Genomic DNA, 133,621 nt, shown 5'->3' with positions numbered 1-133,621 from the left:
TGCGCTTGCAAACGCAAACGCAGACAAAGTCGCGCCCAACGGGGCGACCTTGGGCGCGACCTTGTCTGCGTTTGCTTTTGCAAGCGCAGACAAAGCACTACGTGTGGCGCCAGCCTTAGGCCGCGGTCACACGTTCGCTAGGCGTCCGTTCATAACGCGACGCTAGCACACAGGGTCCTCGGCCCAAACACACATGCGTTTCCAGGGAAACGCATGCGATTGATAAGCCGATCGCATGCGTTTCTCTGGAAACGCATGTGCGTTTGGGCCGAGGACCGCCCCCTGTGCGCTAGCGTCGCGTTATGAACGGACGCCTATCGGTATGTGTGGCCTATAGGTCGCCTCTGCAGGCATGTGGAAACTTAAAAGACATCCACTGGAGATTCTGAGAAAATAAATATGCTAATACATTTTCCTGTATGGGATAAGGAGAACATTGCCTCTTAACTAGCGTAGTGGATCAGAGGTGGAAAAATACAGATATGTTGACGCGCTGCTATTACAACAAATGATAGACTCTGAGGGCACGTTCACATGTTCCACTAGCGATGCGTTATGAACGCACCCTAAGGCCCCTTTCACACTTGCTTGCATATCATGTCAGAGTCTGATCAGGGAGCAATCAGGGTTTGGGCAGTGAAAAACTAACTGAAAACTGATTGAACTCTAATGAAAAATGTCAGAGTTTATTCAGTTTGTTCAGTGGTTTCAATGCGTCTTTCACTCGCAGATAACGCGTGTGAAAAGGACTCAGGACTGAGGTCTATCTTTTTTATGGCAATTGCTGCGTGAAAAACGCATTGAACTTGCATTGGACTTGCATGTGTCTCAGAGTGCAATGCGTTTTTGATGCATCTCCATAGACTTGTATGGTGCGTTTTTCATGCGCGTGACTCGCAAAAGTAGAGCGAGATGAGATTTAAATCTGTATGCGTGAAAAAAAATGCAAGTCTGAAAAAAAACATTGATTGTAATGGGTCAGAGTGCAATGCAAGTTCTGCGCGTCAAAAGCACGCACAGAACACACATGTTAAAAACACAAGTGTAGAATGAGCCTTAGCCATAAGGCATAAAATGGTATTTGCAGAAGGCATTTGGTGTTTGGATATAAACCATAGATTCATGTATATAAAGCATCCACAAGAAATATAAGATATATGAAAAAAAATTGTCCAACAAATGTACAACAAAAGAAACTTTGGACCAGCACTATTCAAAATGAATGATAAATGCTGCAACATGCCTCAGTCACATGCAATAACAAAGTAAAAAAAAGTCATTTGATGGATATTCTCTTTATTAGTACCAATAATACAAAAAGACTGCACTCAATCAATTAAAAATGTGAAAACTCACTAAAATGACATCTCTAGGGAGAGCACAGCATGTGATAGTGTGTGCAGACCCAGCAGTCTAGTTCCCCACCTAGACATTGACCATAGATACAGTAGATAAATAAACAATTGTGCAGATTTTGTCACAGCATTCATGGGATAGAAAACCATACCTTCCAACTTTTGGGCGAGAGAAAGAGGGATAAAGCCACTCCCCTTTTCTAGACCAGGCCCATTGTCCCACCCAGAGGCATCAACCTTGATGGTCCCCAATAGTACAATGCCCCTCACATTGGCCCTCCATTCCTCCAGCCTCTTCCTGTGCCCGCCCTGTCCTCCAGCCTCTTCCCGTGCCCTCCCTGTCCTCCAACCTCTTCCCGTGCCCCCCCCTTTCCTCCAGGCTCTTCCTTTGGCCTCCCTGTCCCCCAGCCTTCTCCTGTGGCCTCCTGTCCTCAAGCCTCTTCCTGTGGCCTCCTGTCCTCAAGCCTCTTCCTGTGGCCTCCTGTCCTCAAGCCTCTTCCTGTGGCCTCCTGTCCTCAAGCCTCTACCTGTGGCCTCCTGTCCTCAAGCCTCTACCTGTGGCCTCCTGTCCTCAAGCCTCTACCTGTGGCCTCCTGTCCTCAAGCCTCTTCCTGTGGCCTCCTGTCCTCAAGCCTCTTCCTGTGGCCTCCTGTCCTCAAGCCTCTTCCTGTGGCCTCCTGTCCTCAAGCCTCTTCCTGTGGCCTCCTGTCCTCAAGCCTCTTCCTGTGGCCTCCTGTCCTCAAGCCTCCTCCTGTGGCCTCCTGTCCTCAAGCCTCTTCCTGTGGCTTCCTGTCCTCAAGCCTCTTCCTGTGGCCTCCTGTCCTCAAGCCTCTTCCTGTGGCCTCCTGTCCTCAAGCCTCCTCCTGTGGCCCCCTGTCCTCAAGCCTCCTCCTGTGGCCCCCTGTCCTCAAGCCTCCTCCTGTAGCCCCCTGTCCTCCAGCCTCCTCCTGTGGCCTCCTCCTGTAGCCCCCTGTTCTCCAGCCTCCTCATGTGGTCTCCTGTCGTCCGGAACCTCCTGTAGCCCCGTCCTCCCTCCTCCTTCTGTCCTTCAGTCAACTCCAGTAGCCTCCTGTCCCCCAGCCTCCTGTATGTGCCCTCCTGTCTTCCTACTGTCCGCCTGCTCATATGGTCTCCTGCCATCCAAACCCTCCTGTAGCCCCCAGTCCACCAGCCTCCTCATCCTATAGCCTCCTGTCCTCCAACCTCCTCCTGTCCTCCAGCGCCCCTGTTCTCTATCCTCCTCCTGTCCTCCAGCATCCTACTCCTGCCCCCCAGCCTCCTTATCCTGTCCTCCAGCTTCCTCCTGCAGCCTCCCCTGTCCACTATCCTCCTCCTGGCCTCCAGCCTCCGTTTCCTGTGGCCCCCTGGTATTAAACAAAAAAAACCCTGTTTCTTACCATTCATCAATCCCCCGCAGTCACCCACTCTTCTCCCGGGCTCCAACTGACTCGCAGAGGGGGCAGGGTCAGCCGGGGATGGAGCTACTTCCTCACATGACTTGTGGAGACATCATGTGAGGCGGTATCAGTGACTGATCCCGCCCTCTCCTGGTCCCCATGCCTCGGCTGCTCTGCAGCTCTAATGTAGGGGACCAGGAGGAGGCAGGACAAACTCGGGGAGGCGGGGGAACCTGGGACATTCTCCCAGCCGCCAGTGACAGAGCACAAAAAATGGGACTGTCCCACCGAATATAGGACAGTTGGGAGGTATGTAGAAACCTATTCACATAGTGCAGGTGCTCAAGTAAGCACAAACCATCATTAACCATTAAGGCCCTGAACAATACAATTACCTTATAAAGTAAGTGGTCCATCCAAGTTGTGGAGCTGGGGCAGAAACCCCAGTGGCTTCCTCAAGGGTACTCATGTGCAGTGCATTGACCCTTGCTTGTTTCCTATTCTCATACCAGGAAGTTCACAATGTGTAAGCGCCACTCAGTCAGCATCATAGATCGTAGTTATTGGGGCACATTTACCTACCCGGTCCTGTCGCGATCTCCGATCCAGACTGTCCTACGAAGATTAAGTCCGGCAAGATTCACCAAGATCTGTCACTTCCTGGCTGAGGTCCGCCGGAGTTCACCTTCTTCCCGGTGCATGTAAGTGCTTGGTATTGTAACACAATTTAAATGTTAAATCCCGCGCGTTGTCGGATCGCCCGGGCCGCCCCCTGATTTGCGTTGCGCCAAAATCCGATTGAATCCCCGTCGCGATCCCCGAAAACGTCTGAAAACCATCTCGGATCCCCTAAATATTGACTACCACTGTCTTTATTTACTTGTTACCCTTGACTCGTGCACTATCTGAATGTCCTCTTGACTACCTTGTATGTCAGTCCACTTCAACCTTGTATGTCAGTCCACTTCAACCTTGTATGTCAGTCCACTTCAACCTTGTATGTCAGTCCACTTCAACATCAAATGTCCGGGATGGGGTCTGCCTGATCGCATATGCGATCAGTAACCAGCACCCAGTGTTTTTCATTATTTAAATGCAAAACACTAGGCGCTGGTTACCAATCGCATATGTTTCAATGGAAACACATATACAATTGGACCGAGCTCTGATGCCTGGCGTTTGTATTGCATTTACAAATGCAATGCAAACACCCTGTATGGCCACACCTTTACAGAGATCATAATGATGTGAGGCGCAGGATAACAGCCAAGCCTAAAGTAAGAAATCTGTAAATAGTAAGAAGCCTGAACATAACAGATGGTACATTTAGAGCGCACATTACTTTATCATACAATGTAATCTATAGGTTGTGGAAGAGAAACCCAATAGCCCTGGCTTATCTAGTTTGGTAAAGTATTGCACATCTCCCGGTCCTTGTGCTGTACTTCAGTGTTTCTATTATCTTTCCTTATGTGCCAACCATTATTCTACTTATGTAAAGTGATACAGTTACGTAATCAAGATGCAGTAAATACTTGCCATAGCATTTTGAGTAGATTTTGACCATATAAAAAACAGTGTACACCCTCAAAGCCTTTTCAAGTTCAGTTATGGAACATATAGATTTAAAGGAAATCTATAAGTAATCCAGGGTACTTACCCATTGATCCAGGCACTATGACTGTTGTACTCTTCTTATATTTGTTTTCCATTGCCTCCTTTCTTCCCAAATCAAATTTTAAAATTATGCTTTTGAACCTGAAGGGCTCTGTGTTTCCAGAGCCAGCAGGCTGTAAAATGAGCAGAGCAGGTTTCCCCTCCCCATGCACTTCCTGCTGATGCTAGATTAGACAGGAGGAGGGAGAAAGCAGGGGATTGGATACAGAATGGTGGCTTCCGGTTCCGGCGCAGGGATGTGAGGACGCGGACCAGGAGCTCTCGCTACCCGGCCACAGATACCTCACAAGTTAGCGGCCGCGACGGTCCTGGGCACAGCCAGAAAGCTCGGTAGGAAATCGGGTGCAGGTACGGGCCATACCGCTGGACCGGGAACCCCCCCCCCCCCCTCAGTGAACGGAGCCGCGGCACGCTGCAACCGCGTGGAGGGACAGAGCGGGAAAGGATCAGCAGCGCGCAGCGCAGCCAGGGACCGGCTACCTACCATATACCAGAGCCACAGCAGCATAGAGCCGGCACACGCAACTGAGAGGTCCGAGGACAGCAGACACTGCCACCCGATCATCCAGCCCGGACTGCTGCAGAACCCGGGTGACACGTGCTCCGCAGGGAACACAGCAGGTACCGGCCCACAGTATATATACAGTGCATAGTGGAACCCAACAGGCTCCATAGGAAATAATAGGCTGCCACTTCAAGATCAGGGCAGCACAGCAAATTTGTAGCAAGGCATACCCACAAACTACTGGGAGGTAGGCAGGCTGCTACACAAACATCAGGGCAGTTCTGACCTACCCCAGCAGCTCTGAACTGAAGTTATCATCACCCTTCCCAAGTACGGGCTGCCACCCAACCACCAGGGCAGACCTGCCTACAATGATTCCAGCTCTGAACTGAAGTTATCACTGGACTGAGGCCTTCATTCTTCTCAGTTGCAAACGCAGGCTGCGGCTCAACCACCAGGGCAATTTAGCCCAACACGACCTCAGCTCTGAATTGAAGTTATCACCCTCCACAGCAGTCAGAGAGCTTCTACTCAACTGCCAGGGCAGTCCTGCCTGTCACGACCAAGCGACTGCTGAGAGAATACCATATCCTCAAGAAGCGAGCTGCTACACAGTCACCAGGGCAGATTCGTTCCTCAACTGACCCAGCCGGACACCCCTACTCACTATAGAGTGCACGGAGAGTTATTTATTGCGCAGTGCGCACAAAAGTAAGCCAGAAGAAGAACCAGAAGAGGGCCCCACAATGCCAAGTCAGCAATTTCCCTCAATACCAGCCACTCAAGAGATCATACCGGACACACCATGCCCAAGTGGCTCAGAGAAAGATATAGAACAGCAACGGTGCCCAACTAATGCTACGAACAACACCACCGTGACAAGTTTACAACTCAACTATCAGGTCTTAGCGGCGGAAGTAGTGGCGAAACTGGCTCCAGATATACAAAAGGCAATAGAAACCTCCATGCAAGCGGCAATCCAATCGCTTCAAAAGGAAATAACACATCAAGCTAACCAATTTCTAGTAATGGAGCAAAGGGTCTTGAATGCGGAGGATTCACAAGACACAACGAGTCGCAAACTGGAGGAAGTTGCCCTAGAAGTCAAGCGCATGAATGACAAAATCGATGATATAGAGCATCGCTCCAGAAGAAACAATCTACGTTTGGTGGGGCTTCCGGAATCCGTACCCCCAGGAGATCTCCAAAGTTTCTGTGAAATAGAGCTCCCAAAAGTCCTAGGCATCACAGGCAGATGCAGAGAGGAGCGAGCTCATAGAGCTCATGAGCTCACAACTCTCCAATAGAGACCTTTCATCATCACGGCCCCGGCAGGTCATCATGCGATACCTGGACTTCAATGATAAGACAGACATTATAAGGGCATTCCGCCAACGCACCCGCCCCCTCTGCCGAGGTCACAAAGAGGAGAAGAGCTTTCAGCCAAATATGCACAGCGTTGGTAGAGAAACGGATAAGATTCCAGCTGGCTTTTCCTGCTACACAGAGTGTTCTACGAAGACGGCGCAATGGGGACCTACACAACGCCAAAGGCAGCAGAGGAGGCGCTGACAAAGCACCGAGTGCTTACTGCATCCCAAATCAGAGAAGGAAGAGGGAAAAGAGACGTTTCTCCATCACCCCGCAAGACATTGAGATGCAGACCACAAAGCCAAGACTCCAGGTCCCCCTCTCCAGAAGCTGGTAGAAATTTCACCAGAACATTCAGGAGGGACTGATCCTAGACCACAGACCCTGATGGGGTAAGACGGCTGATGCCGGAAAGAGAGAGAGCACACTGGGGGACAAATCAAGCTAGTTAAATATACAACACACACTATAGCTAATAGATAAGACATGATATGTTTACAACACTTTAAAATGCACGCACATAAAATAAAAAAAATTTAAAAATACAGACTCAACTATGACACAACACACTAGTCAAATCATAGAAACCAACTGACTACCACATAATTTGCCTAATAAAGGCGGTACCAGAAACAATGGCCGGGAGCCCTGGAAGCTCCTCCACCCCTGAAAAAAGAGAAGTCACATAACCCATAGGGAAATTTAAATACACAACCCCTCATAGGTTTAAGTTAGGCGCCTGAAAAGAGGCTTGTTGTATTGTTTCAGTTTATTTACAGTTAAGTATTGATATGTATTGTTATTTTGCTACTGTTTATCTTCTGATGCACAATTTAAAAGATGTAATGCAGTCTCTAACTGTACACTGCCCTGGGGGGGGCTGATATACACAAAGACGAAGAATGAGCTCACCACCTACTAGCCCTAACACACGCAATATTCCAGTTTTTGGAAGCACAAAAACCACAATAAGTTAAATATGAGAGTTATAACTTGGAATGTTAAGGGACTACGTTCCCCACAGAAGCGCACTAAAATATTGCGACACCTAGGGCGAGCACAACCGGACATTGTCCTGTTGCAGGAAACTCATTTGGAGGATGAGGACTATTGGCGCCTCAAAAAATTGCTTCATAAAAATTTCTCGGGGAAGATAACTAATCAGACACATGATACAGAGGGGAGATGGATCAGACTACAGATAGACTATCAGGGAGAAAAGTGGTCCATTTATAATATATACGGCCCGAATGATGCAAATGGGCCTTTCTTTGACCAATTGACTATCACCCTTTTGAATGATGATACCGACCTGAAACTCCTTGGAGGTGACATGAATGCAGTTTTATCCACAGACGAAGAACGTAAGCGCACTTGCGCTCCTCTACAGACGACAAGACCGATAGTACGTCCAGCTGACCTAAGATTAGCCAACTTTGTACAAAGGTTAGGGTTACAAGATGCCTGGCGCACACTACACTCTAGTGCCAGAGAATTTACGCACTATTCACACCCCCACGATAGTTGGTCACGTATAGACTATCTATTACTCTCAGACAAGGCAAGTGGGCGTTTATTGACAGCTGACATAGGAGACCTAGCTATATCTGATCATTCACCAGTGCAAATTGATCTTCATAACACATTCCCTAAAGGCACAGACATTTTGTGGAGATTTCCATCATATCTGACAAAAGACGACGCATTCATACAACTGCTTGAGGGATGGTGGACAGAGCATGAAGTCGATAATGGAACGCACATAGAGGACCCAGGAGCGTTTTTGGACGTCAGCCAAAACGGTGATAAGAGGCAGGCTCATGGCATACGGGGTTAAACACAAAAAGAACATAGAAGACCAATATGTAAAGGCCAGTGTTACACTGAGATCAGCTTACACAACATATTTAAAGGACTGTAACCCAATGAACAGACAGGCATGGGAAGAAGCTAGATCCACTTATGAGTTCTGGTTAGACAGAAAAGAAGAACAATATCAACAACCTTTTGAAGCAGAGCTCTTTAGATTCGGGAACAAGTCGGGGCGCATGCTTGCGAGACTGGCTAAGGGACAACACAAACCAACGCACGTCAACACACTCCGCACCACATCAGGAAGAATAGTCTCATCCCCAAAAGAACAACACTTTCAAAAAATTCTATGCCCACCTTTACACAGAGGAGGCCATAGGGGAAGGGGGGGCACAACAGTATTTGGCAGACATCAATATCCCACAGCTAAATCAGCTACAATTAGAAACCCTTAATGCGGAAATCACACCAGAAGAAATAAACAGAGCTATCTCAAACTCAAAAAATGGGAAAGCCCTGGGTCCTGACGGATACACAGCAGAATTCTACACAGAGCTCAAGGGCGAAATTATACCAGTCCTGACAACATATTTTAACAATTTACTACGGGGAGATCCACTTCCTCTGCACTCCAAAACCGCACATATAAAATTATTACCAAAGAAGGGGAAAGACCCACTAAACCCAGGCTCCTACCACTCCATATCCCTCATTGATCAAGATGTGAAATAAGTGTCAAAAATAATGGCGGACAGATTATCACAAATTATGCCGTCACTGATAGGCAAAGCCCAAGTGGGATTCATTAAGGGAAGAGCGGCGGTGGCTAACATTAGAAAGGTAATAACAGTCCTGGATAGAATACAGTGCAATCCACAGTCAGGAGAGCATCCAGTATTAGTAACATTAGACGCTGAGAAAGCCTTTGACAACATCAGATGGCCCTGGTTGTGGAGGACACTGGAAAAATTTGGTTTCTCAGGGAAGTTCACCGCATTTATTAGGAATCTATATACTGACCCAAAAGCGCGAATTCACACCCCTGGATTCTTGTCTGATACCTTTAAACTCCAAAAGGGCACGCGCCAGGGGTGCCCCTTATCCCCGCTACTCTTTGACTTAGCATTGGAACCTCTGGCCAGATCACTAGAAGATACAGATCTATTTAAGGGTATAAGGGTAGGGGATAAAGAGGTAAAAGTGGCTATGTTCGCAGATGACATTCTGCTTTTTCTCTCCAACCCGACTCAAGATCTTCAGCGGATATTAGGGCACCTAGGAAAGTTTGGAAAATTTGCAGGCCTACACATAAATACTACAAAGAGCGAAGCCCTTGATCTCTGCCCACACCGCAGAGACCCTAACGGGCCCTTGGCCAACACAGACATCAAGTGGGTAGATACACACATCACTTATCTGGGAGTGTGAGTGGGCAGAACACCGACCACAATTTACTCCCTCAACTACCCGCCGCGCATAACGATTTTAGCAGAGTTAACACAATGGCAACAACTCCCCCTCACAATGCTGGGGAGATGTCACCTAATAAAAATGATCCCATTCCCCAGGCTCCTGTACCCACTGCAAACCATCCCCATCCTCCTGAAACACAAAGATGTAAATAAATTAATGAAAGCATTTCAGATCTTCATTTGGAGGGGGAAGAAACCCCGGATAAAAGCTCAAAAACTAATGTTAGATAAGTTCGAGGGGGGAGTCAATCTACCCAATATCTGCGGCTATAACCTGGCGAGTCTCTTCCGCCATGTACTAGACTGGATCCACGATACAATTTTTCCAGCGCAGAACTAGAAGCAGAGCTAGCAACACCTCACGACTTAATAGCACTCATGCACACAAAGTACAATAGATGGCCCGCAATCGCCAAAACCTTGATAGTACTAAGAGATATCCTGATAACATGGAAGGAAGTTCGAAAACTATACTCCCTTCCCTTCCTCCTCTCTAAGCGCGTGCCCCTTTGGAGACATAGAGAATTCACACCGGGCACAGAAAGTGTCCTCTACAGACCTTGGAAAGAAAGAGGAATCCAGAAAGTAGGAGACCTACTTCACGAGACTGAACCGAGATGGTTGACAGAACAGGAGCTAACAGACAAATACTCCCTAACCGGATGTGTCACATTCACATACCACCAATTGCACCACTTTCTTAGGGAAAGGTTAGCTGATGTGACGAAGGAAGCCTCAGAAACCACCTTCACATCATTCCTGGGGACCCCACGGAGTGTACGTTCCATTTCCTCCCTGTACACAACGATAAAAGGGCAATTGCTCAAGGGGACACAACAGCAGGTAGGAAAGTGCTGGGCTAGAAAATTCCCAGAGAGAGAGAGAGGTGTACGAGGGAAGTTTAAAAGGTTGGGCCAAAGTCAGAAAGTGTGTAGCGAGCGAGCAATGGAGGGAGACCTACTTTAGAACCTTGCACCACACCTATTACGGTTTTAACTTACCCAGAACACCCTCCAAACCGGACAGACTGATAGCGTGCCCGAAGTGCCTAGAGCCGAACACTGACTTGTGGCATGGCCTGTGGCAATGTGACCACTCACAAAACTACTGGAAATCAATCAAAGAACACATTATGGTAAAATGGAAAGTTAACTTGACCATGGACCCGCTGCTTTTTATCTTACATGTAGAAGAGGGGGGGGGGAGGACCAAGACGACGATTACACCTTAAGACTTGATATACACGCTCTTTTATTGGTAGCGAAAAGGCGCCTGATGAATCATTGGATTTAACAGACAATACCTACTGTCACGGAAGTTATATCACAAATGAAATACCTAATAAGATTAGATCGCCTAGAAACTCAGACATAAAGAAAAGCAGACGAAAGGATTTTTTAGAAAATGGAAAACCTTTATTACAGCACATATGACAAGGGCAGAAATAGTAGAATTAGTTACTCCATTCCGTCTCACTGAATGGTACAACACACAATATCTAAAAGTCTCATTGGGAGCTCTGCAATTGTGAAAATCAAACCATAGAACCAGACAGGAAGGATCACCGTCCTCCCCACGGTGGACCAAGCAGCGGGTCGTAGAGACTGATATGAGCACATAATGACATACCCTCCCCAGGGCATCCTCATTCAATATACATATTATTCTCACATAAGTTGATGACGTTACGAGTAAAATTCTGTATGTATCCTTATTTGCCATACCAGAAACTGCATTGTAACTAAAATGTCTGTAAAACTGTTAATGAACCAAGCAAAAATGTGTTGTTACACATGTTTATGTTCATTTTTGAAAAAACAAATAAAATGTTTAAAAAAAAAAAAAAAGGGATTTCTTAAAATGTGTTTTTTTCACTGCACATCTTTGAAACACAACAAATATGTGTCGTCACTAGAGATGAGCGAGCACTAAAATGCTCGAGTGCTCGTTATTCGAGACAAACTTTTCCCAATGCTCGAGTGCTCGTCTCGAATAACGAACCCCATTGAAGTCAATGGGAGACTCGAGCATTTTTCAAAGGGACCATGGTTCGGGAATAAAATGTGTTATTTAATTGAAAAAGAATGTCTTCTGATAAGTTAGCAAATGTATGCAAACATCTGCAATCTATTCTTCACTGTTCTGCGCGTATATTATCTCCCGACAAGTTAGCAGATGTGAAGAACAGTGAAGAATAGAGTAAAAAACAGTGAACACAGGATCATTTAAGTGAAAAACAGTGAAAAACACAGTGAAGAATAGATTGCAGATGTTTGGCACATCTGCTTACTTGTCGGGAGATACGCTGTCCCGGGATCCGCTCCTCTTTTTCCACTGAAGTCTCCCCAATCTCTCTGCCCTTCCCGATGTCTCTGTCCTGCTCACGGTGTTCTTTAATGTGTTCTCCACACATATATATTGTTCTTCACATACTATTTTGTTCGCACCGTTTCACGCGTATCTTCCGACAAGTAAGCAGATGTGCCGAACATCTGTAATCTATTCTTCACTGTGTTTTTCACTTAAATGATCCTGTGGTCACTGTGTTCACTGTTTTTATTCTATTCTTCATTGTTCTTCACTGTGTTTTTTTAATTAAATGCTCGATCTCGTGCAGGGGAAATACTCGTCCGAGCAACGAGCCGTTTCGAGTACCTTAATACTCGAACAAGCATCAAGCTAGGACGAGTATACTCGCTCATCTCTAGTCGTCACTTATTGCTGTGGATTATGGCGTGACAATCCTCAATACTCATCTGAAGCCAGTCGACTGCTACTGGGGTAAATCCTACAGCTAATTTGCAACATGTGCCGATACTGTAAAGCAAATGACTACTCAATGTTATATGTGGGCAAATTTTTGCGAAATATTGTAAAATATTTTACTTTTTCTCAAGCTTTTTGAATTTCATGTTATTTTGCAGCCCCAGTTACAGGGAAATTCTTCACAGTTCAGCAATTACTGTTAGATCCAGCGCCAAAATTCTAGCACTTGCATTAGGGTTAAAATGGTGATTAATTATGTGAACACCCCGGTCAATACGAATAGGATTGAATTTCCATCTGGATACTACTAGTTGGCACCTGGTACTGTACTGACAGTGTCTGATACACCCCCAACTAGTAAAATACACACCGTACAGTTAAATACGATATATGATATAGAAATGGCATTTCATTGGGAATACAAGTATATAATAAAAACAGACTACATCCATCCATGTCCGGGAAGTTCTGCAGCACAAGGCATGGAAATACTTGCTTTTTCTTTTTTTTTTTTTACTGCACGGCGAGTCCTTTTCATTGAATAATGAGCAGTTCAGGATAAATAAATGAACTATTTTAATGGAATAACAAACAGTGTATAAGCATAGATAAAAGTACAGATAGATAAAAGTGCAAATCTTGCTTATCCTTCTCACAGCCGCAAGTTAAAATAACATTTAAGTAATAAAAATGTAAATAAAAACACAAAAATAAGGACATTTTGGCTTTCATTTGAATGTGTACAACAGACCAAAAGTATAATAGGCTTAAAAATTGCGATTACCAGTGATTTTCCAACTACTATCATGTTGCTGCTCCATCCATATTAGATCTTACACACAGTCGCTCTACCGGTTACCTGTGTAAAGAGGTTTGCAGGAAAGCACATCAGTCTCCTCATTTATTATGCACAGCGCCATCCAATTTGTAGCAGTTGCACGCGGTACTGCATTTAGGTCCCAGTGCGCAAATGGGACACTGATTCATACAGTACTAGGCACAGCCAAAATACCACCAAAAAGCCACCTAATTAATCTGCTGATAAATGGTAGTGCCAGTGGAAGTACTCTCCCCAATATGGTACCATTGACGTATCTTTAGGAGAGACCATCAACTGTAGTCCGAAAAACCCAGACATTGATGCTGAAGCACTAGGGACCATCCACTTGGCTAATCACTAAAATCATATGTCCATATGCCATTGGCTGACACGCTCATCTTACATTTTTGTTGTATCCATAAATCTAATCTGTATGACCATCTTAATTGTTCTAGAGGTATAAAGAAGCATATACAGTATTAATATTTTCTGGGTTACTGTATCTCTCTTTACCACACTGTTTATTAAAGGGGGTTTCCCACAAAGCAAGTTAGAACCAATCAACAGGGACTCCGTGATTGGACTCCGTGATTGGACCCCCACAGATCACTAGTATGGGGATCCGATGTACTCCCATAGCACCCCTGCTAGCACCACCGAGATGGCCGGAGAAGCCAGTCGTGCATGGCTGGGCTGCCCCGTTAATCTCTGTGGAACTGATGGAGATTCCCGAGTACAGCATCTCGGTGGTGCTACGAGGGGTGTGATGGGGGTACATCGAACCCCTGTTCTTGTGATCTGTGGGGGTTCCATCACTGAGACCCTCAACGCTTGCTTTGTGGGAAAACCCATTTAAAGCATCTGTTTCATATTGTTCTGGCTTAGTACATCTGTCAGGACGAGACATACCATTCACTTACTACATTCAAAATTCTCTTAAAGTTGCCCATACAATTGAGATCACAGTAAGGCTAGATGCACAGGCATATGGGGCGCACAGTGGAGAGGACGGTGCCACACCGGTACCGTCCCCCTACTTCCGCTGCCTGCTGAATGCAAATGGCAGGATGTGGGGAGGGGTAAGGGAGCTACAGGAGTGTGGAGGAGACACAAGCACACACAGGCTGCAGTCCATCCCCCACGGGACTCAACACACACTGCTTGCTCTTGTCACCAGCTAAAAATGACATTTGTGGTGACAAATTCGCTTTAAGCCTTCATTGATGAAAAAGACATGCAATATGACAAACTTGCTTTTTACCATTAATTATAACTCATATACATATTCACTTGTCTCTTGACCTGCATGAGATTATATCTTACAAAATGGCACTTAATTCATATTATAGGTTTATTTTTGTTGATTATTGTCAGCTATAAGCCTGAATACGGAAGGAATATCTTACTTCACTATAGTAATCTACCTGGAGTTGTGACTGAAATAGTAGTGGTTCATTTACCAGTAAAGTTCACTATTTATTACCATTTAAACACATTTTTGGGGCACAGAAAGAATATTGGAATGCTATATCTAGATGCATGTATTATATGAGCAAATAATGAAGCATGAGAGTCACTACTTTACAGTGCATGAACTGTCTACAAGCTGCTCTGTTAAAAAAAAAAAAAAACCCAGAAAAAACATGAAAGGTTTTTATGTGTAACACTGAAATGTTATAAGGACGGAAAGTAACTTAAAGAGCTAGGATTACATTGCAAATGGAAGATACCCACTTTCATGTACATTCTAGATCACACAGAGAAAGGAAGAAGACACTTACCCTTTTATAGTGGGCAAATGTGTGATGGCTAGGGGTTTGGCTACTGATCACAAGAATAGGGTCCCTGTGGTAAATTATGCCAATTCCTTGTTACTCTATTCACTTTTATTGGACTGCTGTCTTGTGTCCATCTGCAACAATCACATAGAAGCAAATCCTGCAGTGTGTCACAAGTTGGGGTCTTAGAAGATTTTTTATCATCAGGGGTACAATTGCTACCATATTTCATTGAAAAGAACCTACAGTGCACTACACATTTCCTCTCCCCATATTGTACTAAAAAGAGGCGACCAGATATTCTCCAGTACATGATGTAATTTAACCTAACTGCTAATAGGAGTTTATATATATATTTTTTTTTTAAATTAAAAATAATAAAAAAAACAGGTAAAAACAGAACATACAGTTAAAACATTAGAAACACATTAAAAAAAGGTTCTACAAATTAAAAAAGCAGGCTAAAATGGCATGAACTTCAGAAAAATAACTTGATTTGACCTTTAAAATTGGAACCAATGTGCATGAAATAAAGAAAAACAAAATTAAGAACATCCAATCCTGGTTTCCTGCTGTCAGTGTGTGCGTATATATGTATCTGTATATGTATACACACACTTAATACCATTCTAAATGGATGTTTTTGTAAACTAAAAGTGACCATGATAACAATCTACTAGAATTATCTAGACATGCGTAAGCTGTCCCCAATGGGTTCTCATGTGACTTGACACCTTTATGACTGGTCTTCCTTCCAATCGCCAGCTATTCTATGGCAGTAATACTTTTACATAAACATTGCTATAAAGAATGGTTTAGCAGAAGCTCTACATAACTTGTAACAAACGGTATCGACATTCAAGCAACAAAATGGTCCCATCACATTGCAAGTTGGAACAGATCCCAGGAATGTCCTCTCTTTTCACAATACTGAGAAATGTTCTGCTAGAGAAGTCTTCAGATTGTCCATCACACCTCCTTGTGATAAGTTCAGCTGGGAACATCTCTCAGACTAGAACAACGAATCATCTCATTGTCATTGTAGATAATGATTAGACACTTGTCTTCTCCCCCTTCAGGTCATACCTGAAATAACACCAAGGGACAATAAAGTCAGTAGAAAGGTTACTTCACACAATTCCATTTTAGCCAAACATAAGTAAACAAAATTGGTTAATTCATATAGAAAGTCACGCGTCATATCCAACATGTAGCAAGTGCAAAGCCATAAATTAATCCAGGCAGAAAGGATCCTATATATAGTAAAGATGAAAAGGCAGCACAAAAAAAAAAAAAGTTGAAAAAACTGTTTTTTTTCTATAACTGAAGACGTTTCAGCTCTTACAAATCAGACCCTTAAAGCCGAAATGTTGTCATTTATGAATTAAAAAAACCACCGTTTTTTCAACTTTATTTTTTTTGTGCTGCCTTTTCATTTTTGAATGAAATTCCATTTGTGAAGATGAGGATTCCACCAATGAGGACTGACACCAATGTGCTAGCATTGGGTATGCTAGCCAGCCAGCAACTGTGTTGCCCTTTCAATGGGAAATAACACTACAGAAAACTCTAGGCAATAGGACACATTTATTTATAAAAGTAACGTAAAGTTAGTGCTATTAGTTAGTAAAATTGCAAGGTTTTACAAAATCTCCTTTCCAGATAACAAATAAGATATTTCCAAGTCATCTTCCAATTCTTGTTATCAGAGTAGTATATATATGACAGCAACTCAATAACTGCTGCAGCTATCTGATCTGCGAAGGCTCCATTTCCTCTGGTGCTGCTGCAGATAACACCTAGAAGCAGGCAGAAAGCAGAACACAGGCTCCTGTGAGGGAGGCGTCTGTAATAGGACAGGGCTCGACATGGGATGCATAATGAATAGGGTTAATCTTAGATATTTGTTCTGGTAAGTCTCCTTTAAAAGGATAATATGGTCGAGGTAAAAACAAGTGCATCTTGTATATAAAAATAGATTCTGTTCTAAATACTAGATCATATCATGTTTTTTTAATGAAGGAATTGCATAAACCAATATAGACATGAATGCTTAAGACAAACATCCATGTTTATTCTATAGGGAAAAGGTGCCAACAAGGTTTATTTACTATAGGAACAAAGGGTTAGGTATGTTGAAATCCCATCAATGTGGGAACATGGGATTTTTTCTGTACATTAGATTGCTGTGGAATTCCCTGAGTGTTAGGTGGTCATTTCTGGAATGTTACAAAACTTACCACTGATTCAGTCCCTTTGACAAGTCCACCTGAGACAGGTCAATAATAACCTGTGGAATGAGAAGAAAGATCTTATCGGAACCATAGAATTATTATTATTTTATTTATAAAGCGCACACAGATTACGCAGCGCTGCATAGAGCTTTGCCAAATCAGTCCCTGTCCCCAATGGGGCTCACAATCTAATCAACCTAACCCTAACAATTTTGGTGTGTAGGAGAAAACCCACGCAAACACGGAGAGAACATACAAACTCTTTTCTGGGAAGCATGTGCTGTGGCTATCAATCTACTTGGGGGCCATGTGCTGTGGCTACCGAACTACTTGGGGGCCATGTTCTGTGGCTACCTATCTCTCGGGAGGCATGTGCTATGGCTACCTATCTACTGGGGGTATGTGCTGGGGGGCATGTGCTGGGGCTACCGATCAACTGGGAGGCATGTGCTAGGGCTACCTATCTACTGGGAGGCATGTGCTATGGTTACCTATCTTCGGGGATGCATTTGCATATTGTAGGGCTCTTACAGAATAACATTTTAAAATATAATATGTGGGGCTTATGGATCTCTCAGCCAAAAAGGTTCCTGACCACTGTTCTACACGAATATTACCTCAGGTGTTATATAAAGGTTTGTTTATTGTTATGCTTTGCAGCAATAAACTGATTCGACATAACATATCAAAACACATTAGTATAATAGTAAACAAAGGAACCTGTGTAAACAAGTAAACAACATGTTACCTGTCTTGTTGATGCATTAATGGAAAGGGTAGATATCATTTTTAGTAACACTACACTACAGTACATAGCGCTATGAACGCCTGACCACTGTAAGCTCTTCACAAGGGGGCGGTCCAAGTAGCAGTCACCGCCTCCTCATACTGCCGCCTCACGAGTACGCCGGACCGCTGGAAGCTCACTTATACAGGTCCTCTTAAACAAAGGTTGTCCAGGTGCTGTTTCCAAGTTAATAATGCAGTTCACTATTTTTTTCTTTATTTCTTTTTATAAGCTATAACCATTTTTTTCTCACTATAGCTGTACGGAGTATATTTTTTTTTGGGGGGAGGAATAGAAATATAGTATATTAAAAAAAAAGTTCTGCATTTATTGTAGAAACTAAAATTACGTAAAAATTCTTTTCTCTGGATCAAATTTTATTCAACATCATAGACACTCTGCAATTGCAGCTGCGGGGTGCTGATGGGCGATAGCAAGAACCCCCTGCATTTGCACCTACAGACACCGCTTTCCATGTTTAGACCAAAAGCGTTTTTTTTATTTAAAAAAAGACCTACATTTGCACAACAAAATCCTTTTGAGGGGGAAGAGGAATTTTTGTGCATTGTTCATTTAACTTTTGAAAAATTTTTTTGTCAGTGTGGATGGTTAAATGGGATGTCTGAGACTGCAATTTTTTAAAATTTTTTATAACTGGTTGGTGGTGGTAATGGGGAGTCTGGGTTTGGAGGTTAAATATAAAAAAACCTGCATCTTTACCATTTTCACGTGGCAGAGGCTGTATGCAGAGGCCGATGGCTATTACATATGCACGGCTGTATAAGCGTGTCACCACTGGCCTCTGCTAGTAAGCAGAAGTTGTAGATGCGACTTGGCACCAGCCTCTGTTTACTAACGGGGGCTGCCATGGGAGAATGGGAGTGGGGGAAGAGGTAAGTATAAATTATTTTTTTATTTTAAGAGACCCCCAGCCATATTTAAAAGAAAAATATATAATTTGGGATATTATAAGGGCTTTTCCTAAATACCTGTTCAGTTGTACCTGTTCAATAGCTTAATATTTTGTTTTATGGAGGATTTAATCATTTCAATTCACCATGATGGGTTGATGTTGGTTTTAGTTACCCTTTTGATGCCATGGTCAGTACTACTTTCATTTTGAGGGATTAAATAGCTGCACATAAATGTCAACACTGACTGGAATTGCAGGGGCATAGGTCCCAAGCCTGTGCATTCCCCGAGGTAAGGTACACCATAATGTACCATGGTTTTCTAACAGGTTACTCATTAGACAGAACATATACTGTTTGCACTCCAACATGCAATAAGCCTGTACCTTTCCAAGCAGCTCTTTGTCTCTTGACATGAAGGACACACTGTTTTTCACTGAGATTTCAAGTTTTCTCTTTGCCGCTTCCTCCAATGGTATTTCCCACTCCAACCTGCAGTAATCAAAAAGGTATGTAAGGGCTATATGCATACACACAGTCAGTCCTATGTTTCACTTATCACAATGCAAAGACTTAAACATCAGACTGGAAAGAATTGTACTAAATTTATGACAAAATCAGGTACATAACAGGGCTCCATTTGGATGATCCTTAACTGTAAGTAGTATGGAGCCGTTGACACCCCAAGTTCTACTGTATGAAAACCATCCTGGTAATCAGCACTTCAAGAAGAATATGTAATGCTTCATCTGATGGAGCCATACAGAAGTTCCATATGACACCACAGACTTTTATATTTGCCACACTACACATAAGCACTCAATGCAAACTGGAGCTTGTAAAACATTGTAATAATGATTCAGTAACCCTAGTGCAGTGATGGCGAACCTTTTTGAAACCGAGTGCCCAAATTACAACCAGGACCCACTTATTTTTCGCAAAGTGCCAGCACAGAAATTTAATTTGTGATTTATACTCCCTTCTCTGTCACAGCTTTCATTGATAACAGCCCCTGAGGACACCAACAAAGCAGAAAATAGAAGAAATTTGGATGATCATTGTAGCTTCGCTCCAGGGTCCATTAACAGGAAGAATTGTCAGGGCCGGAGCTACAATGATAATCCAGATCTGCCCCCCCCCCCTTCCACTCCTCCAGTAGTCCCAGGTAGCACTGTTACTTTAAAATAGGTCTGTGCACAGCAAGTTCTGGGCTGTCTGGGACTGCAGGAAGATACCTGAAGTCCTCTCTGGTGATGGCCTGGGTGCCCACAGAAAGGGCTCTGAGTGCCACCTCTGGCACCCATGCCATAGGTTCGCCACCACTGCCCTAGTGCTTCTCAACAAGTGCATTCTCCTTGAATTTGGTCAATGACTTTGCGGTATAGATGGTCATTGGTCAAATAAGAGGTTACCCGGTAATATAGTGATGTAAACCTGTCAACGCAAAGAATTTGGCTTACTTTTCATTAAACTCTGGATTAATGGTCCTTTTCTTTACACTTGTTTTCCGTTTTGTGGCACGATTTTTATCTGGTAACAAGACGACTGACAAATACGGATCAGGAAGCTCCTTGGAATTCACACTTAAATTCCTGTGAGAGTTTAACCCAAGAAAGGGTATTATTACCTTCAAGTCACAACAAGGCAAACTACTAAAATGATAGTACAAACTTTTATTTATAGCTGAATATAAAAGATACAAATCAGTAGATGACCAGATATCAGTCTCACAAACTGAACTTATGGTAGATGGGTGACAGCGGCTAGTCACATGACTGGTATTTTCTCATGAAAGGATAAATCGATACTGCATATTGATAGGATACCAATATGAACACAAACATGAATGAAAACTCTTACCTGCAGCTGTGCATCACTGCTAAAAGCTTGCCTTCTTTTGCTGGGTAATACACAGTCACTTGTATCTGACTCGCATTGGAATCTGTATCACTATCGTGGGAAGATATCAAATAATTTTCTCTCAGAGTTTTATTCTTAAATCCTAAATTCACAAATAAGTGTGCAGAAGCAAAAAAAATCTCAATGTAAAAAAGAACTCCAGTAAAATTCATATGGAGAGTTCCTAGAGGCTGGAAACTAAACCAAATATAACACCAGCTATAATGAGTAATGATAATAATAAATAATAATAATTCTATTATTCTATTTATAAAGCGCACACAGATTACACAGCGCTTCATAAAGCATGCCAAATTGGTCCCTGTCCCCATGGGGCTCACAATCTAAACAGCCTACCACTATGTTTTGTAGTGTGGGAGGAAACCGCAAACACGGAGAGAACATACAAACTCTTTGCAGATGTTGTCCTGTGTGAGATTCAAACCCAGGACATCAGCGCTGCAAGGCAGATGTGCTACCCACTCAGCCACCGTGCTGCCGATAGTAGAGCAATTAAAAAAAAAAATTTTTAAAGGAACTAAATCTTCTTGTGGAGAGGGGAAGGGCGAGCAGCACTCATCCTCCACCTCTCCAGCGTGCGGCTGGATGCTCGACTGAGCATACGTCCATGTGACAGAGTAACTTCTGAGGGCAGATGTGTACTTAGCCCTATAGATCCTAAGTCATGGCAAGAAGTGGTGACATTTTCAGTAATGTGAATTCTCTTTTAACAGAACTGACTTCTAGGGTGCTGCCACTATGTAACTAGCATCTGTGGGTGTTTGTGGTAGATTAGAGCTTACACTAACCAGAAACTCTCTCAGATGCCGTGTCATCTACAAGGGAACTGTACCAATAGAGACAAGACAATCCAATATTTAAACAATAAAACACAATTATCTTTATTACACAAAACAATATATAAACTTAGAATAAAATATCTTCATTAACATTAAGTGGTGGTATACAAGATGTTTGGTAACAAAGTGGCTCCCTGTTTTCTCCCAAAACATCTTTTATACCACCACTAAATGTTAATGAATATACCTTATTCTAAGTTTATTACACAAAACAATACATAAAAGGTAATTGTGTTTTATTGTTCAAATACTGTATTGTCGTCTCTCTAAGGGTGCAGTGTATTTTTTGATAAGAAGCTATGGTAGAAGTTATTCCTGTAGCAGATTGGCGATTTCTACATGGGCAGGAAGATCCTGTGGAGGTTGTGCCACACAGAATGGGTATTAACTGCAGTCAGAATCCTAAAGCTATTCCCTAGAACTCCTATGTGTATATGCCCTATTAGGTCCTACTGTAGTGTATCATGTTAGTCCTCAAACAAGGGTCAAGTACTCTAATGTGACTTAAAAAAATGGTATTCAGTATGAAGTGAGAAAGGCAAAGAGACATAAGAATGCGCAACACAGGGTGCTAAGGGGGAAATAGAAAGATAAATTAGACAACAAAGTTTGGAGGGGTGTGGGCTTAGAATGGGCTTAGAAGGATAAGCAGGGATTACCCAAGATATTCTTCTTCCACAGACAGAATAAGCAGTACTCAAGAGTACTCAAGAAATATTAATGTGGAGAATTATCTTTTTTTTTTTTTTTTTAAACTAGAATTTAATTTTAACCACACAGCCCAAGTACCACAGAAAGAAAAAGTATGGATATATTACTTGGAATTGGAAAACCGGTATACAGCTCTTATGCCCAATTTAGTGAGAACAATGACTGTCAATGGAAATGTACATACGTGCACCAGTTCATCACATACATCCTTAATCTAAGGGATTGAGGTACCGATAACCAAGCAGTATACTCTGCAATGCTGACCTGTATACATGGGGTTGCCTTTGTCGCAGTTCTCCTGTAGAGCTCTCCTCATTGTCCACAGCAGACTCTAAGGTAAATGGTACATTCTGAGAGTTTGGTGGTTGTGGAGTTTCTGATGTAAGAGCGTGAAGCTCAGGGCTCACATTAGGAGAAGAGAGAATCTGAAAGGAAGCATAATTTCTGTGTCAAGTAGCAAATTGCATGTTTTCAATCACTTTGATAAAGGGGTCACATACAATAAATTCATGTGACTTTGGCCTGCAAATAACCAAAGGAACCACCAAAGCTAGTGGCCACCTACATGTTCATGTACTGCAAAGCAGTAACAACCACCAAAGTTGGTGCCACTAAAGCAATTGAGGATTTAACTGAATCTATTGAAATGGAAAAACTTAAATGTTGTATTGACCACAGTATTCAGATCCCTTGCTCAGCACCTTGAAGTACCTTTGGCAGCACTTATAGACTCCAGTCTTTTACCACTCATTCGAAGGTTTCCTTAGAGATGTTGGATTGGCTTTAGGGTACACTCACCGCCGTGCGGGCATACGGCCGTGTGCTGGAGTTGAGGAAGAGGTGACCCCTCCTCCCTCCATAGGACATAGTGGCACACGCCGCACACTTTTCTTCAACAATGTAGGTCTCCTTGTCCTGCGCTATTTTTTCCACATGTTTTTCACTATGCTTTACAGTAGTAATGGTATTATGCAGATGATAAGCAATGCCTTGTTTCCTCCAGACATTAGCAAAGACATTAACGGGGAAGATTTATCAGAAGTCTCTTAGAGCAGAACTGTTCTAGTTGCCCATAGCTTTCATATTCATAAAATTATAGCCGAGCTCTGACTGGTTTCCATGGGCAACTAGAACAGTTATACCTCAGAAACTTGTACAAAAGTATACAAAAATTTTATGGGAAAATGAGGTCATATTGAGCAAAGCAGATTTTATACTTTTTAGTGTGTCATTACATCAGGAACACCAAAAAATGCATTTGCAATTTGGGAAGATCATCACTGACTCACCCTCATTTTAAGTCTCATGAGAACCTCACTGTTTGCTCCAGGTGAATTCAGAGGGAACCAGCCATCAAGTGTCATGGAGTCAGCAGTAAGGAGATCAGAGAGGGGCAAGGTGAGAGACCCCAGAGACTTGTTAGATTCATCTTGAACCTAAACATAAAGAACAAACTGATATCACATCTGACAAGGTGAAGAGGATACTATTCCAGAACTGTAACGGATTCTCCATAATACAGCATGGTATGCTACAAACCTGAAGCTGCAGGGTCTCGTTTTTGGGGTTCTTAACTAGAAATGCACAGCTTTCATCCCATACAGGATCACTGTTCTTTGGGGTAATCTGAGGTAAATGAATTAGCAGTTTAGGTGAGAAAAATTAGGTTATACTTGCCAAATATAAATAATAAAAACACATGTAAAACGTATTATTAATTGAAAAGTATTGAAAATGGTGACCAAAAATGTATACACCTATGTTTTTTAAAACTTGTATTGAAAATGTTTTCCTTATTCTTTGGATAGGTAATGTATATCAGGTCGCCAGGAGTCTGACACCTAGCACCTCCGCTCATGTAGATTGAAACAGTCGTGCAGTAACCACTTCATATGGCGGGTAAATGTCCACTAACACCACCCTTTAGGAAAGCAGGATTGGTGGCAGGCATTACCTTAGTCTTGTAAGTAGATTTCCTCACAGATATCTGTGCGCTTGCAGAAGGTGTTTTGACACCTTTCTTCACCTATTAAAACAAGCAGTTTAACAATATTTTAAATTATATGTAAATATACTACAAGATGGCGTCAGCAGAGTAATAAGGACAGAGCGCATTATGGCTCAGACAGTAAATGGATTTAATTTTGGTGGCAGGTCTTGCCTATGAGAAAAAAACCCTGGTATTTGTTACCATGCTTTATTCACTCTCTAGAACGCTTAACTCGTTGGTATGAATATCCTTACAGTCAGGTGGCAAAATGCACAGAAGGCTCAAAGGCTGTGAACTGCCTGACTATGGTCACTCCACAACAAGTGAAGAGTTGCTACTACCCTGTTTCCCCTAAAATAAGACATCCCCCGGAAATAAGACCTAGTACAATTTTGTTCAGGCTTAGAAATATAAGGCCTCCCCTGAAAATAAGACCTAGCGGCAGCCATTGCAGCAGCAGCTCCCCCCACGCCATATAGTAGTATTAGGAATGATTCTAGGGCCAATGATTCTAATAGAAATGGAGTCACAAGAAATACAGCATGAAATTCAGAGTTTGGAGAGTCATAAGGATGTTAGAGAAGTTGATTTTTTTTTTGTTCAACGATAAATGTAAATTCTTGTTCATGGAAAAATAAGACATCCCCTGAAAATAAGACCTAGTGCCTCTTTAGGAGCAAAAATTAATATAAGACACTGTCTTATTTTCGGGGAAACAGGGTAGAAGACACAGGGGAGGTTTATCAATAGTTGAATTGAGTGCAACTCACCAGTAATACGAAGGCTCCATTCACATTGACGTGTGCCTGCTGTACCATTGCACAGCGTGCACACATCGGCGCCGGGGAAAGGAGAGCTGCTCACCCTCGCCCCTTTCTATAGAGAACATGGCGCACGGCGCCGTATTTCGGGAGAAGATAGGACATGTCCTATATTTTCACAGGGTATGTAACGGTACGGGTGCTGCAACATAACGCCATGCGCCCATTGCCTTCTATGGGGGTTGTATATACGTCAGCCGTATATACGTCCCCCATACGGCCGTGTAATTGCAGCCTAAGATGTGAAACATATTTCTGGCTATTCAGTTTAATAGCATTGGACCAAAAAACGGTTGAAAGCAGTGCTTTTAAATACATCTTATTGATGCCCACTGTCATTTAAGGCACATTGTACATACAACCAAATTGTCAGTGGTGCCCGGCTAAGGTATAAGGCTACCGGCTGGCCACAGGTGATATTCTTTCCTCTTTCTCACACATCTCAGCTGATTACTTTAAATCAACATGCAACATTTTGGGGGAGGTCTATCACCGTTTCTATGTCAATTTTCTGTCGCAGAAGCTTAAAATAAGCAGGGAAATAATCGCAAATACTTGTGCAGTGCAAGAATTTGCAATTAATGTAGTGAATACGCCACATCCATGCCATTTGTGCATGGAGGGGGCTTAGAGGAGCGCGGTGGCTGATGGAGGGGGCGGGCATGGGGCATTACCACCCGTGCTGGTGTTCTTTTTAAAAAACAGCAATTTTTTGTTTGGACACGTCGTAGTTTTGCTCGCCAACCGCCAGATACATCAAGAGGTCTGAGATGATTCTCCTCCGATTGTACTTAGCTGAATTAAGTTCCCAATTTAACACTGTGGCTTTACGTCCTTATGTAATCTCTGTATGGAACAATGACCACCATTGTTTCATTGAGATATGGTCACTAATCAAATCAACAAGAATTTTGTTTTCTTATCAGCCAGCATGTACTGCAAATACCAGCATATATTGAGTTAACTGTGGCACTACCCATCAATTTGTGCAGCTATGCATTGATTTCTACTTCTCCTGGTGTGACCAGAGCTGTTGTGGGCGAGTCTGGATGATGGCTCCCCGCCTCCATACAGCCCAACTGGAAAAGTTGTGGATTGGCCGTAATGTTGCCAAAATGACTGGATTTAGCCTAGTCAGGGTAAGCTATAGAGATGTAAAATACCCACAGTGAGTTACTTGAGCTAGAGTGATAAAATAGAAAATACTACCAAAAAATACTATGGCAAATAATCACCTGTCATTTAGCACTTCTTATGGCTCACTGGTCAGAAGTGCCAGTGAGGAAACACGTAAGTTGCGTTGCTATATATGCAGTAAGGATAAATTGCGCGGCTGCAGTGCTGAGAACGCTGTTCCTGGGAAGCACCAAACACCCAGGAAATTGCTTGTAAATCACCCCAGGTATCGCACAACTGAGACTGGGATATTAGTGGCCATTACCAGTCCAGTCTGAGGACACTGGTTAGGCCTGGTTGGTCTGTGAGACCACACACACACCACATACAATAATAAAAGGGGCTTACTGACCGCTGGCGGTCTCCATACAATTACTCATATCTTCCATTTGATCCTCAGTATACTTGTGCTCTCAAATTTTTTCGTTTCTTGGGCCCAGTTTTTAAACGAATGTGCTACAATAAAGTTGTTTGTTATTTTCAATTTTTAGCATTCCTACGCAAGTGGTCTCTTTCGTGAATCACCAGAAGTTGTCCAATTGCTACTTAGTGGAGAGTGTTTAAGTTGCATGCTGTTTTGTGTTAGAAAAATAAAAAAAATATCTGTATAGAGAACAAAGATGCCCAAAAATGCTGCAATAGCAAAAAAAACTCACCAGGAGCTCACTAGCTCGCTCTAGATAGACACAAAGGAGGGCAGTAGAGAACTCTTCACTGTGTGCGGACTGAGAAAGGCTGTTCAACATCAGCACCTAAAAAATAAATTGAGAATTCAATAACACACAAGCAACATAAGTATAATAGAGCAAAATACCAGCAATATTAACAACGGAGAAATAAAGAAGTATGAGCACCTCAACATTATGTTTCCAGAAGAGCTGCAGAGTAGATCATTAACCACTTCCTTATGGCTGTACGACTATATGTCATACAGCAGTAAGACCAGACTGTAATATAGAAGCAGTATAATGCCTCTTACACCCATTACTGGCAACCCAGCCGTTCAACTCCGCATAACTCCTGGCTTTTTCGATAGGAGACCTAGCGATGCCCCACTGACCTTTCACAAAGTATCATCCCTCTCAGCCTTACATTCCTTGGAAATACTACTTTCTGACCGCGAATAGTTTCCTAGATCAGGCCGTGATTATGTCTATCTATATCACTTTTATGCTGTTACACTGTATATACCTCTCAATTCAAAAATGTATGCATTTCTCCCCCTCCCCAATGGGGACTATATCCCTTATATACAGGATGTAACAAAAAGGTTGGGATAATGGAATATCCTGCAAAATACACATCGGATGACATTGAATCAATCTAGTAATCAAGTCATAATGCATAAAAAATTGTTCAATAATGGAAATATCTTGAGAAATGCACATTGGATGAAAAAACAAATAAAAGTGACACATTTTTCTTAAAAATCTATCCACTGATACCAAAGTTGATCTGCAGTGAGCTGGGGGAATCTAATTTTTTATGTAGAAACTACATTCAGTGTAACCCAGGAACAACTACATAGAAGTGGTAGTTTTCACTTCTATTCGGGGGCTGGTTTAATGTGAGTCCCCACCTCTTACACATTGAGGAGCTTGATTATCCCCTCTGAAGGTGGGGATTTTTCTTGCTGCCTATGAAGTTTTCAAATATAAAATGCTTTACGTTAATTGCTCGAAAATGGTAACATTTGATAGCTTTTAGAAAAATATTGCATGCATTTTTTTTTCAGATTTTGGATCGGTTGTGTATTTCCACTTTTTCTGTGGTTTTTGCAAAAAAATTTCATTTTTTTTTGCGCTAAAGTGCCATCTGTCACCAATGTTTAAAAAAAAACCTAAGTCAAATCAATGTAATTTTTCCTAGGGAAGCCGAATTTGCAATAAAATATGGGAGTTCGCATTAAAGATTGTTAAGTTGCCGACCCACCCCAGGGAGTCGGGTAGGGGCCTAATTTGGTATTATTGGTAAGCTTTTTGAAAAATAACAATTGAAATATATTCATATTTACAAAGAGCGTGCACCACTGTTAGATTATCTAGTGCAAAAACCACATGAGTGAGGCAAACTGCACTAAGGCAGTTTGCACCACTTTTTATACATTTGGGCCACTGTCTTTACCATCTTCTGTCTGTAATTGGGAGTGTGAACTTGGCAATCAATTCCTGTGACCACAGTTGTCCAGAGCCTTCTAACTATACGATAGTACAGAGTTCCTAAACTTTTAATAAATAGTATTTATTTATTAAATTGTATTTTTTCTTCATTATGTTGACATACTAACCTACGGTTTATTCTCTTTGTTATGATGCATCATGACTTAATAAAAGAGATAACGTAAAAAAAAAAAAAAAAAATTGGTGAAACAAGAAAGCACAATTTTTTTCTGCAAATAATAAGACATTGTATATCTCTGCAAATAATAAAAAAGTAGCTGCTTGCGGAAAGGGGATTAACCCCCCGTCCCCCAAAAGAAAAGGACGCCATAAGAAAAGGGTTAAACATAAAAGTACAGATGAAGGCTGTTTTATTACAGACTAGAGAAGGCTGGATATGTGCAGGCATTACCTGATCAAGCTGAGAAGGTTCGGGAAGCAGAGACAAACATTCCACTTTAACATGTAATCTTCCTGATTTTACTACCTCCAAGGGCAGCCACTGTCAAATAGTAACAGAGTTGGTAAACATAAACCAAACACATAATTTATCCTGATATATAAGTTTTTTAAACACACACACACATATAATTATATATTTACCTCATCAACAGTTTTCTGTTTTAGCACTTTCTTCACCGCAACTTTACAGCTGAAATGAAAAGCATAAAAATTTGGTACACTTAGTTAACATTTTATATAAGTCTTTAATAAAAAAAAAAAAAAAAACATTGAGGGTGCGTTCACACGTTGCAGTAAAAACTGCATCGCAATCAGCTTTGAGCTGGTTTTAGGTGCAGTTTTGTCAATTGAACAGGTGAAAGACATGAACTGAACGAGTGAATGACATTTGTGGTGCAGGTTTCCCCTTCAAAATCAAATTCACTCATGTGTTCATGTCTTTCACCTGTTCAATTGACAAAACTGCACCTAAAACCACCTCAAATAATTGATATTGTTTGTGTAATGAAAAGTAATACAAATTTACAATATACTTTCCGTGTGATAATGCCTTGTGAGTGTGAAAATTGTACAACTTTTCATTTCACAAACCATATCAATTATTTGCTGAAAATGGCCAACCCCTTTAACTGAATTATACTCAGAGTGGCAAGTGGCAGACCTTGCAGGCTGATGACACTTGGGCTTCAAATGCAGCACCCCGGTTTGCAGCCCATTTCTGCATAGGACAAGAGCAATATAAAAGACAGCAGCACCCATATGCCAATATGTGGGAATTATCTGATCCGTCCAAAATCTAATTAAGATTTGGTGGGATAAAATGGTGGGATTATTTTCTCTTCATGTTCTTACTTTTGTTATTAGCAATGGTGGACATAGACAAGATACTCCGGCTTTCCTTTATTTTATCATAAGGCACCATTCTGTATTCTCAAACTATTAGAACTTGTTAAACAAGGAATCCATTAGTAATTCACTGTGGTTGGAGGTATTTTATTAAAAATAAAACTTAGCTTTTATTTTTCTTATATTTAAAATGTTTCAGGACTGTAAGTACAGATGTTTTTTTACAACAGTCTGTCGCTTTGTTTGCCCAGTTTGTTGACATTGAATCGTGGGCTTTCCACCTAATTTTTAGGCCCTTAAGAGTCCCCACGGTAGTGTTTGTATACACTGCAATCTTATGTTGCCATTGTCCCCTCTGGACTCAAAGGACAGAAAGTTTTGAAGTACAGTGTGAGCGTGGTATTGTGCCACCCTTCACACTGTGTCTTCAGATAGAACAGCTGATGGATATTGTTGTGCCGCTAATATACCAGTATGTAGCATTAAAGTAATTGCACTTTGTTTGTTATAGCTACTCTGATTCTCATGCAACCGCGGCTATCTACCAACAGCTGGCGGCTAACTCTTAACCCTAGCACCTTGGCAGGACACAGGCATCTACAGACAAGCTCATACAGCTGATAGCTTTAGGGCTCTTTCACATTGATGTTGATGTTCAGCTTCAGTTGCACATCCGTTGGGGTTTTTTTCTCCATTGTGTCTCCATTTTTTCTGCGTATCCGCAAAAAAACCTGAGGGTTTAACACTGCTTTGAAAACATCACAACTGGTTTTTCAGCCTCTTCAGTGAAAAAAAAAATGATGTTTTATCTGTTTTTTTTGCGGACCCATAGACTTCTATTGCCTTCTGTGATCGGAGAGAAAAATAGGACGTTTCATCTTTTTTTCCACGGACAACAAATCAATGAAAATACAAGCCAATGTGAAAACACCCACAGACATCAATGACTGAGGCATCTGTGGAAAAATAACTGAACCACAGACGTAAAAAAAATAGCCAATGTGAAAGAGCCCTTTCGGTAAGATTGGGAACCTATGAAGATGTGGCCTACGCATATTTGCATTTAGTAACATTGAGTACTGTATTAAACAGTGTCCAAAGTGTATACGGTTATGCTTCATTTACAAGAGAGTGGTAAGGTGTACTTGTCATTTTATTAATTTCCAAGCAAAATAGTAAAGGAATTACAAATTGTATAGTTCTGAGAAAAGACAATCCTAAACTGCTGTTCTATATAGCATTAAGCAATAACTAGAGTAGAGCTCAGGTTATCTTTTTAGAAATAATCATAAAGCGCCAAACACCTTGTGAAGGAAGACAAGCTGGAAACCGGACAATTGGCACAGATCCAGCAGGTGTAACCCCCAGGGATTTGCAACTCTTTGGGCAAGGCTGCATATTTCTCTCGCAAATAGGTATATATAGTAGGTAGCTGTAAATGGTGGATACGACTAAAAGCTACAGGGCAGCATGAAAAACCTGAAATCTCTGTAGATGGTGGATTCATTACGTTTAAAGAATAGGGATTACAAAATATACAAAAACAAAAGATTATTTCCTAATATTTTCCGAGAGGGTTTCGTTTATGAACCCAGATTTGATTTAACATTTACTGACCTTCCAAGAGAATCATCCTTGTCAATATCTTTATCGAATAACAGAAACTCAATATCCTGTCCAGGGACGTCAGTGACTATTATCTGCAGAATAAGTACACTTCGTTTGTATTATATTCACTGGTAACAAAACCTCCCTTGTATAAAGCAGAGGTCACCGCTGAAAATAATAATAATACCTCAAAGGTCTGATCCCAGCGTGGATTCAAAGTCTCCTTTATTACTCTGGTTTGTATGGATTTTCCTCCAGATCGCACTACAACATAGGGGTCAGACTTGCCTCTTATCATACCTCCCATGAAATTATCCTTGGCGATTAAGTTTTCGGCTTCAAGAACGAAGACACGTATCACATTCTAACACAAAGAAAAAAAAAACGATTTAAAATTAATCAATTAAATTTGCTATCTATAAAAATGGTACATATTACTTACAATAGCAATTAAGTTTCTTATTTATTTCTATTTTCAGCTCAATTTGTTCAGTTCTTAACATCAAGATGTAGCCCTCTAATGTAAAGTAAACATTTTTTTGCAGTATTACAAGTTACAGTGACTCCAATATTTATTTGATTGTATTCTCTCCAAATATTCACTAAGTCTATCATGTGTACAGTGTTCTTTGTGGTCTAATTGTCAGTAACAATAAAGATCTTATCCTCAATAACCAGGATGTTTGCTCCAGTCTGTTTCTTTAGCTTTAACAATACCAATTGTATTGCCTTTGGCACAAATTGGATTATTTTAGGAAAATACAAAAACTGTGAAAGCATTTCATAGGGGTATACAAGCCTAGCAGAATATAGTTGCATTAAGCAGTGTATAGTGCATAATGATACATAAAAGGAAACATGATGTGCAGTTGAGAAATATAAACAAATGGCAAAGGACATCTACAAGGTTAAGCAAATATGCTCCCAAAGGAAACATCCAAAGTGGATGGTATCTAAAAACAATCAATTTGGAGAGATAAAAAATCGTAGATGGTCTTGTTTCTGGAAGTCCTTTTAATCAGTCGTTATTGATGTAAAAGTAATTTTCAGTACCGGAATACTATACTAAAAGGTAATCAATATCCCACTTTTCCCCCTCAATAGTCTTAAGGATTTCCTGAAGATGTAAAGTGTGTTGATCTCCAAAAGACAAAGCATGGCTGACAGCAATATATTTCAAAGAAAAAACCAAGGTGAAAATTGTTTGCGGCAACATATTTAGGTAAGTTGAATAAAAAGAAATGCTTACCCCTCTGAAGTCTGTGATGACGTCATGTTCATTGCATAGGTCTGTGCCAATCATTGGCCAAAGCGTGGCTGCCAAGGCCAGGGATTGGCCCACAAGGCTTGACTGTCACCGCAGGAGGGGCAAGTATATCTTTATATTCAATTTTACCCAAATGCTGCCCAATCTGGGGTCTTCTGCAGAAGCAGAAAACCCCTATAAAAGTAAAGAATCACTTCTTTCTTTCTAGAATTTATGATCATCATGAATTGTGTTCCAACAGAAGTGTGATAAAATGCAATTAACATGTAACACAGACAAATATCTTACCTCTGTGCCAAAGTCCTCAGAAGGGCTGGTTTTATTTGGCCTCGGAGGCATGTCCACACTAGAGCCACATGTTGCCGTTTCGAGATCCAAGGTTTCAGATCCCGTAACTGCACAAATAGTTGGATCCAAATACAAAATCTGTGTGTCAGAAAGTAAAAAAAAAAAAGTTGATTGAAACGTTACATAACTGTATTGTTGTTGCATTATATAACTTTAAGTTACCATATATCAACAAAAGTATAAGGCCATGTGAATAGGAAGATTACGCTATGTTTGGGCAACCATACAGGAGACAGGAGGAGTGAGCGCTCGCCATTGAAAGCTGAGCGACATGTCCGGGAAATTGTGCCACCGGTTTACGTTTGTGTGCATGGAGCCCAAGACTGAGCAAGTCATGAAAATGATGTATTGTTATTGATGCAATTTTCTGGTTTATTTGTATTTTGGGTAGTAGATATGACATGCACAACATACTATTATTTAATATATATACTTCATATTGTCTTTTATTAACAATAACAACTCTTGTAGTTCCCATTGACATTAGATATTGAAAACCACCAAAGCTCTGGCGGTCTAGGTGTATAACATTATTATTACCCTCATAACGAGCTTCAGATAGATTCTGCTCCTTTGTCCAGAGTTCTCAAGCTGAAACCACTGGTCTAACGTCAATTGGTCACCAGAAAGTATCCTTGCTAATGGAATTGACAAGGAGCCCAAATTCTGCTGCCGATCGTCATCTTTCACCTTGAAAAAAAAAAAGCACAAAAAGGGGTTTTTTTCTTCTCTTTTCCAGCATTGCAGCTAATGGTAGTAGGGTGCAGCAGTAGTACTAACAAATTGCTGTTCTCACCTGTATATCAACGTCATAGAGGCTGGGATTACGTAGAAAGAAGCGAAACGGCTCTTCCCATACAGGACTGTTTGTGCTGTACACAGTCTGCAAATGTAATACCATGGTGCATTATTTCAATACACATCAGGGGTAAAACCAATTAAATATAGTAACACTTTTTTTTGGCTGTTTTGACATCCCAGTCAGGACTTCTACATGAGGCAAACACAAGGATGACAGGTTCATGATCCAACTATACCCATTAATGTTATCCCCCATATCCACTGAATACTTTGCAACCCCCACGGATCACAGTAGTTGGGGTCCATTATATCCCAAATGAATGAAGTGATGGGTTGAGCTTAGTACTGCACTCGCTATCTGTCAGTGCCATAGAGACAGCAGTGCACATGTTCTCCAGCAGTTTGTGATACAATTAACCCCTGTTCCTGCAATTTGTGGGGGACATTGGATAGGACTTAACTTATTGTTAGTGAAATACCTCTAATTTATAGCAGGGTAGGCAATGTTCTATGTTTTATGAAAAAAATAACGCATAAAAAGTGAAAAAGTAGTAAAAAGATTTACGCTCATGATGACATAGTAATAAGTCAGCAAGCTGTTTTATTAACATATAAATACATACCGTACCAAACATAAGAGAAGCATATTGTAATCTGACCCATAAATCCTGGACGGTTACCCCTTTAGTTACACTTTTGGGCCATGCCATATTTACCCACTGTCTACTGGTGGGTGATAGAATTCTACCACAGACCACGGTCACTTACCTTGCTTTCATGCGTCAAATCCTGGATCGATAACTGTACCATAGGATTTGGTTGGTATCCTGACTTCTTTAGCTAGAGAAAGAGAAGTCAATGGTTACTGAAAAAGAAGCATTTGACCTCAGGATAATATCTAGAGGTAACATTAGCAAGTACACATTAAACTGTGGTAAGTGGTCATGATGCTGCTCATTTCTATTATACAGATATTATAGATGCCATTACATTAATGATGTCATATAAAACCTAAAAACACAATAGATAGTAAGGAACCACAAGCTGGGACCATCATTTGAAGTCCTCTGACTAGGTTAATGCACTTTTGTATGATGATCTATAATTGCTTGCATTCCGTAGTTTTGTGTGGTATTTTGTTTCATGTCTCATGGGTTTTTATACCCATGGTCTGTGTTACATTAATTTCTTTTTATTTTGTACTTACCTTATCCTGCCTTCCAGCGCTGTGTTTTCCCTAGGTTTTGCCGCTTTGACAGCTCCGTGTCGCACTGAAATAATAATTCCTAACGCAGATTACGCAGCGCAGCACAGAACCTTGCCAAATCAGTCCCTATCCCCATTGGGGCTCACAATCTAATCAACCTACCATTATGGTTTGGACTGTGGGAGGAAACCAACACGGAGAGAACATACAAACTCTTTACTGATGTTGACCCTGGGACTTGAACCTTGTTCCCCAGCGCTGCAAGGCTGTAATGCTAACCACTAAGCCACCGTGCTGACATATTGCAAATACTGAGCAAGGCCAACGCATGCACAGTGTATATCTTACAGGCTTGTGTTCCATGCAAGCGATGTGGAACCGCTGGCTCATTGTATTCATGCGGTTTTATTTATGTATCATTATGATACATGTATTATGTATCATTAGGACAGGCACTTGATTGATGTATAATAAGTAAACTTTTGTATTTTATTAATTATGAATTGGCACCTTTTGTAATTACACCTTATGAAATTCACACCACCAATAAAGTATGGATATTATCCACTGTAATGATGGATTTCTATCAACACTTTTGACACAAGTATATTGTATGGTGGGGGTGCTAAACTTGGTTAGGTGATTAATTGAAAGCATATACGGTTTATACTTACCTGTCTGTCTCATTTTGCTTGAGAAAGTGAGACACGCCGGAACCTAGTAGCGTATGGAATAAACATTGCCACTTGGTTTGCGACTTCTTTCGTCTTTTGAGTGCTGCTTACTCTTTCCACTGGATATAGATAGATTGATGTAATGTATATAGGCTCCTTTAGAAGAGTACTACATCAGGTCTCAAAAGCTGATGGGAATGTTGCACCAGAGATTTAAATATATTATCCTGTAAAATCACTTTTTGTCAGTGTTTACAGTTTTCTCTGCTCAGACTTGTTTGGCAAATAAAAAGGCTTAGACACAAATTTTCTCACTTGCTACAAACAGTGCTTTGTCTTGAAATGTCATTCTCATACACCAGAAAAAGATTATAGGAGCAGCCGTGAAGCGTAACAAACAGTCAACAGCAATGCATGCAGTCACAGCAACATCGGAGGAAGAAACACAAAGCCGCTTATCATCAAGTTCATGCTAAGAGAACACATATAACACACGCTTCACCATTAGCCACAGGCAATAAATGTTCTGGACTTCTTACAGAAATAGGATTTGTCGCCGTTTGATCTCTCAAATCCTATATAATCCATCATAGTGTACCAGTTTAGTAAAAATTTACTAGTAGATGTGAAATTAGATGTACAGCTTATTTATGACACCTAATAAATTATCCATTACGTAAACCATATTTAACAGCATTAGCGCTTCTGTTTCTGGGTAAACTGCTACACTGCACATAAAATATACTGAAAATTTTTTTTACTGGTTATGCCTCAAATGCTGGTCGCTTGTAAAATGGGAGAATCTGATGGAGGGAAAAAAAAAAGAGCAGGGCTGACCATACACAGTAGACAGTCAACTCCCCCAACAATCTTATGCACATGCACATTTGTCTCAACTGACCTTGCATAGGTTGTAATGGGAAGAACATCACTTTCAGTAACTTATCTCCTGTGAATAATACGGCTGTGTGCTGTATGTCCATAAAATCGTCCAAATTCGTCACTAGACCAGACTCACGGCCGCCAAATACATTTTGTAAACCACTATCAATGGGACGTACGCCATTGTTTGCAGCCAATAGGACATCAGCAGCTGAAATGTATTTCATCACACCAAGAACATGCCCAATACAAGTCAATGGGGGTGTGAGTTAGTCCCAATTTTTGAGGCAAAAAATATGTTCTTGTGCATGAGCCTAACAGGTACAATGGAATCTAACATACCCTTCTCTCAGAAACTCCTCTTGGGGAACAGATATAATGCTTCTTTACAAATTTGATAGCCATCCAGCCATCCCACAGTCAGCTGTATTTCTTGCTAGGCTATAGCTAGATGTGCAGGACCAGCGTACAAACCACCAATTGCAATGAGTGTTAACCTACAGGGAAGTTGTATTTGCCTACATGAGTACTTACAGGGAGCTCATCTGCCCGGTCCAAGTATATTATGATAATAGCTGCGGAAGGTTCTTGACTGGTCTTCATTGTTATCTCTTTGTTCATTTTCATGACCTGGAGAGGAAGAAATACACACAATACTTATGGTAATGGTGACCATTAACTTCTGCTATTTTAGTACATTATATGTAAATCATACAAATTTATGATGAGAAGGCGACTGATAAAAGTGCATCGCCACCTCTTATGTTCAAAATATTTTATGACCAAAATTCTGTGCAGATTTATTATTTAATTTCTTGGTGGTACGAGTTTTGTCTATACATAAGGTGAACTCTTTCACTCCAATGTATAAATAAGGAAAGATATTTTACCTGCTCTAGTTGGGAAGTATTGGGCAGTAGTTTTAGCCATTCCAACCTGAGATGTAACTTCCCACTTTTGGTATTAGCGAGTTGAAACCACTAAAGAAAAAAAAAAGGAACAATTAATAATATCAATACCTCAATGTCGTAGAGGCCCCTCCATAGTAACCAATGCTAACCTTGTCAAGTATTTGAGCTTTCTTCACCTCGCCGAGATCCAACTTCATTCTACGTGGAAAAAAACATAGTTATCTTCACTGAAGACATGGTTATCCCACAACAGGAGGGGATAATACACCGATATAGTAGCTCACAAATATTTTCATTTCATTCAACACATCATTTAATAGCAGATTGTAACTTCTCAATGAAACAGAACATGGAAGCTTCAGAAAAAATTATGTACAGCAGCTCTCAGACAATGGCCTCCATGTCAGGCTGTGTGTAGAGGCCTAAAAGGAAGAACCCCATCTATACTGCTATATGGGCAAATTAATAATAGCAGTGTTATCATGTTTATCTGCATTTCCAAATATGTGTTAAAGTGCCTGTATATCCACAAGCCTGATGCAAGACTCTTTTCTTTATTATAACACCAAAAGTATGTTTATATATAGGTCCTTATAGAGCCCAAGCTACCGGCCACTGAAGTGACACTCCCCCTGCAGCCTCAACTTTTCCTCTCGGGAAAATATGACTCTTCTCTGTTCAATTTAAATGACTTTGTAGGGATTTTTTTTTTTTTTTTTTAACAAAAACAGACAACATTTCACATGACAGAGGTGATTGTAGGCAAAAATTTCATACCCTACCTGAGGGCGCTGCTGGTTCAATGGGATAAAATCTGGTGACCGGTGACAGGTTGCACCACCATATCCTTAAGGTGTCAAAATCCTCAAATTCTTTACACCCACATAAAATACCTTACAACAAGAACAGCCCTCACAAAATTGCTTTGACAAATTGCTTTGAAATATGGGCTGTATGGGACTCGCCCTGAAGAAAATATAATTTGTACTAGTAGTCTGACTACGTGGTCAGGTGCTCTTGTTACGATACTTTATTTCTTCAGATACTAAATTTCCTGTTTATGCCATTGTTACTTTACAGTATTTATTTAGATACTGCATTTCCTCTTCTGGAAATGGGTATTTTAGCATTTATTAACCCAAAAAACCCACATTCATTAACATTGAGAGATGGCTCAAGTATAGCTACATGGCATCCATCATGAACTTGAGTCTTCATATCATCTACATATATTGCTATTCTTGTACATATCATTAGGTGCCTATAGACTGGGGACTAGCTGGACACCTCTATATCCATTTTAGGTATATTGCTTTGTAAAAGGACAGTATGTTCACAGGAACTTATGGTTTTGTGTAAATAGATAAAAGATGACCACAGGAGATTACAAGGTTTTACGAAAACAATTTCAACATATTTCAGCACATAGATACAAGATAGATAGAATAGATAAACAGCAATTAGCAAAAGTATACTGCGTTACATTTCTATCCTATAAATATAGGACTTCAGTTAACATAAATACATTTTACTTAGATGCAAGTTTCTAAATCATCAAAACCTATTATTTGCATCATATTCCTATTCTCCCTTGATTCATAGTTATTAGATAAAATTGTGTTATAGAGTTAAACAAGAGGAGCTAAAAAAATACACCTGAATCAATTCTAAGAGTATAAAATCTAGACCAACACACTGACATTAAAGGACATCTACCATCGGATTTACTGATGGTAGAGGCGAGTGATGGAACAGGAACAGCACAAATGTTCTGAAAAGGAGTTTATAAAATTAAGCAAACGAGTCAGAGGGGCTCTGCCATTGATCACAGAAACGCCTTATGGCTCAGCCAGCTATTAATTTATGCACGTCCCCACTACGTTCATTGTAGCCTGGTCCTACCTGTCCATCTCGTAGACAGCCGCCAACGTCACCCTACAATGAACACAGAGGGAGCAGCAGAGATTACCTCTGTCTCATTTTGCATAATTTTATAAACTCATTTTTAGAGATTTTGCGCTGTTCTTAAGATATAAATAAAATGGTTCCATCCCCTAGAAGAGAAAACGAGCAAATGAGTTATGGCAGTCTACCACCATTAAATCCGATGGTAGATGTTTACAATGGAGAAAAATCGTAATTTGTAAGAAGGCGGCAAGATCTGTGTCATCCCGAGATGGTATTACTTAAATTATTTATACCTTAAATCATTTCTGGGTATGGATTACTTGGATAATTTAATCTAAATTGTAAACTAAAAAGTGCATTATATTCCAACATTATTTTGTGTAGACTTATGTGCTTCAAAATACACACTGAAAGCTAGTTTCATACATATTATAGAAATTATTAATTGCCTAGATGTGATATTACATTTTTCCTGAGCACCATAAAATTTTTCCAACTTAGAATTTATTCTTTTACCTTCCTAGGAAGTCATCTTTATCTGGGTCCTTATCAAACAACTCCACCTCAAGCTCTTGGCCTGGTACCTCATGTACTATAACCTGCATAAAGAACCAATAAATGATATGATAAAAAGTAACATGTATCATCATTTACATGCAAGTGAGACAGGGAATGTCAAAGAAAATCTATCAGACATATTTAATGTAAAATATTAATATTTAATCTGTGTATTCAAGCACTTGTTAAAAGGCTATCTGGTAATACTCTGGCTCATTTACACAGCTGCAGGGCATATCACAACATCCGCATCTATAAAACATCATCATATATACTATATAAAGACTGTCAAGAAGCAGTTAAGAAATGGTCCCAAATTTTTCTCTAGGGAAACTAACCATCAGAGGCTACGGCTCTTTTTTCCTGCAGTTTTTATGGCAGATGTTAACCCCCACTAAAGTCAATAGGGAAAATGGCAATAAAAGTATTATGAAGAGAAAACTGTTGTTGAATACAAACAAAATAACTTAGGTTTAAAATTTGTGATAAAGAGACTTGAACTTCGTAGACTGGATGTTTAGACCTTATTCTATAGCAGTGTTGGTGAACCTTTTAGAGACAGAGTGCCCAAAATGCAAACCGGACCCACTTATTTATTGCAAAGTGCCAACACGGCAATTCTAGCATTAAATTATTAAAATCTTCTTGCTCCATGCTATAACCACAGCTTTCAAGGGTCCTGAGGACACCAATATCGTTGACAGAAGGTGGGAAAATTCAGATTGCCATTGGAGCTTCCCTGAACATGAAAAATTGTGGGGCCAAGAGCAGGAACTTCAATGGCTCCAATGATAATGTGACCCTGTCCTCACCTTCTTTTCCTGCAGTCTCAGGTAAACCAAGATGCTTCACGTTTTGGGCTACTTGGGCCTGCAGGAGGATCCTTCAAGTCCTGTCTGGTGAATTCTGTGCTGGGGCAACAGTCTGAGTGCCCACTGAGTGGGCTCAGAGTGCCACCTCTGGCACCCGTGCCATAGGTTCGCCACCACTGTTCTATAGTGTTTGCCGCCACATTTCTGTGGGGAAATGTGCTTTACCTCATACATTTCTTTCCATACAGGGTTTAGATTTTCGTTTATAACACGGCTGGTGAAGACCTGAGTCCCAACACGTAGGATGGCATAAGGATCAGACTTTCCGGATAGTAAACCACCCATCTGAAAATCCTTAGGTGATAGATTTCGGGCCTCTAGAAGATGAATGCGCACAATGCCCTGAAAAAAGGTGTAAAAACTGCATATGAAAATAGAAACGCATCACTGTGTAGTTAAGACATTGCTGTCTAACAACTATGTTATTAGATGCCAGATATATAAATTGTACAGATAATCTCATCATGGTTCAGGGTTTATTTAGCTTCTGAACATTCACTAGTATCTTCCACACAGAAAAAGAGAGATAAGACCGATCCGAGATGATGAGATCCAGGAGATATAAAACACAATGACACTCAAATCTGCTAGGACCACCTAATCAATAAAACACACAGTCAGATCTTATATAAAGACCTTATTTGTCTGTAGTTTGTAGAGCAAGTCTCTGCACACTGCTACTTGCTGGCAGGAAGTGCCTGTCCCTTAGCTGGTCTTGTAATGCAGGGGGAGGGACAGGAGGCAGAGAGCACTGCAGTGTGCAGACAAGAAAAGCTTTTCACGAGAAGAATCCAACCATAGTCAGAAGATTTACGGTTGGATCCAGAGGCAACCAAATGGTGTAAGCCAGAACTGATAAGAGACATTTTGGAGTTATATCTGTGAAATGCTGTATTTTTGTTAACAACCAAAAGTGAATTAAAGAATGAGTTATTTTGTTATCCTGAGTATATTTGAGAATTAAATATACTCTTTATAGAAATACCCCTTTAAAAGGAACTCTACCACAAGGATGAAGTATTGTAAACCCAGCACACTGATATGCAGGTATGTGCCCCATCTGGCAGGAACCGCTCCTCTTATACCCTTGTTTTAAAAATTATGCAAATAATCCTTAGGGGCTCCAGACTCCATAGCTCTTAACTGATCCCGATGCACCTGAGGCTCATTTACACAATTTTCAAAGCCTTTTTGGTAAAAATAAGGGCATAAGAAACTAGAAGAAGAGTTGATCCTGCTTGTAACTGTGCTTGGTTTACAACCCTGATCCTGGTGGTAGATATTCTTTAAGACAGATACCCTGTTTATCAACTATTCTTGATGGGTCCTGGAATCTGTGCCGATCAACTTGGCATCTTCTGCAAGCAATGCATGCTGAATAGCTGATCATGTCCTGTGTAGTGTTACATTCTGGTCTCTAGAAAGAAATTCTACAATTGTAATTCTTTCTTTTCCATTGTCTGAAAACAGTGCATCTGAAGAAATGCAAAAGCAATGAATTTCCCAAGATACAAACAATTTCCAAGGAGAAAAATGTCCATGTGTTAGGAAATAACTTTCTATTGCAAACAAAAAGAAAGTCATCTTATTAAAGGAGGATGGGAGAACATTTATGTTCAGCATTAGAATATTTGGAATTAGTATATATGATTAAAGTGTTGAGGACATAAGCCTCAAACTAATAAAGAAATCAAGGAAGTTACCCGAGGCAATGGGGAACGCAGCTCTGCTGTATGAAGGTCACTGGCAAGTGGGATTGTAAGACGATTTGGCAAAACAAGGAAGTTAGAAATGATGTCCATGATCATTGTGTCCGAGATTGCACTAAGGATGTAAAAAATAAATGGATACAAATAAAAATGGAGCTAATGTTAAAATGAGAAAAAAAACATCATCAGTCTATTAGCACTGACTGATAAGGGGGACTGATATTCCTAGATTAGTTCACACTGATCAACACCTTTTTGGTGGCTGCATTTACATGCAGTGTTCATCCAGCCATTTGTTGGCAGCTCATACTGTGGTAACATAAGCAATGAGTTTAGATGCCACCTCAGTACAGGCAAAAAACATATAGAATTGTCCTGCTCATCAGCCAGTGTAATAGGTCCTGAGCACTAAACTACTGATATTTGTCGTGCCTTAAAAGATATGTACAGACCAAATAGATTCATTAAAAATAATTGGCAAGACAGCATTTCTAAAGTATCATGTCACTTGAATAAGTGCTGATAACTAACCTTATAAAATGCAGAAAAAACATGGAAATAATTCAAAACAAAATGAACCACTTACTTCAAGCCGGGGATGTCCAGTAGGTTTGTAAGCCCCGTCCAGTTTAAGTCTAACATCTATGAAAAAGGCATTGTGTATATATTTTATTAAGTGTCTTAGAATTGACAGCAACTATACGGTAAATAAAAATTTATATGTGTACATAAAAATAATAATAATGGAGCGATTCCTGCAATGGACCTTTTTTATAATCAAAAACAAAGACACCCTGCCACCCACATTTCTTTTTTTTTTGTTTAACCAGAATACTCCTCTAAAGGGAATTACTGATAAATGAAAAGTAAAATTTTATCTTGACTTATCACAATAATGCACAATATACCTTCAGATCACAAAACTGGCTCTTATATTACTAATAATCTATCATCAGCAGTTGATCAGTGGGTTGAGTAAAACTTGGCACTCCAATGTTAAGCTCTTATACATTACAGTAAAAGCCAGAGGAACACAGCTGCATCTGTCCATACTGCAGGATACACTACGGATCGATCGGTCCACTTATAGCTTATGTTTCTTAATTATTACCTACCGGTCGCCTAATGAAGAATATAGTTATAGCTCCGATGATTGGAACATCGCCTATGAGTGGCTCCAAGATTACTCGCATCATCCCATGCAGCTTAATAAATGAATAAAATATAAAAATTAAAAATCACAAAGTAAGAGGTGAAGACTATAAAACCCAAGCAACATGACTTATATTGTGGGCAAAATGTATGCAAAATGACATAAAATTTGGCATACAGATTAAAATCCTAGGTGAATGTGCAACAGTAGATTTCAGAAAATATGTGCCAAATACACTTCTAGATCCCAACATAGAGGACTGGACTGACAGTCTATAGAGTGGAAGGAGGAGTGTACAGTAACTAAGTGATATAATAGAGACCCAGACTGTGGAGACTAACTGGCAAGTATTGAGTCACACTCCGTTCTTTAAACACTTAACTAAATAAGAATGTTTTTCTTAACAGCTTCTACTCTACATTGTGTACACAGTATATCAAAGGCATCATATTAGTTCAATCACCAGCTCAGAACTAAGAATATTAGGAAAATTGGATAAACTACAGTTTATAAGTAACATAAGGGTAAGAAATAGTAGCATTTCTCATGTATGTAATAGTTAGGTGCACTTTGCTTTAAAATTCACAAAATGTTTTCTCTTGTGATATCAGTCACTCACCTGCACACCCTTAATTCCAGCCTTACAAAAATATTTCTTCACCTCAACATCTATTTCCATGTCTCCAACATAACTGTAGAGAGTAGAGTTAGGTCAGTGTCATCACTGAAGGAAAAGCAATAAGGAGCCAGGTAGAGGTTACAGAGACTTAAAGGACATCTACCACCAGGATGAAGGATTGTAAACCAAGCCCACCCACAGAGGGGGCACACACCTGCATGTAAGTGTACTTGATTCAAAATCCTTAATCCAGGTGGTTAATGTCCTTTAATCTCCAAAACACAGAACATCACTTAACATTAGGGAGGCAATGTTGCAATAAACTGAACCATGTGCTTAACCAAAAAGCCTGCCAGAAATCTACAGTGCCGATGTCAAATTAACATGATTTGGGCTTTCAATATTTACAAAACTGATGCATTGTTTGTCTGGTGGGTCAGTCCAGGTCTAGGTGTTGTTTTGCTATAGAATATGGCATTTGATTTTGTAGTCTAAGGCTCCATTCACATGTCCATATGAGCTGCTGAGAGCCACAAGCTGGGAGAGAAGTGCTCACCCCTCCCCTCTCCATAGGTGGCTGTGTGGGCGCACAGCAAATTTCTGGCAGGAATAGGACCTGCCATATCTTTTGTGTCACAGGCTTGGGAACCAAGTGCGGTGAGAAATGGTGTGCTCACCACACTGCGACTAGGTGTAATTAACCTCCATGGCATCTACCGTGTTTGCAGCTAGCTTATGGGCGCCATGTACAGAAGTGTGGGTGAAGCACAAGGGTAAAAATTTCCATAAAAATAACTTACCTCAGATTCAGATCCAAAATTATTTGTTTCTTGTCCATTTCTGTATGGGCTTTAACACCAATTACCTTCGGGGCCTGAGAAGCACATACAACATTACAACATAACAGCTTGGCAGATTACTTGTAATGCAGCTGATCTAACATAAGTAAACATTTAAAAGTACTTTCAATTTAGCAGAAATATTGAGGACCTAACATCTAGGTAGTGAACCAACACTTCCATTCAGGGAAATAGGAGCGGAGCTGCAGTTCTTAGACTTCAACCTCTGTTCTCTGTGTGTTAGGAACAGCTGACCGGCTATGGGTCCAAGCCTTGGAACTAATTCTATCTGCTTTAACATTACAAGTATCAAAAATTTTGAAAAAAATAATAAATATAAGTGTCGCTGCGATGTGCTGTCAAAAACCTATTCTGCATATTTTCATTTTAGTTTACGTTGGTGTGTTAACATGCTCATTAATGTACTCCATTTTATTTACCTAGCAACCCTTTAAGGGCGAGTGTTAGGGTACATTTACACAGCCGTATGCCCGCACCAGCTACAGGCAGATTGGCATACCACTGTGCGCTGGAGCAGAGGAGGAGGTGACCCCTCCCATAGGGAAAAGCGGCACATGCTCTATCTTTTTCCTGTGTACCGCCACCGGCCCGTCATTGCGGTCTATGGGGACGTATATTTTGCATCCGCGCGTACATCCCCCCCAGATGGCCGTATGAATTAACCCTTAAATAGATTTTTTTCTTGACAGTCTCAAATTGGAAGCTCAGTAAGTTACAATAAAGTAAATGCTCTGTACACATTTCAGGCAGTTCAGATTAGTAAATAATTGTATTCCCCATGAAATAGTTCTATCTTTATGCCAACAGCCAAACTGGTATAGAAACACAAATACAAGTAGGCATGTGCTGAAGATATATAAAATGGCTTACCTTATCTCCAATACTGATCTTTGTGAATTGAAAAGTGGAAAGGTGGGTGTTACATGACCGGACTAAAGGTGCTATAGTATCTATGAGCAGCTTTTCAAGGTACTGTCCAATAAAAGGCCACATTTGTACTAGAACCTGAAACATAACAATTCACATATGAAAACCCTATAAACTGCATTACCGGAGCACACCATATCAAAACATATCACCAACCACAGCACATACATTCCATATATACTCAGTTCTTATGCACAACAGCATATTTTTGGAGATCTGTGCTAGCCATGGCCCCATTTACTTATATGGGTTCATGCACACAGTTGCTTTCCACGGCTTTCTGCATGAGCCGACAACTTGAGGTAAAAAATTTAGAGCAGGTCCCAGCATAGTGATTTATAAAAGCTGAAAACAACGAATATGTTGCTTGTATTTGTCCTCTATATGTGTCCTGTTTTTCCTTTTTTTCCCCTATATGCAAACACTGTCCATTCTTGTCATCCGTATGTCCGACGTATTTAAGGTCGGACAGAAGGTTGGAAAATTATGCCATTTGCATGTTCCAGGCACTTGATTTTGTGTAGTCTAGCAACCCAACCACAAATACAGATGGCATACAGATGACATGTATGTAGCATCAGTATTTTTCTCAGATCCATAGAATTTCTATGGGAAGGCATAGGCCGCAAATACAGACAGGAATAGGATCTGCTTAAAAAAAGAAAAACGGGGACATGACACACAGATACATAAAAAATAGCTGTGAGCATAACTACATTTAATGACATTGAAAAGCAAGACTGCTATTTAAAATATGGAGGCGACATGTCCATGAAGCAACATGGTGTGCATTGCGCCTTACTGTCATCAGCATTTGAGGTCAAATCACACACTGATGACACATGGATTTCAAACAAGGGACCATGGTCCCATTTGTGCAGCCCATGATCTGTATTGTTAGTGTACACATACCCCAAGGCCGCTGTCACACGGCAGTGCTCAGTCCATGAAAAGCGCGCCATGCCCGGGCAAGATTTCATGAACTAATCACAGAGCAGAGGACAAGAATCCAAGGATCATAGTGATTTATGATGCAAGGAATGCCAACTTACTTGATTAAACCTTGCCTAAAAGAACATCCAAAATAACTTACCTTGTTCAGCCATTCTACTTTCTCTATGTCCGGAAAAGTGACCTGCAGAGACAAAACCAAAAAAACAATGAGGCCTTATTTAGAAGTGGTCGTCAGTCTTCTTCCACAACTCTAAATCAACATGCATAGACAAATCGTCAATAGTTCAGTATACAATACATTGGTAGAAAATCCTTAGTCAGCAGAGGAGATGTGCTGAGCACATGCAGTATACAATCAGATCTTATAACTTACTGCCCATATAATAGAAGAGAAGCAATTTCTTCACGCAAAGCATGTCACTGCTGAGGTTCATTTTAACGAATTTGTAATTGCTTTGTGCTCAAAATACAAACACTATAACAATCATTTTAAAATAATGTAATAGAAGCAGCTTTCACCATAGGCGGAGGAAATAGCTTAAAGTATATTTACAAGCAGTCTCCTGCCTGAAGAAGCACCACTAAATGATATTACAGGTTGATCACCTTGTCTTCTGACCAGTATATGGAGCATCATTTATGTAACCTCTGCATAATGATATTGAGCATCTGTTTAAATAACCTCAGAGTTATAGATTCTAGTGCAGCAAGTATTTCACTTAAGAGGTAAAGGAGGTTATATTGAAAACATTGATTTTCAACCATTTCTCATGATAATGAAAACCATGTGTAATGCGCTTTATTCGTCTGGGAATTTAAAAGATGTATCACATATATTTTCCCAAGAGTAAAACTGAAGTCTAACTGTGGTCATGCACATGAGAAACCAACTAATGAAACTAGCTGACCTTCTACAGCAGGGGTAGGGAACCTATGGCTCGGGAGCCAGATATGGCTCTTTTGTTGGCTGCATCTGGCTCTCAGACAGATCTTTAATAAATAGTGATGGCTGCTGTGTGTCTCTTAGACTGATGACTGTACACAGGCAGTGATGTTATCGCCGCCTACGTCCTTTGTACGACCCAGGTGCCATCGCCACCATCGTCAAAGCCTGGGTCAAAGAGAAGAACGTGGGAGTGATGAGGAGCTGGCTGCAGGGAGTGCTGGTAATTGAATATTAATTACCTAGTGACTACCTTTATACTGGGGGGCGTGTGCAGTGGCTACCTATATACTGGGGGGGCATGTGCTGTGGCTACCTATTTACTTGGGGGCATGTGATGTGGCTACAAATTTACTTAGGTATCCACAGCACATGCTCCCATCTACTGGGGGTATGTGATGGGGCTAGCTATCTACTGGGAGGCATGTGGTGGGTGTCAGGATTTGGGTAGTGATGCCCCTGGACCACCGCGGACGATGATGTAAGCGGAATTTAAGTGGCGCCCAGTCTTCACCAGAGCCTGTCGCAAAGCAGGATGGTCTTGGTGCAGCGAGGTACCACCAGGTCGTTCCACAGGCGCAACTTGTCCACGGTGGCAGCCAAGGTAGAGGTACAGAATCACTAAGCAGTCTCGTGGTCACAAACAGGCAGACAGTCAAGGCAGGCGGCAATGAAGCGAGGTCGGGGACGGAGCAAGAGGTCAGGGCTAGCAGCGGAGGAAACACTGTGAAAACCTTTCTCATAGGCATGAAGCACTAAGATCCAGCAAATATCTGGGTCTTTATAGGAACCCAGGAAGTGGGTAGCACCAATCAGCGGCGTGCTGGCCCTCTAAATCTGCGACTGCCGGCGCATGGAGAGGTGAGTGAGCTCGCAAAGAGGCACTGCCATGGAGAGGGGCACGGGTGGGGCATGTGCATATTGTACGGCTCTTACAGAATAACATTTTAAAATGTGTGGCGTTCATGGCTCTCTCAGCCAAAAAGGTTCCTGACCCCTGTTCTACAGTTTAGTCCGCAAAGCCGGTACCTCGCCAAGTGTGAAACAGCATTTTTGGTCACAATTTGCCTTTAAACAGACAAAAACACAGAAGTGTTTTTTTATTCCTTCAATTTGTTTTCTTAAAACCTGATATTTATTTCCGCTTATTTGTTGCTAAGATAAGACTGTCTTGTGCATGATAACATCATAGGTTGTGAGGAAACGGAGGTTACTGTAAGAGGTGGGTGCAGAAATAGCAAAGCTAATCACTTGTATCTGATATTCTGCAAGTTTTTCAGGCCTATCATTGGAAAGTTAGAAGCAAAAGCAGCAGAAATGTGTCTATATATTAGTGGTCAGGACATTCCTTCAAGAAGACAGTCTGACATTGTATTTAGTACGCCTAATCAGAGAAGCTGAAGTCATGTCTGGCCTGCCTCCACAGCCAAGGCCCGACCTTAATGCAGCACTTATTGCAGTATTCTCCAGGGACCACTGCTAAATGTACAGCAATCCATTTACATCCAACTCATTACTACACAAAACAGCTGTAAATTAAACTGGCTGTCTAGTTATGGTCTCCACCATACCACGTATGCCACTTTCTTCAGGGTGGGTTGTGGGTTTGCACAGCATTATAAAAATTATATACACATGTTTAGAAAAGCATGTTAACCAGTGGACCGTTGTATTCTTGAAAAATTTTAATCATTTTATTTTTATTTAAAAAAAAAAAAAAAAGAAAAGCATTTTAACCACTTTAACCCAGTTTTGCTTTTGGGCCCAAAAAAAAAAGCTGTGGGACTTTTCCGAATATTGTTGCATGCGCAACAATGTTATAAAGAACCTGTCACCATGAAAATGTACTGCAGACAGAAAGTTATAGAGCAAGGGCAGCTTGTATATTGTGGGGCAGAAAAAAATTGCAATACTGTAATAACTTACACAAGACAAAGTTAGATCAGACGGTTTAAAAACAGTCAACCTTTTCATGACTTAAAAATTGTGACATGATTTCGCACATGTCCATTTCCATTGACTTTAAATCCCTCTATTGATGGCAAACCTTTTAGAGCCCGAGTGCCCAAACTTCAACCAAAAGCCACTTATTTATTGCAAAGTGCCAGCACAGCAACTTAAAGGAAACCTACCACTTGAAGTGGCAGGTATAAGAGGGAACTACCGAGCACCAGCTCAGGGTGAGCTGGTGCCGGAGCTTAGTTTTGTTAGTGTTTTAAACCCCAGTATCGCGGTTTAAAACACTTTTTAAACTTTATGGCTGAAGCTGCTTCGGCGCAGGGAGGTACGCGCTCGGCGCACCATGCGCGCGACCGTGCCCGCGGTTCTCATTCACTTCCTATGTAGCCGCGTGCACGGTCGCGCGCATGGTGCGCCGAGCGCGTACCTCCCTGCGCCGAAGCAGCTCCGGCCATACAGTTTAAAAAGTGTTTTAAACTGCGATACTGCGGTTTAAAACACTAACAAAAATAAGCTCCGGCACCAGCTCACCCTGAGCTGGTGCTCGGTAGTTCCCTCTTATACCTGCCACTTCAAGTGGTAGGTTTCCTTTAAGCAGTAATTTATTTCTCCTTGTTCTTTGACAACTTTCAATTGTTCAGCCTCCTAAAGACACCAACGCAGTTGAAAGGAGGGGGGAAAATTCGCCTATCATTGTAGGAAGATTCTTTGAGTTCTGTCTGGTGAACTTCATGCTGGGGCGATGGCCCGGGTGCCCACAGAGAGGGCTCCGAGTGCCGCCTCTGGCACCAGTGCCATAGGTTCGCCACCAATGCTCTATTCTAATAGACATAAAAAGTATTTAAAAGGAGTCTCCTAGCACACTAGACATTTGTCATAGACACATTAATTTGCACATATTTCACATATTTTGCTTAGTTTATCTTCACAGTGACTGTTCAGAGGGTTATAGAGCAGAAGAAAGATAACAAATTGTCCCATCTAGAAGCCGTGGAGCTATTGATATCAGACTGTTAAATAGTTTTGTGAGAAAAGATCACTTTTACCGTATACACTCTAGTACAAGCCGAGGCCCCCAATTTTAACACCAAAAACAGGGTAACCTATCGTCTCGAGTATAAGCCAATGTATTTGGCTTCTACTTTCCCACCTTCGGAAATGCATTGGTCACAGCCTTCCAATATATAGCTAGCTTGCCCAGTACATAAAAAAAAATAAACTTGCATACTCACCTCTGGCTAATACAGCAGAGAGAAGAAAGAAGAGGAGCTGCACAGAGCATGGGGGAGCCGCGCCAAGCATAGGGAGCGCCGAACAAGCAAGGTCCATGCATCTGTCTGCGCATGCACCACACTACGCTGCCGGCTCTGGTTGGATACGTAGTTTGCGTAGCTCCCGGCGCCTCATTGTCTACGTTGCCAAGCCGAGCCAGCAGCTTAGTGTGTCGTATGCGCAGACGGTTGCGGGGACATTGCTTCCAGCACCGCCTCATCTGCGCATGTCTGTGCGCACAGTACAAGACATGCTGACCGCGCAGGCGCGAGAATGCCTGGCAGGGCGGCGGGCGGCATCTGGGTAGGTGACATGTGCAGGGAGCAAGCCAGGGGCCGAAAGAATAAAAGAGACGGGCGGGTGAGGGGCGGGAGTATACTTTTGAAAATCTCACACACCAAGGAGCGGTTTTCCAAGGGTGGGGGGAAACAACTCCTCTTCAGCTCCGCCCAGGGGGCGACTAGACTAGTCACACAGTACATGTACATGAAAGGTAATATATAAGATATCTTTTGTTCTGTAAAACTGATTTTTTATACAAAAAATGTTTAGCAGTGTATGTGCAATGCTCTATGGGGATGGGAGAGGCGGGTTGCAAAAAAGGGGTCTCCTGGTGACAGGTTCCCTTTAATGAACTCTTTCCACGAAATCTGCTCACCTCCTCCTGCTCTATAACATGCTGCCTGTAGAATGGACAATATATACAATCTCCTAAACTCCTCCTGCAGGAAACTTTATGCATTCTGCTCAGCCTTCCCTGCTCTATAACATGTTGGCCGCATGTTGCAGCAACAGTTGCTTATTCTCTTCTGTTTACACAGTCGATGACTGGAGTCAGCCATCGGTCATCGGCTGAACTAAAATGTCATTAGTTCAGAGACAGCCCAGGGCGGAATTCAATTTTATCAATTCTATCAAATGACAATCTCTGCTTCCAGTTTTCTAGTTAAAAGGAAAGCTACCATCAAATCCAACATGATAAACCAGGAGTACTACGGTTATCTTCTCATATTTGTTATTCAGGGCCTTCTTCCTTGTAAAATCAACTATTAAAATTATGCTAATGCACCTGAAGGGCTGGGGGGGGGGTGTTCCTTCTAGAACAACCTGTGAATATGCAGCATATAGCGGTTCTGGTAACACCCCTCCCCCAGAACCCTTCAGGCATAATTTTGAAAGCTGATTTTAGAAGGAAAGAGGCAATGAATAACAAATATAAGAAGATTACCACAGTCACAGTATCTGGATCTATGAGTAAGTGCCCCTGGTTTATCATGCTGGATTTTGATGGTAGATTTCCTTTATGGCAGAGAAAATTATTTTGTTTATCAGAACATGTACAATTCACTTGATGCAGAATTCAACCTGTGAAATTCCATACCAGGTATATCCATAAAACACATCAGATGGTTACACATATACATGTTTTACTGGCAGATACCGTTATGGAATTACTGCACCAATGCAGTATGGCCATGTGAACAAGGCCTTAGAGAACTTTACAAACAGCACAGCTGGAAAGTGTACTTAGCTCCTGGCTTATGGCCACATTAAGGAACAGGGTCGATGTTACTTACGGACATGTTTCAATGATGTGCAATATAAACCCCCCTTAGAAGCAGCTGCAAAGGTCTTAAATAGAAAAGGGCTCTTGACAAAGCTTTACCGACTCAGATTCCATAGTTACAAGACAGTATGAATAGCACTGAATGCACTAATATTTCTGTCAAAATTAACACGACAATCCCTATGAGTCAATTAAGTTTGCAAGTTGCTATCTGTTTCCACAACACCGTGCATTGCGGTTTTCATTTCTAAGAGAAACCATGATGCAAATGTGAATAGAGGCGTACCCTTTGAACCAATAGTGCACATTTTTGAAGGAACAAGCGGTTTAGGGCGACTATGGAAACCAAGTTACAGCACAAAACAGTGTAAATTCAGTCAATCAGAACTGGGCACATTAGTCAGATAGAAACTACCGTTACATACCACATCCTCTTATAGTATTCCACTTCATTTGGCTTTCTTAGAAGATATTTAGCACCAGGGGCACACCCACATAAAATGTATAATATTCTATTTAAAAGATCTATGGATATTCTAAAAGTTGCCAGAAACTATCGGTGCTAATAGTTGTGTTGTCATTTTTCTATGCAGCCCTTGTTACATTTTGGAAAAATGGGGCCAAGCAGGCAGGAGAGGGAATGGACTCCCGTTGCCCTGCAAATTTATCCTAATTTTTGTTAAATACTTCTTTAATAACATTGTATGTACATAAACCAGCCTCCTAATGAATTGGGCAAGCATTTCTCCTGCACAGGGGATCATGACTAGCAATGTAACCCTTTTTTGGTAAACTCATTCATAGGTTTTTTTGTAATGCAAAGTTAGACACAGTTTTAGTTCATGAATATGATACATGAATATAATGCATGAATACAATACAATGCCACCATCAAACCTCCCACTCCAGAAACGGGTCCACCCATTTGAGACAGCCCATCTAAATGCAGCATTTAAGCAGAGAAGGTTTGAAGGATACAATTTCTTGTTACTGGTCGGAGATGAATATGGTATTGATAGCCTATGACAGTGATGGCGAACCTTTTAGAAACCGGGTGCTCAAACTACAACCAAGACCCACTTATTTATCCAAAGTGCCAACACAGAAATTTAATTCTATGCTCTGTCACAGCTTTCATTCATATCAGCACCCTGAGGACACCAATAAAGCAGAAAAAAAGAAGAAATTTGGATGATCGTTGTAGCTTCCCTCCAGAGTCCCATAAACAGGAAGAATTGTCAGGGCTGGAGCAGGAGCTACAATGATAATCCAGATCTGCCCACACCTTTCCACTCCTGCAGTAGTCCCAGGTAGAGCAGTCACTTTAAAATACCTCTGTGCACAGCAAGTCCTGGGCTGTCTGGGACTGCAGGAAGATACCTGGAGTTCTCTCTGGTGATGGCCTGAGTGCCCACAGAAAGGGCTCTGAGTGCCACCTCTGGCACCCGTGCCATAGGTTCGCCACCACTGGCCTATGATTTTAGTTTAATGGTTTCAACTGAAAAATTGTGCTGTTTTAAATATGTGTTTAAATATAAATTTTACAACCATATTAAAGGCAACCTGTCACTACATTTTTCATAAATACAGCTAGAAGCAGGTTCCCATAGAGCCCTATTAACTAACTGACACAGTTCTATTAGGTAAAAAGGTTTTCCCTCAGATCCCCATAAACCATCTTTATAATGTTACCTGGTATCCAGGAATGGAGCGTGGCCTCCTCGGGCTGAATTCCCATGCTTTCTCAGCATGCAGCAGTAATGTTATGTGACCACTGTGACATTATCTCAGGTCCTTTAGCCTCCTAACATTAGCAAACTGTACACCACAATCTGATCGCATGAAATCATAGAATGCCTGCATGGAGAAGAGTAGAAGTCCATGCAGTGATGCTGCAATTTCATGCCATCAGATATAGACATGGTTTACAGTTTGCTCATGTTAGGAGCAAGATATTACTGCTGCATGCTGAGAAAGCATGGGGATGATTTGATGGATTCATCCCGAGGAGATCACGCTCCGCCCCCCTCGACTCAATATCCCTGAATACCTGGTAAAATTACAAAGACGATTATATGGAGATTTGAGGGAAACAATTTTTAGCTACAAAAAAAGACTGTCAGTTAGTTAATAGGGATCTATGGGAAACTGCCACTCCCTTTAACAATTATTTTTGTTTTTGGTTAGTGGAAACTTTTAAAACTGGGGAAAAGATCTGCTGACTTATTACTTGGCAAGCCCTAAGTGTGTCACATTATCGCTATCATAAGGATGGTTGTGTAAAGAGGAAATCATACACTCAGAATGATACACAGAATATCTGTTAAAGGGCAGGAGCAAGGAACACAGAAATAATAGCTAATACAGAAAAAGATTTATTTCACCATGGGAAAGGACACATGTGATCCGCAACATCAGACAATTATGTAATCAACTGGAAACCAAAGGCTAGGTCCTTAATATCAGATTGGTGGGTGACCAAAACCCAGCACCCAAACATATCATAAACAGATAATAAAACAAGAAGGAAACTGTGCCATTCTTATTGATATGAGTTGGTAGGCTCTGTGCAGCGCTGCATAATCTGTGTGAGCTATATAAATAAAGGAATTATTATTATTATATGACTGGATCAGAGTTCACACAAATACTCCTCTTAGAGTTTGAGTACTATTTTAGGTGAGGAAGAGTACAAAATTTGTAGTAACAAATTATACTGATATTCAGTATATTACCAGCAGCTCCAAGTGCCAAATGTTTATTTTAAAGTCTGGCACACAGCTGTAATAAATGGGAGATTTAAAAGATCAGTGCAAATGGCTGTGATTTTAAGGGACCATGTGTCCGTTTAATTAAACAGTAGTCTCCGAATGTTAACCGTTAATCACGACTCCAAATGTAATGCACGAGAATCCATGAAAAAACGGATGCCAAGCGGATACAGGTTGGTCAAGAGAAACGGGTGGTAAAGTCAGTTGACATGGTCTTTGTTGAGGGTATCAAAATGAAGCTCAGTGACATACTGGGTTGGAATCACTGAGTATTTATTAACAAGCTTAACAAATTTAAGGGAAACCATCCGTCAGGAATCTACCGATTAAGATAGATCGGATGGTAGGTTTTTGTTAACATGCCAAGCCTTAAAGGGAACCTATCACCAGGTGACCCATTTTTAGCACTCCCCCAGTCCCCACAGAGCATAGTACATACACTGCCAAAGTGTTTTTGTATAAAATATTGGTTTTACAGAATAAAAGATATGTTATATATTGTACCTTTTATTAGCATCTGCTGGGTGACTAGGCAGTTGCCAATTGGGAGGGTCTGGAAAGGAGCAGTTTCCCCCCCCCCCCACCCTTGGGAAACATGTGACCTTTTCAAATATATGAATAACTCCCCACACTCGGGATTGGCAGTAGAGGAGCAGGGGGCGTCGCTAAGCCCAGTGATGGGTGTTTTCATATATTTGAAAAGGTCACATGGAGAAGCTGTTGCCCAAGGGTGGGGGGGAACTGCTCCTTTCCAGCTCCTCCCAAAAGGCAACTGCCTAGTCACACAGCAGATGCTAATGAAAGGTATAATATAACATATCTTTTTTTCTGTAAAACCAATTTTTAATACAAAAACACTTTGGCAGAGTATGTACTATGCTCTGTGAGGACTGGGGGAGTGCTAAAAATGGGTCTCCTGGTGACAGGTTCCCTTTAAACTACCTTTTGCTAAATCTATAAGACTTCATAACCTAACCTACACTTTTTATGACTAATATAACTAATAATTTTTGGCAGAGGCTACTGTGGTGTGGAGTAGCTGCTCCGGGCAAATGCTACTCCACATCCCATTAGCCTCTTCCATAACACCTACCTGCTCATCTACACCGCAGTAGCTTCTTGCTCAATGCTGGCGATAGACCGCACGTGCATATCATGGCGCCCGCCAGAACTAGCAGAAGCCTGCGGTGAGAAGAAGTATGCCAGGGAACGTTGAAGAAGTTCAGGCGAGATGGCATAGGCTATGGGGGCGTGGAGTTGCATTTTTTTGGAGTAAAACTGGTTGTACTTAAATTATAAAAGCTTGTACAGGTGTTAATGCAACCTCTGGGCTCGACCACCACACCCTCACCAATCTGAATTTATATGTTCAATAAAGTTCACCTTTTATTTTGAAATTTGAACCATGGAGTGCTGCCCGCTTTTTACTTTATTTATCCACAAGAGGATCAAGTCAGTACCTTTGGGGGCGCTGCACCCCTCCTTGTTAGGAGTCTATAAGATTGTGCCGACTTGGATTTTACTTCTTCTGAATTTATATGTAGTTAGAAATTTTTAAAATGCTCTTAAGACTGATCTTCAAACTATGCAGCACATTGCAGTCAATGCCATCAGTATAAAGGGAATTGCTTTGGGTTAGTCAAGGACAGGTCCAGTTGTTTTTTTTTCCCTCTTACATCCAACTGCTGTTCTGGCAGATGGTGATTTTCACTGCTAGTTTCATTACCTCAAATGCATCATGGAAAGAGCAGCGTGAACCAGCGAATCAAAGCCAGCCACGAGACAAAGCCGGGCGACATCTAAACAATGTTATGTGATCCAGGTGAAATACAGAATAGAGATCACTGCCATGTCTGTGTACACAGAGAATGCTGGAACATTATTTAATTCTACCCTATAAAAACCATATACAGATTGTTTTACTGCAACTTTATTTCTCTGATGGTCACTCCAGCTGTACAATAGGAAAAGAGTGTAATACTATTTTCTGTACCCCCAAGACCACACTGACCCAAGGCCGCCGCAACACCCCTCAGACCAGAATATGACTGCTGCTGTGGACACCCTCAGACCAGACCGTGACCAATGCTGCAGACACCCTTAGACCAGACCGTGAGTAATGTTGTGGACTACCCCCCAGACCAGAACGTGATAGACAAGGCAGACACCCCTCAGACCAGACCGTGACCAATGCTGCAGACACCCTTAGACCAGACCGTGACTAACGCTGTGGACTACCCCCCCAAACCAGAACGTGACAGACAAGGCGAACACCCCCAGATCAGAGCATGACCGTCGCCGCAGAAACCCCTCAGACCAGACCGCAACCGAATCCGCGGACAACCCCTCCCCCCATCACAAAAAGACACCAACCCCGTCACCAACACTGCATGCAATAAGTAACTTTTTGTACAAGAGTTAATGCAACCTCTGCCAGGTGCACCAACTGGCTCATTAGCATATGTATAAAATGGGAATATCCCAGAAATGTCTTAAATGGACAGAAATAATGAAGGTATTTTGTAACTCATAGTACATTTCTCTACAGTGTGCTGTCAACATATAATGCTTGGGTAGGTGTTAGGCTCCTTTAGTGAAAAGGGATGACCTGCAAAAGCAAGTAAAGAGCAGAGGCAGCAGTGAAAAGACATCATTTTCCACGTCACTTCAAAATGCTCATGGTAGCTGTGCTGGTTGTCCAAGCCGACTAAGGGGGGCCTTGATCTGGCCACAAATGATGTCAGGCCCTGATCAGCCGTGTGAATAAGCCCTTAAGGACTTAAATTTGGATCATTTATGTATTTTCCCCACTTCCTTTTCTACCGACTTCATACTCTGCAACGTTCTTAAATTAAAAATAGGAACCTCCCTGGGTCAACATTATAGCTTATATAAATAGAAGAGAACACGGCACACTATTGTATTTGCTCAATCCGAAAATCTGCCAATGCAAACCTCTTAAGCAGAGCCCTGTATCTGTGGAGGCCAGATGCCATCTTAAGTGTCAGATATCCTTTCGTAGTTAAAACAGGCGAGTCATTTCATTTCCAAATGATCTCAGTAATAATATGATGATGGATTTGTAATGTTCAGAATATTAGCCCCAAGGAAATGCGTCTTTACGTGCAAAAATAATTGCCAAGTGGCAAAAACATAAAATGTTAAGACTAAAAAACTACACCAAAGAATAATAGTCTTTATTTATATAGCGCCATCATATTCCGCAGCCCTTTACAAATCATAGGGGACATATACAAATATAATATTACATTACAAACGCTCATACGGAACAATAGAAGTGAGGGTCCTGCTCTCAAGAGCTTACAGCCTATGAGGATGAAGGGGGAACTGCTTTTATGGTAATTTCCTAATATATTAATTGATTATATGCCATGTTCATAGATAGGCAAGATCATGGAATGTATTTAGACCTCCAATGTTATCAGTAGAATAAATCTACTGTTTCAATGTATATGGGAAACGGAACCTACATTATAGGACTCTCTGATAGCACAATGTGCCATATGCTGCAATCTTCAGCCTAAATTATGCATCTACGGCACTGCAGCTACTTCATGCACCAGATTATGCGTACAACAGTGTCTGCACATATTCTATATTTAGCAGATGTAGTCATAACCTTTCATATCAATTATTCATTGACATCTATTTACCTGGCGCATAAACATTTCAAACTTTAAAATACTCCTGAACAATGAGGAATAAAGTAAAATGAACCCAATGATTTTGGTGGGATCGGACTATTTTATGCATAAGGGGGCCTACACTTGGCTGGCAGATGCAAATTCTGTGCTTTCCACTAAACATGGTCATGCATGTATATGGAGGAGTTAACTGATGGTGTACAGGTTCCTTGATAGCAAGTGGCAGCGACATTGGTAAAGAGGGCTCAGCACTACCCAGCCCTAAAGGCTACTCACATATACATCAGTATTATAAACAGAGCATGCTAAGTAGAGCTTTCATTACAGACTTGCATTGGGGCTTTGGACTTTCAGCAAGGCCCAGTTCACACCACCGTTCAGGGTGTACGTAGCTCAATTCTGTTAATTTTGAGCACTGTTCTTGCTGTTAATAATGGATGCATAACAGAAGATGAATGGGAGTCAATGGGATGGTAAACAGAAGGGCTTTTCTTTTATGACCCGATTAAAGTGTTATTCGGGTCCATTACGGTATGGACTTATGTTGAAGGAGGAAAATATTAGAAAATGTGGTGGGTCAAGGAAAATGGATGTCAATTCTTTTCACTGCTATAAGATATTGTTTTATGCCATATTTGATTATGTCATGCCTTAAAATTCCAAACATATCTGTAATTTCATGTACCTATCCGCATCTCCTGCAGCTATTAAAAAAAAATTGTCATCCTCAAAAATCCTCAAAGTATTTACTACTTTTCCTAAAATATTTATAATTCCTGCTTTTCTACACAATGGTTTTTATACTATGTCTATGATAAGTCTTGTTGTTAAATCTATTAATTATGTTTCCGACCACTGGAAAACCTCTTCCTCACTTTGACCCCTACCAAGCACCATTTAAATGAGCCCAATCTGCAATGTAGATATTACCAGAACAACATCAGTAGGATCAAGTTTACTTTGTCTACGAATATTTAGTGTCTGTAGTGTTAACAATGGACCCAGCCATCTAAAGTGTGATAAGTACTTCTTATCAGCCCCTACACTGATAAAAACATGACCTGGTCTGTTCTATTGTAGCTTTTTGTTGTTTGCTGTTACAGGATAAATATGTGCAAGCCTGGGTTTTTTGTATATGCTAGGCATATATGTCGGGAAAGCAGCCGACATATACATTGACAAATAGTGGCAGAGGGAGGCATAGCTGTTGCTGTCGTCTGGCCACTAAGCGTTCTGTCTGCCAAAAAAAGCAAGATGGGAACTAACAGCAAGCTACTTCTTTTCACCCTGCAGCCTCCGCCTCAGCGAGGCTGCGCTTAGTGGAGGCAATAGAAGACTATGGGGAGCATATGCAGTGTATTGTATCTCTCCTGACAGCCCCACCGAGCGCATACGTTGCTCAGCAGGAGGGAAGACCTGGTAATGTCACTGCCCATATTAGGACAGTGACAAAACTGGGGGAACGCCCTGTTCAATGTACACTCCTCTCCCCACATTCAGCGGGAGGGGGGTCAGTGGGCGACATATTGCACTGTATAGGCATACAGTGGGATACGTCTGTGCCATACGCAATAAGGACACGTCAGAATCCTTCCTGACATGTCCTTGCGAGGTATGACACAAAACATGATGTGATCCCAGCCTAACAACCATATTTGGCTAGGTTCACACCACATTTTATGTACACACTGAATTTATACGCCAGAAAAGCTCCCTATGTATATGCTCAGACTAATACGTTTACTGTGCAAAAAAGCAGGAAGCAGCAGCAAGTTATATTTCTTCATCCTGCTAAATAAGCGTGTATGCTCTATAGGAGTACTGCATAGTGCATCGGCAGAATCCAATCGCATTCTGCTGCAACGTATCCTTACAACATATGGCAAAAAGTAGATGCGAATAAAGCCTTAGGCTACATTCACACGATGTATGCCCGCCGTACCGTAGTATGGCGGGCATACATCGGCGCCGTGGAGTGGAGGAGGGGGAGGCGCTCACCCCGCCCCTCTCCAAAGAGCAACAAAGGGCCAGGCGCCATATTCCGTCGAAAGATAGGACATGTCCTATCTTTCTACAGGCTATGGAACGGTACGGCTCCCGTACGGTGCTGTGAGGCCATTGCGGTGTATGGGGGACGTATATATGCCGTATATATATCCCCCATACGTTCGTGTGAAGGGAACCTTAGGCTGCATTTAGACAAACGCATGCTCACAGGACCGTAGCTGGGTGAGAATACGGGAGCCGTGCTGGAGAGGAGGAGGAATGAGCGCTGCTCACCCCTCCATAGGGATGCATGGCGAACAACAATATGAACGGGAAAAGATAGAACCTGTTTTAACTCCCCCTTCCCGAGTATACTGGGAGCCCATTGCTGTCTATGGGGCCACAAACTTGCGGCTGTGTATACATCCCCACAACGACAAGGTGAAAGCACCCTTAATCATACAATGCACTACAGCAGGATATGGTTACCAAAATATACCAACTTTAGAACACGGCCATCGGAACATCATATTCCTAGGCTAACATGACACCCCTACCAAAACGTACATAATGATCCCAACAATTTCATGTTCTTCATGGTTTCGGAGTGGTAATTAGGCCAAAAGTTTCAAAGACCATATTTCGAGGAACATTTACAGTGAAGGCGCATCATATTACATTACCCCTGCAGACATTTTATCAGAAACTAGGGGAAAAAAAGTAAAGATCAGAGTTTTAGTCTCTTAAAACAAACAGGTTCGCAACTATGCAGTCAGGTCTGATAATAAATGTCCAGGCGAAAAGAGAGAATGTTTCTTTAGTTTATATTTTTGTTCTGCATTGATAGAGGCAGTAAGAAGGGTCATCATTACACCTTCCTTCCTGAGAACTGTGCCTGCGGTGGTGCACATTTACCAATGAATACAACATAACAAAAACTAAACTACTGTGAAGCGCTACAGATGACATACGGCTTCTGGGCAGAGCAACCAGTCTAATCGTATTCAGTAATCTGAAGGTCACTGTGGGCCACAAAGTAAACCAGTTATTCAAGACATGAACAGGACACACACAAACACACACAAATTACTACATTCATTTAACACCTGAAGGACACAGCCTAAAATGGCATTCAGGACGTAGCCTTTTTTTACGCTTTTCCATGCATATGAGGGCTTATTTTTTGAGGCAGATTTGTATTTTCCAATGGGTTCCTTTTATGCTAAAAATAGCATGAGGATTCAAATTGATTAACTCTTTCCTGTAGCAGAACGGAATAAAACTTTTACGCAGTTCACTGTACAGTTCTTATGATTTACTACTTTAGCAAATAAAATCTTTGAAACTGCATCTGCCTGTGTGTTGCCATATTCTGAGAGCTAGAAATTTTTTATTCCTCAATTAAAAGAGGATTATTAGGGCTTCTTTAGAGATTTGGGTGGTATGTAATGGTACCAATCTTAAATAAAGACTTCATTAAAAACCATGATTAAAAAGTATTGCCCTAATCCTTAGGTTGCGATCACACGTTGCGTTTTGTTCGCGTTTAACACATGCGTTATATATATATTATATATATATAAATCTGATCACATGAAATTACAGCAACCTCCATAGAGGATGGGGAGAAGTAGAATTCCATGGAGACTGATGAGATTTCATGCGATCAGATAAATGCATGGGGTACATTTTGCTAATGTTAGGAGGTTAAAGGACCTATGATGAGGTCACTCTGGTCACATGACATGCTGAGAAAAGGCATGGGAAGGCATAGATGGGAGGGGATGGCCGAGCAGAACATGCCCCCTCTGATGCCAGGGAATATAGCAAAGTTGATTTATGCGGCTGTAAGGGAAAACATTTTTAGCTAAAAGAAGGATGTCAGTTAGTTAATAGGGCTCTATAGGAACCTGTCACTAGCTCTATGAGAAAATGTGGTGCCAGGTTCTCTATCTTTTTTTTTACTGTCGCTTACACTATGGATACTTTGATCCTCATACAATGCTTCTGTAATGTATTTTATTGACAGTGTGCCTATTATTCCCAGTCTTCGACTGGGCCTAATAAGCCACCGTACATGGCAGACACGGTGGTTATCTGACCTCCAGCTGCCATGGCAACACCCTGGCACAGTTTGCAGGAGACCAAGGAAGAGACAGAGGGAATCTTACGTCTCCTCTATTGCCTGCGCGTATAAACACGTGTCTGTCCACAAAACCTGCAGATGCAAGCATCAGCGGCCAGTTCCACCAAAGCATCAATGCAGTTGATTGGGCCGCAGCGTACACTCAAGCATGGCAGTGCCCTGCCCCCAGCACATGGACTTGCTGGGGCCTGACCTGCATCACTCACAGCAGTAGTGCCCAGCCCCTACATCCACCAGCAATAGAGTAGCATCACTACTAGACAAAGAGAAGACCAGCCCCGGAGACACAAGATGGGGTACCGACCCCTAACCGCATACTGGAGATCCAGCAGCACCAAATTCACAGCAGCACCCGCTCGCTGCAACGCTTCGAGGAGCGACAGACCTCTACACATTGCCCTCCAAATCGCACCATTTAAGCCAGCGAGAGATGTAGCATGTGTCTCCCAAGGCCCAATGAGAGGAAGAGCACATGCAGGGTTCACGGGTGGAGAGCCCAGAAGGGCTAAGTGACGCTGCACATCAATGTAGGCCCATCAGTCTCCAAACCATGCAAGGCTGTGGCCCCCCACCCTGTGACACTAATGTTAGACTCCCACCACAGCACCCCCATTTAGGCACCAAGCAATCATCTTGTTGCAGGAGCTCCATGTTGTAGTACTGGGTGAAACAGAAAAACGCTTTTCAAAATTATGTTAATGAGGATGAAGTTCTTTTGGGGACGGTTAACAGAGCCCCACCAGAGCTAATGTACAATAGACAGAAAAAGCCTACTGAACAGAAGATCCAGACCAGGGGGTGGCTATAGCTGAAGTGAAGACCCCCAAAGGATTTCAGCCTCAATAACATACTATTTACAAAAACAGTTTTTCTCACCTATACAGAACTGGATGAAAGACTGAGCAAGTAGATAGGAGAAGGAAAATTTTACCATTAGATACTCCTAGAAAATAACAGAAGAATAAAAGGCATCAGTCTAGTTAATAGAAACAAAGCAGCTGTATTTCAAAAGATCAATGCATGACAAAAGGGACAGGAACGGGACGAGAAACAGTTTCTATGGAAAACTTAACAACAAACACCAGTGCAGGGGTAATATTATCCAAAAATAGGCTGCAGAAGAATTCCACATGTTACATTCCTTCTCTAAAAAATGTGTATAGGCAAATGTATGTGGTTCATAGAAGAGAACGCTCTTACCCACTGTTCTAGAATGTTCAATTTTGGAAAGCACTAATTAGCCGTGTTATACGCTTGGAATTTGTTGGGCAAATAAAAATTTCTTTATAGGTTTTATTTTAAAAATGCATAACTACATTTGATAGATTGATATAAAAATAAGGGAGATGGTCCCTTTAAAGGTTTTAATACATCATGGTGATGGACTCAAAACTTCTGGAAAGGAAACTGCTATTAAACCACATTAATTGCAAATGTTGCCAATTATAACTCATGAAAAAAAAGTGGATATACTCTGTTCACACTATGTTTTTTGAATCTATCTAGTATATATGCAAGTTATAGCTATAGGGAGCCCAGGTTATTGGGTGATTCGGGAAAATTCTCCTAATTTATGTTTCGGGTGCAAAGCTTCAGTGAAATCTCATCAGACCCTCCCGAAAACTATAATAGGTCCAATTTATAATTATTTTTTCCCTAAAAACAAAAATATAAAATCACAACACCATGACCGACCTTCAAGTTCTAGAAGTAAAGAATATTAGAAACCCTGATGGAACGTAAGCCACAATAATAATTACAATCTTGTGGCAGTGGCACTTTTGTCAGTCAGGATTAAACACAACACTTGGGTTATAGAAATTATTATTTCCACAGTATACAGCTGATACCATCTGCATTCATGGCTGTTGAGCGATTATCTAACAAGTCTTAGCCAGCGGTGTGAGTCGGTGATGTCAGTATAGAGGAGATATGTGATGACTACGTCTCTCTGTTGGTGATGTCAGTGTAATCTAAGTTCTTAGGTAACAGACCAAATCAAGGTTTTGGGAGCAAGCTGTAAACAGCTATGTTCATGTCCTGTTTTATTACTACAATGTAATATGGATGGATTCCCTATGTATACTTACAATGCATGGCTGAAACGTATCCCTCTTTGGCATACTCACCAAACGTGTCAGGAAAACAAGATGCAACAATTATCTTTTCTTTACAGTAAATTGCTTTTTATACTTTGTTCATTACATGCCACAATCTGAAGACTTGTGGTTATGCACTTTTCTATACGATTTATAGAAATCTAAACTTATAACATACCAACCAATGCCACTCAGGTCTGCCTGCTGTTTTACACAGGGAGAGCAAAATAAAGCAGTGCTAAGACTGGTATGGTCTCACAATATCAGCTGTAAGGCTTATATGGCTTGGGGCACCGAGAGCTGATCGGTCTACACAGGTATAGTGGACTCCAGGGTGCAACAAAGCAGACAGAAAGACCTCTGAATCCCCTCAGAGATTAGTATGGCACCACTGGCCTCAGTAAACAGAGACCCGGCAATGATGGCTGGTACCCAAGAGTTAGGAGTACCTAATTACATATCTGTAATTAGGTTAAAAATGATAACAGCATATACTTTGCTGTTATCATTTTTAACCTAATTACAGCAACATCGCGTTTATTGTAGACCCGACCAAACCCAACAATGAAAACATTAAATACAATAGTTAAGTGGGAATATTAAAAACTTCACTTAAAGGACACCTGTCATCAGGTCTCTGTCACTAGTCCTGTCACCTCTACCTGTTGGAGCAGCTCACAAGGATCCCATCACAGCCTTAATCTAGTCAATTCATACATTAATCATTGTCAAATCATCTTTTCTTTATTATGTAAATTAGGCTGGTCACATGGTCAGAGGCAGTGATGTCACCCCTCCCGTCTCCTCTCCCTGCTTTTGTCTGTGTGTAATGTATAGTAAAGCATTGCTAGTGTGTGTGCTGCATCTGCTGACATGCTCTCCCTCACATGTGTGAGGCACAGACATCAGCTACACAAGTACCTGACATGTTCTGCTATAACATGGCTGCCTGGAGCTGTTGTATCTCTCCTATACACCCACAGGCTGCAGGGGGTGCCAGCACCAGGAAGCACATGGAGGAGCCATTACACCATTATACCTCACATTATTATACAGGCTGTCAGTCATGTGAATAGGAGTATCTCTTACACACACAGACTGCAGGGGCCGCCAGCACCAGGAAGCACATGGAGGAGCCATTACACCATTATACAGGCTGTCAGTCAGGCACTGGGGGTGTGGCTGTGCCTCCCACTCATGAAAAGCCGGACAGCTTGAATATGCTAATGACTCATTGGACATTTCATAGGGCATTTGCATACAGCACCTCATTGCTTAAGTTTACCAGAATGAAGAGGGACAACGAAGGGATAGGGGCAATGCTTTCTAATGTCAGTTTATGAAAATATATTTAGTTTAGGAGGTTAATTTGCCCGACGGGTTCTCTTTAAAAATCATGTAAAAAGTCAAACATATGCCATAAAAAGTCAACCTGTCCAAGGCCTCATTGATACAAGACATGAATAATCTTATCATTATCCATATACGGTACTTGCATTATTCCAAAGAACTGACCAGCATCTGAAAGATTCTGCCCAAAGAAATATAGAGGGATAAAGTGCATGGATTGGTGAGTATATAAAGAGGAAAGTGATCATACGAGACGTAGGTGACAGAGTTCTATGAGACTTCACCATACGGTTTGTAAGATCCCATATACTAGCCCCAGGCACAAAATTCAATGTCACCCTATAGCCTCTAACCAGCTGCCACCCCGAGCCTTATATAAAACTTTTTATATACCTGAACAGCCCCCTTAAGGCCACACGGTTAAAAACTTTGTAGTTCACTTTGTGCCAGAAATGTAGACTGTTTTGCATGTAACCCGTTTCCTCTAGCTTGAAGGAGTCCTCAAAATTGTGATGACATTGAAAGCTGGAATCACATTGGTTGTTCTAAGCTTCACTATTCCTAGTAACAATTTGATAACTATTCCCCAATATACGAGTAGCGTTTATGCCCTATTCAGTCTTGCTCCTACAAATAGCAGAAATAGAGGCCTTGGGGGGGGAGGATTGATCATACGCAGGCACATGTGCATTGCTATATCAATCCAGAGGCTGCGGATGTATGTGGTGACCGGGCAGTGCAGCGTACAATTACAGATTAGAATCACACCCTAATCTGCAAACTTTCAGTCATCACAGTTCACTAACAAAAGTGAGTGTGCACACAAAGGACAGGAGTGTCCCCATCGTGCCTACTTGGTGTCGAGATGGCATATTATTTCAGGGAATGTATGACTAAAAAAACTGGCATTCAAGCCCTGATAAATCTCCCCCTTATCTGTACACAGCAATAAAAAATATTGTTTATAGGATAGACATATAAATAGTGATATTTATTGATAAGCTACTATAAACAATGGCCTTCATGACTCCGTAGTTGTAATAAGGGAAGCTAAAGTTATCCAGAAAAACACAAAGCATCGCAAACATGGATAAAAGTGAAGGCCAGTTACTTAGAAGAGGCCAGTGCTGTTTGCCTTCCCTCAGCTCTTCATGTATGACAGGAATGTGACTCAGAAGATGGGGCGAAAAAAAAAAAATCTGAAAAAATGCCAGCAGAAACAGAAGTCCATAAATGTCCATGTAAGAAAGGAAAGCTTGTCCAGACACAAGGAGATTCACAGGCTAGATAGACAGATTACTGCAAGGCTCCACTTTCTAAAACCGCATTACGTAATTTATTATAGAAATGCATAAAGGGTTAAATCCAGTAAGAAAAATGATGGCTATTAATGACCTAAAGGGGTGAAGTAATTTCTAGGGTCCAAATAACAACTCTAAATTTCCAGTTTTTATACAAGAATAATCAGACCATCAGCTCATGCTACAGGACAAAGAAATAAACAGGATTTCCTCAGGTCCTTCCAAAAAGTAGAAATAACTGACCTGTTGACGCTTCTAATTAAAATGTTTGTAAAGTATTAGTCCAAGTGAGTGTAGTCTGCCGTCGGATGTACAGGGCCATAGTCTAAATATGGAATTCACCTTAGCCCTGCAGCAACTATACAGGTCAAAGGCTAGCAAGTAATCATAGTATAATATAAGATATATATACTAAAAGTACAAATAAATATTCTAAATTCTTAACTCCTAGTAGCACTGATGCAGATATTGAAGACAGTATGGAATAAAGTAGTGTGCATGACTCCATGCAGAGGCCTATATTCACTTCCCCCGCCCACAGTCAGTAATATCTCTACCAGCTCTTATGCTCACCTGAATGTCATGGTTGGCCACTATACTCGTAGTGACAAAGTGTGTTAAACTATCCACTGCCCAGATAATGTTATCCACAAGGATAGAAGGCAGTCATGTTGGGTTGGATCATCTGAACGATAATATTAATGATCACATAGACAGCGGTTGTCTATTCTTACTAGAGACAATTGTGTTCCTAAAGTTTTTTTGAAAAGAACGAATCTTTTTAAATAAACCTTCTGAAATGTTTTATCATGTTTGGAAACCCACATTCCAACTTAGTTAGGTTGAGAAAAGGGCACAGCATTCCAGCACCTGGGCTCTTGCCAAGATTGGTTTTGCCTGAAGGGCGAGAGTCTTTGAGCAGCCTACAATCATCTTGCCAGGCCTAATGTGAAACTACAGCTCTTGCTACTGCCATCTTCACAAATCCTAGGTATCAAGTAAGCCTTGGTCTTGTCAAAAGTAGTAAGAAGTTACTTCATTGAGCTGTAACTGGCATGTGCGGATCTCATAAAACCCAACAACTTCTTTGAGTCTCAGCCTAATAATAATAATTCATTCATTTATATAGCACACACAGATTCCATAGCGCTACACAGAACTTGCCAAATCAGTCCCTGTCCCCACGGGGCTCACAATCTAATCAACCTAACAGTATGTTTTTGGAGTGTGGGAGGAAACCTGAGTACCCGGAGGAAACCCACACAAACACAGAGAGAACATACAAACTAGAAATAGAAAAGGTGATCGCGGCACATCCCTTGAAAATAAAATCTTCTTTATTGGTAACTGTTTAAAAACATGGGAAGTGGTAGGAGTATTACCTACGCGTTTCAGGCACTTCGGTGCCCTTAGTCATGCCATGACTAAGGGCACCGAAGTGCCTGAAACGCGTAGGTAATACTCCTACCACTTCCCATGTTTTTAAACAGTTACCAATAAAGAAGATTTTATTTTCAAGGGATGTGCCACGATCACCTTTTCTATTTCTGGATTGACTAAACCTCGGCCAAACCCAGCTGACATCGCGACTAGCACTCCAACCCATATTGGGATATTGCAACAGCACAAGACGCCGTGGATTGACGCTGTAAAGGGGTGAGCTGCATCTTTGAGAGAGAGGACACGTTCCCTTCCCTCTTTTTTTGTTCATAACTAAGAACATACAAACTATTTGCAGATGTTGACCTGGATGGGACTTGAACTCAGGACCCCAGCAATGCAAGGCTGTAGTGCTAACCACTGGGCCACCATGCTGCCCTAAAAGCCTAGTAAGAATGTTCAACCAGCCTTAGCTGTAAGTGGTGATAGAAGTGAATCTCACTTATACATTGCCAAGAAGATATAAATCTTAAAAGGAAACAACCCTTTAAAGGAAACCTACCATTTAGAATGGCAGGGGTAAGCTGTAAGTACCGAGCACCAGCTCAGGGTGATACTACCACTTGGATAGTAGTGAAATGTAGAGAGGTATCTGGCTCCACAGAAGGGTCATTGAGAAAAGATCACAGTTTGACTTGTAAAGTTCTTAAAGCTGTCCTCAAACATTGTTGCTTTTCTCACAGTTTTATGTATACCCTTTGCTTTAAAGGAAACCTACCATTTAGAATGGCAGGGGTAAGCTGTAAGTACCGAGCACCAGCTCAGGGTGAGCTGGTGCCGGTACTTACTTTCGTTAGTGTTATAAACCGCGTTATCGCGGTTTTAACACTTTTTAAACTTTAGAGCAGGAGAGGCTTCGGCGCTGCGCGCGCAACATCTCCGCTATTTCCTATGTAGGCGCGCGCACGATCCTCTCCTGCTCTAAAAGTTTAAAAAGTGTTAAAACCGCAATAACGCGGTTTATAACACTAACGAAAGTAAGTACCGGCACCAGCTCACCCTGAGCTGGTGCTCGGTACTTACAGCTTACCCCTGCCATTCTAAATGGTAGGTTTCCTTTAAAGCAAAGGGTATACATAAAACTGTGAGAAAAGCAACAATGTTTGAGGACAGCTTTAAGAACTTTACAAGTCAAACTGTAATCTTTTCTCAATGACCCTTCTGTGGAGCCAGATACCTCTCTACATTTCACTACTATCCAAGTGTGCCACAATATCCTTATAATACCTGCAAGTTTTTATGCCTTTTCACTTGCTTTGCCATCGAGATTTAAATAAAGAATTATCTCTTCTTAAGGCACATTAGTTTGAAGTTAATAATTGTTTAGTGCAACAGATGTATCACACAAAGGGAACCTAAATGAACGCAATGAACCTTCATACTAAGGAGTCCAAAAGAGGAAAAAATCTGGCACTCACAAATAAGGGGAAAAAATAAACCTTTATTGCATGGAGGGACACAGGACATGGGTGATGCACGCCACGACTAGGCGACGGCCCGTTGCCAAAATTATACGATACCTTAAATTGGATGTGTATATATTATTTATGATCCAAACCGCGCACATTAATTGAAAAAGAGACAGATCAGAGTCATGACATGGATATATACAATTTATGAAATAAGCTTAAAATACTACTACTTTACTCAAGGTCATTGTGTAGCTCTATGTAAATGTATCCCAACATGAAATTTAGGAAATTGAGTGTTGTTCCCTAATTTTGATCTCCGTGTTACGTCATTTAGCACTTCCAGTCTGGGAAACTGTTGACATGGAGGGCAGTTTTGTTTCACATGTTCCTGATTATTTCAAATTTTCCAAGACAAACCACCACTAGAGGTGTCCCTTATTCTCTTCCATTACATAAGAATCAAACGGATACCCAGTACTAATGGTAAATGGAAGCTCCTCCGTTTACCATCATGCTTATGTTGAAGCAGCAGCCTGCTTTATTTTATGCCTTTTTATTATACATAACTGCGATAAATTGTAAAAAAAATTAATTTTTCCAGCTGTCGTTACTGCAGCAGAGCGTCCACATCTGTGACCCAAATCATCACATATTGTCAGCTCTGTGGTTTATTTTTTAATTTTTAGGATATATTTTTGCTATTGGACCATATAGATATAAACATCTAATCTCCTCAGTTCTAGTACTGATGTCTGTGATATCTTCTGTACAAACTTAGATAATTTGGACAGGTATGAATTTAGCACAGCAAAAACAAGCAAATTAAAAAAAAAAATCCGTTCCCCAGCAGGTCCAACAATTGCTGCTGCAACTCCACTAGCTCTGTTGTGGAGTTGCACGCTGTCTATTGTCTGTTACTCCTGGACCATTCAGGCCACATTCACACATTATAGTTGAGCTTCATTTTGGAACACAATTGGGGAATGGCTACTGCCTCAAGTAGATGTGTTGAGACCTAACCACTATTTTTGGGAGCTAGCATCACATATTTTGCCGGCCAGGTCTAATTGGGAGTAGCTACTCCCTCACTGGTGACCGCCTGGTGATTGAAGGTGTTTGGCTGTGGCCTTCTGCTCCTCACTAGTCCCATAGCACCAATACAACTGTACTCAGCAGTGTAACATGTGTGATATCCAAGCACAGTGCCAAGGTACCCCCATACTATAAGTCAGCTGCATCCCCCATCTCCTCCACTTCCAGAGATCAGGAATAAATGATCCCCATCCTGGCATTGGGCACACAGCCCAGTGTACTTATGGTACACTGCCTTAAATGACAAAGCAGTTGTTTGTAAGGAGCATTACAAATATTAAATCCGTGGGGACCAACAATAAATAACCTTGCCAGATGCTTCAAAGAGCAGCGACGCTCATGTAACACATTTGCAGAATGATAAAATAACTTGCCCCTACTTCCATAGATAAAGGGGGTCCTTCCTAAACATCAGAGAAGTGTGGACATTATCCCTTACACTAGATAGAGGGCCCTGTCTTCTTTTGGTGCGGTATGCTGCATAGTTTGGCTCTTTTTATGCAATTCACATCTTATTTATTTATTTGATATGACAGTATAGCACCATAGTGCAATGCTGGAATTGAAGTATAAGTAACAGCCCGCCTAGCGTGAGACAATCACATCAGATGCGAGACGTTTAGATTCCAAATTTATCGTACAAATGCCACCATATGAAGATACCAGCCATATATACCCCACTCAGCCAAAAACAGCTGTACCATCCAAGGGGCAGCCTTCCAGCCAATGACATAGCGTCAGCTAATCCGAGCAGCTGTGACTATCCGCACAGACTGGAGACACTGGGAGCAGAGAACACTTTGGATGTGCGGATATTGATCCCTGCCCATTAGATGCCATGACATTACTTCTGCCATCATTCCCAGTCTCTGGGGCATGACAGAATATATCTGGACCGGGAAACAGTTGTATCCATTTCACCAAGGATCAATTCTCTTTCATCCCAAAAGAAAATATCTAGGTGAAATATAATACTAACTCTAAGTGTACAATGGCATGATGTAAGTGGGCACCCAGTGTATGCCCGGGCACTTACTCACCCAGGAGGGCAGCTCCTTCCTGTTCTTGAAGATGGTGCTGGCAGTGATCTGCTCCTCATTCTGCAGGTATTCGCTGGCTAACTTAAAACTGTGAAGCTTGTTGGTCCGTGTACTCTTCCAGCACATGAACAGTCCCAGCCCCAGTATGACAAACACTATGCTGAGCCCCAGGTACCCGCACAGATACACGGGCAGCAGGAGCAGCAGCTGCCGCCCCACCGACCACAGGATGGACACGAGCTCGGAGCCCGGGGCCGGGAGCTGCTGCTGCGGTGCATCGGGCATGATGAGCTCAGTGTGATACGGACCGTCCGCCCCTCGTATTCCGGCAGCTCCTGCCTTCCAGACACCACATCCCCGTTACACGCATAGATGTTTGGAGGGGGCGTGTCCGCTCGTGACGCCACACAGTGGGCGGAGCTAAGAGCTCAATAGAATGAATAAAAGATCTGAGCCGTGACGGGGCGGCTGCAGGGCAAGAAGTAGAGACTCGTTGTGTGGATATATGGGTGTTCTTAGCCGCATAGAGCAGGGACACGCCACCTTATATGTGACGTGGGGACGAACTCACCCAAGTTCAGTTACGTAGATGTAGCAGGAAAGAATGTTTATGAATCGCGTTTATACAGGTTTGGTTCCCGGGGCTTCCGTAAGAGATGCGTGGGTGGGAGAAGTCAGTTTACAGGCGGTGGGGATGAGCGGAGGAGGGCCGGACGTGTGAGGCGGGAAATGAGGGTCATGACGTTGTATGAGCTAGAATGCTTTATATAGGAAAAAGTGCATGAAGAACTATGCAGACAATGTGGCCGCTATCAGCCAGGGCTCCATGCTCCAGTATCAGTTCTCTTCCCTGGATCACAGTACTAAAAGTTATGTGTAATGGCTTTACTTTTTCCAGATGAATGTATATCCATAGGAAAAGAGATCAGTCAGATCTGTGGGGCAACACATCTAAAGGGAACCTGTCACCAGGAATGTGATATGTAGCGGGTGACAGGAGGTGGGGGGATTGCGGCTGCCATGGGCCCTGGGCTGTGACTATTATAGCCCCCACATGTCAGGAATCGCTGCCTACATATGGGACTAGAATCAGCATCTTGGGGAATGGAGGTTGTGCCCTTTCTCTCTATAATCAAACTGCAAAAGGTCCTGAAATGGCTCTTGTGTACATGTAAACAGGAACAGATGTATGAGGATTTCATGGGTGAATTTTCTTCTTCGCATAAAATGTGGGCAGTTTGGGTGGCCATGGGCCCCTAGAAGGCTTGTACCCTGGGCTACCGCCTATATAATAATCCATTCCTGGGTCTACTGCAGGTTCCAACACCCTATCATATGCTGATTTTAAAAATGCCTTTGTCCGCATTCTGAATAATTTAAGTATTTTATAATGGGTTGTTTCACATCAGCAGCATGTTGTGAGTTCCTCTATAGTCATGGCCAAAAGCTTTTATTGACAGAATGGGTTCATGCACCAAGTGAATATTTGCAGTGTTGACCCTTCTGCAGGACCTCTGCAATTCTCCCTGGCAGCTCTCAATCAACTTCTGGACCAAATCCTGACTGGTAGCCGTCCATTCCCGCACAATCAATGCTTGCATTTTGTCACAATTTGTTGTTTTTTGTTTGTCCCCCCGTCTCTTGATGATTGACCAAAAGTTCTCAATGGGATTAAGATCTGGGGAGTTTGCATCTGACAATTATGATGTGCATGATGATGATGTGCATTTAACAGAGATAATGTGCATCTAACTACATTATACATCTATCTATAGTGGAAGGCTATACAGACTGAGTACCCACTAACGGGATAGAGTATATGTGAATTGTGCATCCAACAACATTGGTGTACATGGAGATGATGTGCATGTAAAGAACAAATGTGCATCTAGGCTTCGATTGGTTGTGTGTTCACGTTTAGAAAACACTCACGGTGTGCACCACCTACTAGAAATTGTTTGCATCGGAAGGGGAAAAAAGAGGAATATAGAAAAAGTTGTGAGTGTGTAAGAGAATAAAATATAACTTTTAATTCATTTTTTTAAAAACCCATGTGTGTGATTTTGTAATTAATAATTTTACTAGTATGACATTTTTTTATTGTCATACTTAATCCAGGCCAAGTCGGATGTATAATGACATCCGGGGATGTATTAATGGGTAGGGGTCCCCTTTTTTTGTCACAATTCTAGGGGCGGGGGCGGCCGGGTTCGGGCGCCTTTTGTATTGAAGTCCGTGATTGACAGCTTCATTGACCAATTGGGTTTGGCTGTTAATTCCATGTATGAAACAAAATAGCAAGAGTTTATTTGTTTTGAATTATTGTTGATATAGTTATGTTTCATTAAGTATTGCAAAAGTAGTATGTTTCCTATTTCTGTTATATTTTTGTATAATGGAGCAAATTACTACTCCAGCTTTTTAGTCACAGTTTTAAATGGCTGGCAAGTGTAACAACACTCTTATGTTCTTTGTAGGTGTCGATCAGTTGACGTTTTGCAAGATATGGATGTTTATAATTCTTTTTTTCTTAAAAGAATTCTATTTCCAACCAGGCAAAAAACCTGGTTATTCCTATTTTTTATTTTACATGAAGTCATCCTATCATTTTATCAGTAATTATTATCCATATGTACAATGGCACAATAAGAATCAGCAGTTGTATTTATAGATGAAAATATCACTCTATAGACGTCTTAAAGATCACCCTAACCTCCGCTCTCCAAGTCTATCAGTAATATACAGAAAAAGAGTGATATTTTCATCTATAAATACAACTGCTGATTCTTATTGTGCCAATGTACATATGGATAATAATTACTGATAAAATGATAGGATGAATACTCACGACACCTAGTGGTAGAAGTAGGGACTGGGATGCGTTTAAAAGAATCCACTAACCCCGACCTTAAAGGGGTATTCCGGGAATATGAACGTCTGACACAAAAACCCATGATGATATAAATAAATGAATACAACAATACTCAATGTCATTAGTCATAAAACGTAGCTAAAATAATATGATTTTATGATTCACAAAATTTATGGCCTCTCTAAAGTAGGTGGAGTTATCACTAAGATGGCCGCCACTGGAAACTACAAGTTCCATGATCCTTTAGTTCTCAGTAACTCCTCCTACCACTTATGCTCTGCTAACAGTGATGATTTTTCTTGCTCTGTTACCATAGTAATGATGTGTAACTGTCATCACCACAACACCGGCCATACTGGATGCACTGCAACCAACCGACTACTGCCAAACTTAGTGGTGATCACATGACCTGCCCAGGCAGCTACAGGACATGTGATGTGGACATGTGACCAGCAGCCATCTTCTTTTCTGCGACGGACCACGCGGAGGAAATTAACGGACTGATTAAAGGGCCAGTAACATTTTAATTGTCACCATTTAAATGTCACCAGCATTTTCTGCTAACGGGAGAAAAAATTTAAATAACAACTAATTACACATTGGCTTATATTTTGAGTGCCCACTTGTATATGAATTATGCTGATTCCTGGAATACCCCTTTAAAGAGCCGTTGCAGACGATAATGGTAGACTTTTATTGGTTTGTCCCTCCCAAATTTTTTTATATTAGACGTCTATTAAAAGTAAAGTTTTATCTTAGATCCGTTTTGTCAGTGAAATCTTGTCACTTTGGAACGCTTTATCTTACCAAGTTTATTTTCAGACTGTTTTTTCATGACATGTTGTACTTCAGATTAATGTTATATTTTAGTTGAAATATATTGCACTTATGTAAAAAAAAATGGAAATTTTAAAAATGTTACTATAATGGCAAGGTTTTATAATGGCAATTTGCATATACTCCAGATTGTTAAAGAGTGATCATCTTAACAGCAATTAATTGCAAAATCAATATATGCCTAGAAAATGAACTTTTTCCCCCAAAACACATTTCAACTTTATTGCAGGCCTGCCTTAAAAGGAGCAGCTAACATCGTTTCAGTGATTGCTCCAGTAACACAGGTGTGGGTGTTGATGAGGACAGGGCGGGAGATCAATCTGTCATGATTAAGTAAGATTCACACCACTGGACATTTTAAAAGGAGGCTGGTGCTTGGCATCATTGTTTCTCTTCTGTTACCCATGGTTATCTCTAAAGAAACACGTGCAGTCATCACTGCACTGCACAAAACTGGCCTAACGGAAGAGTATCACAGATAGAAAGATTGCACCTCAGTCAACAATCTATCGCATCATCAAGGAGAGAGGTTCCATTGTTGCCAAAAAGGCTCCAGGGAGCCCAGGAAGGAGGAACAGGATCAGGGACAGACTGATAGGGATAGGTACAGGGAGTGGACTGCTGAGGACTGGGGTAAACTCATTTTCTTTGATGAATCCTTCCAATTGTTTGGAACATCTGGTCAATCATCAAGAGACGGGTGGACAAACAAAAACCAACAAATTGTGACAAAATGCAAGCATTGATTGTGCGGGAATGGACGGCTACCAGTCAGGATTTGGTCCAGAGGTTGATTGAGAGCTGCCAGGGAGAATTGCAGAGGTCCTGAAGAAGAAGGGTCAACACTGCAAATATTGACTTGCTGCAGTACCTCATTCTAACTGTCAATAAAAGCTTTTGTTACTCATAATATGATTGCACGTGTATTTCTGTATGTGATAAAAACATCTGACAAACGCACATAAAAACCAGAGGGCAACAGATTGTGTGAAAATATAATATTTGTGTCATTCTCAAAACTTTTGGCCATGACTGTACAGTTCGAACAGCGATTATCCAAATTTCAGATTAAATATTTTTAGAGGACAAGTCTGCAGCTTGATCAGTCTTTTCTCTCTTTCACACACAGCGTTCATGTGGCCCTAGTTGTAAGGAACAGGCTCCATTGATTTGGCTTGTTTGCCCAGCACATCCCACAGCTGTGATGAATATCTGAAGAGCATGGAGGTCTTATAAAAGAAAAGTGGTAGTCATCATCCCAGGTTGCAATCCCAAGTGTAAATATGCCTTTTTCATTAACACCTAACCTGATGAAGGTTTCAGTACGATGCAGCAACGTGTTGTTTTAGTCCAAAAGTTTATATCTATAATAAAAACAATCTTAAGAAGAATCGTTTACCTGTCAGTTTGCTTGCACGTTTATGATCACCTTGGATTATAACCTCCGATGCCTTCTGACGAACAAGGTGCTCTACTCCACTTTTATTTTACATGCCTGTTACCAAGTTTCCTACAAGGTGCGCACCCTGATCAACCATTATATTTATTATTCATCAAAACACTTGTGCTCTGTTTCTTGTGTCTTTTTTTTCCCCCCTCTCCGGCGATCACTTCCCCTGGATCATCTACTCAGTTCCAGTCCTGCATATTCATGACACTGGTTGTATCGTCGAGGTCAGGAGCCAGGGCAGAGCGCCCACAGGAGAGGACCCAATGCTGATGCATACAACCAGCACGGGACACAGAGCGGTGCATGGAGGAGAAGAAAAGGCAGGAAATCAGAGGAAAAATTTTTTGTCTGCTTACGGGTCTTCAGTATTATTAGTTTTATACCGGGGTATCAGTATTTGTCTGATCTGGAGGACTCCAGTATTGTTAGTCTACTATGGAGGCTCCTGAATTATTATTTGCAATGGGGCCTCCAGTATCATCTGCTCTGGGGGTCTCCAATGCAATTTTTTGCTCTGGAGGAGGACATGCCACCACGTGGGATTGGCAGGGCCTACAGGGGCGTGGAGTAGTCTTTGTTCACACACCCCTGTAGCTTCTGGCGATAGAGTTTCGCCTGCTATGGCTTCTTCTGGGGCAACGCTGTATGCCCCAGAAGATGCTGTAGCATGCGAAACTCAAGACGGGTGATCATCTGTTATGTTTTAATGTTTCAACTCAGGCTATAGTATATATTAAGAGTATAATAAAAAGTATTTTTTGCCTGGATTATTAATGGTGGTGCACTAGTGTCGTCCTTCTTTGTTGCAATTGCACCCTTTGGACAACAGCCTGACAGGTAGAACCTCCGAGTGAAAGGTGTTTTCCTGGAGGGAAAACGGCAAATGTAACATCGTCGGTGTGGAACACGCTGCACTTGAGGCTGACAGTGAACTCCGTGGTTTTTCAACAGAACTCTACTCAGATGTCGGACTCTCTGAAATATTAACCCCTTAAGGACTAGGCCCTTTTTCGTTTTTGCATTTTCATTTTTCACCCCCCCCCCCTCCCCCCTTTCAAAAATCTATAACTTTTTTATTTTTCCATGTAAAGAGCTGTGTGATGGCTTGTTTTCTGCATAACAAATTGCAATTCATAGTGACGATATTTAATATTCCATGTCGTGTACAGGGAAGTGGGAAAGAAATTCTGAATGCAGTGAAAATGATGGAAAACGCATTTGCGCTATTTTCTTGTGGGAATGACAGGTCTACTTTATTCTTTGGATCAGTACGATCAGGGCTATAACAAATTTGTAAAGGTTTTATAATGTTTTCATACATTTACAAGAATGAAAACCTGTTAAAAAAAAAATGATTCCTTATTTTGCCGTCTTCTGGCACTAATAACTTTTTTTATACTTCGGTGTACGGAGCTGTGGGTGCTGTAATTTTTTGCGACTTTTGATGACTTTTTCAATGATACCATTTTTAGGACTGTACGACCCTTTGATCACTTTTTATCTTTTTTTTTTCCAAATGGCAAAAGTGCCATTTGCGACTTTTTGCTATTTTCCTTTACAGGGTTAACCACAGTGAAAAACATTATTATATTTTGATAGATTGGGCATTTTCGGATGTGACAATACCCAATGTGTTTATGAATTTTCCTGTTTATTTATATGACTTTTAAGAAACAGGGGGGGGGGGGCCTAATTAGATCGCACATTGTAATATATAGCCCAAAACATAATAGCCCCGGATCTTTGTGTAACCTTAGGCTGTCATGGCAACGGTTCAGCGTTCGCGGAGGACGTCACGGGGAGCACCGATTCGAGCCAAGATGGTGGCACCCTTGCTGGCTACGATCAAAGGGTTAACACCACGACTGGTGCTAGGGTGTTAGCGAGGGGTGTTTGCTCCATTGTGAAGCAAACACCTGGCGAGTATGAAGAGGGCTCTCAGCCTGTGAGCCCACTTCATACTCCCTCCTACACAACAGGAGGTACAGGTTAAGGGGTTATGGTACTGCTTTCGTAAGAACCGTGGTTTTGCTATACGCACCCTGGATTACTGGTGAAGTTTTTCTGGACAGTTTAGAAAGATATATTTATCTATCCATTGATGTACTGAGCAGAAAATGTTTTAAGTCGGCAATTTAGGGACGGTTGTCGGGGTCCTCCTAGCTCCATCTCATTTTAGACATATCTTGCCCCTTTTCGGAGTTTTATCATACTCTATACCAGTGATGGCGAACCTTTTAGAGACCGAGTGCCCAAACTGCAACCCAAAACCTAATTACTTATCGCAAAGTGCCAGTACGGCAATTTAACCATAAAACTGATGGTTTAGTTTAGAATCAATTTACACAGGACTGTCTGAGCTCGAATACCAGCAGTCCTATACACACTGAAACGCCACCTTTACACCATTTTACATCACATAAAAGAGTAATAAAAAGTTATCAAAAGGTCACGCAGTCCTCAAAATGGTAGCAATGAAAACAACGGCTCATAAAGCAAAAAAACCACACCACAGCGCAGCTCCGATACTGCTAGCAGCCATGACAACCAGGTGTGGACAGTGGTTGTCCGCACCTGGCAGTGGTTAGGAGGATGGGGCGCGTGCCAGCAGTGAGGGCTCTGCGTGCCCTCTCTGACACGCGTGCCATAGGTTCGCCATCGCTGCTCTATACTATAAATTGTTGTATAAAAAAAAAAAAAAAAGAGTAGGCCCTATTCCTGCTCGGATGGTCATTTTAAATTGTCATCGGCATGTGAGCAGAGCAGGATCAGCAGGATCAAAAACATGCATGTATGTACGGCTACCCACATTCACGATTTTATATATATATATATATATATATATATATATATATATATATATATATATATATATATATATATATATATATATATACACATATATACACACACACACACACACATACATACATACATACATACTCACACAAAAGACGCAAACAAGGGTCCCGTGGATCTTTGTTTGCACCCTGTGTGTCATATGCAGGTGAGCTCCACTCATGCACTGATGACCATTAAAGATGACTGCACAGGATATATACACGGACAGGAAATTGACTTACTGTATCTTTTGCGTCAGTCATGTGCACTACAACATAGCTAGCGCATTTCCTCTTTTGCTTCTATTTGTAAAACACAGATGGCACATGTACTCATATTACAGGGTCGGCTCTCCTGCATATGGGGGAAACTGGAACTCTATGCATCATATATTGATATGTCCCCTGCAGTGTGATCAATCTGTAAAAGACACTTCTGTGATTGCAAGTGTTTTAGCCTTAAATATGTTAAATCTCCTGTTTGCAGTAGAGCAAAGTAAAAAAAAACAACTTTATAAAAATTAGCAACAAAATGCATGAGAAAGATACATGTAGCCTCCAGGTCAAATTGGTGCAGTCATGCAGCAAAAATCCTGAACTCGGCCCAGACCATTGCCAAAAATGTTAGGCTACACTGCCATCTACTGGGAGATATGATAAGTGTTTAGTGAATGGAGTCTATCAACACACAATGTAAAACCTGTAATGGGTAGGGAACCTCATTATTCCAGATATACCGTTCCCTTTTCTTGTTAATCTGTCATTCTAAAGCAAAAGATACTATCACTGCCATCTCTATAAAAAGTAGAAAACTGGTGCACAGTGAGGCCAAGTTGCAGAAATATCTCTAGGTAAATGGTTGGTGGGGAAATAAAAGGCGAGTACAGAAAGCTTCTTTAGTTCTTACAATGCCACTTTTGCTTGCGGGAGATATGTAAATTATAGTTGCAACTATTGTGACTGGTACACAATGGGTTTTTCAGCCTGACCAGGATCATGAGAACTCTGCCATGTTTTCAACACTAACCAACCTCAATAAGCCCTTATGTCTTCCTGACTATAAAGAGCCAAAAGAGACTTTGGACTTTTGTACAAGTCCATTTCCCAACCCATAAATAGAACTGCTCAATTGAACTCAACACTTCAGTATTTCTATGTTGGGGCCGGCAAAAAACAAACTTGTGCATGTACAACCAGCCTTAGCCAACCTGCACTGGAATGTGTGGTGTTCTTGGACTACAAACTATGGTTCTGTATTCAATGTGTCATCAGTGTGTAATCCACAAAAAATTATTTATGCTTCACCCAGTTTTGTAGGTAGGTCTGAACACAACCTGAAGTTCTGGTGGAGTCACGGGTTCTGCAAATTGGATGATGCAGCTGCTGGTTCAGCGGCTTTATTACATGGATAAAGAGAAGTTGAGCGGTTTTCTGAATTTTTTCAATGTGTTGTAAATACACAAGTTTTGTTGCTGTTGAGAAACATGTGTGTTGGTTCAAGCAGCATCATTTTTGTTTATTAAATTTTTATTCTGTTCCCTTGTAAAGCATTACTGGACCATTATACAACCTCTTATACCGTGTCACCTCCTTCACTTTCAGACTAAGCTCTTGCTAGCAAGGCCCTCACTCTGATTGTTCCATATGACTAGGTTATTACGCTGTGTTGTCTAATTTTACTTGTATATGTCCCCATCATTTGTAAAGCGCTGCGGAATATGATGGTGCTATATAAAGATTATTATGTTGCTACTATTCTTGAAGAGAAAATCACAAACAGAAGGTCAGTAGTGATGTGTTGTTCTTGAACGAATGTGTTATAAGAGTGGGCTCCTGCCACCGAAGGATAAGAATCAATGTCCAAATAAGTCCTATTAAATTGGGTTGGAGACAAAGTGCTGCATTCTATACTGAGGTGAGGAACCCACTGCACAACAACAATAGACAATGTAGTCTCATGTGTGGAAATACTGCAGAACAACTAATGTTCGCTAAGGGCATAGGGACAGGTAAAAAATTAGGTTTATTCAAAATGATCTAAACGTGTGCAAAGGCATGAGGATGAGATTTGCAAACCTGATGTATACAGTTTATATTTTAAATAGTGACTCAAAACATTCTTTTAGCACCTTTATTAACCACAACAGGCACGTTCCCATTGATTCTGAAATTATTTCTGTAGCCCTGAACACTGCCACTTGATTAACATCAGAATATTTAGCTCTCCGCTGTCATATGGGCATCCCATGACTATCTTCTCCAGCCCAGCACCACTAATCTGACAGGGAAGAGCATAAAACTTACCATATATACTTGTGTATAAGCTGAGTTTTTCAGCACAAAAAATGTGCTGAAAATCCTCAACTTGGCTTATACACGAGACAATAGCAAGCCCATCACTTAAGGGTTTTTTGTTTTTAATATACTCATCCTCCGGTAGCCTCGATGCCCACGCTGACATCTTCGGTAACATCCTGCAGGGAGCTGCCATGTTTTTTTCCATGGCGGCGCCCAGCAGGATGTTAGGGAAGACAGAAGAGGACCCGCGCTGACATCAGGGGAGCAGTGCTGCCCATCGGGGCCACCGGAGGGTGAGCAGACAATTTTTTTTTTAGTGCCGGGCTGGCTGTATACCACATGGGAGCTGGCTGGACTGGCTGTATACTACATGGGAGCTGGCTGGACTGGCTGTATACCACATGGGAGCTGGCTGGCAATATACTGGGAGAATCTGATCAATTTATTTTCCATCCTCAGCTTATACTCTAGTCAATAGGTTTTCCCAGTTTTTGGTGGTAAAATTAGGGGTCTCTGCTTATACTCGAGTATATACGGTAATTCCACTCCTGGCAATATAAAAACTGTTGGCTTGGTACCATTATGGGATGCACTACAAAGAATAATCATTTCTATAGTTTGATACATTATGGAAATATGCTTTAGGTATGCAAAGAGTTCATAAACAGCCCAATCTGCCTGAGTAGAAAAATCAGACTTAAATATACAAACGCCTGCACAGTTGGGAGAAATTCTGTATTAAGGACAAAAACACAGAGTAAAGATTTGAGACTTTATATACTTCACAAGAACTCTACAAATGGTCATTTTTATTTCCTACATCACATTGAACAACTGAAATGATATGCTGCCATACACCATGCAAAAGGAAAATCAATCACAACATTAAGCAATGGTCAGTGAGAAAGTACAGGAGCCAATATAAAGTAACTTGTTTAAAGTAGCCCATAAATTCTTTTGTTACTGGGGATGCAATTCCCCATTTTCCCTACATTATAGGAATTTAGAATCATCCAACATTCCAAAGCATCATGTAGGTGAAAATCTTCTCCGTCAGCTTCTGAGAGAAAAGGTAAAGTTGAGACCATCACAACCATGTGTACAGACCCTGCCGCACTAAACATGATGCAGCTGCAGAATGAACACTGATTTGACTAACTCTTTCCAGACATATGTTTGAAGTTTTTTTTACCAGAAAATCTATTTTATTTACATGGCATCTACAGGGGGGCAGTAAATTAATAACTCCCCTGAACTTCCCACGTGAATGGATACATACCCTTTAGATTCTAGTATATTGGCTGGAAATAGTTTGTAATGTATACAGACAGCCTTACAATTGGTACCATAACTTCCAAGACTGTAGAAGAAGCAGCTGTTTAAACATGGCCTTCAGCCTAAATCAAGCATTTTTTCACACAGCTGCAAGAATGAAAAAAAAACCTAAAACAAAATAAGCCCCCCCCCCCAAAAAAAACAAAAAAAACCCAAAAAACTAGTCACCCAATATCGATTTTCACACTCATAATACAGAGAATCAGAAGGGGAGAAAATAAAAAGCAGAAAATGCAACGCTCCAACCTCTTCAAAGTGTCTCAAGTTTTGTCACACATAAAATTGAGACTGCCAGGGAATATATTATCTATTTTAAGTGGGTTTTTATGTAAGGGAAACTACTGCTTTCCTGACAGATTCTAATTAGAATATATATGCATCATGTACTGTGAACACAAAACATGAGTCATAAGTTTTCATAAAAAAAAAAGTTAGAAACCCAGCTTTATAAAATGTTAACTGTCCATGTGTATACAAATTACACATTTTCTGGCCCCTAGTGTAAGCACCCACATGCACCACACTGATGGTACCCAATGCCATGGACATCAAAAACAACGGACTAACAGGTTAGTGAGGCATGGCTGTTATGCGCATGCTTTGTGAAGCAATGGGATAAGTTACCATGGGTGTCGTGGCATGACTCATTGTGATGCCAGGAAGTGGCTGTGCCATAGAAACAGCCACTGGAGCAACAGATACTGCTACAGGTGCCATGGAGACAGGTGGAGGAGCCATGCCCTGAGCAATGGTTTGCGCAAGCGCAGCAGAAAGTGGCGCAATTTCAGGGTTTAACTGTGGGGCTGCATTGGTCTGTGTGGGAGCAGGGGCACCAGTGGAAGCCACCAGTTCCTGCTGTGTAACTGGTCGGGGTTGCAATGCCTGGCTGCTTAAAGTGGTGTGCGTTTGTGCTATGCCATGGTTATAATTTGTTACTGTGCCCACAGCCTGTTCACTGGTTGGAGCAGTGGTGCTTAGGGTACTGAGTGTAACCACTTTGGCTTGACTACGAAACTGAGCATTTTGGTCAAGCAAAACTTCGTTGGTTGCTGCCAGAACAGACACTTGCTTCTTCAGCTCCTCAATACGCCTCCTAAGCATGACATTTTCTTCTTCCAACATACGGTATTCGACCGGGGATGCGCTGTAGTAGCCATCATATCCCACACGCCTCCTTTTCATTACAGGATCATCAAAACGATCACCATAACGATACAATGATGAAAAGTGTTCAGTTTCTGAAATCCCATCATGTCCTCCATAATGCTCATAAGAGCGTGTTGTGGTAGCAGGCAGGCCTCCAGAACTTAGACCTGTATTGAGGGCCCCTCCCCGCATATCACATGAAAATTCATATTGATAATCATAGTCCCTTTGCAAATGGCGGAACTTGCACCTATCCCCACGCTGGCAGTCACCTTTTAGGAAGTCCCGACAGATGGGAATCTCATCCTTACTAGCCAGGTCAGTGGGAGACAAGCCAAGGCCAGCTGCCACTTTGTGTCGCAAGCGAGCAGGCAACTCCCCGGTTGTCTTGTAATGTTCTTCATCCTCTTTTGTACCATGAATAAATCGGCAATTGATGCGAACGCACTGCTTATTCTGAAAGTCGTGACAGAAGACAAACTCATTCTTTTGCACCCCAAGATCAGAGACATCAGTGGAGTCTGGATGCTTAAAGCGGCAGCGCTTGCCTCGCTTGCATACATTGCGGAGAAAGTCACGACACACAAAATCCACGCCCGATGCCGCTTCCTCACTGCCACTACCACTGCTGGCACCATTCGCATAATTTTCCCTGTTCGGCATTGCTTTAGCAGCGCTTATTTGTGAGCGTTTTACAAATCGTCAAGACTTATCGCTGCGCCTTAGAACGTGAGATGCACCCGGCAAAGCGCTCTGCGTAGCAGCTGTAAGAGAGAACATTACATTCAGCAATATTACAGACAGTGATGTACATAGTTACTATATAAACTAGAACAAGCAGAAAAGATAATTCCTCATCGGAACAATATCCATTTTATTTACATACATCAATTGAGAATGGTTTATTACCATTTGTGTTCAACAAAGGAGATCTAACACTAGAGAACGGTCTTAGAATTTAAAATGATGAACTATCTCTGATGAATCAGTCTGAACATAGACAGAAACCATATAACTGCAGCTCCAATTGTAAGTAAATTGGAGCCACAGCTACTGGTATGGCTTCTGGCTATTAAATGAAACCGCTTCCAGCTCGGTGTCCTAGGTTATAATGTAAGACTAGGCCATCAATATTAATTCCTGGACAACCCCTTTAAAAATTGTACGTCATATGAAGGCAATATTGACAAATTTTCTATTGAAGGGAGTTTGCACTATACGGATGTGTGTAAGGAGCCTTAGATGAATCGGTGCCTTTTCATTTGTGGAAAATCTAATATGCGCAGCTCTAACCCAAGGGTCTGTTCACATCTGCATATCCAGTCCAAATACTAGAAAACCTTGATGTTGGACTCCCACCACGTTTCCATCCCATCTATGGACCTAAAGAGAACCCATGAGGGCGATCAGGGACCACCGGTCCATAAGAACCCAGGGTGGTTCAGTGTCCCAAATTGCCCTGTTTGATTTTTAGGCATATCATGAGAGTATGATGTGTCTAAGACGCTCATCCGCGTAAGTAAAAGTTTATTTTTTAAGTTTTAACAAATAAACAGTCTAAAAAGCTTGATTTGGGACCCCAAGGATGATGCCACATGGCGTTTTGAAGCAGTTTTTGGTCTGTTTTAAAGTAGTCCGTTAAAAACTCTTGGGTTTTTGAAAAACCTGTCAAAAACAGATGCGTTTTACCAATTATCTAAATTAAAACTGGTCAAAAACAGATGCATTTTCAAACAATGCATGCGTTTTTTTTTACAGACTGCTTAAAAACAGACCAAAAATGGGTTCAAAACACCATGTGTGGCATCACCCTTAGGCCGGGTTCACATTGGCATATGATCACGGACTGAACACACTGCATAATATTGTTATATGCTACACAGAGTTCTTGCAGCAGAGCCAACAATGCTATGTACAAAAACCCTGTGCATCATATCAATATTATGCATGGTGTTCAGTTCACAGGATAGTCCATAGCACAGCACTTCTCATATCAGTGATCATAGACCAATGTGAAACCGGCCTAAACCACAAATCTATCGACCTGTCAGGTCTTCATTGACCCTATGGCTGTGGTCAGAATTGCTCAGACATTACAAGGGTTTTCTTAACATACTTAAGAAGTGTAATGGGAACTAATAAGGTCAGGTGAACAGAAGTATTACCTTCCCTCACAATACTCTTATAATAGCGGAAATAAAAAGACGCTGCTGTGCTACAATTTCCCTTGTTTCATAAAAGAAACACAGTAACCGACTACCGATGAACCGTGTGAACTAGGCCTTCCACGCATAAGAAGCCTACCTAAGCTGTAGAGCAAACAATAGGACCCTTAAAAACTAAAACACCCGCCTTACCCCCCACCCCCCTAGGCCGTCAGTTGGGGGTTGTGTGTGCAGCATCTTATGCGTGTTATGATTATAGTAACCATTATGCAGCTCTATAAACTGGAGCATTGATGCGGTCCCGGAAAACCCGGCGCTTAAAGCAGCTGAAAGCTCCCGCCACAAATACGTGGTAAGGAGGAAAGCCGCCAATACGTCAGCGCTGGCCGCCATTCACACATGACGTGGGTACTGAACCCGCTCGCTGCGCACATAACACAAGCGTGATGCCGCTACCATACAGAAACAGGCCCATACGTACCAAGATGCGTCCTACAGCCGAGTCCTGCTTAGCTACACCGCGGCCTCTACCACTAACACCGGAGCACTAATCTAGCGTCGTCGTAGACACAAAGCAGCAGCAGAAATTCGCTTAAAACAACGCCACAAGACGTACACGCCCGCACGTCATCAGGAAACTCCTACTTCCGGCGCGGCAGCTACGTCAACGTAGCGTAAGTGGGCGGGGTTCAGTGGAACGACGTTTGTGAGCGGAGCCTCGAATGGGCCCGGAGAAAGCATGCGCCTAATGTCCCACAGAGCCCACAGCCATAAAGTCACGTGACGAGGACATGCGCTAGGCGTATTTTCCAAGGATAGAATATACCCTCTTTGACTTCTCTAGGCTCATGCAGACAGCCGTGAATTCACTGTACACAGTACATTACGGTACATGAGCCGACTGCCCGAGACGCAAAAAAAGATATCGCAGGTTCTATTCCTGCCCGTGTTTCAATGGTAATCGGCGCCTGCAGATCTTACACGGGACAGCTTGTTTGACATATACATGCTGAAGGTGTGTGCAGGTAGATTAAAGGAAACCTACCATCTGGAACCTATCTATTGGGGTAGATCTGATGGTAGGTCCCCACCTATCCTTCCGTAAGCCTATAATGTTTTCTAACCTAATCTACAGTTTCTTATATATTGCTAATTTTCTGCAGAGGCTTCTGGGCATGGAGTAGCCACTTTGGAGAACGGCCCCTCTGCCCCTCCCTACCTACATACGGCCAAGTCCAACCTTCTGCCATGCTACTGACCCCCAGAGCTCTGCGCATATGCAGTATCTCTGGCTGTAATGCAACAGATTAGATTTGGCTGCACTCAGGTAGGGAGGGATCACAGAGGCTACTGGGGCATGGAGTAAACTTTGCTCCCACTCTCCAGAGAGGCAGCTACACGCCCCAGGGTGCATTCACACGTTGCAGTTAAAACTGCATCGCAATCAGGTTTTAGGTGCAGTTTTGTCAACTTCACAGGTGAAAGACATGAACTCAATGGGTGAATTTGATTTAGAAGGAGAAAGCTGTTCCACAAATTTCATTCACCTGTTGATTTGATGTCTTTCACTTGTTAAAATAAGTAATATCACCTAAAAACACCCCAAAACTAATTGCGATGCAGTTTTAACTGCAACGTGTGAACGCACCCACAGTGGCTTCTGCAGAAAATCAGCATATTAGTATTATAGGGTTAGGTAAGGATAATTTAGGATATTACTGGGAATCTACCATCAGATCTTGGCCGCTATTATAAAAAAAAAAAGGTACGCGCTCCTAGCACCTGAGCTATGTGTCAATTAACTCAATTAACCTGGTGCAGTACACCCTATAGCACAAGCTCTTTGGAGTGCATTATGTCAGCATCATTGAATGACGGTGCAAATGCCAAACGATCCAGACCATTGCGAGTAAAAAGGTATCTTTATTTCTCACGGCTACAAACAGAAATAATATAGTATGATTTGGGACCCTAAACCACGGGTCCTTAAAGGACACCTGTCATCAGTTCTCTGTCACCGCTACCTGTAGGAGTATTTTCTTTATTATGCAAATGAGCTTGGGCACATGGAGAAAGTGATTTCACTCCTGTTACCCCTTCCCTCGCTCATGTCTATGTGTAATGTATAGTAAAGCATTGCTAGTGTCTGTGCTTTATCTGCTTCCTGTGTGAAACACAGACATCAGCTACACAAGTACCTGACGTGTTCTTCTATACACATGTGAGAGACACAGACATCAGCTACACATGTATCTGACATGCTGTGTTCTCCTATACACATATGAGAAACACAGACATCAGCTACACATGTATCTGACATGCTGTGTTCTCCTATACACAAGTGAGAGACACAGACATCCCATACACAAGTACCTGACATGTTCTGCTATACAAATGTGTGGGACACAGACATCCCATACACTAGTACTTGACATGTTCGGCTATACACATGTGTGAGACACAGACATCAGCTACACAAGTACCTGACATGTTCTGCTATGCACATGTGAGACAGACATCAGCTACACAAATACCTGATGTGTTCTGCTATACACATTTGAGAGAAACAGACATCATCTACACAAGTACCTGACATGTTCTGCTATGCACATGTGAGACAGACATCAGCTACACAAATACCTGATGTGTTCTGCTATACACATTTGAGAGAAACAGACATCATCTACACAAGTACCTGACATGCTGTGTTTTCCTATACACATGTGAGAGACACAGACATCAGCTACACAAGTACCTGACATGTTCGGCTATTCACATGTGAGAGACACAGACATCCCATAAACAAGTACCTGACATGTTCTGCTATACACATGTGAGAGACACAGACATCAGCTACACAAATACCTGACGTGTTCTCCTATACACATGTGAGACACAGACATCAGCTACACAAGTACCTGACATGTTCTGCTATACACATGTGAGACACAGACATCAGCTACACAAATACCTGACGTGTTCTCCTATACACATGTGAGACACAGACATCAGCTACACAAATACCTGACGTGTTCTCCTATACACATGTGAGACACAGACATCAGCTACACAAGTACCTGACATGTTCTCCTATACACATGTGAGACACAGACATCAGCTACACAAGTACCTGACATGTTCTCCTATACACATGTGAGAGACACAGACATCAGCTACACAAGTACCTGTCATGCTGTGTTCTCCTATACACATGTGAAAGACACAGACATCAGCTACACAAGTACCTGACATGCTGTGTTCTCCTATACACAAGTGAGAGACACAGACATCCCATACACTAGTACTTGACATGTTCGGCTATACACATGTGTGAGACACAGACATCAGCTACACAAGTACCTGACATGTTCTGCTATGCACATGTGAGACAGACATCAGCTACACAAATACCTGATGTGTTCTGCTATACACATTTGAGAGAAACAGACATCATCTACACAAGTACCTGACATGCTGTGTTTTCCTATACACATGTGAGAGACACAGACATCAGCTACACAAGTACCTGACATGTTCGGCTATACACATGTGAGAGACACAGACATCCCATAAACAAGTACCTGACATGTTCTCCTATACACATGTGAGAGACACAGACATCAGCTACACAAGTACCTGTCATGCTGTGTTCTCCTATACACATGTGAAAGACACAGACATCAGCTACACAAGTACCTGACATGCTGTGTTCTCATATACACATGTGAGAGACACAGACATCAGCTACACAAGTATCTGACATGTTTTACTATACACATGAGAGACACAGACATCAGCTACATAACTACCTGACATGCTGTGTTCTCCTATACATGGCCAGATCCTATAGCAGTTTTATCTCTCATACAAACACAGATAGTAGCAAAATGCCTTATAGGTCTAAACATAAATTTTAATATATAAAATCGATACTCACATCACATAAATGCAATATTACAAAGTGACTCTGTTGTCACAAAAGCCTAGTGTGGAGGGACATACAACACACTTAAACGCTAAATCACGTGTTACCTTATATCACTCCAAGCCCAAAACAAGGAGTAGTATAGTCACTGCAATTTATAAAGTGCAACAAATGAAGAAAGGGTTTGATGTCACTAGTCTTCAAACGCACATTTCAGGAATAGAGTCCAGGTTAAAGAGAACCCGTCATGCAAAATAACCCCCCTAAACTAAATAGATTTTCATAAACTGCCATTAGAGAGCATTGCCTCTATCCCTTCATTGTCCCTCTACATGCCTGTAAACCTAAGCAATGAGGTCCTAAAGCTGTATGCAAATGACCTGTGAAATGTCCAATGAAGCATTAGCATATTCAAGCTGTCCACTCTATTCATGAGTGGGAGGCACAGCCACACCCCCAGTGCTTGACTGACAGCCTGTATAATGATGTGAGGCTGTATAATGATGTGCTTCCTGGTGCTGGCGGCCCCTGCAGCCTGTGTGTGCATGTGTGTGTGTATAGGAGAGATACAGCAGCTCCAGGCAGCCATGTTACAGCAGAACATGTCAGATTCATGTGTAACTGATGTCTGTGTCTGTCACCTGTATATTAGGAGGATGCAGCATGTCAGCAGATACAGCACACACACTAGCCATGCTTTACTATACATTACACACAGACATGAGCAGGGGGAGGAGAGGAGAGGGGAGGGGTAACAGGGGTGACATCACTGCCTCTGACCATGTGACCAGCCTCATTTACATAATAAAGAAAAGATGATTTTATAATGATTAATGTATGAAATAACTAGATAATGGCTGGGATGGGATCCTTGTGAGCTGCTCCAACAGGTAGTAGTGACAGGACTAGTGGCAGAGACCTGATGACAGGTGTCCTTTAAAGACCACCTATATTTCCCTATTGTAACTTTTCCTAGCCCCGTATGAAAGCTCCCAGCCCTTACAAAGGCGGTCCCAGAGCTGTCCCTAATCATGACTATTATGCCCTAAGGCTGAAGGAAATGGTGTACAATCTTTTCCTACACACACACAGGCTGCAGGGGCCGCCAGAACCAGGAAGCACATAGAGGAGCCAGCACCAGGAGTGTCACACCATTATACTGGCTGTCAGGTAAGCACTGTGCCTCACACTGGTGAATAAGCTGGACAGATGAATATAATAATGACTCAGTGGACCCATCCCAGCTCATTTGCATACAGCTTTAGGACCTGATTGTTTAAATTAACAGGCATGTAAAGGGACAATGCTTCTTTCTAATGGCAGTGTATATAGTTTTGGGGGATTATCTTTCCTGACAGGTTCTCTTTGAGGAACTACAGGTGGTTCAGTGTCCAAACTGGCCCCAATAGGTCCCATTGAACCCCTTTTGGACGAATTTGGCCTTTAGGACGCCCCATTTTTCAAATCTGCCCTGTGTCACCATAAGTGGTTATAGCTTTGGAATGCTATGAGATATCCAGGGGATTTTGAGATTGTTTTCTTGTGACACATTGTACTTCAAATTAGGGGGGTATTTTTGATATACACTGGCGCAAAGATGTAGATGGGTTGGACAAAGTGCTTAAATAAGCAAAAAAAGAGAAAGGAAAAAACCTTCGCTGGTAAGGACAGTGTGCCTCTCCACTGCTACAAACACTACTTAAGTAAAAAACAAGGATACCTGCGCTGGCTATAAAATTAGGACTATTAGGTTCGGATAAACGCTATACCAGTAACGGATCTACAATGATTTAAACATCAGTGTGCACGATGCACTAACCTGTAAGTGGCACCCCTCCTGTGTGGGAAGTTTGATTCCTTTCGTTTAGTGAGGTTTTGTCCCGTAGGTCTCGTAAATCTCATGTAGAGCAATAATCTTTTCGTGAGGTGTATTTCACTTCGGATAGCGTTTCCAAGCCAAGTAGTAATCCACAAAATGCAGATCAGCACGCGAGCCCCGGCCGGTGGCTTCGCTGTATCTGACTAACAAGGTACCGGTGACGTCACCCTAGGTACGGTCCGTCTGGTGAGACAAAAGGGTTTTCCACCGACGCGTTGTCGAGAGCTCCGGCTCTCTTCCTCAGGGTTGAATTCCTAATCTCACTGATGCGGGTAGTCTTATAGGTACGGTGCCATTATTAGGGAGAGAGCTGATCAAGTTCTTGTGGTTGGTCTGGACAAATAGTTTCGTTCTGTTTAGTTTTAAAATGCATCTTTTTATAATTCTGTTGTATCGCTATACCCAGATAAGGTGCCATTCTCAAAACAATTTTATTAATTTATAAAAAAAATATATATTTATTGTTAAAAACATAATATTAAAAAATCATTGTTTCCACCACTGTTTTAATTAATTGTCTTCCTAAAAAAGTACACATATATATATAGATACATAGTCATAAACTATAATATAAAAATGTGTATAAAAATAAAAAGTATATATATATATCAGTATATTTCAATTGGGCAGTGGGTACCAGTGTAAATCTTCCACTTAAAATGCAAATAATTCGATCTCGCTGTTCAAACCATTAATCCCTAATGGTTTGAACAGCGAGATCGAATTATTTGCATTTTAAGTGGAAGATTTACACTGGTACCCACTGCCCAATTGAAATATACTGATATATATATATACTTTTTATTTTTAAACACATTTTTATATTATCGTTTATGACTATGTATATATATATATATGTGTACTTTTTTAGGAAGACAATTAATTAAAACAGTGGTGGAAACAATGATTTTTTAATATTATGTTTTTAACAATAAATATATATTTTTTTTATAAATTAATAAAATTGTTTTGAGAATGGCACCTTATCTGGGTATAGCGATACAACAGAATTATAAAAAGATGCATTTTAAAACTAAACAGAACGAAACTATTTGTCCAGACCAACCACAAGAACTTGATCAGCTCTCTCCCTAATAATGGCACCGTACCTATAAGACTACCCGCATCAGTGAGATTAGGAATTCAACCCTGAGGAAGAGAGCCGGAGCTCTCGACAACGCGTCGGTGGAAAACCCTTTTGTCTCACCAGACGGACCGTACCTAGGGTGACGTCACCGGTACCTTGTTAGTCAGATACAGCGAAGCCACCGGCCGGGGCTCGCGTGCTGATCTGCATTTTGTGGATTACTACTTGGCTTGGAAACGCTATCCGAAGTGAAATACACCTCACGAAAAGATTATTGCTCTACATGAGATTTACGAGACCTACGGGACAAAACCTCACTAAACGAAAGGAATCAAACTTCCCACACAGGAGGGGTGCCACTTACAGGTTAGTGCATCGTGCACACTGATGTTTAAATCATTGTAGATCCGTTACTGGTATAGCGTTTATCCGAACCTAATAGTCCTAATTTTATAGCCAGCGCAGGTATCCTTGTTTTGTACTTCAAATTAGTTTAACAATTTGGATGATATCTTTTTTAGTTATTTAAAAACAGGAAATTCGGCAAAAAGTTTGAAAAAAAATTCTTTATTTTCAAAGTTCTAAATTCTCTACTTTTGATGCAGATGTCATAGCACCCAAATAAATTCCTAACTTAATTTCCCAAATGTCTTCTTTATGTTGGATTTTTGATATTTTCCACATATCCCACATATTTTACTAGAATGCTATGAGCCTGAGGGCGTGTACACACGTTTATCTAGCGCCGCGTTCATAACGGGGCGCTAGCGCACAGGGACGGGGCTCGGGCCAATTGCATATGCGTTGCCCGGGAAACACATGCAACTGATAACCCAATCGCACGTGTTTCTCTGGAAAGGAATATGCGATCGACCCGAGCCCCGCCCCCTGTGCGCTAGCGCCCCGTTATGCTAGCGAAACGTGTGAACTCGCCCTTAGAATTTGGGTGCCATTTTCACATTTTTTTGGAATATCAACCCCATATCAAGAGGGAGCTGCTCAACTGTTAATTGACTGTGAGAGGCCTAAATAAGTTACTCATAAGTTACATTATGGAAACTACAACCCTCAATGTATGAAAAAGCACTTAAGAATTTTGTTAACCCTTTAGGTGTTTTGTAGGGGTCATAACAAAATAGGAGGTGTGGTCTACAAATTGTAAAATGGATTAAATTAAAAAAGCTCCAGTTTGAGACCCAATTTCTCCTGCGTTCACTGATACCCCTTATGTGGCAAGATTGGTTTTTTTTTGGGGGGGGGGGGGGCATTCACCATACCATAAAAATATATTACCATATTTTTATTCTTAGGGTTGCCATGATTACGGAGATACCTCATTTATGTAGGTTTATATTTTCCAATTTTCACTGTCTTTTCAAATGCATAACTATTTTTCAGCTGACAAATCTGGTTAAAGGGCACCTGTCATCAGGTCTGTGTCACTAGTCCTGTCACCTCTACCTGTTGGAGCAGCTCACAAGGATCCCATCCCAGCCTTTATCTAGTTATTTCATACATTATTCATTGTAAAATCATCTATTCTTTATTATGTAAATGAGGCTGGTCACATGGTCAGAGGCAGTGATGTCACCCCTGTTACCCCTCCCCTCTCCTCCCCCTGCTCATGTCTGTGTGTAATGTATAGTAAAGCATGGCTAGTGTGTGTGCTGCATCCTCCTAATATACAGGTGAGAGACACAGACAGCATCTACACATGAATCTGACATATTCTCCTGTAACATGGCTGCCTAGAGCTGCTGTATCTCTCCTAAACACACATATGCACACACAGGATGCAGGGGGCGTGGCCACCAGGAAGCACATCATTATACAGCCTCACATCATTATACAGGCTGTCAGTCATGCACTGGGGGTGTGGCTGTGCCTCCCACTCATGAATAGGGTGGACAGCTTGAATATGCTAATGCTTCATTGGACATTTCACAGGTCATTTGCATACAGCTTTAGGACCTCATTGCTTAGGTTTACAGGCATGTAGAGGGACAATGAAGGGATAGAGGCAATGCTCTCTAATGGCAGTTTATAAAAATATATTTAGTTTAGGGGGTTATTTTGCATGACGGGTTCTTTTTAACACTCACGATCAGAGCCGGCTCGAGTGTCAGCTGTAACAGAGTGCACAAAGGGGTTAAAGGTAACCCTACATGAAAAATAGGCACCATAAAACCAACCAAGTCCTGATACACCATGAAAGGTCCCCTTTAAAGACCTCGCCTTTGTTTTTTTATTATTCACTCCCCACAATAAAATGTTTTTTTTTTTTTTTTTACACAGGTTGTTTTCTGCATAACCAATTGCACTTAATGATTGTATTTAAATTTTCCATGTCACATGTACTAGAAGTGGGAAAAATTCAGTGAAATTGGTAAAAAACTGAATCTGCCCATGCGCTGCCAAGCAGCTTTACTAGCACTGATCGCAGGCGTTACCAGTAAGTCTTTGCTGTGACATGCAGCAAAGACTTACCGGCTATGGAGAGGACTCAGCCTGTGAGCCCTCTCCATGCACCTGCAGTCGACCTGTGGCGTGCCATTACGTCTTGGGTCGTGAAAAGGTTAACTGCAACTCACCTATCCTTTAGCCATGAATCACAGGATCACTGAAGCCATCACCTTGAATAAATGTGGCTTGCATTCCCTGCAATCTTGCAGAGAAGTTACGCAGACTGCACCTATAAAAAAAGTCTACACAAAGGCAGTGGAATCAATTTTAAATTGGGGTTACCTGCATCCCATGTGCCAGGTGCTCTTTGCTCACACCAATGATCCCGAATGCAAATACAGGCAGGAATAGGACTTTAGGCCATCCTCACATGCATGGGCCTGTGTATGTACGAGTCCATGCAAGCAAGTGAGTTAGTGTGTTAGCTATAGAAACTACAGCTAGCAAGCTACATTTACTTGAATATAGGTAGCTTAAAATACAAGTTACCAACTCAAGCCTCCTCACAACTCAATGCAAACACATCACATGAAAGATGTGCAGAATAATTAGTTGGACTCCAATGGTTAAATTTACCAGCATAACTCACCGTAAGCCTTTGTTGGTATATAAAAGGTTTCAGCAGGGTTGCTGCAAAAGCTCTCACCCACTACAACAATCCGCATATGGCAGTGTGACTAGATGAGTGGGCCCTACTCCACACATGCTTGGATCAAGTACCAAAATAGAATACTTGAACAGGGAGATTGTAATGAGTAGTTAACTGGTCCACTGTATAAACACTCTATAAGGGCATTTTAAGGGTCCAACAATTCAGAGAATGGGAAACCCGTTCTTTGAAGAGTGGGATGGAAACAACCGAGCAGATTGCCCAGCTATCTGATATCTTCCTATTGGCAGAGGACATGTTGCATCCATTACAAGGAATGGGACTCTGGATTGTTGGGGTCCCAGCAGTCTGAGGCCTTGTTCTCAGAGGGGAAGACTTCACACAAACCCTTTAAAGTCTACCTCTAGCAGTGTCTATTCTGTCCCCAATAAAAGTCAGGAGGATCCCTGGTCTGTAGGGCATAATGACTAAAGTGCAAAATGGAAAAGATAACCTTTCCCATTGTGTATTCTTAATCCAAGTGACTACTTGAAAGTTTTTTTTAACCCAAACAAGCCTTGGTATGAAAACCCCTAACAGCTGAACCCACACTTCATGTAAATGATGCAAGACTGCAAATCCTAATAAAAATCTATATAACCATTGCTTGGTTTAACCAAAAACATGTTTATTACACTTGCTGCACAAGACCATAAACTAACAAGTCCATCTCCTGAAAGCATGGGGCATCAGCACGAGACATCATGGATTTCCCAGCTTCTACAGCGTTGAGTATTCCAGAAGAGGTCACATCCATGCAGACAGCCAACAGGGCCAAGGTGAAAGACCTTTCAGATAACACAGGCTGTAGATTCTTCCTCATCTGGAGGGCTGCATTTAGCCATCAGGTCTTGTAAGCAGCAATGGAGGAGACGTTTACTTGGACCTCTGCCTCATCTTTCTCCTTTTACGCTTCAGTCTGAAAAAAAAAAAAAAAACTTTAGTTCACAGTTTAAGGGGTACAGTATATCTGGTCGAGTCCAGCAGTGACAGGAGGTGTGAATAAGATTCCCTGGAACCCAATTGCAAGGGCACAAGGTAACTGAAAGCAGAGAAAGCCATGTGCTTCACATTTTTTTGGCACACTTAACAAATGCATAATGGACGGCTCATTTAAGTCCGAGAAACAGAAGGTTTCTAGTTACTCAAAAAAAACAAAACAAAAACAACACAGTCTACTAAAAAGCCTAGATACAAAATGGGCCTAGAGCACAAGTCTACTGTTCTACATTTGTACATCTACAGCCATCACCGATTTTATAATAGCAGCCCAGTTACTTCAGTGCTTAAAAAGGCCTCAATTTCTACAACCCCACCTTAGAAGACAATCCTATTGTTTAAACATCTGCAGGTAGTCATTTGAGGATCCACAGATCTAAAGCACAATCAGATGAAGATCCCTAAGGCCATACATGTCATTAACTACCTGGCCACGACGAGCAGCTACCATGGCCATTTTTTTTCTAGACTAGGGCAATATTGTGCACCAAGAGACACTTCCCACTATGGAGCTGAAAACCACTATTATGGGACTTCGAGGAGAGCTTAGTCATTCCAGTGTCAAAGTTGAAAATCCCTGTGTTGCATAAAAATCTTGAATATTAAGCTTCTTAAAAACCACACAAAACTATGCGATGTTATGTGTACAGGTTTACATTAAGTATATAGCCCCATAATCTATTAGCATAGGGTGAACGTATAATGGCAGGGTCACTACATGAGCAGGTACCAGGAATAAAACAGCAGCAGACCCCCATATAGGAGGTCCCATGTCCCTGCATCATACACATCCTACAAGCATGGCACAAGGTGGCACCAGCTCGGTTATATCAGGAAGGAAAAACATGGAGACACCTACCTGCGCATACGCTTCTTCCTCCACTGCAAAGAGAAAACGAATAAAACCAAGTTAGAATCCATTTAGTGCTATGAGGACACAGATACCCGCAACGCCCATGCACCTCACAGTGTGAACAGCCAGGGCACCACCACAGCCGCCATGCACACCACGGGCACATCACACACTACAGACGCCGCCATTACACAGCACCCGAAGACATCACCGATAACAAAAGCAAATATGGCCGCACCCGCCACACTCAATACCGCGCCGCTTACCTTGGCTCTCATCTTGAGAAGAAAAGCCTGTGGACAAAGAACAGATTGGGATTAGTGAACCGGGCGGATGGCATCAGATTGAGTACAGGCCTACACCGTGACCACAGCTCCTGCCTACCTTCCTAAGATGGCACCAATGACAAGAGAACGTCACAGCGTCGGTTCGCAGTATTTAAGCAGCCTGATATTACGTCACTTCCGGATTCGGTAACACATCGTGAAGGCTGCTGGGAGATGTAGTTTCTGGGCGTCGTATACGCATTTTCAATGATTATTTGTGAATAAACATGCTCTTTTCCCCAGTTTTTCTTGCTGAAATATGAAATAACTTGAATTCTAACATATTGACAGTTTTTATGACGCCTGCAGTCAAATTACATACAAATGATAACCCAGTGCCCCATTACAAGCCAAAATATCAGAACCTTACAGTTGTCATACTATAGAACCCCTGTGTGAACACTGACCAGGCGCTTTGGCAGCTTTTGTGTGCGTAGCCATGTTGTTTATGGATCATCCTAATCAAACGGCCCCTATCTATGGAAGGACTTGACTGCATTCACATAAATGTAGATTGTCATTATTTTAAAATGAAGTATCAATTCCTTAACCGGTTAAGGACCGGGCCCTTTCCTGTTTTTTTATGTCCATTTTTCACTCCCCACCTTCAAAAATCTATAACTTTTTTATTTTTACACGTAAAGAGCTGTGTGACGGCTTGTTTTCTGCGTAACAAATTGCACTTCATAATGATGGTATTAAATATTCCATACCATGTACTCGGAAGCGGGAAAAAAATTCCAAATGCAATGAAAATGGTGAAAAAACGCATTTGCGCCATTTTCTTGTGGGCTTGGATATTACGTCTTTCACTGAGCGCCCCAAATGACATGTCTACTTTATTCTCTGGGTCGGTACGATTAAGGGGATACCAAATTTGTATAGGTTTTATAATGTTTTCATACATTACAAAAATTAAAACCTCCTGTACAAAAATAATTTTTTTGATTTTGCCAACTTCTGGCGCTAATAACTTTTTCATACTTTGGTGTACGGAGCTGTGCGTGGTGTCATTTTTTGCGAAATTTGATAATATTTTCAATGATATATTTTTAGGACTGTACGACCTTTTGATCACTTTTTATAGATTTTTTTAGATTTTTCAAAATGGCAAAAAAGTGCCATTTTCGACTTTGGGCGCTATTTTCCGTTACGGGGTTAAACGCATTGAAAAACCGTTATCATATTTTGATAGATCGGGTATTTTCGGACGCGTCGATACCTGATGTGTTTATGATTTTTACTGTTTATTTATATTTATGTCAGTTCTAGGGAAAGGGGGGTGATTTGAAATTTTAGGTTTTTTTATTATCATTTTTTTTTTTTTTAACTTTTTTTTATTTTTATTTATACTATTTTTCAGACTCCCTAGGGTACTTTAACCCTAGGTTGTCTGATCGATCCTATCATATACTGCCATACTACAGTATGGCAGTATATGGGGATTTTCTTCCTCATTCATTACAATGTGCTATCAGCACATTGTAATGAAGGGGTTAAAACGAAATAGCCTCGCGATCGAGGCTAGCACCGATCGCGGATGTTACCGGTAAGCCTTTGCTGCAATATGCAGCAAAGACTTACCGGCTATGGAGAGGGCTCAGCCCGTGAGCCCTCTCCATGCAGCGCGACGCGACCGCCGCCGTGGGGCGGTCGCGAACCGGTTAAAAAGAAACATGGATCATGAATAAGGAGGAAGCTGAAATGTGTTTCTTGACCATGGTGGAGTGCAAGTTTTTACTTTATGATTGAATTATGCAGAATACAGCTTTCAAATCGCTAGCCCTGTTGTGCTGGACAATTACAACTTTGAATATGTTTACGATAAAGTTTTAATACACAGATCAATGGGAAGAAGGTGCTTGGACACAGAGCCGGATTAAGGTTGGTGGGGGCCCTTGGGCGCAAAATCTGGTGGAGGCCCCCACTAAGTGTAGCGTACACACACGTCCTCCTGCTTCCTTTCCACTATCCCAGCTGTAACACAGCTACATACAGCCGCCTCACTGCCAGTAACACAGCTATACACAGCCGCCTCACCCCAGTAACACAGCTACATACAGCCGCCTCACCCCAGTAACACAGCTACATACAGCCGCCTCACCCCAGTAACACAGCTACATACAGCTGCCTCATCCCCAGTAACACAGCTACATACAGCCGCCTCACCCCAGTAACAGAGCTACATACAGCTGCCTCATCCCCAGTAACACAGCTACATACAGCCGCCTCACCCCAGTAACACACCTACATACAGCCGCCTCATCCCCAGTAACACAGCTACATACAGCCGCCTCACCCCCAGTAACACAGCTACATACAGCCGCCTCGCCCCCCAGTAACACAGCTACATACAGCTGCCTCGCCCCCAGTAACACAGCTACATACAGCCGCCTCGCTCCCAGTAACACAGCTACATACAGCCGCCTTGTCCCCCAGTAACACAGCTACATACAGCCGCCTCGCCCCCGAGTAACTAAGCTACATACAGCCGCCTCGCTCCCAGTAACACAGCTACATACAGCCGCCTCCCCCCCAGTAACACAGCTACATACAGCCGCCTCGCCCCCGAGTAACTAAGCTACATACAGCCGCCTCATCCCCAGTAACACAGTTACATACAGCCGCCTCATCCCCAATAACACCGCTACATACAGCCGCCTCATCCCCAATAACACCGCTACATACAGCCGCCTCATCCCCAGTAACACAGCTACATACAGCCACCTCATCCCCAGTAACACCGCTACAAACAGCCGCCTCGCCCCCAGTAACACCGCTACATACAGTCGCCTCATCCCCAGTAACACAGCTACATACAGCTGCCTCATCCCCAGTAACACAGCTACATACAGCTGCCTCATCCCCAGTAACACAGCTACATACAGCCGCCTCGCTCCCAGTAACACAGCTACATTCAGCGGCGACAGCACGAAACATATATATATGTACATATGTATATATATATATAGAGTATATACATACATTCCATATACACAGTATATACAAAAACCACATCATTCACATATATATAAATGTACACACATATATGCTTATATAAATATATGCGTGTATAAACACAGTAGATGCATAAATACACTGTATATACATATATACACATATACACTGTATATACATATATACACAGTACAGTCTAACGAATAGGGTCAGGAGAGGAGGGAGGGGGGGGGGTTACTTAACCATCCACTGCATGTGGTAAATTAACCCTAAGGTTATGGTAGAGCCCCCACTCCAAAATACCGCACCATAACAGTGCCACGAAATAATACCAATAGAAACCAAAATGACCAAAATGACCTCCCCAAGGTGGTCTTCCCGGGCGGTGGAACTGATTTACGATCTAGGTAAGGAGAGGTAGATTCTATTAAGGGTCCTTGGTGTCAAATAACCACACTCACCAAGCACCAGTTGTTCATTGCATACACTTGTATTGATCACGAACAACGTTTACGGGAACCAACCTTGTTGGGCATCTGCTACCATGTTTCCACATATACACATATAACATAGTTCCACCTTGCCCATTGGCAGACCGCTTTTTCTGTTTTTGTGCCTTACCACCTTGCACTATACTGTATCCCGTGGACCTCCCCCACAGTGAGGCCACACTCGCTGTCTTCATGGTTTTTTAATAGCATTATGTATTGTCGTATCAATAAAGTATCTTTGACATTTTAATATCACAGAGTGTATCAGTGCCTCTTTCCTTCCCTCCGGGAAGGTCATTTTGGTTTCTATACATATATACACATATACACTGTATATACATATATACACATATACACTGTATATACATATATACACATATACACTGTATATACATATATACACTGTATATACATATATACACACAGAAAAACACATATGTATATACTTACCTGTTAGGGTTGACGGGGTGCCTGGTTGTTCGGGCAGGTTGGGGGGTCTTGCCAGGGCTTGTTCGCCAGGGGGGGGGGGGGAGTTGGTCGGTCGCTTATTCGGCCGGGAAGGGTTGCGGGGGGGGGGGGGTTGTAGAGCGAGTGGAGCAGGGAAGCGGGGTGGTGGTGAGCGAGCGGAGCGGGGGGTGGTGAGGGAGCAGAGCGGGGGTGGTGAGGGAGCAGAGCGGGGGTGGTGAGGGAGCAGAGCGGGGGGTGGTGAGCGAGAGGAGCGGGGAGTGGGGGGTGGTGCGGGAGCAGAGCGGGGGGTGGTGAGCGAGAGCAGAGCGGGGGGTGGTGAGCGAGCAGAGCGGGGAGCGGTGAGCGAGAGGAGCGGGGGGTGGTGAGCGAGCGAAGCAGGGAGCGGGGGGTGGTGAGGGAGCAGAGCGGGGAGCGGGTGGTGGTGAGCGAGCAGGGAGTGGTAAGCGAGAAGAGCAGGAAGCGGGGGGTGGTGAGCGAGCGGAGCGGGGAGCGGGTGGTGGTGAGCGGAGCGGGGACCAGGGGTGGTGAGCGAGCGGAGCGGGGGGGAAGGGAAGGCGGTGTTGAGCGGGGTGGGGAGCCGGATTGAGCGGCGCGGGGAGCGAGTGAGCGGAGCAGGGGGCGGGGAGCCGGGGGCGGTGTTAAGCCGGGATTGAGCGGAGCGGGGAGCGAGCGGGGTTGCTTGTCATCTGTGCCGGGGGGGGGGGGGGGCGGGGGCGGCTCCCCATGCAGCAGGATGAGTGGGCGGGCAGTTTATGCAGGGGCTGGATCGCCGGGGAGGCGCTCACCTATGCCCGGAGGGCGGCGTTCGGCTCATGAGGGGGGGCACGGGAGGTGCGATCTGGTGGGGGCCCCTAGGGGGGGCAAGATGGTGGGGGCCCCGCCTATAATCCGGCCCTGCTTGGACACATTACGCACAAAGGCTGGACCATTACGGGTGCGGTCACGCCGTGTTTTGGTTGCGTTTTCACACGCTTTACAATAGCTGAGGAGAGGTTATTTGCCTAATTACATTACTGTTAACATTTTGTTTACAAAATGCAGTGTAAACGCTATGTTAAAGAGGACCTGTCACCTGTAAAAATGGCACTACTGCTACAATAGACACAGCAGTGTTACACTGCTAGCGTTAGCAGACACTGCTGTGATGTACACTAGAAACTATTGTACCTCTGTATCCAATCTATATACAGTCCCCCCATCTATTATATATACTGCCTGCCACCCATTCTATATTCTGTCCACCATCTATATATTCTATATACTTCCTCCTTATCTTTTCTATATACTTACTCCCTATCTATTCTATATACTGCCTCCCCATCTATTCTATATACTGCCTCCCCATCTATTCTATATACAGTCTCCCCATCTGTTCCGTATACTGTCCGCCATTTGATCCATATTATGCCTCCCATCTATTCTCTAAATTGTCTGCATTTATAATAATAATAATCTTTATTTACATAGCACATCAAATTCAGTAGCGCTTCACAAATAATATATATTGCCGCCCCATATATTCTATATATTGCCTCCCCATTTACTCTATATACAGTCCCCCAGCTGCTCTTTATACTGTCCCATTTGTTCTATATACCGTACCCACATCTGTTCCGTATACTGCCCCCCCCATTTGTTCTATATACTGCTGCCCCATCTACTCTATATAATGTCCCCCCATCTGTTCTATATACTGCCCCATCTGTTATATATACTGCCCCATCTATTCTATATACTGCCCCACATCTGTTCTATATACTGTCCACCCATCTATTCTATATACTGCCCCCATCTATTCTATATACTGTCCTTCCATCTATTCTATATACTGCCCCATCTGATCTATATTCAGTCCCCCATCTATTCTATATACTGCCTCCCCATCTGTTCTGTATACTGCCCCCCATTTGATCTATATACTGCCTCCCCATCTATTCTATATACTGTCCACCATCTATTCTATATACAGCCCCCCAGCTGTTCTATATACAGTCCCCCATCTGTTCTATATACTGTCCCCCCATCCATTTTATATACTGTCTCCCAATTTATTCTATAAACTGCCCCCATCTATTCTATATATTGTCCCCCACCTATTCTATATATTGCCGTCTGATCTATATACTGTTCCCCCCCATCTATGCTATATACTTCCTCCCCATCTATTCTATTTACAGATCCCCAATCTATTCTACTGTCACCCATCAATTCCATGTACTGTCCTCCCTTCTGTATACTGTTCCTCATCCATACACAATCCTGTGCCTCCTTATCACCTTTCCATAGTGTCCTCCATCTATTTTTCATGCAGGGCTTGCATCTAGTCTACTTTCTGCACTCCACCCCCAACTTTCTTTACTTAAAGGGAACCTGTCACCAGGAGACCCATTTTTAGCACCCCCTCCCAGTCCCCACAGAGCATAGTACATACACTGCCAAAGTGTTTTTGTATTAAAAATAGGTTTTTCAGAAAAAAAGATATGTTATATTGTACCTTTCATTAGCATGTGCTGTGTGACTAGGCAGTTGCCAAATGGGAGGGGCTGGAAAGGAGCAGTTTCCCCCCCACCCTAGGGGAACAGCTACTCCATGTGACCTTTTCAAATATATGAAAACACCCATCACTTGGCTTAGCGACGCCCCCTGCTCCCCTACAGCCAATCCTGAGTGTGGGGAGTTATTCATATATTTGAAATGGTCACATGTTTCCCAAGGGTGCGGGGGGGGGGGGGACTGCTCCTTTCCAGTCCCTCCTTTTTGGCAACTGCCTAGTCACACAGCAGATGCTAATGAAAGGTACAATATAACATATCTGTTTTTCTGTAAAACCAATTTTTTATACAAAAACACTTTGGCAGTGTATGGGTCTCCTGGTGACAGGTTCCCTTTAACTCTAAATTGTGGCAAATAAAAAAAAAAACTGCTCACCTAAAATGGTGCTTTCTCTCCCTCCAGCCTTTCTTACTTACTCAGCAGGTGTCGGGACAGAAGGGTACAGGATGCGCGGCAAGTGTGATGATGTAATCACGCAACCGCATTTTCAGGTACGGAGTGCAATGCGTTCGGGGCCGCGTCACACTTAATGCCAATAGCTTTGGCCTCTCAAACCCTACGGGACTCAGCCTATTTTGGCCTTTAGGACGCGGCCCCATTTTTCAAATCTGGCTTGTGTCACTATAAGTGCTTATAGCTTTGGAACAATATAAGATATCCAGGGGATTTTGAGAGTGTTTCCTCATGACACATTGTACTTCATTGTACTTCAAATTAGTTAAAAAATTTGGATGATATCTTTTGTGTTTAGTTATGAAAAAAAAACTAAATTTGGCAAAAATTTAGAAAAATTCTTTATTTTCAAAGTTCTAAATTCTCTACTTTTGATGCAGATAGTCATAGCACCCAAATAAATTCATAACTTACATTTCCCAAATGTCTGCTTTATGTTGGATGGTTTTATAAGATTCCACATATTTTACTAGAATGTTATAAGTCTCAGAATTTAGGTATCATTTTTAAAATGTTTTGGAAAATAACCAAAACCCATATTTAGATGGACCTACTCAACTTCTAATTGACTGTGAGAGACCTTAATAATAGCTAGACTTGTAAATTACCCCATTATGGAAACTACACCCCTCAATGTATGAAAAACCACTTTTAAGAAGTTTGTTAACCCTTTAGGTGTTTTATAGGGGTTAAAACAAAATGGAGGTGCAGTCTACAAATTGTAATATTTTTCACAATACACTCATTTTGGGTGGAAAATGAAACATTTGCAACGGATAAAATGAATAAAAGGCTCCACAAAGTTTTTTCTTTTTTAATGTGGACCTTATTTATTTTGCCACATGAGATGCACTTTTCTGGTACCTAATTTTGGGGCATCTATGGCTAATTGGTGAGATTTTATTTCTGTATATATTCGAGTATAAGCCGACCCGAGTATAAGCCGAGACCTCTAATTTTATCACCAAAAACTGGAAGAACCTATTGACTCAAGTATAAGCCCCAAGTAGTATACAGCCAGCTCCAAGCAGTATACTTCTCTCACTCCTCCAGACCTGAGAACAGGCAGGGAGGAGGGGTAGGCATACTCCTCTCTCCACGATGCACTTTCCAGGTCATTCCTCCTGTACCCTCTCTTACTTTCCCATCTTTTGAGGTTCACACCCTCAGACTTTTCCGCCCATTCTCTCTCCGTGTGGCTGTAGTATACCGTCCTCCTGGCTCACCCTTCCAGTTCCTTGATCACTTTGCTTCCTGGCTCCCTCACTTTCTATCGTGTGATATCCCAACACTCGTCATGGGAGACTTTAACATCCCTATGAACACCCCCATCTCCTCTTCAGCCTCACAGCTTTTATCACTTACTACCTCTCTGGGACTTGTACAACTCTCTGATTCTCCTACCCACCAAGAGGGAAACATCCTTGACTTGGTCTTTGCCCGACTCTCTTCTGTCTCTGACTTTACTAACAATGACTTTCCACTTTCAGACCATAACCTTCTCTCTTTTACTGTAAATAGTTCTTGTCTGGTACAGAATAAGTCCATTTATCACACATACCGGAACCCACGTGCCATTAGTGTTCCCCACCTCATAGAAACTGTGCAGCCATCGCTGCCCCCATCTCCTCTCTCTCCTGTCCTAACCTGGCTACTAATCATTATAATAATGTTCTCAAAAGTGCCCTAGATAAGATGGCACCACCGTCAGTTCGAGCCTTTCAACACAAATGTAGGCAACCTTGGCACATGGCACAAACCCGTTTCCTTCGTAAGTGCTCCAGGAGTGCCAAACGTCTGTGGAGAAAATCGGGCACTTCCTCTGACTTTCTTCACTTTAAATTTATGCTCAAATCTGCTCTCCATCTTGCTAAACAGGTCTATTTTACTAATCTAATATCTTCTCTTTCTAACAACCCCAAAAGGCTCTTCAATACTCTTCACTCCTTACTAACACCAAAGGTACAGCCACCTGTCACAGACCTTGGGGCTGAAGATCTGGCCACCTACTTTAAAGATAAAATCGACTGCATTCGCCCGGAAATAATTTCTCAGTCCACTAACTCCATAAATCCCCTTCCCTCCAGTACCTTATCTTGTTCACTCTATTCCTTTGAGCCAGTCACAGAGGAAGAAGTGTCCAGGCTCCTTTCCTCTGCTCGCCCCACTTCCATGCATCAAGGCATCCCCTCAAATCTTGTGCAGTCTATCTCCCCAGCAGTCACTTCTCACCTCACTAAAATCTTCAACCTCTCTCTCTCTTCTGGTGTCTTTCCCTCATCTTTCAAGCATGCGGTTGTTACCCCATTACTAAAGAAGCCTACTCTGGACCCATCCAATGCTACTAACTACAGACCAGTCTCTAACCTTCATTTCATATCCAAACTCCTGGAACGCCTGGTCTATTCTCGACTTTCCCGTTTTCTCTGAGCTAACTTGCTCCTTGACCCCCTGCAATCTGGTTTCCGCTCTATGCATTCTACTGAAACTGCTCTTACTAAAGTCTCCAATGATCTCCTCACTGCAAAATCCAAAGGTGACTATTCTCTCCTCATTCTCCTGGATCTATCGGCAACGTTCGATGCTGTGGACCACCAACTCCTCCTTAGGATGCTTCACTCTATTGGCCTGAAGGACACTGCACTCTCTTGGTTTTCCTCCTATCTCTCTGACCGCACCTTCAGTGTCTCCTTTTCTGGATCTCTCTCTTCTTCTGTTCCTCTCTCTGTCGGGGTTCCTCAGGGCTCAGTCCTAGGTCCTCTTCTCTTCTCCCTCTATACTGCCCCCATTGGACAAACCATCAGCAGATTTGGTTTTCAATATCATCTTTATGCTGATGACACCCAGCTATATACCTCAGCATGTAACATCAGCCCTGCCTTAATCCAGAACACTAGTGAATGTCTCTCTGCTGTCTCTAACATCATGTCTTCTCTCTGCCTGAAACTTAATCTTTCTAAGACTGAACTTCTTGTCTTTCCACCATCCACTAACAGAGCCTATCCTAACCTCTCCATATCAGTCTGTGGGGTCACCATCACCCCAAGGCAGCAGGCCCGCTGTCTTGGGGGTTGTGCTGGACTCCGACCTCTCCTTTGAGCCACACATTTAATCTCTTGCTCGCTCTTGCCAGATGCATCTCAGAAACATCTCTAGAATCCGACCATTTCTCACATTTGAAACCTGTAAAATGCTAACTGTTGCTCTGATTCACTCTCGTCTAGACTATTGTAACTCTCTACTAACCGGTCTTCCTCTCACCAAACTCTCTCCTCTCCAATCGATTCTTAATGCAGCAGCCAGGCTCGTCTTTCAGACTAAACGCTACACGGATGCCTCCAGTTCATGCCAGTCACTGCACTGGCTGCCAGTCTCCTTTTGAATACAGTTCAATATAATAACCCTCATCCACAAAGCTCTGTATAATGCTGCACCCCCCTACCTCTCCTCTCTTATCTCAGTCTATTGCCCAACTCGTGCTCTTAGATCCGCCAGTGATCTTAGATTAACATCTACCCTAGTGTGGACCTCCCACTCGCGTCTCCAAGACTTCTCTAGAGCTGCACCCATTCTATGGAATGCTCTGCCCCGGACTATCAGACTAATACCTAACCTCCAAAGTTTCAAATGTGCTCTTAAAACCCATTTCTTTAGGCAAGCCTATAACACTCGTTAACTGCATGAAGTTTTAACTAAGTTTTACTAACCCGTCCTGTGTCCTCCTCCCATCTGTTATCCAGCAACCAACAGGCACCAGATTTCTCTGCAGTCCCATTCACCCTGGACTTTGTATACTAGATGATAGCTGATGACTGGGTCAAGCGACAACAATCCCATTTATTATATTTTGTTCTATTCCCTTAAGAAGAATGGCTTGACCATTATATATTCTTTTACCTCTTGTGTCACCCCACTCCTCCTCATAAACTGTAAGCTCATGTGCTCTGTCATGTTTTATTATATTTGTATTTGTCCCCTATGATTTGTAAAGCGCTACGTAATATGATGGCGCTATATAAATAAAGATTATTATTATTATTTATACAGCCAGCCCCATGTAGTATACAGCCAGCCCCCATGTAGTATAAAGCCAGCCCATATAGTATACAGCCAGCCCCCATACAGTATACAGTCAGCCTCCATGTAATATACAGCCAGCCTCCATATAGTATACAGCCAGCACCCATGTAGTATACAGCCAGCCCCCATGTAGTATACAGCCAGCTCCTGCCAAAAAATGTAAAAACTTAATAATCACCCTCCGGTGTCCGGATCGTTGGCGCGGGTCCTGATCTTCAGCGCGAGGCTCCCGATCTTTGGCGCGGGTCCCAGCGGCTCCTCTTCTCTCTTCTTTCCTCTCTCTTCTCTCGCCGGCAGAGTCGCATCCATGTGACCTGCCGACGGGCGCACACTAAAATGTGGCATCAGCGATGCTCTGATCGCTGGTTCAAGTCCAATACACTGCTCTACAATACTAATTCAATGTAGAGCAGTGTAAACTGTCTGAGCATGCAGACGCATGTGCAGACAGTTTACAGTGAGACCCGGAAGGGGTCTGACTGCTCAGAACATCGGGTAGTGGCACGGGGTATCCGATCCATAGGGGGAAAACCCTTACACGCCGCGGTCATGCCAATTTAAATTCTAAAAGATTACCTGGGTCTGCAATGCAGGTCCACTACATAAAAGCTTGCAAGAGGTCTATCCTTGCTATGTAAACAAATCAAGTATGCCAACTGTCCTCAGCAGTGGTGGATAAAAACTGACCTGGGCACTGGGCTGTATGAATATTATAGCCCCTACAAGTATGGAAGTCACCTTCTACATATGGTACTGAAATCAGGCTTCTTGTGGAATGAAGGATGTGTCCCTTCTGCCTGCTTTCAATCTGCAGTTTCAGGACCTTTGGAGGATCTTCAACGGTCCTGAAATTGCCCTTGTTACATGTGTATTGAGAGCAGGAACAGATGTATGAGGATTTCATGGATGAAGCTTCTTCTCAGTATAAAATTTGGTGAGTGGTTTGGTCTTAATCTTATAGTTTTAGACCCCAGGCTAACACCCTAACTGCCTATATTAAAATCTATTACTGGTCCCAAGGTTTTTACAAGAGCTTTCTCTCTTATCGATCATGGAAGATTCTTATTTGGGAGAATGTCTCTATTGATTAAAAGATGTGTTTTTTTTACATTCACTTTTGATAATGTACGTTATAAGAAATTGAAAAAGATATAAATTCTTAATATATTGATGACCCATTCTTGAATACAGATTGTCAAGGCATTGTAGTGGCTGATTTGGACCCAGCGTTCTGTTCCCTTCTCAGTGACATTCCAGTTTAGTGCTGGTTCCTTTAACTTGAATTGTAGTTGATCTACAGCATCATGTGCCATCTTCAGGGGGCAGTGATTATCACAAAATGCACCTAATGATAACTAAATAATGAAAATTATAAACACATCTCCAAATCTCAATTTTTGATATTAAAAATCAAAAATAATTACCCTACACCATGTGTACAGTCATGGCCAAAAGTCTTGAGAATGATACATAAAAGGAGGCTGGTGCTTGGCATCATTGTTTCTCTTCTGTTAACCATGGTTATCTCTAAAGAAACACGTACAGTCATCATTGCACTGCACAAAACTGGCCTAACAGGGAAGAGTATCACAGCTAGAAAGATTGCACCTCAGTCAACAATCTATTGCATCATCAAGGAATTCAAGGAGAGAGGTTCCATTGTTGCCGAAGAGGCTCCAGGGCGCCCATGGAGGACCAGCAAGCACCGGGACCGTCTCTTAAAAGTGTTTTAGCTTCGGGATTGGGCTTCCAGCAGTGCAGAGCTTGCTCAGGAATGGCAGCAGGCAGGTGTGAGTGCATCTGCACGCACTGTGAGACGGAGACACTTGGAGCAAGGCCTGGCATTAAAGAGGGCAGCAAGAAGCCACTTCTCTCCAGAAAAAACATCAGGGACAGACTGATATTCTGCAAAAGGTACAGGGAGTGGACTGCTGAGGACTGGGGTAAATTCATTTTCTCTGATGAATCCCTTTTCCAATTGTTTGGAACATCTGGAAAACAGCTTGTTCGGAGAAGACAAGGTGAGCGATACCACCAGTCTTGTCTCATGCCAACTGTAAATCATCCTGCAACCATTCATGTGTGGGGTTGCTTCTCAGCCAAGGGAATCGGCTCTCTCACAGTCTTTCTTAAAAACACATCCATGAACAAAGAATGGTACCAGAATGTCCTCCAAGAGCAACTTCTCCCAACCGTCCAAGAACAGTTTGGTGATCAACAATGCCTTTTCCACCATAATGAGAAATAGGTTCCCTTGTTTCTATTCACCTGATGTGGAATTTAGTAAATGATTATATTTATTAATTCTGTAGGATCTTTATTTAGACTCTTGTACCATTAATACTAGAATTAGGTACTACTACACTACTATGTTTTTCCCTTCACTCTGTCAAGATGATGTATTACCGTAGTAATAAGATCTTTAGAGAAGGACTTTACAGAGAAGGGTACTGGTTATTCCTGGCTGTAGATAATGCATACCTTTCAAGATCAATAAGAGAAGAACTGCTGAGTTCTAAGAAGAGATTTGCCAGTGCTATATATGGTATATGCAGTTACTTAAGGAACCTGATTGCTGACAGAGTTGCTTCAGAAATGCTTATGTTGGGTGGTTGTCCATTTAAAGACGAGATTTCCACTGATCACTGGAGAAACCAGAAGACACTCTGTAAGACAATATAATATAGAATACATTATAGGAGTTTTCTAGAGGATAAAACAGGATAAGGCTAAGTTTACACCTGTTATGTTCAGCTTTGTATATTAAATAGCAGAAAAAGTAAAAAAGCAGTTTTCACCCTTTTTTTTATCTGCTATTAATAATGGAAGTGTTTAAAATGGAAGGCAATCTTGTATACATTGAAGTTGGTTGAGAACAGGAGGTGAACATAAGACCATTTTTGTTTTAATGGGCTCTCCTAAATTGGAGAGCCTAGAGGAAAGGCAAAGTGCAAATGTAAATGGGCTCTTAAAATGTTTTAACTCTCGGGGGGGGGGGGGGGGTGTTACTTTTCTATTACAGTCTGTCAACAGCAGACTCTGATAAAAAAAAAAAAAAAGCCAAATAGCAGCCTGGATACTCTCTAAGAGGCCCCTGGATGGAAACTATGGAGAAGAGGTAACACTGCCTGGTGTATGTAAGAAGTGGATACTTTACAGGGGGTACCTCACTACACCAGCAAACTATTGGGGACTAATATATGTTCTGATCCCCTCGGTGACATGTACGTTCTATATACAATCTGTATCTGAGGAAGGTCCACTTAAGACCAAAACATCATGTTAATGTTTTGGATTATTTGAACTAAGGAGTAAAGCATTGAAATATTAACATATACTTAGTGCCAAATCTTCTAAACTTAAGACCCTGTTGTGGCACCAGTCTTCACCAAATACAGGCAGTCCCCGGGTTACGTACAACAGTGATTTTCAACCAGTGTGCCGTGGCACACTAGTGTGCTGCGACACATGGTCGGGTGTGCCACGGGGAAAGTTCCCCAAACTATGGTGCCCCCTGTGTTTTGTTTCCCGGCAATGCGCAGCGATGCGCAGTCACGGCTTCTTACAATGTAGGAGACGTGTACTATAACACATGCGCAAGCTTTGAACCTCGCGCGACAAAATGACATCACCGAGGCCGGCGCATCATCCTGAGAGCGGAGAGACTCTCGCATTTGCCTACCGCCAAGGTAATGCCCACCAATAATGCTGACTATATGAGCTTTTGCCTGAGTATATGAACTGTTGGCAGAATACTCAGCATATGAGCTGGTACTTGTAGTACTCCAGCAGTATACTGCATATAACAATGAGAAATGTAAAATGAGAAATACTATAGTCATGAGGCTGGAGTACTACAAGTACCAGCTCATATGCTGAGTATATGAGCTGGCACTTGTACTCTGGCCTCATGGCCATAGTACTTCTCATTGTACCCCTTTATTTTGCAGTATATGAGCCACATAATAATCAGCACCATATACTAAAAACACTATAAAAAGTGTGCCGCGGCTCAAAAAAGGTTGAAAATCACTGACGTACAAGATAGGGTCTGTAGGTTTGTTCTTAAGTTGAATTTGTATGTAAGACACAACTGTATATTTTATAGTTGTAACCCCAACCAAATTTTTTTTGGTCTCTGTGACAATTGGACTTTAAAAATGTTGGGTTGTCATAAGAACCAGGATTACCAATGCAGCTTAATTGCAGACACCTGTGATAACTATTATACGGTAACTGTTTATAGTAGCCGAAGGCTAAAGTACAGTAAATTACTAACATCCAGAGGTCCGTTTGTAACTAGGGATCACATGTAAGTCGGGTGTTCTTAAGTAGGGAACCGCCTGTAGATGGAATGCTGTGAATTTACTATTGTATAACCTGGATGGAAACCAACTGGAGACCCTGTCACAGGACAGCTCCCAACACTAACACCTACCAAATACTAAGCGTTATACACAGCCCATATACTGTACACAGTGTTATACACTACCCATATACATAGCTTGTTACATACTGTTATTTAGTAATACATAGGCCCTATACAGTTCATAAACATATTGTTTTACTTATCCCATATACATGATATTATACACATACATATTGTACTGTTGTAAAATAACAGTGCATAGCCTTCTATAAGCCTATGCATTTGTCAAGATAATCATGTGACCTCCGGTAGTTGCCCCGCCAACGCGCTGCTCACTGTGACGTCTAAGTGATCGAACCAACGGAATATGCGGATGCCAGGCAGTAACCGTTACTGGAGCGGAGCACCTATTCGCAGGAGGAGCACCCAGAGCCAAATTCAGGACGCCCAGTATCCGATCCATTGGAGGTAGAGCTACAACCATGAGAACACCAAGGAGCCGATCCGCAGAAGGAGGTCCTACAGCCAAGCGGAGCGCAGCAACCGTTATAGTGCAGGAGGAGCTACAGACAGTAGGGGAGAGCAAAGGTGCTGATCCGAGGACCGCGCAGTCACAGACTAGTGCAGGTATGGAAATTGTATTTTAGGGCAGAGGCTCCATCTAGTGACCGTTGTGGTGTATGACAGTTTTCTGAATCCTGGTCCTGAGTAGTGTTATCATGGGGATTGATGTGTTAATAATATGGTGTATCTTTTACATTCTATGCTGTGACATGCTGAGTTATACCTATTTGCTTCCCCAGTTCTAATATCCTCAAAACAGTGTAAAAATCCTACCAAAAATATGTCATATGGTATTATTTATAGATGCAGTTCTGTACAACCGCCATTCCTGATAGAAGTATAACAGTATTGTTGATGCTTATCACTTTTGTAAGGCTCTGATCACACTATGCTCTTGTGTACATGCAAAATATGTTATATATAGTTCTGGTGTTAAAAGTCAACAAACCTTAGCATGGCACCGATTATTGCCCAGGTTAAAAAAACACAAACATTTTGTTGCATGATTTTGCATAGAAAAGCAAAGTCTGAACCAAAATTTACAGGGGCCAAGATACCATTGTGTCATTGGTATGCAGGAGTTTATAAGTCCATGTAACTTATACGGTGGGATCCTTTTGAGCCTATCCATTATAAATAGTAAGCAGTAATATAAATTCAGCTTAACATTTATCATCACTCATGATGACTGTTTCCTTTTTATTCAATAAAAATCTACAACCTAACTGTGGCTTATTTATCTGTGTATTTACAAATGTATTTATAGCTATGCATCTATATCACCTGTAAAGATCTATAATAATAATATAGTGCTTACTATTGTTACTATTAGTTTTACTTAGTAATAATAATATAATTTTCTAATATACAATTACTAATAATTATTTATTACTATTTTAAATTATATATACTGTTACTAATTATATATTACTATAATTATTACTATACTCTTTAAATCAGATGTTTTTATTTTAATTCACATTTTGTGAAATAGAAGTGGTAAAATGTATGGAATATGAATTCTGATTTGATCTTATGTATTAAAAACTTTTGGTTCAGACGCATATTTATACCTATACACAGTATTGGTATGTAAGTTGGAACTGTATATTTTATCATTGTAATCCCAGACAGAACTTTTTTGGTCTCTGTGACAAATGGATTTTAAAAATGTTGGGTTGTCATAAGAACCAGGAATAACAATAAAGCTTCATTACAGACACCTGTGATAACTGTTATAGCTGTTTATTGTAGCCAAGGGCTAAAGTACAGTAAATTAACATCCAGAGGCCTGTTTCTAACTAGGGGTCGTATGTAAGTTGAGTGTTCTTAAGCAGGGGACCGCCTGTATATATATATATATATATATATATATATATATATATATATATATATACTGTGTATAGGTATAAATATGTATTCAGTAAAACCTCTTTTAGCTGACCACCTAAATTTGGTCTTGAGTTAGTATGTACTTGGGTCAGTATGCATTTTGTTCTTTAATGAGTTTTTGTTGATGTTGTTAATGATGTTCTTTAAGAAAGTTGTCTTAATTTTTCCTTATTGTCTTGTCAAGGATCATTATTGTTGTAGATCTTCAAGTCTTGAGACTTAATTTGTTATTTATGGTCTGATCTAAGTGTAGGTATTTTTGTAAGCGACAGGAGAGTTCTCCTTACAGAGACAATGCCAATTAAGGTCGCCTTGTAGGAGTGTGGAGACTTATAGCCATTGATGCTCCACTAGGGGATTCTGGAAAATGTGCAAATATGTTTTCCAGGATGGGATAAGAAAAATATTCTGTTCCTTTTGAAATAGATATACTGGTTTGACTTTAATACTGCATCATGTCATTAGTATCTAAAACATAACTTTTAGTGTATACGCTTAAAATCCAAAATGACACTGGCTGGATCAGTTTTTAAAAACCGGATGCGGTTTTAACGATCTGAAAATGCACTAACTAAAAACGGCCCAAAAACGGCCTAAAAACGCCATGTGTGCATTCAATTCATTTTTGTGCATGCATTTCAAAGCACAATTCAACAGCTGAAGAGAGATTTGCCTAATTAAATTGCTGTTAACATTAGCAAACGCAACCATTAATGCATGTGTTAACAATCACGTACATTAACATATTGTTAAATAATTAGTTAACATTGTATTAACATTAGCGTTTTGTAAATGTTAACATCAATTTAATTAGGCAAATCTCTCTTCAACTATTGCGCTGCGGTTTGAAATGCATGTGTTAAACGCCACATGTAAGTCAACAGGGATTTATTTTCTACTGGATCAAGCACCACACATTTTGCACATGTTTGTGCATGTGCTTTTTAGTGGAAAGGCATGTGATTGGGCCAAACCTTTTTTAGGGTGTGGTCGCATGCTGCGCTTGCATTGTCACATGTGCTGCTAGCATTTATAAACACAGGACAAGTGCACAGGGGTGAGCCTTGGCCCTATCATATATGTGTTTCCAGTGAAACACACGCAAGCAGGAACGAATCACATGCACTTCACTGCAATCAGGCCGAGGCTCACCCCTGTGCGCTAGCGGCACATGTGACCGCACCCTAAACAATTAAAGTTACATATACATGCAAAATACAATATAAATCAAACATATTAACACACAGTACACACAATTTTCACATGAACACATACAGTAGACACATTAGACACATCAACATATAAAACACATGAATATGCACATGAATATATGCAGTACACACAATTTAGATATAAACATATAAAGTACAATATACATATACAATACAATATACAAATGCAAATACAATATATAGACCTTACATAAATCTTTCACATACTTACATGACAGACAGGACATATCTGACCCCTGCTGATAGAAAATTAAAACTTGTAGCATATATTAGTTTATCTATTTAGATGTTAGAGTGTGGCAGGGACATGAGACATATTGGGGCAGATTTACATTCCATTCGCAGATTCCATTCGCGATCCAGCGGCGCGTTCTCTGCGGTGGATTCGGGTCTTCCGGCGATTCACTAAGGCAGTTCCTCCGACGTCCACCAGGTGACGCTGCTGCGCTGAGGTCCGCCGGAGTTCAGGATCCTATTCCTGGTGAAGGTAAGTGCGTGTCCCGCGACACTTTATTTTTTTTAAATGCGGCGGTTTCTCCGAATCCATCTGGTTTTCGTTTGGCCACGCCCCCGATTTCCGTTGCATGCAAGCCGGCACCGATGCGCCACAATCCGATCTAGTGCGCCAAAAACCCGGGGCAATTCAGGAAAAATCGGCGCAAATCGGAAATACTCGGGTAAGACGTTGGGAAAACGCGAATCAGGCCCTTAGTAAATTACCCCCATTGGGGCACCTTTACTAAGAACAGTGCAACCTGCACTATGTGCAATTTGCCTGTGTAGTGTGCAGTGAGCGCCAGATTAAGAAATTCTTCATGAATATGGTACCCTCTACACAGCCCGACAGAGTGCACTACTTTTTTTTAGTGCAACTTTAACATGGGGTGTGCGACATAATTCTGTCAGACTTTGCATGTTAAATCTGGCGCATGCTCCGACTGAGCACCAGAACGACCCTTTCAGTGCAGAAATTTGTGTCGCATGAAGACTAGTGCAGCCACAACACAAATGGGTCGCATGCGACTCAAATGTGGCGTGGACACTTCTTAAGTTCCTGTGCAAACAGTTTGCACTAAAAAGAAGAAGTTAGACAGAAAACTGGTGCACGGTGCTTAGTAAATGTGCCCCGTTGTGAATCTACCTAGCTAGATAATACAAGACAGTTTAGCCTCAGCAGGGAATTTTTAGAGTCAGTCAGTTGTCCTGTGTCGTAAAACCCAGGGTCGGACTGGGGGGCCTAGGCCCACCAGTGAAATAGATTGTAGGGACCCACCTACTGCTACATGGAAATGTTACTTGTATATTCTAAGGCCATTTTTATAGAATGCCTTTTCATTGGGTATTGAAAGGCAAAGCAAATACATCTGGTAAAATGCATCCCCCCCAAAAAAACATCAGTATTAATGATAGTAAAAACATGGATGTATTTTGAAATGTTTTGCTTACAAAAAAGGTCTAAAAGACCTCACTGAGACCCATAGGTCAGAATAGCACTAAAACATCACTTTTATTTAGTTGTTTTAAAAGAAAACACTTTGATCTTTTGTTTACTTGAAAGCAATCAGTCTCTGCCTGCAACGATTGTGGTCTCTCATTTCCCCCTCATATTGTGACCTCTCATCTCCCCCTCATATTGTGGCCCTTCTCATCTCCGCTCATATTGTGGCCTCCTCTCAACCCCCCTCACATTGTGACATTTCATCTCCCCCTCATATTGTGGTCCCTCATCTCCCCCTGAAATTGTGACCTCTCATCTCCTCCACATATTGTGACCTCTCACCTCCCTCTCAGATTGTGACCTGTAACCTCCCCTCATACTGTGAACCCTCATCTCCCCCTCATATTTTGGACCCTCTTATCTCGTCCTCATATTGTGGTCTCTCATCTCCTCCTCATATTGTGTCCCCTATCATCTCTCTCTTATATTGTAGCCACCTCTCAAACCCCCAAAATTGTGGGCCACCTATCATATGCCCCCCTTCCCTAGACGTAACAAGCAGTCTATTTAGTACACTCTACTGGTGGTAGATGTCCTTTAAACCCTTCACGCTCTGCGACGGATATATCTGCCGCAGAGCTATGAAGGTTGTATGAAGAGGGCTCATCTAATCAGAGATAGGCTTTGCTGCAAAGGCTATTGCAGCAAAGACCCATCGCTATCACCCGTGGTCGGTGCTTGCACCGATCACGGGTGTTAACCTCTTCCCTGCTGTCAACAAAACACAAAGCATGTATTATTATGGCCCAAAATCAAGGACGTTTTTGCCTCTGGTTCACTCAATATTTCAAAATTTATCAGCATGGCTGTGAACTAAAACTTATATTTTTATTAGATATACCTTAAAATATACAAAGGTCACAGGTTGTGAATTCTAAAAACAACAACAACAATCCGTACTATAGACGCCGACCTAGGCGACTATACTGATCACCACAACCCCCAACGGTTGTGGATCAAACAATGGGGATACCACGTACCTGTAAATCACGGTGCCATGCACCATACCATCCAATAAATACCTTGCAAAGAGGAAATAAAAGATGGTTCTTACCACAACTGGTAATGGTCTGTAGTTGTCCAGTGGTCAGCTGTGCTGTTTCCAAAGTACGTGTATTGACGGGAGCATTAAGATGGTAAAGGACATACCTGTATATGTTAGAACCAAAAACGTCACGAACTGTAACAAGGCTACAACTGTCCCTGTCCCCAGGTGTGATTAGCTCCCGCCCTGAGAAGGGCAGTCCCAATAACTTGCCCTAGTTTAGAAAAAAACACCCTGCATTCCCCTGACGCGTTTCTTCCTGCTGTAGGTTCTTCAGAGGGATTGCGGTGGAATCAATAAAACATTGGGTCTCCAATGTAGAGGAGCATCCCTTGGGGTGTAGTAAATAGTCTGATAAACCCAAGTGTAGGGTCATCTACTGGGTCCCCGGTGTGGAGCCCCAGGCGTTGATCCCTATCTGATGGTGTAGGGATCTTCCATGCTGCCGGCGGCGCCGCCATCTTTCTTCAGGTTGTTGCTCCCCCGAACGTCATCGGAGGTCAGCGATCGGTTGCCATGACAGCCTCGGGTCGTCGGCAGACCCGAGGCTGCATACTTTCTGCAGTTTCGTTACAATGAGCCAGTGGCTCATTGTAATGAATCATAAGCAAAAATGCCATATACTGCAATACGGTTTTATTGCAGTATATGGTAGGAACAATCTGACCATCTAGGGTTATTGTACCCTAGAGGGTCTAAGAAATAGTAAAAAAAAATTAAAAAAAACTTTAAAAATGTATAAAATATAAAAAATTCAAATCACCCCCCTTTCCGTAGAACTTATATAACACATAATAAACAGTAAACGTCTCTTACACATTAGATATCGCTGTGTCCCAAAATGCCTGATCTATCAAAATATAAAAACGGTTATTGCCAGCGGTAACCTCCAAAACGGGAAATGGCGCCCAAATGTCCACTTTTACACCTTTTTACATGACATAAAGATGTACTAAAAAGTGATCGAAATGTTGCACAGTTCTCAAAATGGGAGCAATGAAAACGTCGGCTAATTTTCACAAAAAATGACACCTCACACATCTCCGTGCACCAAAGTATGAAAAAGTTATTAGCATCAGAATATGCCAACATTTTTTTTTGCTTTTTTGTACACATTCGTTTAATTTTTTAAAATGTATTAAAATGCAATAAAACCTATATAAATTTGGTATCATCGTGATCGTACCGAACCAAAGAATAAAGTAGAGGTATTATTTGGAGGGTAGAGTGAAAGTCGTAAAAACTGAGCCCACAAGAACGTGACGCGCATGCCCCTTTTTAAACAGGAAAGTAAAATTTGTTACGCACAAAATAAGCCCTCACACAGCTCAGTGCACGTAAAAATGAAAAAGTTATGGATTTTTGAAGGTGGAGAGCGAGAAATGAGCGAAAAAACCCTGCGTCCTTAAGGGGTTAAAGGAAACACCAGTACCAACAGGATCAAGGATTATAAACCATTATTCTTGTTCTCTCAAAAAAAGGCTTTACAAATAATGCAAATGGACCTGAGGGGCTCCAGGCTCAAATATCAGCAATGGAGCCTGGAGCCCTTCATGTTCATTTCCATAATTAAGGATGGGAGGCGAGGGTGGCACCCTAGGCCATCACCTACCCCTCATCCCAGCCCTTGTGTTGCATATATTTTACTTATTGTCTGACCTTTCTGGAGTATGATATGCACAGGACTTCGGCATTTGTTTTTTGTGAACTGTGTTTTTTTTCTTTTTCTTACTTTTGAGGTAGCACTCTGTGCTGCACTGTGGGATTTTATGTTTCTGGGAGTTTGTGTTGCATTGGCAGCTATTGACTCTGTTCAGTGGTTCTTAGGTGATGATTTTTACCCTTGCTGTTTAGGAGTAATCATGGCACAAAAAGTCATGCTTGTTGATTTTTTAAAGATTCTATAACTATTAGACCACCAGGTGTTTTCTGGTGGTAGGATGGCCAGCTGATTTTTATTCATTGCCGTGTCCAGAGCTACTATTTTTGTCAATCGTTTAGTCTTCTGTGTGTTTATCTAATGTCTGATCTGAGGGTCTGTATTTTTATTAGTCTGCATATCTGAGGTCTGTTTTATAAAGTCTTCTTTGGTACTTCAGTACAGTTTGTGCTGTTTGTGTTGTTTCTTGGGTTTTGTGTTGCAGTGGAAGCTACACTCACCGGCCGCTTTATTAGGTACACCATGCTAGTAACAGGTTGGACCCCCTATTGCCTTCAGAACTGCCTCAATTCTTCGTGGCATAGATTCAACAAGGTGCTGGAAGCATTCCTCAGATATTTTGGTCCATATTGACATGATGGCATCACACAGTTGCCGCAGATTTGTCGGCTGCACATCCATAATACAAATCTCCCGTTTCACCACATCCCAAAGATGCTCTATTGGATTGAGATCTGGTGACTGTGGAGGCCATTTGAGTACAGTGAACTCATTGTCATGTTCAAGAGACCAGTCTGAGATGATTCCAGCTTTATGACATGGCGCATTATCCTGCTGAAAGTAGCCATCAGATGTTGGGTACATTGTGGTCATGACATGGTCAGCAACAATACTCAGGTAGGCTGTGGCATTGCAACGATGCTCAATTGGTACCAAGGGTCCCAAAGCGTGCCAAGAAAATATTCCCCACACCATGACACCACCACCACCAGCCTGAACCGTTGATACAAGGCAGGATGGATCCATGCTTTCATGTTGTTGACGCCAAATTCTGACCCTACCATCCGAATGTCGCAGCAGAAATCGAGACTCCTCAGACCAGGCAACGTTTTTCCAATCTTCTACTGTCCAATTCCGATGAGCTTGTGCAAATTGTAGCCTCAGTTTCCTGTTCTTAGCTGAAAGGAGTGGCACCCGGTGTGGTCTTCTGCTGCTGTAGCCCATCTGCCTCAAAGTTCGACGTACTGTGTGTTCAGAGATACTCTTCTGCCTACCTTGGTTGTAACGGGTGGCGATTTGAGTCACTGTTGCCTTTCTGCTCGAACCAGTCTGCCCATTCTCCTCTGACCTCTGGCATCAACAAGGCATTTCCGCCCACAGAACTGCCGCTCATTGGATGTTTTTTCTTTTTCGGACCATTCTCTGTAAACCCTAGAGATGGTTGTGCGTGAAAATCCCAGTAGATCAGCAGTTTCTGAAATACTCAGACCAGCCCTTCTGGCACCAACAACCATGCCACGTTCAAAGTCACTCAAATCACCTTTCTTCCCCATACTGATGCTCGGTTTGAACTGCAAGAGATTGTCTTGACCATGTCTACATGCCTAAATGCACTGAGTTGCCGCCATGTGATTGGCTGATTAGAAATTAAGTGTTAACGAGCAGTTGGACAGGTGTACCTAATAAAGTGGCCGGTGAGTGTATATATAATTCTTCTAGAATGTTCAGTGGTTCTTACGTGATGACAGCCAATGTATAGTCTAGAAAATAGAAAAAAAACAGCAGCACAGCAGGTGATGGTCTGGGTGTTATCCCAAGAAGTAATCCATAAATCCTCTGTATTTTAGCAGAATGTATACTGAGTGAGTATACAGAATGAGTTTTTGGAAGCTCATGCTTCAAAAGGCAGTATATTTACAGGAAAACCATTGTGGTGATAGAATTGCCAATTGTAGGGGGATTTTCTTGAACCATTGGAGCATGGAAAAATGGTCAGGCTTTCTGGACCATCAGATGGATTAAAGGTGGGCAGATACATATTGTTGCTCCATGTCTATGCCCATGGCTTTTTCCTAGCATCTTTCTTGTGGCCTACAAATGGAAGACACATGTCATGTCCATATTCCAGGTGCTATTAAGTGGGCTATCTTGATACTCACATAATGTTACATTTCCAGGTGGTTACAAGCTTTGTACCCTCTTTGCACCATTAGGCATATTTCTTGCTCTCATTGTGAATAAGAAATAGGTCCTTTCTGTTAGGAGAAAGACAATTGGCATTGAGCTTTGGATGCCCAAGAGGAAAGATTCAGAGTGGACAAGGAAGACCTTGGCATTTTTTGCACCTTTTGGACTGTGGCATGAAGCTTAGGACGCACTGGAGGACAAGGACATGTCAGACTGTCAGGGATTCTAGACCATCAGATATGATTAAGTTTCCCAGCATCTCTCCTGTGGCCCATAAATAGCTGACATATGTCTTGTTTCATTACTGGGTCACAAAATTTGACCAGCGCTGTGTAATGCGGAACGGTTGAGTGTGGCCAGTGACCTTGGCTGGCCGGAAGCAAAACGCAGCACGGCTTCTGTGCCCCTGTTTGTTTACATGGGGCACAGACTGGAGAGATGTCAGCGGGAGGAACCGCGGAAGTCAGAAAGTGGTTATTTCTTTTAACTAGCCCCCTACTGGCCACCAATGGGTTATTTTTTTGCTCTCGGACAACGCCTTTAAGCTTTGGATGACCATGAGGAAGGGCTCGGAGTGGACAACGAAGACCTTTACACTTTTGGAACATTTTGGACTATGGGAGAAGGCTTAGGACACACAGGAGGAGAAGGGCATGTCAGACTGTCAAGGATTCTGGACCATCAGATGGTTTAAAGACACACTGGGGCACATTTACTTACCTGTCCCGTTGACGTCGCCGATCTGGAATGTCCGACGAGGATTCGGAGCAACCGCGATTCACTAAGATCGTGCGTCCAATTTCGTGGATGTGTCGCTTCCCCCGCTGAGGTCCACTGGAGTTCACCTTCTTCTTCCCCATGCAGAGATGGACTATATCATAATTTTCTCCACCCAACGGACCGCACGACAAGTCTTAGGGCACACGGGAGTACAAAAGCATGTGTATTTGGACAATCAGATGGTTTGAAGGTAGGCAGGTACATTCCTTTCATTCCTGTCCACATCCATGGCTTTTTCCTAGCATCTCTCCTGTGAACCAGGAATGGAAGACATATGTCTTGTGCTATTTTTGGATCACAACATTTGACCTAATGCTAGAGAAAAGAAACAATGTTTTATTTTTTTTGCATTGCCGAATTTTCTGGACTATCAGGAAGGCTAATGGCCAGCTCTAAGGGGTAAGAGGAGGCTGGAATTTTTTAACTACATATGTGTACACTGTGATCTCTACACACATGATGTTAAATTTTAAGTCTTATGTCTGATGGTCCAAAATATATACATGCTTTCGGCCACTTCGGTGGAAGTACAGTAGGTTTTTTCTGTATTGGCGCTGCACTATTTCTTGCTCTCGCTTTGAGCAAGGAAGGAGTAATTTCTTTTAGGAGGAAGACAATTGGCGAGGGGCTTTGGATGACATGGAGGAAGGACCCTGAGCAGACATGGACGAAATCATGATTTTCTTCACCCATTGGACCTTGGAACAAGGCTTAGGACAAACGGGAGTACAAAGATACGTCAAGGATTCTGTACCATTTCATGGATTACAGGTAGGCAGAAACATTATATTCCTTTATGTCTACTTCCATGCCTTTTTCCTAGCATCTCTCCTGTGAACCAAGAATGGAAGACATATGTCTTGTTCCATTCCTGGATCACAACATTTGACCTAATGCTAGAGAAAAAAAACATTGTTTTATTTTTTTTGCCTTGCCAAATTTTCTGGACCATCAGACAGGCTCTGGTGATGGAATGGCCAGCTCTAAGGGGATGGAGGAGCCTGGAATTTTTTAACTTCATGTGTGCACACTGTGAACGCTACACACATGATGTTAAATTTTAAGTCTTATGTCTCATGGTCCAAAATATTTACATGCTTGCATCCACTTCAGTGGAAATACAGTGAGCTTTTCGTATTGGCGTTGCACCATTTCTTGCTCTGGCATTGAGCAAGGAAGGAGTCATTTCTGTTAGGAGGAAGACAATTAAAGAAGTGCTTTGGATGACACGGAGGAAGGACCATGAGCAGACATGGACATTATCATGATTTTCTACACCCATTGGACCTTGGGACAAGGCTTAGGAGATACGGGAGGGCAAAGACATGTCAGACTGTCAGGGGTTCTGGACCATTTCATGGATTACAGGTAGGCAGATACATTATATTCCTTCATGTCTACTTCCATGGCTTTTTCCTAGCATCTCTCCTGTGAACCAGGAATGGAAGACATATGTCTTGTTACATTTCTGGATCATAACATTTGACTTGATGCTAGAAAAACCAAACATTGTTTTATTATTTCTTTTGTGTTGACGAATTTTCTGGACCATCAGGCAGGCTCTGGTGATGGAATTGCCATCTCTAAGGGGTAGGATGAGGCTGGAATTTTATAACTTCATGTGTGCACGCTGTGAGCGCTACACACATGATGTTAAATTTTAAGTCTTATGCCTCATGGTCCAAAAAATTTACATGCTTGCGTCCACTTTAGGGGAAGTACAGTAGGTTTTTCGAATTCGCGTTGCACCATTTCTTGCTCTCGCTTTGAGCAAGGAAAGCGTAATTTCTGTTAGGAGGAAGACAATTGGCAAGGCGCGTTGGATGACACAGAGGAAGGACCTTGAGCAGACATGGACATTATTGTGATTTTCTCCACCCATTGGAGCTTGGGACAAGGCTTAGCACAAAGGGGAGTACCAAGACATGTCAGAATATCAGGGATTCTGGACCATTTCATGGATTACAGGTAGGCAGATACATTATATTCCTTCATGTCTACTTCCATGACTTTTTCCTAGAATCTCTCCTGTGAACCAGGAATGGAAGACATATGTCTTGTTTCATTTCTGGATTATAACATTTGACTTGATGCTAGAAAAACAAAGCATTGTTTTATTATTTCTTTTGTGTTGCCAAATTTTCTGGACCATCAGGCAGGCTCTGGTGATGGAATGGCCAGCTCTAAGGGGATGGAGGAGGCTGGAATTTTTTAACTTCATGTGTGCACGCTGTGAATGCCACACATATGATTTTAAATTTTTAGTCCTAAGCCTGATGGTCCAAAAAATTTACATGCTTGCGGCCACTTTAGTGGAAGTACAGTAGGTTTTTTTGTATTGGCCTTGCACTATTTATTGCTCTCGCTTTGAGCAAGGAATGAATAATTTCTGCTAGGAGGAAGACATGTGGCGAGGTGCTTTGGATGACCAGGAGAAAGGACCCTGAGCGGACATGGACAATCACTGCATTTTCTTTACCCATTGGATCGTGGGACAAGTTCTAGGACAAATGGGAATAGAAAAGCATGTGTGACTGTCAGGGATTCTGGACCATCACATGGATTAAAGGTAGGCAGATACATTATATTCCTTCTTGTCTACTTCCATGGCTTTTTCCTAGCATCTCTCCTGTGAACCAGGAATGGAAGACATATGTCTTGTTCCATTTCTGGATCATAACATTTGACTTGATGCTAGAAAAATCAAACATTGTTTTATTCTTTTGTGTTGCCGGATTTTCTGGACCATCATGCAGGCTCTGGTGATGGAATGGCCAGCTCTAAGGGGATGGAGGAGGCTGGAATTTTTTTAACTTCATGTGTGCACGCTGTGAATGCTACACATATGATGTTAAATTTTTAGCCCTAAGCCTGATGGTCCAAAATATTTACATGCTTGCGGCCACTTTAGTAGAAGTACAGTATGTTTTTTGTATTGGCCTTGCACTATTTCCTGCTCTCGCTTTGAGCAAGGAATGAGTAATTTGTGCTACGAGGAAGACATATGGCGAGGCGCTTCGGATGACCAGGAGAAAGGACCCTGAGCGGACATAGATAATCTCAGCATTTTCTTTACCCATTGGATCGTGGAACAAGTTCTAGGACAAATGGGAACAGAAAAGGATGTGTGACTGTCAGGGATTCTGGACCATCACATGGATTAAAGGTAGCCAGATACATTATATTCCTTCTTGTCTACTTCCATGGCTTTTTCCTAGCATCTCTCCTGTGAACCAGGAATGGAAGACATATGTCTTGTTTCATTTCTGGATCATAACATTTGACTTGATGCTAGAAAAGTAAAACGTTGTTTTACTATTTCTTTTGTGATGCCGAATTTTCTGGACCATCATGCAGGCTCTGGTGATGGAATGGCCAGCTCTAAGGGGATGGAGGAGGCTGGAATTTTTTTTAACTTCATGTGTTCACTCTGTGAATGCTACACATATGATGTTAAATTTTTAGTCCTAAGCCTGATGGTCCAAAATATTTACATGCTTGCGGCCACTTCAGCGGAAGTACAGTAGGTTTTTCGTATAGGCGTTGAACCATTTCTTGCTCTCGCTTTGAGCAAGGAAGGAGTAATTTCAGTTAGGATGAAGAAAATTGGCGACGCGTTTTTGGATTACACGGAGGAAGGACTCTGAGCAGACATGGACAATATCATGATTTTCTACACCCATTGGACCTTGGGACAAGGCTTAGGACAAACGGAAGTACAAAGACATGTCAGACTGTCAGGGATTCTGGTCCATTTCATGGATTAAAGGTAGGCAGATACATTATATTCCTTCATGTCTATTTCCATGGCTTTTTCCTAGCATCTCTCCTGTCAACCAGGAATGGAAGACATATGTCTTGTTTCATTTCTGGATTATAACATTTGACTTGATGCTAGAAAAACAAAGCATTGTTTTATTATTTCTTTTGTGTTGCCAAATTTTCTGGACCATCATGCAGGCTCTGGTGATGGAATGGCCAGCTCTAAGGGGATGGAGGAGGCTGGAATTTTTTTAACTTCATGTGTGCACGCTGTGAATGCTACACACATGATGTTAAATTTTAAGTCTTATGCCTGATGGTCCAAAAAATGTACATGCTTTAGTGGAAGTACAGTAGGGTTTTCGAATTCGTGTTGCACCATTTCTTGCTCTCGCTTTGAGCAAGGAAACAGTAATTTCTGTTAGGAGGAAGACAATTGGCAAGGCGTTTTGAATGACACGGAGGAAGGACCCTTAGCAGATATGGACATTATCATGATTTTCTCCACCCTTTGGAGCTTGGGACAAGGCTTAGGACAAAGGAGAGTACTAAGACTTGTCAGATTGTCAGGGATTCGGGACCATTTCATGGATTACAGGTAGGCAGATACATTATATTCCTTCATGTCTATTTCCATGGGTTTTTCCTAGCATCTCTCCTGTGAACCAGGAATGGAAGACATATGTCTTGTTCCATTTCTGTATCATAACATTTGACTTGATGCCAGAAATACCAAACATTGTTTTACTATTTCTTTTGTGATGCCGAATTTTCTGGACCATCATGCAGGCTCTGGTGATGGAATGGCCAGCTCTAAGGGGATGGAGGAGGCTGGAATTTTTTTTAACATCATGTGTGCACGCTGTGAATGCTACACATATGATTTAAAATTTTTAGTCCTAAGCCTGATGGTCCAAAATATTTACATGCTTGCTGCCACTTCAGTGGAAGTACAGTAGGTTTTTCGTATTGGCATTGTACTATTTCTTGCTCTCGCTTTGAGCAAGGAATGAATAATTTCTGCTAGGAGGAAGACAATAGGTGAGTCGCTTTGGATGACCAGGAGGAAGGACCCTGAGCGGACATGGATAATCTCAGCATTTTCTCCTCCCATTGGACCTTGGAACAAGTCTTAGGACACAAGGGAGTAGAAAAGGATGTGTGACTGTCAGGGATTCTGGACCATTTTATGGATTACAGGTAGGCAGATACATTATATTGCTTCTTGTCTACTACCATGGCTTTTTCCTAGCATCTCTCCTGTGAACCAGGAATGGAAGACATATGTCTTGTTCCATTTCTGGATCATAACATTTGATTTGATGCTAGAAAAGCAAAATATTGTTTTATTATTTCTTATGTGTTGCCGAATTTTCTGGACCATCAGGCAGGCTCTGGTGATGGAATGGCCAGCTCTAAGGGGATGGAGGAGGCTGGAATTTTTTTTAACTTCATGTGTTCACTCTGTGAATGCTACACATATGATGTTAAATTTTTAGTCCTAAGCCTGATGGTCCAAAATATGTACATGCTTGCTGCCACTTCAGCGGAAGTACAGTAGGTTTTTCGTATAGGCGTTGAACCATTTCTTGCTCTCGCTTTGAGCAAGGAAGGAGTCATTTCAGTTAGGATGAAGAAAATTGGCAACACGTTTTGGATTACACGGAGGAAGGACTCTGAGCAGACATGGACAATATCATGATTTTCTACACCCATTGGACCTTGGGACAAGGCTTAGGACAATCGGAAGTACAAAGACATGTCAGACTGTCAGGGATTCTGGTCCATTTCATGGATTAAAGGTAGGCAGATACATTATATTCCTTCATGTCTATTTCCATGGCTTTTTCCTAGCATCTCTCCTGTCAACCAGGAATGGAAGACATATGTCTTGTTTCATTTCTGGATTATAACATTTGACTTGATGCTAGAAAAACAAAGCATTGTTTTATTATTTCTTTTGTGTTGCCAAATTTTCTGGACCATCAGGCAGGCTCTGGTGATGGAATGGCCAGCGCTAAGGGGATGGAGGAGGCTGGAATTCTTTTAACTTCATGTGTGCACGCTGTGAATGCTACACATATGATTTTAAATTTTTAGTCCTAAGCCTGATGGTCCAAAAAATTTACATACTTGCGGCCACTTTAGTGGAAGTACAGTAGGTTTTTTGTATTGGCCTTGCACTATTTATTGCTTTCGCTTTGAGCAAGGAATGAATAATTTCTGCTAGGAGGAAGACATGTGGCGAGGTGCTTTGGATGACCAGGAGAAAGGACCCTGAGCGGACATGGACAATCACTGCATTTTCTTTACCCATTGGATCGTGGGACAAGTTCTAGGACAAATGGGAATAGAAAAGCATGTGTGACTGTCAGGGATTCTGGACCATCACATGGATTAAAGGTAGGCAGATACATTATATTCCTTCATGTCTACTTCCATGGGTTTTTCCTAGCATCTCTCCTGTGAACCAGGAATGGAAGACATATGTCTTGTTCCATTTCTGGTTCATAACATTTGACTTGATGCTAGAAAAACCAAACATTGTTTTATTCTTTTGTGTTGCCGGATTTTCTGGACCATCATGCAGGCTCTGGTGATGGAATGGCCAGCTCTAAGGGAATGGAGGAGGCTGGAATTTTTTTAACTTCATGTGTGCACGCTGTGAATGCTACACATATGATGTTAAATTTTAAGTCTTATGCCTCATGGTCCAAAAAATTTACATGCTTGCGGCCACTTTAGTGGAAGTACAGTAGGTTTTTCGAATTCGCGTTGCACCATTTCTTGCTCTCGCTTTGAGCAAGGAAAGCGTAATTTCTGTTAGGAGGAAGACAATTGGCAAGGCGCGTTGGATGACACAGAGGAAGGACCTTGAGCAGACATGGACATTATTGTGATTTTCTCCACCCATTGGAGCTTGGGACAAGGCTTAGCACAAAGGGGAGTACCAAGACATGTCAGAATATCAGGGATTCTGGACCATTTCATGGATTACAGGTAGGCAGATACATTATATTCCTTCATGTCTACTTCCATGACTTTTTCCTAGAATCTCTCCTGTGAACCAGGAATGGAAGACATATATATGTCTTGTTTCATTTCTGGATTATAACATTTGACTTGATGCTAGAAAAACAAAGCATTGTTTTATTATTTCTTTTGTGTTGCCAAATTTTCTGGACCATCAGGCAGGCTCTGGTGATGGAATGGCCAGCTCTAAGGGGATGGAGGAGGCTGGAATTTTTTTTAACTTCATGTGTGCACGCTGTGAATGCTACACATATGATTTTAAATTTTTAGTCCTAAGCCTGATGATCCAAAAAATTTACATGCTTGCGGCCACTTTAGTGGAAGTACAGTAGGTTTTTTGTATTGGCCTTGCACTATTTATTGCTCTCGCTTTGAGCAAGGAATGAATAATTTCTGCTAGGAGGAAGACATGTGGCGAGGTGCTTTGGATGACCAAGAGAAAGGACCCTGAGCGGACATGGACAATCACTGCATTTTCTTTACCCATTGGACTGTGGGACAAGTTCTAGGACAAATGGGAATAGAAAAGCATGTGTGACTGTCAGGGATTCTGGACCATCACATGGATTAAAGGTAGGCAGATACATTATATTCCTTCATGTCTATTTCCATGGCTTTTTCCTAGCATCTCTCCTGTGAACCAGGAATGGAACACATATGTCTTGCTCCATTTCTGGTTCATAACATTTGACTTGATGCTAGAAAAACCAAACATTGTTTTATTCTTTTGTGTTGCCGGATTTTCTGGACCATCACGCAGGCTCTGGTGATGGAATGGCCAGCTCTAAGGGGATGGAGGAGGCTGGAATTTTTTTAACTTCATGTGTGCACGCTGTGAATGCTACACATATGATGTTAAATT

At 41.9% G+C, this 133,621-nt stretch overlaps 2 protein-coding genes and 1 long non-coding RNA gene across 4 annotated transcripts; all 3 read right to left on the bottom strand.

Moving 5' to 3' along the window:
- Positions 1 to 12,914: 12,914 nt before the first annotated feature.
- ESYT1 (extended synaptotagmin 1) lies at positions 12,915 to 73,635 on the bottom strand. Its single transcript, XM_072135067.1, has 31 exons — positions 73,111 to 73,635; positions 47,207 to 47,248; positions 46,057 to 46,191; positions 45,127 to 45,200; positions 44,327 to 44,399; positions 43,670 to 43,759; positions 43,141 to 43,196; positions 42,549 to 42,669; positions 41,011 to 41,187; positions 39,932 to 40,014; positions 37,657 to 37,705; positions 37,487 to 37,576; positions 37,131 to 37,226; positions 34,602 to 34,673; positions 33,829 to 33,915; positions 33,573 to 33,722; positions 32,973 to 33,110; positions 31,605 to 31,781; positions 31,427 to 31,509; positions 29,105 to 29,153; positions 28,914 to 29,003; positions 26,999 to 27,094; positions 24,310 to 24,381; positions 23,895 to 23,981; positions 23,645 to 23,791; positions 22,620 to 22,780; positions 20,746 to 20,835; positions 20,346 to 20,477; positions 19,272 to 19,377; positions 17,194 to 17,243; positions 12,915 to 16,039 (listed from the first exon to the last, which is right to left on the bottom strand). The coding sequence occupies exons 1-31, from the start codon at positions 73,393 to 73,395 to the stop codon at positions 16,006 to 16,008; spliced, it is 3,192 nt and encodes a 1,063-aa protein (XP_071991168.1). The 5' UTR covers positions 73,396 to 73,635; the 3' UTR covers positions 12,915 to 16,005.
- A 10,530-nt stretch (positions 73,636 to 84,165) lies between these two features.
- Positions 84,166 to 88,718, bottom strand: ZC3H10 (zinc finger CCCH-type containing 10). Its single transcript, XM_072135065.1, has 2 exons — positions 88,535 to 88,718; positions 84,166 to 86,652 (listed from the first exon to the last, which is right to left on the bottom strand). The coding sequence occupies exon 2, from the start codon at positions 86,549 to 86,551 to the stop codon at positions 85,313 to 85,315; it is 1,239 nt and encodes a 412-aa protein (XP_071991166.1). The 5' UTR covers positions 86,552 to 86,652; positions 88,535 to 88,718; the 3' UTR covers positions 84,166 to 85,312.
- A 9,945-nt stretch (positions 88,719 to 98,663) lies between these two features.
- LOC140117882 (uncharacterized) lies at positions 98,664 to 115,924 on the bottom strand. Of its 2 annotated transcripts, none has more exons than XR_011853097.1 (5): positions 115,910 to 115,924; positions 100,293 to 100,486; positions 100,175 to 100,201; positions 99,915 to 99,937; positions 98,664 to 98,975 (listed from the first exon to the last, which is right to left on the bottom strand). It is a non-coding gene; the product is annotated as an uncharacterized lncRNA (long non-coding RNA). The 2 variants fall into 2 exon arrangements; XR_011853096.1 differs by lacking the exon at positions 115,910 to 115,924 and adding an exon at positions 115,837 to 115,851.
- Positions 115,925 to 133,621: the final 17,697 nt, after the last annotated feature.

This window comes from Engystomops pustulosus, chromosome 2, assembly GCF_040894005.1.
Source record: "Engystomops pustulosus chromosome 2, aEngPut4.maternal, whole genome shotgun sequence".
Taxonomy (NCBI): domain Eukaryota; kingdom Metazoa; phylum Chordata; class Amphibia; order Anura; family Leptodactylidae; genus Engystomops; species Engystomops pustulosus.
This window is presented reverse-complemented; position numbering and strand designations above follow the sequence as displayed.

Coding starts and splice junctions, on each gene's coding strand:
- ESYT1 (XM_072135067.1), bottom strand. CDS start 73,395: ATGCCCGATGCACCGCAGCAGCAGCTCCCGGCCCCGGGCTCCGAGCTC. Junction 42,670..43,140: donor CTGGACATCCCCGGCTTGAA/GTAAGTGGTTCA, acceptor TTACATCCTTAG/TGCAATCTCGGACACAATGA. Junction 19,378..20,345: donor AATCCAGAGTTTAATGAAAA/GTAAGCCAAATT, acceptor TGATTACTGCAG/GTTGGAGTGGGAAATACCAT.
- ZC3H10 (XM_072135065.1), bottom strand. CDS start 86,551: ATGCCGAACAGGGAAAATTATGCGAATGGTGCCAGCAGTGGTAGTGGC.